Source organism: Tripterygium wilfordii, chromosome 22, assembly GCF_013401445.1.
Source record: "Tripterygium wilfordii isolate XIE 37 chromosome 22, ASM1340144v1, whole genome shotgun sequence".
In the NCBI taxonomy this organism is placed as follows: Eukaryota; Viridiplantae; Streptophyta; class Magnoliopsida; order Celastrales; family Celastraceae; genus Tripterygium; species Tripterygium wilfordii.
This window is the reverse complement of record NC_052253.1, coordinates 9,931,701-10,042,221: the sequence shown is the minus strand read 5'-3', so window position 1 is coordinate 10,042,221 and position 110,521 is coordinate 9,931,701. Positions and strand designations below refer to the sequence as shown.

Below are 110,521 nucleotides of genomic sequence, written 5' to 3'. Positions count from 1 at the left end.
TAGTGGTTATCTCTTGTTCTTATCTTAACCCTCTTCTCTACTCTATTAAAGAGCATTGCTCTTTCAATGCGTTATTGTTTACGCATGCATACTTTTCCATTTAATAAAAGTTGAGTGCTAAAAGAGAGACATAGAGAAGAAGTGTGTTTAGGTGTTAAGATTATTTTTGGAGCATCTTTTCATCCACCGTTATGACAAACAACAATACACAATATTAATCCTCTAAGTTATTTTTCGCATCATAAGTAGAATGTCATTGTGATTATTCTAACATATTGGACTCTTTTTTAACAGTTACAAATCTTGTGTCTTGTTTTTGGTTGTCTCGTTACTGGAAATTCATTATATTACACAGCTCGACAGTCATTTTATACTCGTTACACGAAATCAAACAAAGCCACAACGTCACAACCTTTAAGGAAGAACAATAGAAGATAAAATATTACACTCTAATATTTTAACACATAATATTTTCACACATAATAACTCGGACACCAAAACCAACCTTAATTTGCCAGACTATTTATTCTAAAGATTTTTCATTATTGCATGTCAAGCCAAAACCTAGTGGGAATAAAGAATCAGATGAATTTTGCCCGGAATGTACTGGCAATTGTTCAATCTTTTTAAACCATGTTACAGGTAACCTACCCTCAAAATCGAAATCTCCAAATATAACATCTGTAATTCCTGCTCCTTCAGTTCCAGGCAACCAAGCAGCAATGAAAGCATCAACCTTTTCCAAAAGCCAAGGCTCCAGAACTAAGGCTCTTCCAGATATCAGTATTGCCAATGTGGGGATTTTATCAGCCACCGAGCTTACGAGCTCAGTTCCATTAAAGTGGACAACAAGCTCTGAATTTTCCCTTTCATTGATTGATTCTGCATATGGACTTTCACCAACAGCTACAATAGCATAAGAAAAATCCTGACTTGCTAAGGTCTCTGGTGATGGATATTTCTCATAAACCACTTCAGTTTCATCTCCCACAGCTTCTTTGATAGCGTCCAAGATGGTTGTACCTAAAACATAAATTATTGCTCGTGTCATGCCAGCATAACATTGAAGCTGAAAATTATTGGCCAGACCTCCTCTGTTGCGTAAATTAAGGTGCTATTACAAGCATATGTATGCCTTGTTATGTGAGTGTGCATAAAAGCTTCATTTCTAATATTGGATGAAGCCAACAAAATTACATACCAATCGTTATCTTGCCGCTGTGTCCCTGCCAAAAGATTGTCCACCCTCCACATTGATAGCCAAGGTCATCAGCATGGGTGCCAGCAACAAGAATTCTTTTGGCATTTCTGTCCAATGGAAGAAATGATTCATTTGGATTCTTTCCGTTTTTCATGAGAACCAACGACTTGCGGACTGCTTCGCGTGCTAGTTCTCGATGCAGCTGCACAAATAAAACATAGCAATGCATCTCAACTCTAATGCAATAAATTATCTAGTATTATGTAACAACGATGGAAGAATAGCATATAGTAATCATGCGTTAATACATTAAAGATTCGGGGTATCAGACTAAAGGAATTCAGCAGAATACTGTCCAAGTATGTGACTAATGTTAGTAAGCCATATTATGAAGCCTATAGTTTACCTTGCAACCTACTATATCCAGCAAAGATCTATCAGCAAAGGGATACTCAAAGACACCCGACAGAAACTTCACTCTCAGTATACGTTCAACAGCATCATCAATCCTGGCCATTGTTATCTCCCCTGATTGCACCAGACACATCAAGTTCTCAAGGAATAGTTCATACCTATAAGGCACCATCACCTACATAAATTTCAAATTGGACAAATAAAAATCCTAAACAAGGACAGTCACTTTATTCTGGCTTTTGGGAATTAGATATTTTTATCCTACCATATCAATGCCGGCATTTATGGCTTTGGAAATCCAGTGGTGATAGTTTTCACCCCTATCCTTGTCTAGTCGGTCAATTCCTCTCCAGTCAGAAATCACAAAACCCTGCAGCAGAGTATTGCCTTGAAATTTGTGTAGATGAAGAGCAAGTTAATAATCAAGAACAAAATCCATATATTTCATCTACCAACATAGAGATCGATTTTTAGATGTCCATTTTGATTGGGATGATTCCTGAAAACACCCTCTCCACATGTTATGGGGTTAAGGTTTGCATATATCATGTCTGTCCTCGATCCCACTCATTGCATGAGCCTTGTACATGAAAGTTGTTTACCTTTTACATTCTAACCGGGATAGCTCTTGGGTTTTTTTCAAGAATTGTCCAAACACTTGAACTATAATGGTTGTTTACCTTAAAACCTAGCTTATCTTTCAAAACTTCAGTCAAGAGAAAATGATCGGCATGCAGTTTACGTCCATTCCAGCTAGAATATGACGCCATAACAGTGGAAACACCCTGAGATAAACAGTCTAGATAAGGAGCCAGATGGATCTTCTCCAAATCTTCATATGATGATATCGTGTTTCCCTCGTTTATTCCTCCATTAGTACCGCCATCTCCAACAAAATGCTTGGCACATGCAATGACATTTTCTCTGGAGTCAATGAAGGAACACAGTAAGATGAATTTCTAATGTGTTTAATGCAAGATTGTAAGGGATTTGCAAATGTAGGATACAATATGAATGTTTCTATGTCAATGACTCAACGCTATTGATAGAACAGAAAGAAAAGGGGAGAAATTACATGAATTTCATTTTAAGATGATTATCCAAGTTTACAAGTTTACCTCAGAAACATATAATAAGCCAATGATGACAAGTTTATGGATAATTGTGAAGCAGAAATTCTCTCTACCTTCCTGCAGCTACAAAAGGGTAGCCTTTTTTGTGTCCCATGGATGGCTGTCCCTGCAAACCTGTTACAATGGAAGTCATCTTTCTGACGATGTCAGTGTCTTCGCTGTAGCTTTCATAGCATCTTCCCCATCTGGGATCTCTGCATACCTGTTAGTTGCAGGCTAGGTTAGTTAAAGTTCTTCTGATCAAATGCAATCAAAAACGGCGTCACTCCGGCCTCATTTTTTCCCCAAACTCATATATATCCTCTATGCACACTCTCAAAGTTTCTACTATACATGTCCATTTAGGTTTTTCCTAATAATATTTTCTCCCTACTTAGAATGCCTTGAACAATCTCATCCAAATACACCCAAAAATGTTTCTTGGCATTTTCATCTATTCCTAAATTATATAATTAAGGGTATTAAATTTTATTTGATGAGCCCCTACCTCCAACGTGGCTTCGTCACTGCACACACATATATATTTATTTATGTAAATGTGTCCAAGCCATGTCCGTGTCTTCTAAGGAAATTGCAGGATGAACCTACACAAATCTTCTAGATATATATTACCCTACTTTTTTTCTTGCAAGGAAATTGCAAAACAAGTCAAAGGAAAGGAACATAAAAATCTATAAACTTTGATGACTTACAGCCACACAAGGAGCAAAAGCAAATCGAATACCGCATGCCCTTACTTCAAGAGCGGTTGCTGCTCCTATTCTTTTTGCCAAGTCTGCATCTCTGTCACACCATGCCAATCATAGTTATGTTCAAAACCCAAAAAAAAAAAAAAAAAAACTCTTCTTTAACAACAAATAGGGAACAAAAATGTTAGGGATTCCAGTAAATGAGATCCCAGTCGTCACAGTAATCAATCTTGACCATTGATTAATGTAAGTGTAGGGCTTCACAAAACCTGATGCACATCAATCAATAAACATAATTGGTTATTGGAATGATTGAGATCTTATTTACTGGGATCCCTATCACTTCTGAATGGAGAATTGACCTAGTGGCTCCAAGGCCGACATTGTGAGGAAATATAGTGGCACCATAGACGCCACTGTTACCATGTACCGCATCAATACCATATATAATGGGTATCCCAAGCCGAGACTCAAGTGCCCACTTTTGCAATCCATCGATCATATCAGCCCATTCTGAGGCCACGGCTTTGTCAAAGGGCCTGCTATTTCCGCCGTTAAGTACACTTCCTATATAAATATGAAAGAAATTTTCACACAATAATAACAGTTAAAACTCACTGAATCAATTCAAGTGTTTTTTTTTTTTGGATATTGAGTGGAAATAGGAGCTTACCGACGCAAAAATCTCTAATGGCAGAGGGAGTGGTGACCTTGCGCTCGATCTGGGTCATCTGACCGGCTTTTTCTTTTAAGGTCATACGGGAGAGGAGGTCTTTAACTCGAGCTTCAGTGGGTGCATTTGGGTTCTTGAAGAGGCAACCCATGTTTTCGACTTGGCTAATTCACTTCTCCAACTTCAACTAGACTGAGAACAGTTTCGTATTGGATTTTCCAAAGGTTTATTCTTCTCAGAGCATGTAAGAATTAATTAAACGGTCATCTTTTAGTCTTTAAGTCACAGAGCAAAGGAAAAGTCTTGCATGTGCATTTACAAGATTCATATGGGTCCACTATTAGTAATGTGTTCCACAAGTGGCCATTCATAAGACGTATGAATTGGGTGAATTATAACAGGACGAAAAATAAAGTCATTGCGGAACAATAATTTCACCTTCTTGGGCCCCAATGCAATATAGACCCTTGAGCTTGAATCCTTCCACCGAGTCTTGATCACCTGCAATAAGCAGGGCCGACACTAACCCTAAGCAACCAAAGCTGGAGCTTTAGGCACCAGCCAACCCAGGCATGCATCAGTACTATTAAAAAAATTTAGCATACTAAAAAAAATTTCAACTCATTTAATAGATTAATCACATTAGAAGGCCCCCAAGTTAGGCGAGCCTCGCTTATTCGTAAATAACTGGCGTCACTCTTGCCTGATTTTACAGATAATTTGCATAGCAATTTTGACATACTTTCGGAGTGGGATTAGAGAGATGCTAACAAGAGAGAAAAAGAGACTTAGAACTCTATTAGTCACGAGAGAGAGACAAAATAATTAAGCATCACTCTCTCCTTGAGATGGGTCCCATGCATGTAGAACTCTTTTTTGTCATTTGTCGTTTTCAAATGACAAAAAAGAATACAGGAAAACAATGAATTGAAGCCAATTTTGTTTAATAAAGTGAGTTGAAGTATTATTGCGAGCTTTTTATTTATGAACTGGAAGGACTGTGCCAAAACCCAGATGAAATAAACGATTAAATGAAATTTGTCCTGCATGTATAGAGGATTTGGGGGCTCCGTAATGTGTTTAAAATTGTAAAGTCTATAATTTGAATCCAATGGTTTGAGAGGTGTGACACATCACGCTACATTTTTATTTTTAAAATTTAATTGACTTTTTCTCCGTCATTAGATTGAAATTGTAAACTCTAGGGAATTGCATAACCCCAAATCCATATATAAACAACTGTTCAACCTTTTTAAACCATGTCATAGGCAGCCTACCCAGAGTTGTAAATCTCCAAATATAACATCTGTAATTCCTACAGCTTCAGTTCCAAGAAACCAAGCATCAATCAAACAATCTACCCTGTCCAGAATTACGGCTCGTCCAAATACCAATATTGCGAACGTGGAGCCACATAGCTTATCACTTCAGTTCCATTGAAGGGGATTAAAAGCTCTGAATTTCCCCTGGATCTTCAGCATATGGACTTTCACCGATGACAACAATAGCATAGGAAAAATCCCATCTTAGCAAGATGTGAGGTGATGGATATTTCTCCTAAAATCACTTCAGTTTTATATCCCACAGCTTCTTTTATGGCAACCAAGATTGTCGTTCATGAAATGCAAAAAAAAAAACAAAAAATGGAGCACAGGTGTTATGCCAACACTATGCTCGCAAGCCACAATCTACTAATCTATATAGAAGATGAAATTGACGGATCGAGTTTAACACAAGAGGGGGGTGAATTGTGTCCCCAAATTCCAATAGGAAACTCTTTTTAAATTTAAACAAATTAATGACAATTAACACATAGCACACAAATTTGGACTCTAATGATTATCCTAATCAATATTCAATCCAATGCAAGATGTGATACAATATAGTGAATGACCAAATATCAAATAATCAAGATTTGCACAAAACAGATTTTCAATCAACACACTGCGCACAGATTTTTCAACTCAGGTTTTACCTATCAAATGATGTCGAAATGCAACAAAATTTTATATGCAATATCAAAACACCTTAATAAACACTATATCAAAAAATTTCAGATCAAAATTCAAAGTTTAAGTAAGTCTGCTAATCTCGGACAGATTAGGGTTTTGAAAATCCTGCAGTTTGAAACAAGTAGTAAATATAAACAAGTAGTAAATATAAACAAGTAAACAAAGAAATCAACACAGCGATTTATAGTAGTTCGGAGACCCTTCTCCTACGTCTACTACCTAGATTCACCAACCTAGGATTTTTCCAACTCCACTAAGGTGTGGTTTTAAGAGACCCACAAAACTCCTTACACCAAGAGTTTCTAAGAACTCCCTCAAACTTCAATGTTTACAATTTCCCATAACAAAGGGAATTTCTCAATGGGATTTTCAGTCAAGGTTCTCACAGGTTACCTCAAAGGTATTTGGTGTGGAATTCTCAAGATTACAGCAACACTCTCAAAGATAGGATTTTAACAACAAGAGAGGTTTTAGATTGTAAGTAAACAAAGCCTAAAGGATATAGGAACTTCCCTTTTGCAAAAGTAAGAGTAGTGAGAAGTCCTTGATTGTAGAGGCTTGTATTGGAGAAGATTGTTGTAGCAAATAGCAAGAAAGCTTGATGATTGATGAACGTGATAGCAAGAGGTTTCTCTCAAGGATAATTTTCAATTTGCTTCTCCAAGTTGTATGAAAGGGAAGATCCTCTTTTAAAGACAATTCTCTCCTATGCTTGCAGCCATTGGATCAAACTTCAAGAGTTGATCTCTACCATCCATTGCAGCTCCTAATCTTGGTCATTGCTGATTTGAGCAAACAAATCTCCACCATAGAGCATATAGACGTTGGAAGCTTGAGAGAAGTCAAGTTGTACCTTTCTTCCATAAGTGTTGTCACAAGCACAACCCTTTGATCAATGTATGTCTTCAAATCTTGACCATTCAAACTCTCTTTAATTCTCAACCATGGATGTAAATTGTACTATGCCATCTTGTCCCTTCATTTTGAATCAAAGACTTCAAAAGTGATCCCTTAGTCAAGGATCTTGTTTGATTGCACCAACATAACTTTCTTGGTAGCACATGCCTTGAGTGAAAATGTCAAGGATCTTGTTTGATTGCACCAACCTAACTTTCATGGTAGCACATGTCTTGAGTGAAAATGTCAAACAAGAATATATCACTAATGATAGAGAGGACAAGGTTTGTCCCACATGTTTGAAAAGAGTTGTATCTCCATGAAGACCACAACCAATAGCCTCAATGTTGGATTCATTCAACTTGATTAAATGCCTTAGTGGAAAGTTGGCAAATATAGGATTTTTCATAGTTTCCTAGAGCTCCAAGCTCATTCTTAGAAACAAGACTTCGACCACTCTTGAACATACTGAATTCTGAGCCATATGAGACCACAATGATGATTAACCTACAAGGAAATAGGAGGTAGAACTCCCCAATTGCGTATAAGCTCAAAGAGCTTCGTATAGAGCGCATAGGTTAATTACATTAGAAAAACAACCCAGAAAATTCATATTACTGCATGATAAATCATTTTATATGTATTAGAATGTTCATGTAAAATTTCATAACAATCGGAAATCGTTTGGTCACTCAACCAAGCAATTAGATCACTAATAGTGAAAGCGATAAATTCTAAGTGTAAATTCAAAGTCATTTTGCAAACTCAGTGTAAATGACCTTTTCTCTTGAACTTTACTAAATCAAATATGTTCATAGTGATGAAACTAAGATGCACACGAAATTTCATTTAAATCGGAGTTCATTTGGTTCACCACGTTCACAAAGAACACATATGCACAAAATTAGATAAAACCTAGTTTTGGCGGAATTTAAGCATATGACCAAATATATATGTGATGCACTTAATTTCTCATGATTATAGTCCTAGAACATATATTAAACCTTCATGTGCATGTGGTTCAAGTTTCAAGTCATTTGGACCTAAGTTGGTTAAGATATGATAATTGGAAAATTGATGCTCTAACTTAGTCAATGTATGTTTGTTTTCAAAACTTAATTTCCAGCACTATCTCAAAAATATATAGTCATTTAAATTCAATTCATATAAATCAAATATTGCTTTAATGTTTCATTATCATTTATAATTGATTTAATATCATCAAAATTAGACATATAGGACCATAGGTCCAACAGAAATCATCCTCCACAAAATCTTTCGTCCATACAAAGTTCTAATACAAGCTTTAACCATGCCACTTGTGCCTTTTCCTTTGTTTTGGAAAAGCAAGAAGCGGACATGACGGGGATTGTGTCAGTATTTTCTGAATGTTTTCCTATGCATGTTATAAAGTGAAATTGAAAATCCATGTCTGGAGAAAATATGCAAATGAAAATTGTTTGCAACGGAATTTGAGTGTTGCGAACAAATGAGATCAGACGATGTGTGCAGGAACAAACCATTTAGAACAAAATCCCAAAAAGGGGTGCAAACGCAAGAAAGAGGATGACCTCCAAGGGGCGCAAGCACACGAGGAAGAAAATGTAAAAGGGCTTATTAGATTAAAAGCTAAGAAACGGAAATTACATGCTCTTGTTTGAGTCTTTGATTGATCATCCTTTGTAAAATCTAAAATCTAGACTTATATACATGTTCTACAAAACTGTTAACATTGATATTTATGGTTAGATCCGTTGGTTTGCTGTCAAGTGTCCCACATTCTCCTATATCGCTCAATAATGCTGAATAACTGGTCATTCCTTGATTGTCATGTGCTCTCCATGTCTTGAACTCTTCCACTTCTTTTGGGCCATAACTCCCATGTTGGCCACTTTTCTCGGGGTGTTTAGGTAACTGCCATGTACTGCAATTCAGACGTTATCTACTTGGTCGATCTACATCGCTCAAGTTACCAGCTCGTCCAATTATTTTCCTAACCTGACCATTCAATCGGTTTTCATTCAGTCAACTAAACGGCATCATTGTATGACGTGGTATTTGTATATTTTTATATGCAACAAAAATTGAATTTTTAAAATCAGGAAACAGCTTCATGCTCTCCCATGCCAAGCTACAATCCACCCTCCACGCTGATATTTATGGTTAGATCCGTTGGTTTGCTGTCAAGTGTCCCACATTCTCCTAATCCACTACAAGAAACAAGACATTTTGCGGTGGAAAATTCCGTCACAAAATTAAGAAATTCCGTCGCTAAATTCATTAGCGACGGAATTGGCAGCGGAAATTATGTCGTCGCTAAATTGCTCGTCGTAAAATTTTAACGATGGAATTTAGTGACGGAAATTTATCGACGGAATTCGTGACGGAGTAGCGACAGAATAATTTTGAGAAGACATATAGCGACGGATTAGTCATTGCCAAATTAGTGACGAACTATATGTTGTCGCTAATTGGCCTCGCCTTTATCGACGGATATTCTGTCGCTAATCAATTAATAATTTCTTTCCTTATATTTAATATTATCACGATATAATTTTAGCAACGGACATTTCGTCGCTAAGTAATTAAATAATGTTTCTTTTATTATTTTTAATAATAATAGAATATTACTTCAACGACGGAATTGTAACAAAATTCCGATGCAAAACTATAAATTTGATTTTCTGAAAAAGTGTATTTATTGAAAATTGAAAAATAGAATCAATTTTGTGACAAAATATTTCTGTCGTTAATATTTTAATTATTTTACAATATTTAGTTTCTATATTTTAATATTTTCTAAATTATTATCAATAATATAATTAATATTATTAAATTAAGATACTTATATTAAAATGACAAAAAATAATTTAAAATAAGTAAAAATTATATAAAAATATCTCCATAACAGATTGTCAATTATCTTAAATTAAAACAGGTATAACAAAATAAATTCAACTAACCAGGTTGAACAAAAACAAAACAAATTCAACCACCTAGGCTGAACAAAACAAATTCAACTACCCGAGAATCTTATTCTCATCCTCATCTTCATCGTCATTATCCTCAGCATCATCCTCGTCATCATCCACAGCATCATCATTATTATTGCGGTCACTGAGGGGCCAACACCAGGGGTTTGCATAGCAAACTGAGCACATATATTCTGCATCATCTGACTTTGTGCAAGCATCTTTTTTTCTTGTTCAATCATCCTCTGGTCTTGTGACTCTAACCGTTGCTCCAGGGTAACAATCGTATGTCGCCGATCTAAATGTTGCTCATGTAACTCGGCGTTCATCCGAGCCACGCGCTCCTCCATCTCCTGCTGGCTATACTGAGACTGTGATCAGAAGGAGGGAGATGATGAGTAGAGCAAACGATGCGACTCTGATCCAAGACCGTAAACACAACCTTTCTTGTTGTACCCCCCAACCGCCTCTATGAATATTGAAGTCTCATCCGCTGGCTGAAAAGCTACCTCACTACCAGCATCAGAGCTCAATGATCGAGAAGCCATCAACCTATTGTAGTCATCCTATATTAAAAGTAAAAAATTAATATAATATTTAATTCATGATAAGGGATCGATAACAGTGTGTGAAATATACAATACCTGGTGAAAAAAGTTACTAGCATAGCTCAAAGATCATCACAAAGTAAATATTATATTATATATATTCAAATTGTATATCTATCTTATATATAAGTTGAGAATGAAGGTACTGTAAATTAAAAGAAATCAAATAACAGAATTTTACATAAAATAACGTGAGTCTATAGTAGAAACAAAGATCAGTAGAAAATCAAGTAATAAAGTAATGGGTTGTTTTTTTCTTTTGAAAGCGTTAAACCCTGAAGTTCAATGCACAAATAGTATAGTGAACACAAACTATTCACCACTACTCACATCTCCACATAAAGTATAATATTTTTATACAAACAAACTCCCTTGCAACATAGACAACCATAATGGATGAGACAAAGAAAAAAAGACATGCATGCTAACATTATAATGCACCTGCCAGAGAGACTCAAAGCTAATGTTGGGCTTCTTTGTGACCATTAATCGGTGCAAACAGAACATAAAACACATATCATGCTGCAACAAATATAAAGTGCATTGATATTTATTTATGACATCAGCTGATGATAAAATATATATTACTTACCACAGTTTTTGTTGCTCGTGTATCGACGAGATCTTGCGTACCCTTTTTCTGATGGGTACGAAGAAAGAGCACAATACTGGTGGGTTCCCGACCTAATTCTTCTAGCTGCAATGTAAGTTAAAAGGTAAGTCAAATTTTATTTTATATTAGACTCATCATTGAAATATAAACTTTATTAAAAATTTATAATTTTTACCAATCTCTTATAATGCTCTGAGTGTGAAATAAAGCCGCCAGTATGAGTGGTCCTGCCAGCACTAGAGGAGCGGTTCATCTTTCCCTTCTCCCTTTTCTTCACATACTCTGGATCCGCCCAAATCTCGCGAAGTTGACCTCTAATGCTTTCAGGAATCCATTCACCAATGTCATCCCCCTTCCCAACCTTCTCCATCATTCCCCGGAATAACCCCGCATTCTTCCTATTCCACACTTTTATTACTTCACACTCATTTGCAGGATCCCATCTAAAATTTTTCTGCAAAATATAAAAATTCAGAGAACATAAATTATCATATATTAATTAAAGGAAAAAATTTTGTAAGATATTTATACTTACTGTGAACTCCTCAAAATATATATCCTTTTGCTCTTGAGGAACACTCTTCCATGTGTTGCAAAGATGCTCGTACTTGCTCTTCAAAATCTTAGTCATCCTCCTATGAATGGAAGAAGGCTCAAAACTAAAAATTAAAAAGAAGAACATATTAGTAGCGTCAATATTTATGTAATTGAGGTATAAAAAATAAGCTAGGTAATGAAAAATGTACTTACGCAGAGTCGGTATATGGTCGTATCCAGATTTTATGATCCATATCTATCGCCCCAGTCTGCTGGGATGAGGCACCAGCTGCTTGTGTGTCTGTTGGCGGGATATTGGTGGTGGGTGTAGGTGAGGTAGGGGGCATGTTTTAAGGGAAGAAGGGCGGTGATGGATGCTGCGCCCACATCTCAGAGGTGTATAAATGGGGAGGTGATATCCGGTGTGGATAGGATGCGATATGCGGGTGAAGTGAATTGACAAACGAGGGAGATGTGGATGTGTGGTGAGGCGAAGTATGATCCACTGACAATCTGTTGGATCCAGGTTGATGATGATAACGACCTCGACCTCGACTAGATGGAAGATGACTACGATCGCTGGTCTGCTCCCTAGACATCTACAGTTAAACAACACCAAAATTTAAAACATGGTAAGAAAAGATGCCGTTACTTGGAGTGCAATGACTACTGTATATAAAAATAACAAAATGCATCAGAGAATTGTTGGCATGACTTTTGAATCATATTACCAAGTGTTTTTTTTACACAAAATTATGCTTCTTTGTAACGCATTTGCAAACAAATATTGGATTCTAAAGTCAAAGCCCTTTTCATAAATTGTTGACATGACTTTTGAAGACTCAATTCCAACCATTACAAAAGCTAGAATCCAAACTTCAAAACAACAACAAAAGGGACCAAGGAAGGAGGCGCTGTAATATAAGGAAGGCAGAATAAGAATCCAACGAAAAAATCATACAATATGAATTAGATCGAAAGAAATAATTTATCAGTGAAAAAGGCACAATAAGAGATTAGATCGAAAAATCCCTAAATATGACATCTAGGAACCCTAGCATAAAGAAACTCCAGATCTGATATTGTAGAAAGAACTTGGACCAATTAGATTCAAATGGTCTATAATCTCAATTAATCAGTGCATAGGATCATGAAAGCAAGAACATCGAACTTTCACTTACCTCAACCAACAAAAGTAACACAATAATTACTGTTCGTTCTCTGGTTGTACACGGTCGGTGGTGGACGGTGTTCTCAGTCGTGGGCGGTGGCTTCAGTGGTTAACCGTTGCTGCAGTGGTGAATGGCTGTGGGTAGTGGTGGACGGTGAGGGCAGTGGTGGGAGGTGAGAACAGAGAGAGAAAAGAAAGAATAAGGACGACTTCGTGCGAAATAACTTATTTTTATTGCCTCTGACCTTTTTTTTTTGCTTAATAATAGCGACACAAAATAGTTCGTCGCCATTCAAATTTCATTCGTGACGGAAATTGATAGTCCGTCGCTATTCGAATTTCATTAGTGACGAAACTTTTTAGTCCGTCACTATTCAAATAACATTAGCGACAAAAATTGATATTCCGTCACTAAATTAACAAGAGCATAATATTTTTCTTCTAAATAAGATTTGTTGTTGTATAATGATTTTAAAAATTTTTGAATTTGTATAAAATAAATTAAATTATAAGTAAAGAATTTTTTAACTTCTAAATTTTCATTTTTTATTATATAATGATTTTTTAATAATTTTCTCTTTATCTACAAGAAATTAAATAATAAGTAACATACAGTAACGTATTTGTTTTTACTTCTAAATTCATAAGATAATTATATAATGATTTTTTTTAATTTTTTCTTTGTCTACAAGCATTTAAATAATAAGTAAAGTATTGAAAAATAAGCAAATACACATTATTAATCATCTTCATAACATTCTTCATAATTTTTCGACTCTTCCTCTGTCTCCGAATCATACAATTGCAATTCTTCATCATCTTCATCATTCTCTTCCTCAATCATTAATTGTCTTGTAGAGTATTTGTCCAGAACTTCCTCGGGTTCAGCTTCATTGTCTACTAGAGAATCCAACTGGTCAGTGTCTAGTCTAACTGGCTCATCTGGAACTTCATCATCTTGAAAGGCATCATCGACTTGATTTGATTGTCCAGTAATTGTGTGCCTGGCTTTTGTCTTAATCACGGCAAACCAATCTTGTCGATCACGTATCCCTTCTGGATAAGGAGCAAAGTAAACTTGCTCCGCTTGTTGTGCAATTATAAATGGATCAAACTTGTTGTACCTTCCTCTATGTTTAACCTCGACAAGACCATTATGTTTATGGATTCGCATACCTCGATTAGGAGTTGGGTCGAACCACTCACAATTAAACAGAACAATTTTCTCTATCGGTAGTCCTATTAATCCCAATTGAACAATCTCTTTCAGTACTCCATAGTAGTCATTTTCTGATTGTCCATAATCGGTCCCCCGCATGCATACACCGCTATTGATTGTTGACTTGCCTTCGCTCCTCGCATCGGTGTCGAATTTGTATCCATTGACATAACACATATGCCAAATCTCAACACTCCTCAATGGTCCTCTTGCCACACTTCGTACTATGTCATCGGTTATCCCATTCTGTGGCTCATGAACCTTAAACATGAAAAATACAGGTTAATCAGCATATATTATTTTATTTTATTAAAACCATGTCATGTTATTATAATAAGCTAATACTTACGTATTGTCTGAACCATGATACAAAACCTATCTCAATTTGATAGTCGATTGCGTCGTCATTCAATGCTGGTGCTGATGCACGCACGAAATTCTTGTACATGCTACAACAAATTAAAAATATCATTTAGAAATTCAGTTAGAGTATGATTACTGAACAAATTTTTTTAACAATTTATAATAATTTACTTGATAAAAGGTTGGACAATGTCACAATTCAGAAATAAGTATAATGTTGCTGCACTGTATTCTCTGTCAGTGAGGTAGCGCCTACCAGCTGGTCCAACAAGACGACCAGGTTGATTGAAGATTGAAATTCTAGGATACTCCTGATTGAATGTACCCCAATCATCATTTCAAGGAACTCTGGATCGTCGAGAGCTCACATTTGGTTCAAAATAATATGAACCAAACATCAATACCTCTTCGACGATATATGCTTCACAAATGGATCCTTCCACATGAGCTTTATTTTTAACCTTCTTCTTTAAGAAATGAAGGTACCTATTGTAAAATTTAATTGAACGTGTCATTAAATAATTGATATAGTAATAGCAATATGAAGTAAATAATATCTTTCAAAAGGATACATCCATCTATATTGTACTTGCCCACCCATCCTTGATTCGAACGGTAGATGTACAAGGACATGTTCCATAGAGTCAAAGAAAGATGGGGGAAATATACGTTCCAATTTGCAAAGGATCGCAGGAATGTTGTCCTCCATGATGTGAAATTGATTCTCCCGCAGCGTGGTCGAACATATATCTCTAAAAAAGTGACTCAGCTCAGTAAGGACAGTCCAAATGGGCTCGGGCAATGCCTGAAATGCAACTAGAAGTAGGCGCTGCATGAACACATGGCAATCGTGACTTTTCATCCCAAATAACTTTCCCTCCCTCATGTCTACGCATCGACCAAGGTTGGATGCATAACCGTCAGGCAACTTCAAACTCGAGACCCAAGCACAAACAGCTCTTCTCTGGTCCATGTTAAGACAAAATTGTGCTTTCGGTTTGAATGATTTACCGTTGCCATGCTCCACCAACTCTAAAGCTCTGCGTTTACAAAAATTCAAAAGATCCATCCGGGACTTAGCATTATCCTTGGATTTCCCCTTAACGTCCATACAAGTGTTGAAAACGTTATCAAACACATTCTTCTCAATATGCATGACATCAAGATTATGTCGTAGCATCCTAGAAGATGCTCTTCTTTGTCCAATTATGTTCTTGGCCATATCCCGGTAATGATAATGGCCCAGTTTCAGTAATCTTTGGAAAGTTCCAAACTCGTGCAAGCACTTATTCACCAGACAAACGTGGAGGAGGTTTTGATTTCTCCACTCGATTCTTGAAAAATGCATCCTTGTTTCGTCTAAACGGATGCTTCATAGGTAAAAACTGTCTGTGACAATCAAACCAAGAATTTTTCCTTCCATTTTTCAAGGTAAACGCATTTGAACGCTCCATGCAGCAAGGGCATGCTAACTTCCCTTGTGTCATCCATCCAGACAGCATACCATAGGCCGAAAAGTCATTGACAGTCCACATCAATGCAGCTCTCATGATAAAGTTTTCTTTCATGGCCACATCGTAGGTTATTACACCCTCGCACCACAACAGTTTCAGCTCGTCTATCAACGGTTGGAGATAAACATCGATTCTGCTCTTCGGATTTTGGGGACCTGGAATGATCACTATCAGGAACATAAACTCCCTTTTCATGCACATCCCAGGAGGTAAATTATAAGGAGTCAAAATGACTGGCCAACATGAGTAGTTATTTCCAGATTGTCCGAAAGGAGTGAAACCATCTGCACATAAACCTAATCTTATGTTCCGCGGTTCTGAAGCAAAATCTTGATGTGTTTCATCAAAGTGCTTCCATGCTTCTCCATCAGAAGGATGACACAACATGTCGGCCTCACTTTGATGCTCATAATGCCACCTCATCTCTTTTGCTATCACTGTTGAACTAAAAAATGGCTGAAGCCTGGGAATTAGTGGCAGGTACCACATATGTTTAATCGGAATCTCCTTGAAATTTCCACGTCCAGTTCTCCGAGGTTTGTAACGGTATGCCTAGCAAAATTTGCATCGCTTCTCATTTGCGTCGTCTTTATAGAATATCATACAACCATTTGTACAACAATTGATTCGTTGATACCCAAGTCCGAGCTTAGACACCAACTTCTTAGATTGATAGAAATTTGCAGGCATCCTATTATCTGTAGGCATCGTCTCTTTCATAAGGTGAACGACATCATCGAAACAACCTTGCGGCATATTGTAATCAGCTTTAATGCTGAAAAGCCTCATCGCAGCAGACAACTCTGAGTGCGACTTGCATCCATCCCACAATAGAGCTTAGGCAGCAGACAACATGTCAAAGAAACCTTGAGTATCGGGATTAGGAGGTTCCGGCACAAACTGTTGGTTGTAATTATCTCCTTGTAATAACTCATCCCTAACCGATGGTCCAACAGCGTCCATTACCATCTGCTCGTATGGATTGAAATTAGCTTGATCACCATCTTGCCAGTAATAATTTACAGCATCTTCTGGCACATCAACAGCCGCCACATGGGGAATGTTCGACATTTCTTCACCATGAGAAGTCCAATAATAATATCCAGGCTGAAAACCTTTTTTGTATAAGTGCATCCTTATATCATCCAAACTTCGAAATCGTATGCATTTGCACTTCATACATGGACACCTTATCTTTCCTGTATTTTCAAATTCTGAATTTTTTTACAAGCATAATCAATGAACTCCTCCACCCCACTCAAGAACTCATCAGTAATTCCCACCCGATTGGGTCCAACTCTGTTGTACATCCACGTACGATACTCAGACACTTCCATAATAAATAAAAAACAAAATGTGAAAGGAAGAATGAGAAAGAGGGGTAGCAAGGAAGATGAATGGGATGGAGAGATTAAAAAATGAGAGAGAATGGAGCTAAGAGAATGCAAACATGAGAGAAGGGTGCAACTGGCAATGAAGACATAAAGAAAGATTTTTTGTATAAAAAATTAGAGACGAAATTTAGGGGTAGCAAAGAAGAAGAATGGGATGGAGAGATTAAAAAATGAGAGAGAATGGAGTTAAGAGAATGCAAACATGAAAGAATGGTGCAACTGACAATGAAGACCTAAAGAAAGTTTTCTGTATAAAAAAATTAGTGACGGAATTTCAATTCCGTTGCTAATTGTGCAAGAAAAAATATCTTCTGAATGTTGTCAGAATAATCAATTCTGAAGAATCAATTTTTATGTCCTTACTCAGTATAAAGCAAAATTTTATGTCCTAGATGTCAGTATAAAGCAAATTGATTTCTTTAGATAAAGCTGATTTAGCGATGGAATCTAGTTTCCATCGCTAACCTAAGTGACGGAAAGTACAATCCGTCACTAATTCAACCAAATATGCCAAAAAAACTTTTTGACCGAAGTCAGTGTACGAAAATTTAGCAACAGAAATTATATTCCGTCGCTAATGCAATTGTATTCCGTCGTTAAAATTAGCGACGAAAATTGTATTCCGTCGTTAACTTCGTAAAATTGAATGATATTGTAATTCAATTGTCAGTGTACGAAATATTTGCGACGGACAGAATAGTCTGTCGCTAAATTTAGCGACGAAATATAAGTTTCGTCGCTAAAATTGCGACAGAAATCCAATTTCGTCGCAAATATTAGCGACGAAACATATTTTCCGCCCCTAATTTTACAATGTTTTCAATTTAGTGAAGGAATAAAATTTCCGTCACCATATTTAGCGAAGAAAGAAAATATCCGTCACTAATATCCGTTGCCAACTAACGCGGTCCGAATTTGTGAGGGATTTGGCGACGGAATATATTAGCGGCGGAATTTTCCGTCATTAATTCCGTCACTAAAATGCCATTGCTTTTTTTGACTTTAGCGACAGCAAGTCGACGATTTTATGTTGCTAATTACTAATTTAGCGACGGAATAATTTTCGTCACTATTTTTTGTCACTAAATCCGTGTTTTCTTGTAGTGATCGCTCAATAATGCTGAATAACTGGTCATTCCTTGATTGTCATGTGCTCTCCACGTCTTGAATTCTTCCACTTCTTTTGGGCCATAACTCCCATGTTGGCCACTTTTCTCGGGGTGTTTAGGTAACTGCCATGTACTGCAATTCAGACGTTAACTACTTGGTCGATCTACATCGCTCAAGTTACCAGCTTGTCCAATTATTTTCCTAACCTGACCGTTCAATCGGTTTTCATTCAGTCAACTAAACGGCATCATTGTATGACGTGGTATTTGTATATTTTTAGATGCAACAAAAATTGAATTTTTAAAATCACGAAACAGCTTCATGCTCTCCCATGCCAAGCTATAATCCACCCTCCACGCTGATCCTAGGTCATCAGCATGTGTCGCATCAACAAGAATTTTATGGCATTTTTTTTGTCTAATGAAAGTAACTTCTTCTTTGGGTTCCTTCCAATTTTCAAGAGAACCAAGGACTTGACTTGTGAACTGTTTCACATGCTAATTCTCTCTGCCAGAAACATGAACGGGGCATTTGGTTCATAATTGTGTGAGTATGGGGTGAAAATATGGTCATGTTTGGGATAAAATAAAGAGTGAGCATGAGTGTGAGAACTTTAATAGTACAATTTTCATATTACCCTTATTTCTTTTTAAAAATAAATCAATTTTTATAACAAGGGCAAAAGTGTCTTTTATATATTAAAACTCATTCTCCCTTGTGAAGAATAGCTATTCTCACCATTTTGGTGAGTTTGTGTATTCTCCACAAGGGAAATGGGAGAATAGAGGGTGGAATAAGTTTGAAATTCCACTCCCCAAAAATCAATTAAACAAATGAATATGTTAATCCCACCCTCATTCCCCCTTTAAATACCAACCAAATGCCCCCTAAATTGTGCATACCTAAAGACCAACATCTTCTGCATTTGTTTCCAGTCAAGGAAATGAGACCTTAAAACAAGAAAAGCTACCTCTTCCTCTTGGCTTGCAAGAATTAGTGATTGATATCTACCATGTCTTTTCATGAATGAGATCATGGTTTCTGTCAGTATGATCTTGAGTCTTTTCATGAAGTGTGGGAGAGGTTTAAGGATATCTTGAGGAGTTATCCCCATTCTGTGTATTGGATGGTATACCAAGCCTTTTACTATGGCTTGAAAATGTCTACTAGACAAATGCAAGATGCTGCAGCTGGAGGTTTGATTATGACCAAGACATAAGAAGAAGCTCGAGCACTACTTGACAAGATAGTTGTGACTAATTGCACATGGCCAACAAGGAGGCTTCCACAAAAGTCAGGGAACCAACAAGAAGTTGATATGATAGTTTCTTTTACTACTTCTATGGCTGCCATGGCAAAGAAACTTGATTCTTTGACGGTGAATTCAGTTCAAGATGTGAATGTGGTTCAAGGGGTCTCCATCATTTGTTGTGACTATTGTAGTGGGAATCTCCCTAATGGAGAATGTCTAATTGCATCTTCCTTAGCCCAAGCTAAACATGCAAATGCTGTTGGGGCGGACAACTTCAATAGGTCAAGGAATGATCCATATTCAAACTGTTACAATCCGAGCTACAAGAATCATTCCAACCTCTCTTGGAGCAACACACAAAACATTCAGAATCAACCAAAAAAATTTGAAACCCAAGAGAAGAAGCGGGATATTGATGATATGTTTGTTCAATTAATTGGAAGCTTGACTACACTCTCCAACAACACCAACCAATTCATGAGCAAGACCAACACCGCTCTATAAGGTCAAGCATCCTTACTTCAAATTACTTCAAAACCAAAAGGCTTCCATTTGGAATCTTAAGGTTCAAGTTGGGCATTTGGCCAATGCTTTGTCGAAAGACAACATGCTGGTTTGCCAAGTCAAACAGAAGTTAATCCGAAGGGGAAGGAGCAATGCCTCATTATTACACTTAGAAATGGTAATGATGTGAAGATTGTAGTCGATTTAGACGCTAAAAAGATGCATAATTGCAAAAAACAGAAGTTGAGAGTGGACAGAGTCAAGTTCAATCGGACCCTTACCCCAATCGATCGGGCTTCATCAAAAGTTGAAAAATTGGAGACAGGGGAGAAGTTTGATAGATCGAAACCTACCCTGGTCAATCGGGCTTGTATAGAGAAAGTTGCAGAAACTAGTATAACACCACAGACTCGATATACAGTTGAGTTTGACTGGCTTGATAGTTCAAAATCAGCTCCTCTAGTAAAAGCATATGTACCTCTTATTCCATTCCCGCAGAGGTTGAAGAACAACAAGAAGGACACTCAATTCTCTAAGTTCCTTGAGGTGTTTAAAGAGCTGCAAATTAATTTTCCCTTTGAGGAGGCACTTGAGCATATGCCGAGCTATGCTATGTTTATGAAGGAGATCTTATCTAAGAAGCGCAAGGTGAAGGATTATGAATGTGTGTAACTCATCGAAGAATATAGCTCTATTGTTCAACAAAAGCTCCCTATCAAGCAAAACGATCCGAGTAGCTTCACTATTCCATGCACTATTGGGACCACATTGATTGAGAGAGCTTTGTATGACTTAGGCACAAGCATCAACTTAAATGCCCTTGTCTATAGCCAAGCACATAGGGTTGGAGGAAATTAGCCTTACCACAATGTCTCTACACTTAATGATGCATTGAGTTGTGATGATTAAGAAGTTATGGAGGCTATGGATTATCTTGAGTCTATGAAAAACTCTAAGCAAAAGCGGTTCCAAAAGTTTGAAGCTCTTGGTGTTATGCCTTCCAAACTCCAACCAAGCTTAGTAGAAGCTCCGAATTTGACTTTGAAACCTCTACCTTCCCATCTTCGATATGCCTATTTGGGAGCTCTCGACATTTTATCGGTGATTATTTCAACTGAATTGAGTAAAGAAGAGGAAGAAAAACTTCTAAGGGAATTGCAATAACATAAGATGGCCATGGGATGGACATAGCGGATATAAGAAGAATAGCCCCTCATTTGTATGCATCGCATTTTAATAGAGGAAAATTACAAGTCTTTATGGAGCATCAATGCCAACTCAATCCTAATATGAAAGAGGTAGTGAAGGTAGAGATTCTGAAATTGCTTGATGCAAAGATTATCTATCCCATTTTTGACAATAGTTGGGTGATCCAATTCGGGTAGTACCAAAGAAGGGAGGGATTACAGTTGTGAAAAATGAGAATAATAAATTGATTCCTACTCGTACCACTACCAGTTGGAGGATTTGTATTAACTATAGGAAGCTCAACAATGCCACCTGAAAAGATCATTTCTCTTTGCCTTTCATTGATTAGATTGGAGAGGCTAGCAGGGCATTCTTGTTATTGCTTTCTTGACGGTTATTCTGGTTCAAAGAGAAAGCTACCTATCTTAATGTAGTGTTTTTTTCCAGCCACACTTAAACTTTCGAATCAAAATAAAAAATTTTGTTGATCCATTCATGTGGAGGATTGTTGAAAAAAATCACTGTGTGGATGGCGCAAAATACCCATTACAGACGTATGTTTTGCAAATGTCTCACATTGAAAAGTTAACAACATGTTTGGTATTTAAATAGGGAGTGTTGGACTACTAATTTAGGCACAAGGGCACCCAAGTTTTTGTGGTTTAGACTCTCCACACCATGGACCATTGGGCCAAAGTGCTATCGTCACCATCTATCTGTTTGGTTGGTTAGGATGGAATGGAAAGATAAATGTGAGAAATGAGACGATAAAGGAATGGAAGAGAAGGTAAAGATTAGATTTTTCTTTAATTGTAATATTTGTTGAGAAATAGACTGAAAATAATTACTTTAGTAGCCATCAGATAAGTGATGTTCATCGATTGGGTCCAATGTTTAAAGGAAAACACTAAACGTCCATACACTATTTGTTCATAAGTATCCTTACACTTGCCACATAGATATATGGGCAATTAAGAGTTTGCAATAAGTCCACGTAAGAAATGTAGACTTACCTAGACCCACATTTTGAAATTGCTAAACTTCCTTATTTTCCTCTCTCTCCTGCTTATCTTCATCTCAGATTTAGTTTTTCTGTCTTATACATATCTTCAACTCAGATTTTCTTTTTTCTCTTTCCTGCTTTTCTTCAACTCAATTTTTTTTTCTCCCTCCTCCATGAGAGTCATGACAACGCCTAAATTAATGTGTAAGTATTACCACAATAATGTAATTAAAAATTATCAATGTGTAATTTCGAATTAAAATTATGTAATTATCTATTGTTGTTTTGTAATCATCCAGAATGTATATGAGATATAATTAAGACATTATAATGCGTAATTATTAATTTTTCTAGCGTAATTAGACTTGCAAATAATGTAATTACATATATATTGCCAAGGGCATCCAAATAGGAAATAACAACAGCGTCCCACCAATCCAAACAAACCAAGCTATGAAGATATGACTATCTCATTTTATACAAGTCATAATTACATTGTTTCGATTGATAATTAAACAGTATATGACCTTGATTATATTTTTTAGGTTGATAATTACATAGTATCTGGCCTCCAACCTACAAACCAATTCCCAAATTCTCAAAATCAAATCAGGAGAAAACAAAATATGCAACTAATTAATAAAATTAGAAAAAGTGGTGTGTTACATGTTTCTCCCTCTACAAAATCAAAGTTTCCACTCTTCTTGGTGATATCCTAAACAAAATCAATTTTTTTTTGAAATTTGATAGGAAGTATACTCTTCACTTTCTTTAAAAGTCTCACCTTTATAAATCTTCAAGATCACCACCAACCTCCACTAGTACTTCTCCACGGTTTCCTCGTCATCATCTAACAATAGTTTCGTCATCTTCCTCATCACCAGATCTAAGCTATCATTTGCAGAAGATAAAGAGAGAGATGTCGCAAATGGAGAGTGGTTGGAGAGAGAAGGAAGAGAAGGAGTGAAGGGAGAAAAGTGAGAGAATTGTCAGAGAAGTGAAGGAAGCCTACCCAATATTTTCTTGATTTTTGGTTAGTTTGAAATTGCCATGTCAGAATCCTATGTGTCATGTCACATAGGCTTATGGGCACTTAGGGATGTTTGGTTAAGTATGATAAGTGCTACCAGTGTTAAAAACACTAGATCTACTCCCGGTTCCTTATGGAAATGGTAACGGGCTGAGCTTTTCTTTCTAATCTAATGTGCTAATGAATGATAATAGAATGGATCGAGCTTTTCTTTTCAATGAAATGGACTAATGAAAGATAATGGGCTAGGTCTGTCCACGAAAATTTGTCCTTTAATTCAGATCGCGGGCACATTAGTCGTTTTCGAAAATGAAAGTGAAACGCTTCAACATCTCCCATCAAAAGGACACTCGGCAACTAATCACCATAACAAATATTGATCATGTAGTCATCATTGATTTTACCAAGAAACAAAAAAAAAAGACTTGGAAGAGCAGTCAAGATGAATTTATGTTTGTGTTATGTCAAGCAATTCCTAACATGCCTTATTTTCTTTTAAAAAAAATGTTTAAACTGTATTTTTCCTATGCAATGAACAATACTGTTGTCCTTTGACTTATAAACTACCAAGAAGATGCGTGATTCACCGCGACAAGACACGAGACACCGCCATCATTCCAAGGATCAAGGATTACCTTTTTTTTTTCACGTCTTTTTCATAAATGGGTAATGCACTAAAATTGTGCCTCAATATTCCAATTTTAATTGAAACGAAGTATTGATCAATGAACAATCAGTGGGTCCATAGGAGAGAATAGCAATCATGAAGATACATTTGCGGAGGCCAATTGGTTGGTGATGTCATTGGTGCTTCCAATGACAATGCAAGCCGCGGTTGATCTTGATGTCCTTGACATCATAGCAGAAGCTATTCCGAAACAACTATATGCTTCAGACATAATTGAACGGTTACCTGCGAAGAACTAGGAAGCGGAATCAATGTTGGACAGGATTCTCCGACGACTCGCTAGCCACAATGTGATTAGTTGTGATCTGCGCAATTGCGAACGAGTTTACAATTTGTCACGGATTTTGAGATTCTTTATATAAAATTCAAAATAAGTCGTCTGGGCCAAATGGGGAGACGCGCTGTACTAACCTATTGGCTCCTGGATTGGGCCTATTATAGTGGGCCGATTAGGAGCTGAAACTCACCCTCATTAATACTCTAGGGTTACCCAAGGGTAGTAGGTGGAATTCCCAATACAGGCACAAGGCACAAGGCCCCAAGCGGCGCAATTGGGAGTCACGATCGATCCAAAGGCCACGTCATTGCACGGAGATGAGTCTCTGACCAACCCAATAGGCCGAACAGAGGATTACATATGCAATGACTTGTTAGGTCAAGGCCGGAGAGATCATTGGGGGGCGAACCAAGAAGTTGACATATGCCAATTAATAAAACCCATGATTTACGGGTATAATGTGCACTAAATCAGGTAACTGATTTGGTAATCCCAAGTGATCATCCGAACTAAACGGACTAACATTAAATTCACTCACTATAAAAGGATAAAGGACAATCAATGTAAGGGTTAAGCTCCATTTTGGTATTATTGAGCTGATGATAATCTTAAATACTTATTTGAGCGTCGGAGACGATCACAGGCTCACTAACCATCTTTGTTTTTAGGGTTAGAGTAGCTGGATCAGGGAGTAGCTGTTGGCCGAACAGCCCAAAAGGAAGGTTTGGCTGGGTTTGTGTCATTTTCTGATCACTACAAATGTAATGGGCTAACAAAGATAATGGGAGAGATGGGTGCATAAACGAATGGTACTGGGTTGGGTCTACACACGAAGATTTGTCTTTCTCTCGAATTCAAAAGAACATTCGGCAGCTAATGAACATAACAAATTAAATGTTTTAAGCATACTTTTCCTACAGGTAAGTTAGGAGATAAGAATTTAAGGGATGTTTTTAGCATACTTTTCCTATAGGTAAGTTAGGTTATGAGATGTTTTTAGCATACTTTTCCTATAGATAAGTTAGGTGATGAGAATTTAAGGGATGTTTTATGACTTAAAGCAATCAACTAAACGTATTGTCGTCCTTTGACTAATGAACTAGATAGAAGATGCCTGATTCACTGTGACACAAAACACCACGAAGCAGTGATACTACCACATCTCCCAATCAATTAAAACATGATTTTCTGCCGGCTCTGCCTACCGTATATATGATTATTGCAAGGACCAATTAGGACTTGTTGCATGCAACGTGGGATCTAGAAAATGGATTGAGGGGGTTGGTTAGTGGGCGGAGACCGAAATTTATAAGAGGGTGAGCAAGGATTGATGGAGAATTCGGGGTAGCGCCTTCGAAATTTTTTTAGGACTATTTATTGAAAAGTAAATAAGAATAAAGAAATATCTATAGAGTCATGACAAATTAAAATATAAAATGTTCAATATAACAAAAGATAATAATTAAAGTTCTACTATAAGATTTTTTACATTGAAATCATCTATCATTATGTATGAATATGTGTTAATCAATATTTATCATCTTGTATGAGTGTGTATCAATTAATAATTATAACTCATATATTTACTATACATATTATATAGTTATCAGTGTGTGTGGTGTTATAAAGGAAATCAAACGGAGATTACTTTCTTTCACTTCTTGGTATGCTTTTCACGTACGCCATGGTGGAAATGTCGGGACTCATTGTTTGGTCAAGGAAGTTTTGAAGATGGAGGAACCGTGTATATGGATTGAAGATGTCCCAGATTATTTGTTGCCAATTATTGACAGAGAGATGACGGTCTAGTTTCAGAGTTTATTGTTGAGTTTATACAGGTTTTAAATGCTTTTGATTTTCTGTTGTTTCTTCAAAGATCTAATCTTCGCACTATATGGAGGGTTCACACACATGTGTAAGTTTCGGCAACTTACAGTTTCTTATGAATGGCACTCCCGGTTTTCTTGGTTTCTCAAAAAAAAAAGTTAAGTTTTTTTTTACAAATTTCAGGGAGAACTTTAACATTAATTTTAGAGTTTTGGACCTTCACTATATGTAATAGAAAAAAATTTGAAAGTTCAAGTGGACTTGAGCCCACCCTGACCCTGAACATAGGGTCCATTTGGTGGACCATTACAAGTAGCACTTATGCACTTTGTACAAATTTTGGTGGACAATTGTACATAGCATTTTGAGACTATTTTACCCCATTTGGAAATATATACCACTGCCACTGAGTCAATAACTCCTTTTCTTTACAGCCTTTTCATAAATTTGTGCCTCCAAATTCCACAATACGGTATTATTTGGCTTGTTGGCCACCCATCAACCACTATAAATTGGTACCTTAAGACAAGTGTTTTAGCACACAATATTCCAATCTTAACAACTTGAGGATGTGAATTGGCAGCAGAAACGAAGTATCGGTGAACAATCGATGAGGTACGAAGGAGAGAATAGCAAACATGAAGATACGTTTGCGGAGGCCATGCAGCTGCCAATGTCGTTGGTGCTTCCAATGACAATGCAAGCCGCGGTTGATCTTGGTGTCCTTGACATCATAGCAAAAGCTGGTCCGAGGTTGCCTGTAAAGAACCATGAAGTGAAATCAATGCTGGACAGGATTCTCCGGCTACTTGCTAGCCACAATGTGATTAGTTGTGATCTGCGCAATTCTGAAAGAGTTTACAGTTTGTCACGGATTTCGAGGTTCTTTGTGCTTGACGAGGATGGAATATCACTTGGACCATCTCTGTCGTTGAACAATGACAATGTCTTGAGATTTCAACAAGATCATCTCAAAGAGAATCCAGGAGAAATTGGAGTCTGTTAGCCCTACGTCTCCGATTTTTCTCAAACATGTTCCCAGCTGAAACACGATGTATTGAAGCCAGAGCCATGTTCGTCTTGCACCTAAAGGAATAGGGCATTTTTCCACGATCTTTCATGCAGAAGCATCAATAGAATGGAGATTTCTAGCTATGTGTCCATGATCTCAAGCACGAAGCCTGCCAATCAGAAAGTTGGAAGATGCCACGGTTTCCTAGAATATCTACATCTACCTTGAAGAAGGAGCACGACTAGAGAGATGTTGTCATCGTCCCCATTTCCAAGAGAATGTAGCCCACTTAACTAGTCAATCCAGCAACTAACAAGGAGGTGGTTTCTCATGATTCCCACAACAAAATATGTGAGGGAAGTTCTTGGGAAACAGGAGAAGAGACATCACCATGATTATCATGAATAGTATAAAAGAAGAAAGAAGAAAAGTCTACAACCACCCCGCATCAACCACAGACCCTGCGTCTTCAAATCTTTATTGCTTACTTAGACAATGACTCTGATTACTTATCTTTTCAATTAGCATGGCTCAAGCCATCTAGTTTTAGATTTTTTCCTTTTCTTTTTCAAAGAGCTTCCGCGCCTATTTCTTTAATTTAGCTTGTAAAGCACGCCTTGTTACATTTCAAGATGTACCCCTTTTCAATGGAATTCCTGATACATCTCAAGAATGTATTGCTTTTCATTCCCTCCATTAGAAGTCTTTTCATTCCGGTAATAGTCTTTTGTCTTTTGCTTTTTTCTCTTACTTTTTTCAAGACCAACACTACACGAATTTTAAGTCCTTTTTTCGAAAGGCAAACCTCGAGCCAGTAGCTTTGTGTTCTATAATTGCACACAGTCCATTTGGTGAAGAGGTCAAACTTGGTGCAACACATTATCAAAACCTTTGAACTGATAGCAAGTCCTGGCACACCTGCATTTTCATCATCTACAACCCCAATACTCATGTTCCCAACAGTCGAATTTTGTATATCTCCTGTCCAACGTAGAAGACACTGAACGAGTATAAACACTTGCAAAATCTCTACCACAATCAGAAGTAACCCTCGATGGATATCACTCCCACTGGAAAAACACAAAATCAACTATAACATCCATGAAAACAAAAAATTATACGAACCAATGGCTTTTTTTTGTATACAACAGCCATGTACAAATTAATTGGGCATATAACACCCAGATTTTATTTTTTAGGAATATAGCACCATGACGTTGTTGAAAACAGTGAACATATTTTGTCTTTAGTGAAGCTGCTATTGACAACCGTGACATATGTTATTTTTATAAATTTTCCTTAATGTCACTATTAGGAATAGCGGCATTGTAAATCAATCATATGATTTGAAGATACGCTGTTATGAACAGCGTAGCTTCAAATCATATGATGCCGCACTTCCTAACAATGACATCATTCGAAATATATATACACATCGAACGGCATCAGGGCAAATTTAGATTGAAAATACAGAGAGTCACCGCAGTAGTCTTTGTCCGTAGCCACCCACGCGCACTTCCGGTCAACACCAAGTGACTCTTGCTGGCTTCGTCCGTTCGTCGTCTAGGTCAAGCAATTGCATCCAATGGGTAGCTGAGTGTAAAGTTTGTCAGCAGCAGAAATATGAAGCACTGGCACCAGTAGGTTTACTTCAACCATTGCCCATTCCTCAACACGTATGACAAGATATTGCCATGGATTTTATTGTTTCATTACCTATGTGTAGAGGGAAGTCAGTCATTATGGTTGTGGAGGAGATAGACTATCCAAATATAGCCACTTTATTGCATTGGCACATCCATGTACAGCTGACGTTGTAGCACATTTATTTGTGGAACATGTGTTCAAGCTTCATGGAATGCCTTAAACCATTGTTAGTGACAGAGACCTAGTGTTTATCAATGCTTTCTAGAGAGAGTTTTTCAAACTGAATGGATCCAAGCTCTGTTTTAGTTCAGGATATCATCCTCAGTCTTATGGACAGACTGAGGTGGTCAATAAAAATGTCTTGAGACTTACCTAATATGTTTTCTGGTAATCAACCCAAGAAATGGGTGCAGTGGCTACCATGGGCAGAGGGGACTTACAACATAGCTTTCCACATAGCAACAAAAGCTTCTCCATTTCAACTTCTCTATGGCTATCCTCTCCTACATATTCCCATCAATGAAACAGGAACAGCTAAATTGGATTTCTTGGAACATGCTCTGTTGGAGAGGGATAGGATGTTGGTACATGCTCTGTTGGAGAGAGGTCTTTGCAGTAGGTGACTTGGTTTATCTTAAGTTGCTGCCATATCAATACTCTTCTTTGGTATCTCATGCTTTCAACAAGTTGCATCCAAAGTATTATGGCCCATATCAAGTATTGGAGAAGATTGGTAGTGTCTCATATAGAATCAAGCTACCAAAGGGGACAAAAATACATCGAGTGTTCCATGTGAGCTGTTTAAAGAAACACATTGGACCTGATGTCACTCCTTCTCTTAGCTTACCTTTAATAACTGATTCTGATTTAATTCAGCAAGTTTCAATTGCAGTACTTAGAAGACGTATTTACAAGAAGGGAAACCAGGCAGGCACTCAATTGCTGGTGCAATGGCAAGATCGTAGTGTGGAAGAAGCTACCTGGGAGGACGATGAAGACTTTACAACTAACTAAGTTCCCCAATTTCCAGTTTTAAACAAGGCATGATTGATCAAGGGGGTTACGTCTCTGTTGAAATTCTGGTTAAATGTTTGATATCCTTTGAGGATCAAGAAAGTTGTTAAGGAGAGGGGAGTTGTTAAGACCCTTATTGTTTTGACTAAGGGATTTAAGTGTGTTTTTGAATTCTATTAAGTCTCTGTCAATCTTAACGAGAAATGCTTATGTGGTATTAATGTGTAATCTCCATTAAGTCTGTAATTTGTATAAATAGTTTGTAAGATAGTTTGTTACAAGCAATTAAGAAATGAGAAATTGTTCTTCTTCAGTTCTTTTTTTTCTTTGTATTACTTCTAGTGTCTTCCATCTTCTTCCATACCAGGTTTAGGTCGAAAGGGATTTAGCAGCTAATTAAAGATAATGGGCTGGTTCTATACACGAAAATTTATCATTTTCGAAGTTAGATCTGAATGATCATGCTTAACACAAGAGGGAGGTGAATTGTATCCCCAAATTCCAATTGGAATCCCTTTTTTACAATTTCAAACAAATTAATGTCACAAATAAAAAGTAGCGCACACAAATTGGACTTCTAATGATTATCCTAATCCATTCCAATCAAATGCAATATGTGATACAATATAGTGAATGAGAAAGTATCAATTGATCAAGAATCACAAAAACAGATTTTACAAAAACACACTGTGCATAGATTTTGTAACACCAATTTCACTTAACAAATGATGTAGAAATGCAACGAAATTTTATATGCAAAGTCACAAAACCCTAATAAACACTATATCAAAATTTCATATGAAAATTCAAATTCTAGCTATGGAAAATTGCACAGGAAGATCGGGATTCCAGAAATTTCAGCAAATAAGCAACAAACAAGTAAAGGCAAGTAAGCAAGCAAAATCAACACAACGATTTATAGTAGTTCGAAGACCCTTCTCTTACGTCTACTACTTAGATTCACCAACCTAAGTTTTTCAACCTCTACTAAGGTGTGATTTTCCAAGAGCTCCACAAAACTCTTACACAAAAGTTTCAAAACACTCCCTCAAACTCCAAGGGTTTCAAAGAAATCCCTCGAACTCCAAGGGTTTCAAGAACTCCCTCAAACTCAACATCTTCAAAGTTTGTGCCCAACAAAGGGAACTTTACAAATTTGGATACAATAGGTTCACCCAAGGTTAGCTCTAAGTTAATATGGTGAGGAACACTCAAATCACTCACAAATGCCTCACAGTTACAATAGAAAATTTAGAGCAAGGGGCTTTGTGATTTCTTCCATAATAATAGCCTAAAAGATGAAGACCTTCACACTTTACAAAAGCAAGATAGTGGTGAAGTCTTTGAAAGCAAGGCTTGGATAGAAGCTTGAAGATAGTAGGTAGCACTCCACTCTTTGTAAAAGCAAATTGATGTTGAAGCCTAGTAGAGATTTCGGGTAGAAGCAATGTGGAAATAATAGCTTGATGTGGCTTGTATTCTTGAGAGCAAAAGATCTTTCAATGGCTTCTCCAAGAATGAAATATGAGAGAGAACACTAATTTCATTCTTTGTCTCTACACAATCTTGACCATTGGATGAAGTTGTCTCTTGATCTTAGCCATCCATTCATCTTCTAATCTCATCGCTTAAATGATTTTGAACTAGCAAATCTCCACCATCCAATACATAACCGTTGGAGAGATGAGCAAAGGTAAGAACTTTGCATGACAACCATTGGATCAAACTAAATCTTCAAATCTGGACTATTAACATTCTCTTTAATTCTCAGCCATTGATGCACTTGTACCTACTTGATCTTGACCATAAAATTTGGCTCCAAGACTTCAAGTAAAAACCCTAGGCAGGGGCCTTGTTTGGTTGCACCAAATAAGTCTTCATTAAGCTCAAGTCTTGAAGGTAGAAAGCGAAACAAGGAACTATCCATATGTGGAATGAAGTACAAGGCTTGTCAACAATAGTACCCATATTGGTCCATATGTAGAAATAAGTGATGTGGCATCTTCTCCTATAGTATTTTGCCTCTCCCCTTTTCCTCTTGAAATCAAATGTTGTAGAGACAATCTCCTATGTGTAATACACCTTTTAGAAGACTTCTTGATTAATTTCCGGCAAAACTAAGCTCCACATAGTCGGTCCAAATTAATCAAGCTCGCATTGCACCAATGTTACATAACCGGATACCACATTTCATAACATCATGCACGACTGAATCCTCCATAATATAATCTGAATTTGCAGCTTCATATACTCTAGAATATGCAGCCCTAAAGTTTGTTCCAATCACCTTATAAAATGTCATTAGTGGAAAGTCGGTGAACTTAAGAGGCTGTTTGGTTTAGAAAATATTTTCTATTTTCTATTTTCTATTTTCATTTTCTGTTTTCTATTTTTCATTTTCTATTTTTATTTTCTAAGAATAGAAAGCATGTTTGGTTTGAAAATATTGAAAAACTGTTTTCTATTTTCAATTAAACATATTATGTGCTGATTCTTACTTTGCATTAGCCCCACTTTTGTTTCTTTGTATCAGTTTTTGTACAAAAACTTATAATATCAATATATACGAATAATTGCAGTATTAACACATGCTTATAAATGTTCGTTTTTATTTATTTCCTCATTTGAAAGGATGAGGTGAGAAAGGTTTAGACCAAATCCAATCCACTTGAGGTTTGCTTCACTCTTACTACATTACAATACACTAAAATTCAAATTAACAAGCATTGCTTGAAAAATGAGCCCACATTTGTGTTGCGATTTGATCTCTAGCGAGTCCCATTTGAGCATTTTGGGTGACATCAAAGTCTATAACTGCTGTACTATGGCTCGACTCTGCTTCGTCCTGCTCAACTAGCATCACCTCCGATGAGTATTGAGTAAACAACCTATCCAAAGCATGCTCTCGACGTATGAAATTGTGAAGTGCACAACATGCAGCTGGAATTTTTCTTTGTGTCCTGATAGGGTAGTTTGGCATTAACTTCAGAATAGAAAATCTCGCCTTTAGTACTCCAATGCAACGTTCTATGATGTTGCGGCATGAAGAGTGTCTGTAATTGAATAATTCCTCCTTACCACGTGGTCGTCCTTGTCCGCGGTAGTCACGTAAATGATATCTTTGACCTCTATATGGGGCAAGATATCCTAGTGTGTTTGGGTATCCCGAGTCAACTAAATAAAATTGATCTAGCAAAAATAAAATCATAATTAATCTATGGTAGTTAATGATAATTGTAATATATAATAACAGGAAAAATATACCTCCACGTGGCTTAGGAAAGTTGTTTGAACTCCTACTCAAAACATCAATGAATACCCTTGAATCATTTGCTGTTCCTTCCCATCCAGCATACACGAAAGTAAACATCACATCAAAATCACAAGCAAGCATAACATTTTGAGTAACAAGTACTTTTCTCCCACGAAAAGCCGTTTGTTTTGATGCTGGGACCCATGCAGAAATGTGTGTACCATCAATAGCTCCAATACAATCCTACATGACAATATTTATAAGGTATATGTAAACATATAAAAATAATAATAATAATAAGATTACATAAGTAAATTACCTTAAAATATGGGTAATATTTGGGATTATGGAGAATGTGTTCATGAACACCAGTACTATGTGTTTACTTGATAATGTGCGTACCCAACTTACAAACAGCTCTTAACACTCGCTTGAACCATTTACTGACAGTATAGATGGAATGCTGAAAACGATCAGCTATAACCCTGTGTCGATCATTATGCCCAACTATTCTTAAGAACATCGCAACTCCCTCTTCCACATTGACTTTCTTTCCATCTCTCAAATAACCCATATCTTTCAAAGTATCGCATAGATTTCTAAACACATGTTTCTCCATGCGAAACATTTCATGGCATACAGCTGGATGACCATCAAGAACTTCAAGTGTGTACATTTTCCCATTCAGTGCCGATGTTCTACATGGCATTTGTTCTACAAATTGTTTTTCACATTCTACAAACAACTCAATTGCAAGAAGATCCTGTAATTGGTCTTCTTGATCATCATGATCAGAATAATCATCAGTAGTAGAAGATGATGACATATCTGTACATAAAGTTACAACGACATCATTAGGTAAAAGAAAAATATTCAAGCACAGAAGTTCAAACATCATTAGGTAAAAGAAAAATCCACAAATTGTTCAATCACAAAGTTCAAACATCATTACAAAAATAAAAAACAATAGTTGTTCAAACACAAAGTTCAAAACTCAATTAGAAACTAAAAGATCAAAGACGTTCCAACCAAGGCGTCCTCCTACTCTGCTCCATCTTCACAAATGTCATTCTCTTCATTGGATTTTCAAATGCCAATGTTGCTTTGCTATAAGTATCATCATCCAAATGATCCATGTTGTTGATTATGTCCAAGCACACTTCCATGGAGTATGCATCATTTTCCTGAGTAGTTTGACAACTCCTATATTTTTCCACCTTAGCAAGAAAGTATTCCTTTCTTGCTATTGATTCATCATTCTTGATTGTAGAAGAAGTTGTAACTGTGGCTGACCATTTGTCAATGGCTGCTTCAAGTTTTTCAAGTCTAGAGGAGTTGGATACTTTCTGTCGGCGGGAATTGGATGATTGATCATTCTTGCGTTTGCTTAAACTACTATCACCTTCATTCTCATCAACTTTCTCTGTGTTAACATGCACTCCTGTATTAAAAAAATCATCCTCTAATTGTCGTTCTTCCTCCGATGTTGGAGGATTCTCAGTTGAAGCATAGTGCAACCCCCCGTTGCTGAAGTGCCTCCAAATATCTCACCAAGTATGGGGTAATGCTCGCAACCTTCTTTCCTAAGTGACTTGTACTCTTTCATATTTTTCTGCAATAATTTAAATAATTTTTGTTAATTTTACATATCTTGTAAAATTTAAGCAATAATAGAAAGTAAAATCTTGATATTACATACTTTGTAAAATTCACCCCACACCTCTTCAGGAGCATTGACTTGGTTCATGTCTGGGTCCCATGTAACCCCTGTGTGAGCTAGCAATGCAGAAAACAATCGATGCCTCAACCGTAAACGATTGTACTTTCCCTTTAACTTATTAACCCCATAATCTTTCCCAACAGCAATTCTCATCTCTTGATTTATGTCATTCCAAACATCGGGCTTAAAAGTGGAGGTCTGCAACTTCCCTTGTTTCACTTTCTCATAAATAATCGCAACAAAAGTAGCTACATTTTGTCTTGGCCATTCAATTTTCTCCATACTAATGCTACTTTTGTCTCCCATATTGTCTATTGAATAAATGTAAATTCAACTATGATCATACAAAAGATAGGCAAACAAACTAGTTATAAAGTTGCTATACTTGTCATCCCTACAAATATTACTTCAAAAACAGAAACCAATGGAAATTATTTGATCTCAATACATGCTGATTGCCTTTGATTATATTTTCATAGCAATAGTATCTCACCATATTACTTTTCATAGCAATAGTATCTCACCATATGCTAGAAATTCCCAATACGCAAGAACAGTAGTGGGTAGCAGAAAAAAGTATCAAAGAACTAATTATACATATATATCTCTTCAAATAAAAGTCTTGCCACAACCATTCCTTTCCAAATTCTCCAGCATAAACAAGTTGACATCCACAATACTGGGTAAAGGTTGGTCACTCCAAAATAGGAAAAAAATTGGTGAATTACAGCAAATGTTTCTTCCTTACACTCTTAATGATAATGACCACAACTTTCAAAGCTGAAAAATACTACTAAACACTATATATAAAGATTTTTCCTTTGGAGGTTTTCTTCATAAGCAGTTAGTTAAGCATATAACAAGCAGGACAGAATTAAAAAGTCAACTTCATAAAAGTAACAGTTGTGCAAGACTGACAGACGCACAAGTACATATATAATAATTCATCAAGCTACATAAGCCTTACTTGAGTTTCAAGAATTCTGGATAGAGTTTTAGACCTCTGTAGAAGTCCAAGTTCAGCAAGTTTTCGCTTCACTAAGATGTACAAATCTGATATCTTGACGACAAGAGAATAAAGTGTGCTCTGCAAGAAAACAGAAGAATTAGAAAGACTGATATTACTTGAAATAATATGAAAGAAAATCAGACTTAATCAAATAACAATGAAGAAAATTTTAGCATAAAAGGCATAGAAAAGGCTGCAAACACCACACAAAGACAACTCTCTTCAAAGACCACACAAGCAAAGCCAAACCATTGATGAGGAGAGAAATATAAAAAAAGATTTCTCTTTCTCTCTTCTCAAGATGTGTGTGACATTGAGAATTACTATGAAGAAAAAAAAGCCAGTTTCTTTTTTTGTTGGATTAATGTGCAGTGCCAGTGCATATATCATATATGGATTTTGATTTTGTAAGCCATTACAAGTTTGACACTTCAGAATTGACAAAGATAAAATTACCCCATTACACATACATGTTATTACTTTTTAAGAAGAGATATTAGACAGTGTCTGTGTGTGTCCCACAAAATGAAACAACCATGCATTAGTAAAAGCACTTTAAACCTCAAAAATCAACATGGCGTAGTTGGATTTCACATTTCTATTCTATTAACAGCATTAGCAAGACGCCAACATTTGAGTCTGTCTTACTATCATAATTCAGCAACATGAACAAGTCCTTAAACAACAGTAATGCATTTGATGAGAGAAATCATTTCAACTTATGTTAATTAACAACCATTGGATCTGAAAATACAGATTATAACTAAGACAAGTCCTAAAACAACAACAATGCATTTGATGAGATTCTAACATCAAAAGAAAAATGCCCTTTAGAAACTTTGGACTCCCAGTAACTACTTAATCTATCCTGCTAAAAACATCCCATTTAATTGTGATATTTCCAGTCGGGTCAAGTGCATCATAGGCCTCTAAGAAATGAACAACCAGAAACAACATTAAATTGAAATAAGTAATATGTACTAAGAAACTGCGATCTGAGCGATCCCTGACAACCTTCAACTAGTAAAGTTTAAGCAAGCCATGCCAAGGGTTTCATACACAAAGAGAATCCATGAGATATATGGGCTAAACAATAAGATCACTCAAAAGAACAAATTCCTTTCACCTATTCAGTTGAATTCACAAATTGTAAAGGCTGTACTGAAGACACATCCTATAGAAATTCAACCATGTCCATTGCTCACGATTAAGAAAAAAATTTCATCTGGGTACCCTAGCTCAGCTTCTTATTTGAAACTAAAATATAATAAGAATTTCAAACGGAAGGCAGGTTCCTTTTGGTGATATGATTCATTCAATAATAGAAAAAATGGAAAATCGAAGTTGAAGGGATGATTACCTGCAACCTCGAGGAGCCTCTCCTCCTTCCGAAAGTCGAAGTCGCAGATCTGATTTGAGGAAGACGGAGGACGGAAGACGAAAGACGAACTGACCGTTTTTTAAGAGCTGAGCCTACCTGGTATCAAATATTGCGACACTACCTCCAGATCTCTTCTTGAGATTGGATTCCTCGATCGTGTTGCTCGTTTATAGCAGTGAATTGGGTCAGAATCAGGATGTCTATGAGACCAACATCTCATAATGGTCTCGGAAGATAGGGATCGAGGGAGCAGAGGATCGCAAGAGCACGAAAGATACCAAGACGGAAGAGCACGAAGGATTGCAAGAGCGATGCCCAAAGAGGAATTGAAATACGAAAGACGGAGAGGATACGAAGACGGAAGACTCCGTGTTTTCCAATTTAGAAAACGTATTTTTATTGTTTTCTATTTTCTAATTATTTTCATTTTCCATGTTTTCTAAATCCATCAACCAAACGCGTTTTCCATAACGTTTTCTATTTTCTAGAAATTGAAAACAGAAAACAATTGAAAAACATGTATACCAAACATACTCTAAGATTTTCTAGATTTCCTAGAGCTCAAGCTCATAACTGAAAATCAGACTTCCAATTACTTTCCAAACTGAATATTGAGTGATACAACATCCTCATGATGATTAACCTATAAAAAAATAGGAGGTAGAACTCCCCAATTGTATGTAAGCTCAAAGAGCTTCATAAAAGACACTTACGTTAATCATATTCGAAAACAATCTATAAAATTAAAATTACTGCATGATAAATCATTTTAGACATATTAGAATGCCCATATAAAATTTCATAATAATCGAGAATCGTTTAGTCACTCAACCAAGCAAATAGGTCACTAATAGTGAAAACCGATAAAATGTCATTTTGTAAACTCTATGTAAATGACATTTTCTCTTGAACCTTTATAGTAAAATATGTTCATAATGATGAAACTAAGGTTCACACAGAATTTCATGTAAATCAGAGTTCATTTGGTTCACCACGTTCACAAAAGAACACATATGCATTTAGTTAAACCTAGTTTTGGCGGAATTAAAGCATATGACCAAATTTGAGTGTAATGGACTTAATTTTACTTGAATCTTATCCTAGAACATATATAAGACTCTCATGGTTATGTAGTTCAAGTTTCAAGTCATTTGAACCTAAGTTGGTTAAAATATGATAATTGGAGAATTGTTGCCCTAACTTAGTCCATCTATGTGCATTTTCAAAACTGAATTTTCAGTATATATTCAAGCAGGTATATATATCAAATTCACATAGAAAATAGGCATAAACATTCACTTAAGTATATATGCACAATTACGATATTCAAAACACTATTATACCCTTTATTAAGAAGTAATCACAACCATTAAATTAATATATTCTTATTTTTATATACAAAAAATTGGGTAGTATGAAAATTATACAATTAAAATTTTAACACTCATGCTCACTCTTCATTTCATACCAAATACGATAATATTCATCTCACACTCGTCGCATGCTCGCCTCACACTCGTCGCATGCTCGCCTCACACTCATATTGATTGGATTAACAACTAAATGTCTCCAACAAAATCGCGGGCACATTTGTCCTTTTGGAAAATGAAAGTGAAACGCTTCAACATCTCCCATCAGTAGGACACTCGGCAGCTAATCACCATAACAAATATTGATGATGTAGTCATCATTGATTGGACCACCAAGAAATAAAAAAGACTTGGAAGAGCAGTCAACTTGAATTTTGATCAGCAGCCAGCACAAGGAAGGAACTTGGAAGTTACAGTGATTGACTAAAAATTATTTTGCATCTCCTTTGTGAGAGTTGTTCATAGTTACTTGTAACATTCCGTGAATATAGACATCTTTACTAATCTACATAAATCACTATCTCTTGCGTATGTTTGTGTTATGTCAAGCAATTCCTAACATGCCTTATTTTCTTAAAAAAAAGGTTTTAACCATACTTTTCCTATGCAATGAACAATGCAATGCTGTTGTCCTTTGACTAAACAACTACTAAGAAGATGCATCATTCATTCACTCAAGAACTAGAAAAAAAAGATGTGTGATTCACCACGACACTGAACGACACATCGTGATCATTCCAGGGACCAATGACTACTTTTTCTTTTCACATCTTTTTCATAAATGCGTAATGCACTAAAACTACGCCTTAAATTCCACAATACTATATGTTTTTTTTTTCTAGATGCGTGATTCACCACGACATGTAACGACACATCGCGATCATTTCAGGGTCAAGGACTACTTTTTCTTTAACATCTTTTTCATAAATACATAATGCACTAAAATTGTGCCTTAAATTCCACAATACTATATATTATTTAATTATTGGCCGCCCATCAACCAATATAAATAGGTGCCTTAGGACAAGTGTTTTAGCACTCAATATTCCAAACTTAAAATCTTAATTGAGACGAAGTATCAGTGAACAAATCAATGGAGTCCTTAAGAGAGAATAACATTGATGAAGATACGTTTGCGGAGGCCAGCTGGCTGGCGATGTCATTGGTGCTTCCAATGACAATGCAAGCCGCGGTTGATCTTGGTGTCCTTGACATCATAGCAAAAGCTACTCCGAAACAACTCTCTGCTTCGGACATAATTGAACGGTTACCTGCTAAGAACCAGGAAGCGGAATCAATGCTGGACAGGATTCTCCGGCTACTCGCTAGTCACAATGTGATTAGCTGTTATCTGCGCAATTCCGAAAGAGTTTACAGTTTGTCACGGATTTCGAGATTCTTTGTGCGTGACGAGGATGTAATATCACTTGGAGCATCTATGTCGTTGAACAATGACAACGTCTTCTTTCAGAGCTGGTAGGAGTCACATTTCTTGATTCCCTCGACAATGGTTATAAGTTTTAACTACTTAGTGGGCTGTTCAAAACGCATGCTTGTGCTTGAGTTATTCTTGTTTATCGAAATTTTTTCAATTAGTTGTAAGTAAATGATATTAATCATCTAAATCATTTATCACTGCAGGTCTCACCTGAAAGATGCACTTCTTGAAGGAGGAGTTCCATTTGACAGAGCACATGGGATGCATGCATTTGAGTATCCAAAGACTGATTCAAGGTTTAACAGCCTTTTTAACACAGCAATGTTAAATCATACCACTATCGTGATGAAGGAGATCGTCGCGAATTACAAAGGATTCGAGTCACTAAAGCAACTCGTTGATGTGGGAGGTAACCAAGGGGCGAGTCTACGTGCAATCATATCCAAATATCCTCATATTAAGGGGATCAATTTTGACTTGCCCCACATAGTCCAAGATGCCTCACCCCACCCTGGTAAGTATTTGTCTTTTACTATATATATATGCTCAAATGCTTCAAAGCCCCACCCTGACTCCACTTTTTCAGGTATTGAACATGTTGGGGGAGACATGTTTGAAAGAGTTCCCCAAGGAGAAGCAATTTTCATGAAGGTATGATAATTTTTTAAAATCTCGTGCACAAGGCTGGCTTGTGCAGTGATGGAGTCTATCCGTCCTCTTCTACAGTGGGCGGGATTGGGGATAGACGGAATTAACGTAGATCTTACACTCATAATATACACATTGTTTTTGAAAATTGAACTTTGAACTTTAGATTTAATCCCTACGACTTTACAGGTGGGTCATAAATATATATTAATTAATTGAGCTTAATAATAACATTTGCAGGGAATCCTTCACGACTGGAGTGACAGGCATTGCATTCAATTGTTAAAAAACTGCCACAAATCCACACCAAAAGATGGGAAAGTCATAGTCATGGAAGCTGTCCTTCCAGTTGTGCCAGATGAAAGGGCTCCAACAAAATTCACCCATCTATCCGATGTTATGATGATGACCCAGAATCCCGGTGGAAAGGAAAGAACGCGAGACGAATTTATGGCTTTGGCCACTGCTTCCGGGTTTCGTGGCATAACATACGAATGCTTTCCTTGTAATTTTTGGGTAATGGAGTTCTTCAAGTAGAGATATTGGAGCAAAGTGCCACCAATGAAATGGGTTTTCTGTTGGGCTTTTTCATGTTATTGTTGCAAAAATTAATATTACGCTAATATTTACCTATATTATCATGTTAATGTATTGGCGTTATAATGCGAAACCATGTACTATAAATCGAGTATTTTTGAAGTTCATTCGTTCCAGTAAGAAATATAACAAGAGTTTTGTTTATTATATTACTGTCAAAATAGTAACATGAACATGTCTGAATGATTTTGCAAAACTTAGCAAATTAATTATTTCATATCCAACACTCAAAAACTCAAGAAAATCCTAAACGAAAATCATATACCCAACATATACACCTAAATAAAAACAAGAAAGAATATAAACAATAGTTGCAGTAACATGAACATGTCTGAATGATTTTGTAGAACTTTGCAGATTAATTATTTCAGATCCAGCACTCATGAAAATCCTAAACGAAAATCATGTACCCAACATCTACACCTAAATAAAAACAAGGAATAATAGAAACAATAGATCTAAACCTTTTTAAGCTTTGAATTGCGAAAAAATATATCTAGAGAGAGACACATCCACTATAGTGGGCTTTTGATAAAAAATTTTAGAGATCCAAGTAAATGGGATCTCAATCATCCTAGTAGTGTATCTTATCCCTTATCGATCTAAGTGTAAGAGCCCACAAAACCTTATGATTGAATCAAAGAGTGACACATCCACTACAGGGTTGACTGAGATCCCTATCACTTCTAACCTTTGATCCACTTATATGTGCATTTTATTAATAATTTTGGCCTTTCGGAAAAATAGGTCCAGATAACAGAAATTTATAATTTATTTATTACCTGAAAATAACCAGAAAATATGCGAGTATATAAAGTATAAACACTTGCGCCAATGAGAGGTGACTCAATCAAGAATCGATTGGGTTATACATATGTGTACCCAAGATTCGATTCCAATGAGAAACATATTTGGTAGCGGCATTTCAAAAAATAAAAATCTCTACCACGCACCAGCAGATATCTCTGTTTCTCAATGCCACCATATGAATATTTCCTACTAGACACTAGCATTCAGTTCGCTGCTGGGTTTAGGATCTTCTTCGCCCTCCTTGTCTTCAACATGTTCGTTCGTGTTAAGTGTAACTTTTTCTCCCTCTGTAGAATTCAATTCAATATTTTGTGTTTCCTGCTCGATATAATGTTACGAAATATAAGCATTCTTACCACAACAGATAACATATATATGCCTAAGCAAAGTACGAAGATGAGATTATGGATATTCTGTTCAAGATGAGAATATAAAAATAGTCCAATTTACTAACCTGTGATTTTTTAGAATTGTTATCAACAGATTGTTGATCCAATGACTCCCTGACTGAAGGTGTTCCGGACATATTCAGGATTAAATTTTCCGGTGGGTGTTCATCCAAAGTTATAGTTCTTAATATGATTTCTGTGTCAGATTGTAGGGCACCTTGCTGATCAAAATCAGACGTGGATATTCGACCTCGCAGAGTCTCGTTTGGTAATACGGAATTTGAAGATGATGACGTACTCGAATTGATGGAATCTTGTTCAACCACCAATTCTTGATTTTCCGCTGAACTGACCACCCCAGAACCTCCAGCATCTGTAGTGCTTTCCACTTCTTTGCTCCCATCAACAGACTTTGACATACCCTCATTTTCTATGTGCTCAATTGGAACTATGGCATCTCCAGTTACCTTCATATTTTTGTTCTCCTCATATGGTGTTCCCTGTTCCACCGTAGCTTGATTCTCAACAGTCTTGCCACCACCAGCTGGTTTTGAAGGTTCTCCGTTTTCATGCACTATTGGATCATCCACGTCATAAACCTCCTTTATCTCCTGTGAACACTTCCGGGGAGAAGTCAATGCTTCCTATTTGATATCAAAATTTACAAAGGTCAGTCTTACTAAGCTTTCATTCAAGCTTCCGCTGTTTTTTCCCTCTTTTCAAGGAGAGGAATTAAGCAAAAGGAAATTTATTAAATTAATTCAAATCACAGAAGGATAATTGAAATTTTGATTTGCTGCGTATAGAAAGTAAGCAAACATGAGTGATAAATTAGCTACTAAGTATATCAAGCTGATAGAAACTTAGAGAATAATAATATCCTATAAATGCGGTAACCGGATTAACTAACCTCTAGCTTTTCTGGAATCACTTCTTGAGGAGAGCAAGCCACTGATTCCTCCCCACGATGCATAACCTTCACTGCTTCTTCAGCTGACAATGCACCAGTAGAAGTAGAAGACCTATGTTCCCCAACTTCTTCGGCTACTTGTTTGACAGTATCTGAGAAATGCATTGATGCTAGACTCACTTGAGGTGTTTCAGTTCTCAAAGACGACGCTGAACTTGCATAGTTTGAATCTTGATCTCCTACCTCTTCGGAAAAAATGGATAATCCGAATTGATCCTCTGACTTCTCATCCACAGTTGAAAGGTTTTCCCCCATGGCATCCTCCTCATTGATCTCATTAGTTTCTCTAAAGCTTGATTCGTCTTCTCGAACTCCATGAAATGAGGCGCCCCACATTTCTTCACTACAAGTATCATCCCTATCTATGTCCCCATCATATATCAATGAATCTTCATCACCGGATGAAACATTTCCGTCAATTGTCAGAGGAGAACCTAATTCTGAGACCTCCACTTGCAAGTCTGAAGCAATGGAGAGGCTTGGGGTATGACAACCCTTTTCCATGTAGAATGGGCGGTCTTCCATTTTCAGCTTGTCAGCTGCAGATGGACTTGCATCGTATGAAGGCTCACTTACAATTTTCCTCTTTGGCAATGGGCAAATGAAGGTTTTCTTCACAGCTCGACTAAACGCCTCTGGAAATTTATCCTCTTTTGGCTGCAGCACTTCTGAAACTTTAGGTCTATTTAGATTGAAATTATGTACATCGTCTTCTGATGAAGATGACTGACTCGATCCATAATTGTTGTTCTCTGAAATTGTCTTCATTTGAGCTCCACTTCCACAAATTAAGCTGAACTCCTTATCTTTATCTTTTCTCAACTCTGCTCCTTTCATATCATGGCGACTGTCAGTTTCCATATTACTTTCAGCTTTGCTTGTAAATTGATTTATGGGCTGGGGACCTTGAGTCACAAGATCAGTTACACTCAGAGTACGAAACATGGTACCACCTTCTCCGGATGATAACTGTTCAATTAGCTGGTCATGGTTTCCCATAGCTGTAGCAAAAAAAAAAAAAAGAAGGTTTTAGTCGTACAAGCAGAAGCAACCATAATCCTTCTAAAATAGATGAAAATGTAAATAGAAATTGCTCTTACCTCGCTGTGTTTTGAATCTAGATAATCCTGGGCCCTGTGGTGCCTTCTTATCAATATTCAAAGAAGGATTTACAGTGGGCTCATGTCCAAGTTGATTGGGTTCTAATGGGGAAAAGGGTCCCCAACAAAAGCTCTCATGCCTGCAAAAGATCAGTTCTTTCTGATGAGGAGCTGCAAATTCTTGTAGGAAACTGTCTGCTGTAAGATCAGGCTTTTCTTCTTGTGGGTCATATGGGATATCAAATGGGTTCCTTGCCGGTAACAAAACAGAAGGAGCAGAACCAGGCATTTGCAAGCCCAGAAGGTCATTGGGATTGTCTAGAATATTGAAAGGGTTATTTCTTGAAATAAGAATGGGAGCTACTTGAGTCGTAGGAACACTGTCCATGTCGATCAGATTTTTCTCAGCGTGCATTCGATATAACTTTCTTGCCCTTCGTTTTGCTATTAGGTTCTCCAACCTTTTGTTTCTTTCTAACTCAGAATCCCCAAGATCCATAAGATTCTTTTCATCATCCTCAGTCCATTCTACAGCCTTATTATTCCGCTCCTCTCGCTCCTCTTCTTCATCCCCCTCTTCTTCTGAACTAGAAACATCTAGCTCGCTGGCTCCATTACCATAATACTTTTCTGATTGCTCATCAGAGCCATTTTGTGAGGCGATATCAGGCTTCGATGGTTCAGGAACAAAGCCTGGCCGGTGTTCATCACATACTCGAACATTTTCTGAAGCAGATGCACAGCCGGAGGCACTTTCTCCATGATTCAAAGAAGACTCTTTTTTCTCCTCGGAGTCTAATTTTGGAACTTCTTCCTTCTGCACAGACTTGCCAAACAAAATATCATCCAAAGTTGCCTTAGGAAATATATTTTCTCCCATTCTCAAATCTCGTGCATCCCATTCTCTGTTCTTCTTTGTGAAATTTCTTCGAACACTTTTCTGGTTCCGCAGAGATGCACCGTCACTTCTATTGACAGCATCATCAGCTGCAAGAGAATTAGAGGTGGCAGATGATATCCGTTCCTCCTCCTTTCCATTCCTTAACACAGTTTGTTCTTGTGACTTGAAATAAACTTGAACAAAAACAGCAGTACAAGCAATGAATGGAGAAGAATAAATCAGAAAATAGAAAACTCGTGGAAGGAACATATACAGAAGGAAGAAGAATATCAGAGTACCCGAAACAAAAGGGTACTTATGTATGAATCTACAACTGGTAATCATAAGAAATCTAAGAGTTTTCCACATGTACACTTGAACATTCTTTGCGTCAATTCCCATCTCAAACAATCTTAAAACAAAAGAGTTCTATACAAATATATACACTAACCAAAATTATCTTTTGTACACTGGCAATCTTAAGAAATAACACCGAAGAAAGGATTCAACGAAAATCCCATATGCGAAAAACTGGGTTTTGATTGGAATGCAAGTGGGATATCAAGGCAATTATAGAAAATTGCAGGAATTCATATGATCTTTTGTAGATCAAATGTGCAATAATAATAGAAATGAAGAACACGAAATGAACACCAAATCAAAGCTCCCAGAAAGGTGGAGGTGGGTTTTTGATTCATTATCTTTTAGAAATCTTTTTTTGGTGGATAGCTTTGTGAGATCCCATAAATTAGGATTTTTTAACTCCATCTCTCCTCCCCGATTCATGGGATACAAAAGAACAAAATAGAAAACAGGTAATTTGAAGAAGTGGCGGTAGGGATTGAAGTAAAGCAGTTAATTTACCAATGTGGCCATCCGGTTCTCAATTATTACAAGTCGTGCCCCTTACTATTTTACCCTCGGGCCTTCAAATTCAATTAATTGGGTCCAAAATAGATGGGCCGATTCCATTACACACAGTGTAAAAAATGTTTAGCCCAATATTGATAAAAAAAATCTGAGACTTGGGCCCATCGAGCCCTCTGTGGTGGTGTGGCCTCAATGTCTTATAAATCTGAACGTTTGGACATACATTACCCACCGACAGGTTCTCAGCATTCAGCAAGTGTAATATTTGCATTGTCGACTAAACCTAAACTCGCGTCAGGCTAGACGCATGCAAATTCATCCGACAAGTTAATTGGGCCGAGACTCAACACAAACCACTCGAAAATAATGATGCCAATTTAAAATCAAACACCTGACATTGTATGAGATTCTTTATGTTCCAACTCCACAAAGATAACCAGCTAGGCTATCGCCAACAACTTAGAATCGAACTCATAACCTTATATGAGTGATTCTTTATGTTTTAAGTCCAGAGAGACCTCGGATTGGTTTTTTAGCTATTTCTATTTGAAATAACAGAATTTGCCTCGAAAGGATAAACTTTTCAAAAACTCTATTTTCAGATTATTGACTGAATCTGACTGGAACCATGGAATGCATGCCGAAATGAAATCATTTGAAAACCCAAACCATCAAGCTGAAGTAGTACCATCTATGGGCTTGTTCGATCAAGAGGACATGGCAATGCCCATTCAGCACCCTCTGGGCTACTGCAAGGCATCAAAAAATCATACAAACAAACCAAAGGCATGCAAAGAGACAATAAGGATCATGAGAGGCCACTGGCCATTGTAACGTAGATTCATTGACGACTACTTCAAGCAGCAGCGTCAATGGCTGACTTGTACTACTGTGTCTGAGGTTGTGACAAATAATAATTGGTTCTCATAGGACCATTCTCCCTCAATATGAATTAGCAAAGAACCCCCTAATCAATTAATCTTATGAATTAGCAAAGAAACCTGTAACTACTGGTAGCAACAGAAGAAATATAAGAGCTAATGCCTATGGAAAGAGTCGAACACAGCAGGAGAAGTAAGGATTGGAGATAACACATGCTAGAAAATTAGCCTATGGAAGAAGTGAAAGTGTGAAACAGAACACAATACTGAAGAAGAACAAGGTACATGATCTAAGTGCATCAATTTTTTGTGAGACTGCGCAAGCAAATACAAAATTGATAGACCAGAAAATATATGCTAAAACCAGCTCGCAGTATGGCAAGGCTTAAGCCTGCAAACATAACATATTCTTTGGTTTTCACCACTGGGTAGTGCATACCTTTAATGTGAATTGAGATGGATCCTCATTCAGTCATGGGAGTAGTGGTTACAAACTTACAATATATGGCACCATTACTCTTTTGCATCAGAATTCTCATCTGCCTCAGAACCTGCATTGCAAGTGGCATTATTAAGCATAAGATCAATGAAAGAGACATTTCCAAAAACAGCAATCAGTCTAGGCACAAAACACAACATTCCCTTAAGAATGCTTAATTATGCACAGGAGGAAAACCCCAACAAAAAACAGCCGGCGCAAAGAAATCTACACCAAATGCATAAACACACTATTGCCTCCGGATGTCCAAATTGGCTGCTAGGTGGTAAATGAGCAGCCCAAAATAATCTGTAACAAATGCATACACTTATGAGTGCATTCAAAGTGATTATTTGAGGGTTCTAAGGTGGGTTAATAAGTTTATGATATTTCTTATTTGACATATAGCTGTTGAATGTCTAGTTCATAGGGCTGTACTGGTAAACCATAGGTGTGTGCATCAGCTATAAACTGTCATCAATTCTCTTCCACACAAAATATTGCCAGTTGGAACTTCTAAATCATCATACAAACTCTACCTTTTACAGGGAATAAAAGAACCATGAAAAGGAAAGAACGAATCAAACACCATAGCCAGCTTTCAAGATCATTTGCAAAATTAATCCAATATAAAGAATCACTCGCAAAGCATCAAATTTATTCATTCTCGGTACTTCAAAATAATGGAAACCAACACAATGCATATCAGTAAAAACAACAACTAACCTTGAACATCCTCTTCTTCTTCTCCCTCCTCATCTTCCTCATTCGCATTCACACCATATCTTCCATTCAAGTAATCCACAGTCTCCGGTGTCAGCACCAGCTTCTCAGCATCTAATATATCAAACAAATTAAGCGTCCGCGGAGTCAACATTTTCAATGTCCCAATATTTCTCCCGGATTTCTTCACATTATCCATCAACTCCTTCATCAAGAACATCGCCTTCACCTTTGGGTCCAACCCCCACCTGTTCATCGCCTCAATAAAATCCTTAGTCCTCGGCTTCTCGAACTTGTCCCCAAAATCCTCCACCACAATCATACTCTCAGTCGCACTAGCCAGTGCCGTCGAAATCGCCAATCGCTTCTCCTTCTTATTCATCTTAATCGACCAGTCTTTGGGCTTGGGCCCGAAAATTACGCCACCACCGGGCCGGAGCGGAGTTCGAATTGACCCCATCCGTGCCCGACCTGTTTTCTTTTGTCCGTATGGTTTCTTCCCGCCGCCGCGAACCTCCCCGCGTGTGAGTGTGGAGGCAGTACCGCGGCGCTTGTTCTGGAGGTCGTGGATGATTGCGCGGTGGACGACGGCCCGAGCAGTCTCCTGTGGGGCGGACTTCAAGTCGAGGAAGGTCTCGCCGATTTTTTCGCCAGAGAAGGAGAAGATAGGTAGCGTTGCGAGCTGGGAGGAGATGGTGAGGGATTTGAGAGAGGTTTTGGGGGCCTTTGAGAGGGGAAGAATGTTAAGTTTGGGGATTCTTTGAGATGAGGAAGAGAGGAAGATTGAAGAGGAAGAGAAGGAGAGTGAAGCAGCGGTTGTCGACAATGTCGTCGAGACGGCCATTGATGATGGCATTGGACAAGGTGATTTAGAAGACAGTGGATAGCGAAATCGTTATCTACAGCTACTACTTTTTTTTAGTCAATAAATTCGTGGAGGAAACAATTCATAAAATGGGTCTGCGCCCACATAATTCCATTGGACTGTCTCAGCCCATTTACTCATTTAGTCAAGGCATGGATAAGCCCGTTAGCTAACGGGTCATTTTAGATTGAAAAAATTTAGTCACACCCCAATTACTATTATACATACCCCGACTTTACTTGACTTTGCGTTGATCATGTGTATTTTTAGGATTAAGCTCCTAGCACCTCGAAAAAGCAACGTAAACCAGTAGAAAATAGAATGTTTTGTCTCCTTCACCACGAGAAGGCTTGGGACGCAGTGGAGGACGGAAGGGCTCTCATTTACCTGTACGAAGTCGATGATACCTGGGTGATCAACCTTGTTGACAATGATGAGTATTTCAGTTTTGATTTCGTTGTCTAGGTCTTGTTCGATCTGTGGGAAAGCTGAAGTATTCTATGCGGTGAAATGTTTGGGGCTTAGGTTTATTCCATTTCATGGTTGTAGGAGACTGAATCTGTTGAACCAAAGGAGAATGATGAATACCCACCACACGGGATGGCCCCAAGTCTAACATCACAAGTTTGGGTCTAACTCTCTATTGAAAACTCAGGTTGACAATATGAGGTTTATCCTCCCTTATAAGCTTGACTCCAAACTCATCATCTTCCAATGTGAGATTCTCATCAACCCTCCCCCCATGGGAGCATGCACGACCTCGTGCATGGCCATGGTTGTACCATTTTGGCATGCGGCCCACTTATCGCCCCAAGCCTTGCGAGCCAGGGTCACATAGTCTTGCAAAGTCTAGTGGATCTAAGGTTTTCCCAGTTACTTTTTAACGGCCTTTTTTTCTCCTTTTTTATGACATTTTTTTCCTTTTTCAAACCACCCACAATGGACACGACCCATTGTCTGTTAACCCAACTCCACAAAGGAATGGGCTCTGGGGCAGGCCCGTCTACGATAGTACCAGCCCATGGGTCTACACGTAAGCATGCGCTCTCAATGAAAGCACCAATGATGAATACCCATCACACGGGATGGAGGTCCAAGTCTAGCATCACAAGTTTGGGTCTAACTCTCTATTGAAAACCCAGGTTGACAATAGGAGGTTTGTCCTCCCTTATAAGCTAGACTCCAAACTCACCATCTTCCGATGTGGGATTCTCATCAGAGAACCATGACACAACCCTAGTATTCATGACAGATTTAATATTTGATAGCAAAGAAATGGTGATTGAATGGGCAAGGAGGATTGGGCGTTCGTTCTAATGGAGTGGTGGTTATTATCCTAAGGTCTGATATCAATGATGTCAATCGAACCCCTAGGATTATTTTGGGATGTGAGAGGAGTGGTACATATAGAGGGAAAAAAGATAATGGAAAGGGCAAGAGGGTTGTCAAGAGAAGGAAGTCTTCGACAAAGAAATGTAATTATCGATTTAGGTTGAAAGCGCAAATGGTTGACACGACCACAAGGAAATGGGCATTGCATGTCCAGAATGGCCATCAAAACCATGAACTAATGAAGTCAATTGAGGGGCACAACTTTGTTGGGAGGCTAACTGAAGAAGAGAAGGTTATTGTTGAAAGACTTGGGATGACTAGAGTCAGGACTAGAGAAATCCTTCATCAAATCAATTGAATGACACTACAAATGATGCAACCCTGAGGAAAATTTACAATGTCAGAAGTACTTTGAAGATTAAGGAGATGGCTAGTAAGACGCATATGTAGCAACTATTTAAACTATTAACAGAACTTGGGTATGTCATGAAGCATCACAACGAGCCTAGGATGAATATTGTGCAGGATTTATTCTGGCCATACTCTCATTCTATTCAATTGGCCAAGGCTATTCCGTATGTCTATATGCTTGACTTTACTTGTAAGATGAACAAGTATCGACTGCCTTTGCTTGAGATTGTTGGGGTGACCTCTAATGATAACATGTTTTCTCTGACATTTTGTTATAAGCATTCAGAGAAGGGGGACAATTATGAATGGGCACTGAATTGTCTGATGCTGAACAACTTCCAGGTGTGTTTGTGAAACAAGTATTCCCATTGGCAAAGAGTATGTTGTGTCGTGTTCATATTGAGAGAAATATACTTAGTAAGTGTGTAGGATTCTTTAAGAGGAAAGCTTATTTTGATGAGTTTTTGTCACAATGGGCTAAGTTCATGCACTCACCTACAATGGAGGATTATGACAACAATGTTAACCAGTTGATTTAGACATTTAAAGAATGGTCAGCTGCACTGACATATGTTTTTGAGTCATGGTTGGAAAATTATAAAGAGTTGTTTGTTTCATACTGGATTGATAAGTTCTCGTATTTGGGAAACACAACTACTAATCGTGCTAACTTTGTACATGATTTTATTCTCTTGAAACCATTCATTTGCTTTTAGAGGGTCAACTGCTTGACATCACTGCATCCTTTGAAGATAGTTTGACAAGAGTGCCACTGAGACTTCGAAATAATTTGTATAGGCAGTTGGTTGGAGTTTTTCAACTGTTACATTGGAGAAGACAGAAACTGAGGTACTTGTAGCTCAAATAATGGGAGTGGATCCAACTGCTTGCATTCACAAGAACTTACACACTCTTGGCTTACCTTGTGCACACATGATTAGGGCATATCTACTGGAGGGTAGGAGGATACCAGTGACTGATGTGCTCAACATATGAAAGAAATTAAATTTAACTTTTCAAGTGAAAGATGCAAGGCAGGAGCTCACGATAGACACATTGATAGAGGGAATTTGCAATAGATTCAACATTTCCACTCTTCCTCATAAGCTTAAATTGAAGAAACAGTTAGGAATTTTTGCCTAACCAATGACATCAGATGTATTAGAACCAACCAAGAAGGTAGATGTGAGGGGAAGAAAATAGTGTGCCAAGAAGTTGAAATTATCTGAATCTAAAGACACAACTCGTGAACCTTCTACTAGGGGCGTCCATTCGGTTTTCGGTTCGAATTTTAACCATAACCGAAATGTCCGAATCGATTCGGTTATGATAATTTAGAATCCATAATCGAACTATATAGTTCGGATAACCAAACCAAAATTACCATATTTTTCGGATCGGATCGGTTTTTGGTTTTTGAAGAAATGAAAAAGTATGAATAAATCTCAAATAGAGTGAAAAAATAGCCATGATCGACTCCAACTCCATCTAACAAAGTTTGATAAAAATTCATGATAATGATAATAAATATATTATTTCATCACAATTAAAGAAAAATAAATTTACAAGACCAAGAGAAATAATATGATCAAGAAATAAAAAAAGAAAACATACATGAAAATGTCTCCCCACTTTCACTTTAGCAATAATCAATCTTAATTTATATGAATTTTAAAATGATAAGGTCACCATGAGTTTCAACTAATTAATCTTAATTCATAATTTGTGTAATGATTAGGTTAATTGGTATCTAAATTTATAATTTGTTATGAAGATATAATCAGAGTTTTAATCTAAATATGTAACTTATATATATATATATATATATATATATATATATAATGTATATAATTTTTGGATATTTATATAATATAACATATCATATATCATATATATCATAATGTTTGGATATTTATATAATATATATAACATATATTAATATTTTTCAATTTTTCGATTATAACCGTAACCTAAATAACAATAATCGAAAAAATATTCGAAATTTTACTAAAATCATAACCATATCCGAAACCGTAACCAAAAAAACCGAACTGAAAATCGAATAATCATGATTATGGATCAGTTCTCAGTTTGCGGATCGGTTGTGAATACTCCTACCTTCTACCTTTGAACATGCTCTTCAAAATCATGTTTTTTCACATGTATCTGTTAATTCAAATGCTATCTAATTATGAGTTTAGAAGGACATTTGGTAGCTCTCTCGTTAAGTCGTTATGAGGGTTGTACCAAGGCTTTCTAATTATGAGTTTAAAACAAAATATATGTATGATATAACCTTCAAATACAAACAGTTTTATGTTTTTTAAAAAGGGTGTGAAAATTTTAAGTGTAAAAAAAAATCCAACCCTCTTTTTTTTTTTAAGAAAAGGTCATTGACCCTGATTAGATTAAAAAAACTAATACAAATCCACTAGATCGTGGAGACTATCTCCCCCCGAAGGACGACGAAACAGTACTACCAAAGGATCACTAGCAAGAAAAAAACAAAAGACGAAACGGCATAAACAACCATAAAAAAACACTCCTACTAGCAGCTACGATCAACAAAGCCACCTACGAAAACCAACACTCATCCAAACTCGGAGACCAATCTCAGATTGTTTATCCTTTGCAACAATGGACATCAACTCCATAGGGACTTCTTCAATCCAAGATTGGAACCAAAGGATATCCAAACCTTTCTTGGCCAAGATATGAGCCGCTCCATTTGATTCCCTACACACATGAGAAGCACTCCAAGAGGAGAAGCTCAGCTTCTTATCATTAATCTCCTGCACCATTGAACCCCAATCAGACATATTGTCTTGCAGAGGTTGCGCTAATAAGGCATTAATTAAAACTTGATAGTCTCCTTCTAGATGGATATTTCGAAATCCCAGCTCCTTAGCAAAAATAATGGCCGAAAGCGCTACTGATGCTTCCGCCATCAAGGGGTGAAGAGCTACTAGAAGTGAATCTGAACAAGCCGCCAGAGGATCTCCAACATCATCTCGAATAATACACCCAAAACCCCGTCTTCTACTGCTCATCCCGCATAGCTGCATCAAAGTTAATTTTAACATCTCCGACTCTAGGGGGTCGCCAAAGGGGAATATTTGGAGGTACCTGATGGGTACTCTTAACCTGGCTATCTAAGATTTCAGGTTGAAGCTGAAGAAACAGAATCCAAAACACCCTTAAGTGCTTGGACAGGAGAATAAATCTTGCCACCATGTACCAATTAGTTTAAACGGTACCAAACCATCCGCAAGATCACAACCAAATAAGCCAAAGAAAGAGAGTCCAATCTATCCGCAAAAGACAACCAAGCTTCCTTAAAAGAGAACTCCATTAAATGAAGCTTTTGTATTTGTTTAGGACTGACATTAATAACTTTAAAACCATGAGGGCAAAGAAACAAAGCATGCATTAAAGTCTAAGCACTGGCCTTGCAAGTTGGACATATATCTGTAGAGACAATCTTCCTATAATTCAGATTTGAGTAAGTTGGCAAGATATTATTCATAGCCCTCCAAAGGAATACTTTGGTAGTTGGGGGAACCTGAATTGACCAAATCATTTGCTAAATCCGAATGAGAAGAGGAACTAGGACCATTTCTTTCTCTTATTTGCATACTGTGATTATACCCACTTCTAACTGAATAAAGACCACTAATCAAACCATTCCAAAAAAGTTTATCGTCCCCTGAGTGAATCCTAACTGGCAGCTGCAAGATAGCATTGGCCTCCTCTGCAGGAAACAGATCCTTAACAACCGGTGGCATGATCGATCAAAACATCAACAGTTGAGTCCCTAGTTAGTCCTCTTAAAATAGCAGCCTCCTAAACTGATATAGAAGAATCTTACATACATTATTGTCGCTACTCGCTAGTTGTTTTAAAATGATGACTATGAATTCTCATTAAAAAATTGGTAGCTTTATTTGTGAAAACAGAGACCTAAAATTCACGAAATATATTCCATCAATATATAATCAAATTAACTCTGCCCACTTAGCCACAACCACCCATATCTTATAGTCTTTGTAATTCGATACAATTTTTTTTTAAAAAAAATCATGGGAATGAATTTATTATTTTAATATCTCCCTGACGCTGTCTATGTAATACTACAAGTAATATGTTTATTTAATGAAATATCAGAATGACTTATTAAAAATTATATAAATTGTGTTTACCATGTGATAGTCCTACATTTGTGTTATTTGGTATAATGATGGATTTTTCAAATATTTTTCACAAAGTAATTGATATTATCGAAGTGAAATTCTTAGATAACGTATTGATTTTTCTTTATAACCCAAGGTCTTCTAAAGTTGGGCCACTTTGAACTAAATTCTACAAGTAAATTTTTTGTACTGCAATCAAATTCTATACGTGGAAAGTGTCGACGATATTAAACGTTGGTTTCTTATGAGCTACAACTGCTGGTGGAATTTTGGTCTCCGTTCCCAAAATTTCAATTCATTTTTTGACATGGGTATTGTAAAAATACTTTTAAAAATGTTGGAAAAAATTTTCATTTTTTTTTTTGCTCTTTTGAACTAACGACTAATTATTTATTACCACACACTTCCTATGTGCTAACGCTGAATGTTTTTTATTATTTACAATTTTTTTTTAGCATGTTAATTATTTTTTGAACGCCCATGTGGTCTTTTTGGTTGATTTATATGAGATAGTAAGGTTACGGATACCGTGAAGCACGAGTACACAACTAGTTCATCATTAGCAACCGAGCCTTTATTCCAAAAGTTTAGAGCCGACTACACGAGTTTATGAGAACATCACCGAAAATCCACCACGTGTATATGTTTTGCCTATTCATTTATATCATGGATCATATATTCATCAACTTCTATTAAATTCATATAATTTTTTATTACATCAAGTCGTGTCTTGTTAAGTCTTCATTGCCGCCTTCTACTCTCGGCTACACAAATTTTCTTATTCCTCTTCATTGTTGCACCGCTATCACTACATTGAACATTTACATATCATCTTAAATGATTTTCTCTTGATTTGTCTTCATTAGGTGTTACTGATACCTTAGATCTAATACTCTCATTTCTTATCTTATCTTCGCTGGTGTGACCACACATCTAACGAAACATTCACATTTCTTCTACTACATGTATTTTTTGAATATGTTATCTCTTAATAACCACCACAGATCGTTACAAGTTGAATTGAGGGAATCCTTTCACCTTTAGTTGCCTACACATTTAGTTATTTTTTAAATTTGAGCAATAGTTTGTTTCAAATGCTCAAAATGGAAATGAGTTTTAATGTCATCAACGGTTGAAAACATAAACGTGGAAGCATCAAACGGCTCTACCATCGCCACATTTTCCGACACGAATCGGTGGCTATACATACTTCCTTTCCCGTAATATAAGAATATATCCCATTACACGCAAAAATCTGATTTCCCGAATTCCGATTCTCCACTCTCGGCGTACGTTAGCATCTCCGCTACTTATGGCCTCTCAGGCGCCTCTCGATCTCGAGATCACGGTGATCTCAGCGAAGCATCTAAAAAACGTCAACTGGAGAAACGGAGACCTCAAGCCCTACGCGGTTTTCTACCTCGATAGCTCAGAAAACCGACTCGCCACCCACTCTGATGACTCTGGCAACACTAGTCCAGTCTGGAACGAGCGATTCACGCTCCCTCTGACTCGCCCGCTCCACGACTCCGTTCTCACCCTGGAGATCTTCCACTCCAGGCCCTCCGAGACATCGAAACCGCTCGTCGGGACCGCGAAACTCCCGCTTAGTCAACTCGTCGATGAGTCGGACGAGGTTACCAACTCGGTCCTAACGATCGAGCTGCTGCGTCCCTCTGGTCGTCCTCACGGTAAAGTTCGCGTGAAGATGGCGTTAAAAGAACGGAACATGCCGGCACCCTGTCCGGATTACAGTAATGTCCCTCAGTACAGCCATTATTACTCTCCTGCCCCTCCAAGAACTCCCCCTCCTATTCCTGCACGCGACTACCGGGAATTCACTCGTTCACCGTACTGTTACGGAGATCAATACTCCGGTAACTACTCTGGTTATTATTCTCCACAGCCGCCTATGCCATTGCGGCCATTGTACCATAGCGCCTCCAGTTACGTGGCGCCAAGTATCCCCTCTGCACCCGTTGATCTGTCGTCTTCGAATGTGCCTCCTCCACTGCCCCGGACTTCCAATTACGGCATGCCCAGTGGACCATCGGCGCCTGTTGATTACTCTTCCTCATCATCATACGATCCAAAACCACCAGTGCCGAAGTTTGGTGGGAGTACACTCGCTGGTGCTTTAGGTGGGCTGAGTCTGAATCTGAATGTGGAAGAAGGGAGTGTCCATGAGAAGGAGAAAACATTGGAAAGGGAGGGTTATGACTATGGTGATTATCATCGCCGTGATTACTGAAGCAATTAGTATCCAGAGCTTTGAAAGCACTTGTGGAAACTGCGAAGGTAAATTTAAAATTTGGGTACTTCTATGGGTTGTGGGTTTGAAGAAAGACGACATCTATGTATATATATAATTAGCATGATACTTTATTTTGTCTTTTTATTTGGTGTTTATTTAACTCCTCTTGGATGCTGAAGAACTGGAAGTTATAATATTTTCCTCCTTGATGACGCCTTTGCACTTTGTGATATATATATTTGCTTGGTGATTTCTTGTATATTGTTGATGATTCATTTTTTGATTTAGGATAGTGTTGAAAACACCCCAAAAGTTTCAGTCTGAATATATCATGCAAACATGAAAGTCTCAGTGCCTTTACCCGACATTACTGATCTTAATTTTATTAGTGATTGGTTTTCTGAGCACATCTGCCGATGATTCTGGGACAGTTATAACTTAAACTGATATACAATGATTTGAGTTTTAGACTAGATGCTAATAGGATAATGGTTTGGGTGGTGCCAACTCTATGTTTTGCAATCTTAAATGGTTTGTACTTTGTAGCATTATTATCTTTATCTTTGTGGTATCAAAATCTTTCTGTGAAATTTTAGAAGAGATTAGTTGTGCTAATAATTCATCCATTTCCATGGGTTTAGAAGTTATCCTGTGATGCAAGCTACTGGTATGTTGTGCTTTATGGTTTCCATGACATGTGAAAACGAGAACAGCAATGCGTAGTTATAGTCCATAATTTTATGAGTTGTAGCTCGCAATTGATTAGTCTCTTTTGAAACTGTTACAGTCACTATTGAAATATGATGACTTAACACTCACCCATTGCCAAGACAACGTTATGCTTATGTTGCTTTAAATATTTTCTGATTGGAATCGTGGAGTGGGATACCTTTTGCGAGTGTCAAAATAATGGTGGAATGGCGGCATGGTTTTTTTTTTGCAGAATTGGTAACATTTGATATAGTATGTGCATGACACCGCTTACGATGTTCTTATCCAGAGAATGTGCTTTGGTTGTCTCAGTATTTTGTTTAGGTTATAAACTGATAGTGAAATTTTATTCATGACTGAGGTTGCTACTATAGATGTCGTGTTGACTTTAGTTGCTTTAAATGTGGAACTGCTCTAAATTGTGAAAGTTATTGTTGCATACATCAAGACCTTTGACTGATGCAAGGAGATGGATGAGCAATTACAATGGAACATATTATTGTTTATTGCCATGAGTCCCTCAAGGCTTGAATATAAATTTACTTCTCTGTGAACTTTTTTTTTTTTGTTTATTCAACGTACCCAGCATATGTGCTCCAATTCACAGGGGGATTCATGCACAGCTTTCTTCTTCTTTTTCCCCTGGAGCAGTTCTTGATTTTGATATTACAAGTGCTTGCTGTGTGTTGGATTTTTGTGAACTAGATTCTATATTATCTCTTTAGAATGGCTGCTGCTGTTATGGTGTTTAATGTTTTTGTTGTTGTATACCTTGTGTTATTCACTAGCACTTTCGCGCATATATCTCCTCTTCACCCAATTTACAAATTGTTGATGATTCAATTTATTGGGCGAAAGCCTAGTGGTACCATAGGATGCAAAATTTATACTTTTCTAGAATGTTTATAAGAACATGCCCACTTCCTCTAAAGAACTGGGGTGACATTTAATGTCCTCTGGTTCTCCCTCAACCCTTGCTTGCTCCGAAATTTGGTCTATTGAGGCAACAATTGTTCCTGATGTATTTCATAGAGAGGGGATTGAAGTAATCTGCATTGACAGATCACTGGGCCAAAGCCCATGTAGAAAAAACGAGGTCGAAGCCTACGAAAGAGAGTTAAGTCACAAAGCCAGGTCCATGTAAGAGTAACTGTTGAGAGTGGGATCATCAAAACTTGTTTGTTATGCAGTTCATTTTTTTGCTTCTCGAGACATCAATTGTTTCATGGGTGAAACCATGTTCGTTGATCAATTTCTTGTTGACCGACGAGATATCGTATTTTCCTCTGTTTAGCTTATGGATTCTGTGTTTGTTCATCAGCATCTTGCCCGGACTCTACTCTCTACGGCACCAAAAACCAATGGAAAAAATAAACAAGAAAAGGACGTGTTTCATAACGTCCTTAAACTGACTCTTTTTTCCTTCAATCAGGCACCAAATACATCGAAAGGAAAAATTAAGGTGGATCAGACCCTTGTATTTCTAGATACAAGGCTGTCCATTCAGGGCAAGTCTATTGGGTTATGACAGCCCGTTGGGTTAGGCCGAGTGTTAAAGTCCATTGGAGTATGAGCCAATTGAGCTACCTCGCGTACAAGTCCTTCGAAAACTTTAGTCACACCCTGATATTTACTAAGAACACCCTTGTTAAGCATACTCCTAAAAATTTGAGATATTTATAAACAACACCAAAAATAAAGAACATCAAAAGTACATAAAATCTCATATTTTAGAATGCCACCCTAAGGCTTAAAACAAAGCAACCCAGAATCCGATTTGATTTGTTGTCTTTCTTTGAATCCGATTTGTCTTCAATTCAGATGTTGAAATTGAGATGAAGAAGACAACCCAGAGTGAGGACTATCGAATACCCTGTTTGACAAAGCATCATCATCATTGCTTCATTGATGAGGAAACTAGTTTTGATTCACGAAGATTTTGACGCGAGATGGAGCTCGCATCGAAAGAGAAAGAGAGCTCGCATCGAAAGAGAAAGGTCGGGGATGAGACCAAAAAAAAAGTAGATTGTCTGCTCCAAGTGATTCACGACCACCAAAACAAAAAAAAAAGGAAAGAAATTTTAAAAAAATGGTAAAATTTTCAGATATGCAAAGGACTTAGTGGCTAGGAGCTAGCTACAGTGTCGGACTCGAAATCAGCTTCTTCAATCCACGATGGTCATGGCCAGGACGTCCGTCGAGAAGGCCTGAGCCATCCTTGGGGTAGGTCAAAGCAAAAGTATTGGAGAATATTCAATGTTTATATGTCATTACTATTAGTTTATTTGTTGCCTAAATTAGTGATGGTAGTTAATTACAAAATATTGTACAGGCGTGTGTTTAGGGACTATTGATTGTATAGGCATATACTTAGGCTAATTTCTTGGACAGAGACTGTACCAATAGCTGTAAACTCTTCTCCATATATACCTGTATTCCGTATGAGATATGTATGAATGATAATATCATTTGATCTTTATCTCTTGCTCGTGTTTATTAGATTCTTGTTATGGCAGACAAGAAGAATGATGTTACTATTGGAGTTTCAAAAGAGGTTTTGCCTTCATCCAATGTTGCTGATGGTGAGGCAAACAGTTCTCAAAGATTGAGTTCAACGTTGCTCAATGAATTCAATTATCTTCCTTGGTCGAGAGCAATCACTATTGCTCTTGGTGGGAGATCAAAGTTGGGGTTTATTACTGGCTCCACAAAAAGTCCTGATGTGGATTCACCTGAGTATGAGACTTGGCGGTCCAAGGATCAGCTGGTTATGTCTTGGATTCTCAACTTGCCGAAATTTTTAGTTATTCAGAGTCCTCTTTAGATCTTTGGACTGCTGTCCGTGATATGTATGGCAACCAAAACAATTCTGCCCGCATTTTTCAGATTCAGCAGGACATCGCTAAGATTCATCAAGATGGAAAGCCTTTTGTGCAACTATTGGGCAATTTGAAAAGTTTGTGGAGCGAATTGGCAATATATCGTCCTCATACTGTAGATGCTGCTATTTTGTGGAAACGAACAAAAGAAGATCGTATCTTTCAGCTCTTGGCCAGTCTTGGTCCAGACTTTGGGGATCTAAGAAGTCATATATTGATGAATTCGGAAATGCCATCTTTGCAGAATGTTTGTGCAACTATTCAACGTGAAGAAGTTCGCCGGAAGGTTATGACTCGTGATATTAATCCTATCACTCCAGACGTTCGTGCGTATCTTGCTCGACCATCTTCTGAAGAAAAATCCTACAAGGGCAAACGGCCGGATCTTAAATGTCAACACTGTCATAATCTTGGACATCTAATTGATCGTTGTTGGATTCTTCACCCAGAGATGAAACCCAAATTTACAAAAGATCAGAAAGGGTATCCAAAACGAGTCACTAGTCATAAGGCTCACATGGCTACTCATTCCACTGAATCCTTCATGTCTAATCCTGTGGCCTTGCTGAATGATTTTGCAAGTTACCTACAAGACAAGCATGTCCAGGGAAAGGTTCAAGATGGAGCTGTTGATCAGCCAACAACATTTCTCAGTCGCTTTGCTGGTTTCTTAGCTAATGAAGACTCAAAAACTAGCCAAAGTATTCTGATTGCTTTTATGACTGCATTAGAGATTGGTACTTTGCATGATCTTTGGGTTATTGATTCTGGTGCCACAGATCACATGTCAAATAAATTAGCCAATATTCATGACTTTGATCATTTTTCTACTCCTACGTTTGTTTCTGTAGCTAATGGGAAAGGTGCTCTTGTAAAGGGTAAAGGGAAAATTAAACTTGTTTCTGATGAAGTGGAGTCCGATGTCTTATTTGTCCCTTCCTTTCCATTTCAATTGCTTTCTGTCCGCAAGATAACATCATCTCTAAATTGTGAAGTTATATTTACTCCTTACAAGGTTATCTTTCAGGACCTCGTCACCAAGAAAATGATTGGTGAAGGATTTTATCTGCATGGCCTCTATTATTTTTCTAGTGATTCTCGAGTTTCCAAGGGACTTCAGGCAATTTCCACTCCGTCACATGAGCATCTTTTATGGCATCGTCGTCTAGCATATCCTTCAGAGTCTACTCTTAGCAAAATAAATATGGTTCTGCCTAAAGAACCTCTCAATTGTGAGATTTGTCATTTTTCCAAGTCATCTAGGCTTCCTTTTAATTCATCGTTATCTCGATCTTCTCAGGCATTTGAACTTGTACATTCAGATGTCTGGGGTCCTTTTTCTACTTCAATTGATGGATTTAAGTATTTTGTAACATTCATTGATGATTTCTCTAGAGTTACTTGGGTGTACTTGTCGAAAAACAAGGGAGAAGTTTTTGGTTATTTCAAAGACTTTCATATGTTGGCTACCACTCAATTTTCTGCCCATATTAAAATTCTTCGACCTAATAATGACATAGAATATATGTCCCATGACATGACACAGTATTTGATCTCTAATGGCATATTGCATCAGACTAGTTGTGTTAGTACACCTCAGACTTGTTATCTGTGGCTATCAATAATGGGTGGTCATTATCTCAAATGGACGTAAAAAATGCCTTTTTGCATGGCGATCTTGAAGAAGAAGTATTTATGAAGCTGCCTCCTGGCCATCCTCAAAGTGGGAATCCTAATTTGGTTTGTCAACTTCATAAATCTATCTATGGATTGAAACAAAGTCCTCGTGCATGGCATGCAAAATTGAGTGCTGCTCTTGAAGCTCTTGGTTTCACCAGAAGCTCGGCTGATTTCTCATTATATGTTCAACTCGGTAAGGTTGACAAACTGATTGTGCTCATTTATGTGGATGATCTTATCATCACAGGAAACTATGTTGACTGCTAAACTTAAGAAGAATCTCCAACAACAATTTCCAATTAAGGATCTTGGCTCATTGAAGTTTTTTCTCGGAATTGAAATGGCGACTTCTAGCAAGGAAACGAGATATAGGGAATAAATCTTTGTTATTTCATCAAGTGATAGTTGTGTACATATATAGTTGATTCTAGTTGACTAAAATACATACAGACTTTAATTGTAAATATTACACATTGAATACAATATAAATTCCATGATTATATACTTGTGTATATCACCATGAATCAATCAGTGTTGAATATTCTCCGATACCATGAATATTCTCCGATACCATGAAGAAACGAGATACAGGGAATAAATCTTTGTTATTTCATCAAGTGATAGTTGTGTACATATATAGTTGATTCTAGTTGACTAAAATACATACAGACTTTAGTTGTAAATATTACACATTGAAGTCTGGAGAGGAAGAGACAACTTGAGAGATGGAGGAGGAGAAGGATGAAGAAGTTCCTGTGTTTTGAGACTTGGTTGAGATTTCAAATGTTTCAACCATGGATAAAGAAAAAATAAGAAGTCTGGAGAGGAAGGTGAAAGAAAGAAAGAAGAAAGGGAGCTAGGGCTCCGATACCATGATGCTCCCCAGGTGAATTCTTCACCACCAATATCTTCTTCTTCAACCCCTACAGCTACTCACCCTTACAATACCCGCCTTCAGAACAATATCACCAAGCCCAAACGTCCTCTTAACCTACACACCACAACCTCACCTCATAGTGAACCTTCCACCTTTAAACAAGCCAACCAACATCATGTTTGGAGACAAGCCATGAGTGATGAATACAATGCCCTTCTTGCTAATCACAATTGGACCCTTGTTCCTCGCACACCCACACAGAATGTTATTGGTTGTAAGAGGGTCTATAAGATCAAGAGAAATCCTGATGGTACTATTGCCCGTCACAAAGCGCGTTTGGTTGCCAAAGGTTTCCATCAACGCCCTGGGATCGATTATTCTGAAACTTATAGTCCTGTAGTAAAGCCTGCTACTGTCCGACTTATACTCACTATTGCTGTGACTAACGGTTGGCCCTTACGCCAACTTGATGTAAATAACGCTTTTTTACAGGGCACTTTATCTGATGAAATATTTATGGACCAACCTCTTGGCTTCACTCATACTGATCACTCAACCTATGTTTGCAAGCTTCACAAAGCAATTTATGGTCTCCGCCAAGCTCCTTGTGCGTGGTACCGTGAACTTCGCACTTTTCTTATCTCCCAAGGCTGTCACACATCTCATTCGAACACTTCTTTGTTTATCCACCATACTCCACATTCGGTCCTCTACTTATTAGTGTATGTGGATAATATAATCATCACCGGTTCTTCAACAACTCAGGTGACCAACATTATTAATACTCTCTCCAGTCAGTTCTCCCTCAAGGACCTTGGTACACTCTCCTATTTTCTTGGAGTTGAAGCTATTTCTTTATCTAATGGGTTGTTTTTGTCCCAACAAAAATACATTGGGGATTTGTTACATCGGGTCAACATGGGCACTGCTAAGCCAGTTTCCACTCCCCTGGTCTCCACTGAAACACTCAAAACTCCATGATGGTAGTCCACTTGTAGATGCCACACTATATCGTCAAACACTTGGATCCTTACAATATCTCTCTTTGACTCGATCGGATGTTTCATTTGCCATCAACAAGCTCTCCCAGTTTATGCATTGCCCATCTACAACTCACTGGGCGGCAGTCAAACGCCTTCTTCATTATCTTGTAGGTACACTTGATTATGGACTCATGTTGCGCCGCACATCTTCACACTCTCTTCATGCCTTTGCCGACGCAGATTGGGCTGGTGATCCCAACGATCGAACTTCAACTTCAGCTTATGTTGTTTTTCTCGGTGCCAATCCTATATCTTGGAGCTCTAAGAAGCAAAAGACAGTAGCCCGGTCCTCTACAGAGGCTGAATACCGAGCCATTGCCTCCGCCGCAGCTGAAGTTAACTGGATCATGAATCTACTCCACGAGCTCCATATACCTCTCAAGCTCCCTCCAGTCATTTATTGTGATAATGTCAGCGCAACATACGTATGCACTGATCCAGTCTTCCATTCCAAGATGAAACATATCGCCATGGACTTCCATTTTGTGCGGGATCAAGTTGCAACCAAGCGCTTACGAATTTCTCATGTACACACGGCGGACCAACTAGCTGATTCTCTTACCAGGCCTCTGCCGCGTATCCACTATCAATCTCATCGTACCAAGATTGGTGTCCTCAACGGTCAATCAATCTTGCGGGAGCATGATAAGTCTTCATCCACAAGCCTGACATTCTCTCCAAGAAACAAGCCTAAGTCTTCTCCAGTCATATCTCCACCAATCAAGTCTAATTGACTCAATCAACACTGATTGATTCGTGGTGATATACACAAGTATATAATCATGAAATTTATATTGTATTCAATGTATAATATTTACAATTAAAGTCTGTATATATTTTAGTCAACTAGAATCAACTATATATGTGCACAACTATCACTTGATGAAATAACAAAGATTTATTCCCTGTATCTTGTTTATTCATGGTATCGGAGAATATTTAACAAAGATTACATTCGTTAACAAAGATTACATTCGTTAACCCCGTGAATTTATTCACAGCCTTTTGGATATCTTCATACCTATACACCAACGAACATTATGTATGTTCACAACCCAACCCTATGGTATTTTCATAAAAATTGATGGCAACCTCAGACCAAAATGTTTTCCTTTTTGATCTATTCCAACACTTGAATTCATGCTTGTGTTAAGCCAACCATAAATTAACACAATATCTTCATCTAGGGTGAAGATGACTCTATGTTTGTGAGTATACTTCCACATAAAGGACAAATTTTTGATGCATCCACATCAAGTGTGCCTGATTGGTTAGTCCAAATACAAGTGCTTGGGATTGCTAGTTCTCACAATGGCATGGGGGTGGTGTTTATGGAAATCTAATTTCGTCCTCTAAACAAATTTATAATTGAGGCTCATTGTGCATGTCTTGTGGAAATGTTCCATCGGGAGTGCCTGAGAGTGTTGTTATTGATGTTATGGAGTGGTGGTAACACCATCAGAGAAGAGAATTTAGCTAAAGCTGGGGAATCAATTTGTACTCGAGTCAACCAGTGTGATAGAGTGGGTTGCAAAATTAGTCAAATATTCCCTTTCTCTAATAATGTTATTGGTTCTTACCAACAGGACATATAGATTACAACACAAATGACTATATCATCAAATTTGTAACAAAATAGCATAGGAAAGTCATACTAGTCCGAAATCAAAACCAAATCCATATCATTCACATATGCCAACAAAACCATATCAATACTCATTTTGCATAAAAGAAAATAATAATGAAAGATATGTACACCACCAAAATTTAAATGATGAGTGCAATGGAATTGGCAAAAGACAGAGTTTATCAAGAAATGAGAGAGATAGCACCAACAAAAATAATCTCAAGAAAATGGAGTTCTCGGTGGTCCAACTCTGTGTGTTATCTTGTGTCTCTCTTCTTTCTTTTTCTCTTTCTCTTTGAACAACCCCTCCTCCACCAGTGCGGTGCCCTCTCTCTTTTTTTCTATCTCGCAGCACCCCTCTCCCCAAAGAAAACCCTTTTTTTCCACAACGAAAATACCTTCTTCTTTTTTTCTAAAACCTTCCCCCTCTCTCTTTTCAACAAAAAGAAACCCCACCCTTTTTTCTCTTTTTTACACGCCACCGCCTTTCCTCTTATTTATTTATTTATTTTTCTTTATTTTCTAATATTTATTTCCTAGATATTTTCTTGGGTTTTGAATTATTGGTGGGTAGTTGGGTCAGGATTTAGGCTTGTTTGGATGGAGAAAAGGTTTTGAATTTTGGATATTTGTGGGCTCATGGGTCTTGAACAAAGAAATGAGTTTTTTTGGGCCTTTTTGGGTTTGGATATTTTATTATTTTTTTGTGTTTTTTTTTATTTTTTTAAAATTCAGCCGAACGAAAATCGATTACTATAGAAGTTGTTAGTTCAAGGACCAGAAAGTATGATTTAGTGTGTTCAACTAGCCAAATAGAGTTGTTTTCACCATTACCCAAATACTCTAATTCCCTATATCTTTCTTTGATAAATTCACATGTAGTACAACCTACAGCTATTATGGCTAAAAGCGGTACAATGCCATTGAATCAAGTTCAGTACTTATTTGTTATTTATATAATTATATCGTCTTTGCATGGGTTTTGTGCACGATAATTGTTTAAGTTTTACAATCCTAATCTCAATCGAATATTGTTACTCTAGCCTTATCTAGACTTTTTTATTTTCCAAATTTTTTAGACTGTTTTGATAAGGTTGATTTTGCTTACTGACGATTTGAAGTAACTGTAACACCGTTGGTGTAATAGAGATGACTTAGAGTCATAAAATACATGGAAATTTTCTTTAACATTCTAAATGATTCTGAGCTTTAACAAAACCTTTCTATGTTTTTAATATATAAAAATACTTTTTTTGAATATAGAATAATATTAAAGAAAAAAGTAAGAGCAAATCAAAATAGACGGTCGGTACAGCATGGTCGGTGTCTTGATGGAGATGCACTTCAATAGGATGGAGCGGGTTTTAGTATAGTAGAAATCAAGGAAATTTTTTTTATTTATCTTTGACATAATATGATTATCAAAACAAAAAGTGACCTTGTATGATGATCATGATCTCAATTAGGAGACCTATGTGAGGATCAATGATTCTAGCAAATCAAGAGAGTTACATAACGATCATAATCCTAACAAATCAAGGGAATTTGATAACCTTACAACATGCCAAAATTATCGTATGAATTTCACAAAATCAAGAGAAACTTCAGCCAATTAGAGTCATCTATGGCTGACTCGAAATTCTATTGATTTTCCTTAGTTATGACATTAGCAATGAATGTTTTTCAACACCCTTAAGATCATGATTATATATATATATATATATCCATGTACAATATGAGGAGTACATCAATGAAAAACAATCACCAAATTTAATAATTCCTTATGGTATCGGAGCCATAATTTACTTTTCTCTTCACATCTCATACACATATATGGAGAAACCCAAACTGATAATTCAATTCTTCAATAATCATACTATGTTGCATTTTAAGGCTGTTAAACGGTCCCCCATTATCTCAAAGGCACCCACCAAGCCATCCCAAATGTTAGGTAGGTTTCAATAAGCAATTCTCTATTAGCACTAGAAGCCAGCTGTTGCCCCAAACCTAGTACACATCACAAAATCTAAAATTTTTAGGTTTTCAATGACAACAAACCTAAATCCTTACTTGAAACTTGAGCTAGTCCTCACGTAATTAATCAGCACAGCTTACTCCACATGAGTTTGCTTACTTGAACTTAATTGATTAAAAATAAAGAATATAATACATGATGAACTGGAAACATGCCCCTCCCATAATCGTTGAGACATGTTCCACCTTTCTCAAATCATGAGTATCAATAAAATACAAGAAGTTCAATACTTTCCACGCACTTGATAACTAATTAAAATAAATACAATCATCAAAATAGCTTAAATAGGTAACAGAAAACATAAAACAATAAAATTGTACATACTACACAAATTTAAAAATTGTTATAAAAAATTTGAAAAAAAAGACATCTCATCATCCCTCCCCACAGGCCACTGACTTCATTCCCCCTAACAGCAACATTTAGAGAATATCAATATCCATACATAACTCAAAAATTACAGTTAAAAAAAATCAAATCAAATTACCTATTCCTCATTTAACTTGAACTCTCACAGGAACCTCATATGCATAGCCATCAAACTCTTGGTACATTTCGAGAGGATTAGGTTATTATCAGAGAGAGATTTTGTAGATTCCGACAACGAATTAGGCTGTAGGCTATTTCTTCTTGGCGGGCATCCCTTTGGGTGCGGAGTGAATCTATCGCCTGTGTCAGAAGAGTAAATTTTTCATTGTTGTCTGCAAAACCTTGGGTGAGCCTCTCGTCCAAAGTCCTCATATAAAGCACCACTTCCGGAGGAATCGAGATATATCTCCAGATAATGACTTCCACAACTTGGGAGGCAATGTTTTTATTGCTAAACTTAAATGCTAAGGTATCGGACACAATAACAGCCAAAATGGAAATATGTAGGGGACTAATATCACAAACAAATTTCAGGGCATTTAAGAATATTTCCACCCCCTTTTCAAAAGACTCATCGGTGGATAAGTCGCCAATGTGTTTGATGATTTCAATTAAATTTTATTTGAATTACGTGTTTGTTTTTTTGCCTTAGTAGAATTCAAATAGTTTGAGAGTTCCCTTGAAACTTGCCATAACATATGTAGGGCAAGGAGGAGCTCAAGGAATTGCACCATCCTGTTATGGCATTAGCAATTAATGTTTTTCAACAACCTTAAGATCATCATTGTGTGTATATATATATATATATCCCTATACAGTATGAAAAATACATCAATGAAAGCTGTAAACATAACTATTTATTTTTAACTTTTCTCTTCACCTCTCATACACAAATATGGAAGAACCCAAACTTGCAATTCAATTCTTCAATAATCATACTATGTTGCATTTCAAGGCTGTTAAATGGATCTCCCATTATCTCAAAGGCACCAGCCAAGCCACCCCAAATGCAGAAAATATGACAGTATATATGCCGTCGTTTCCGTTGAAAAAAGAAACACTCACAATTTGAGAATATTTTTCATCCGCCATGTCATATTCTCATCCATACCCTCCCGACCATTTCTATTTGCTACAATATCTCCTCTTATGGCAAATCAAGAAACAAACGAAATCAATGCAAGCAGCTTCTTCAATGGCTCATTCCCCATCCTAATAACCTGAAAAATTGACAAAACAAATAGTTTCTCCACGACTCTTTTTGTTCCCCAAAAGCTTTTTCATTCTCATCAAATGAACAAACCTTGTTGAAGATCCCTACCAAATTGTAGAAAGAAAAGAGGAAAAAAGAAGAACCTACCCAGTATCTCTATTCCTTATCGGCTTATCTGATTGAAGATCTGACCAGTTGTATCCCTACAAATTGTAAAAGAAAAAGAGGTAAAGAGAAGAATCTACCCACGAACTATATTCCTCATCTCATTGAAGATTTGACATCCCTGTCAAATTCTAGAAGGAAAAGAGAACCTACCCAATACCCACAAACTCTATCCTATTTCTCCTTTTTTTAATTGTAGAAGTTAAAGAAAATAAAGTAAAAAGTGTTGATTAATAGTTTATAGCGGGTTGGGTTTATATTGGGCTTTGTAACAAAAGCCCAATATAAACTCTGCAGACAATTATTTTATTTTAATTTTATGATTATTGAAAAATGAATTTTTTATCGTATGAAAATTTGTATTTTACTGCATCAAATACCAATTTAGAAATTTAAGGTACAATTATTAGAGATTGAGAATTACAATATGAAAATAATTTAAATATTTTTTTTAACTTATAATCATGAATTTTAGTATTAGAAGGACAAAGTTTAGGTTATTTGTCAAAAATGTTTAATGTCCTTATAGGTAATTTTACATAATATACTCTATGTTTAATCAGCGTATATTCTAACATATACTCTACCATATATTGAGAACGTATACTCTAACATATACTCTGTCATCCATACTCTCTACCAAATGGTATTCGAATTAGAATTTGGTGGTGCTTTGTTAAATTAAATTCTTTTTACTTTTTTTTTTTCTTTCATGCACTCTTTTCAAAGATAGTTTGTCTGGGTTCCTTTGACTGTTATACATATAATTATCGTCATGATTCATGAGGCATCTTGTGTGATTTTTAATGAAACTTCTTATGTTACATAGGAGCTTGAGTGAAATGATATTTTGTTTTTGAAGCTTAGATTTTATGACCTAAACTTACTTTGTTCTGAAACTTTCTAATATTCCATGTCTCCATCTCTGAAATATATTTTCTACTTTCTCTTGTTCTGACAAAATGATCGATGAATTAGTTCTTTATTTCCTTCTCCTTTTCTTTTCTAGTTTCCAACCAAAACAGAAGGGAAATAAAATTTTTGATTCTCAAAAAGCTTCATTTATAATCCAAGTCAACAACTATTAACTAATACTAAGAGCAACCACGTTGGTTGCTATTTGCTGAGGCATGAGTTCCAAAAAGTGATATTCTAATGGGCCAATATGTTGGCCTCATTTTGTTGTGACATGGATGTTGTCGTGGTAAATGTCATGCCCATATGTTTGCTCTCAGGTGGGCCCCTCAGTGCACACACACATTTTATATAAAAATTAATATTGAGTCTCATCTCTATTACATAAAAATCAAGTATGACTCAGTAACATAAGCAAAACACATATCCTAATACATTTTGTTGGCCAACAAAAAATACCTTTGCAAGTGCTGTAAGAAGCAAAATTCCTTTGATCTTCTAGTTCTCTATATATGAGATTGTTGCACGTTTGGTCTACTACACCCCATCCACTAATCCATTTATTATTTTCCTCTCAAAGACAATAATGAATAATATTATCACTTGACAATCCTAACTTAGATCGATGAACTAGTTAGTCAAGTATAATTATCATTTTGATTATCAGATCAAAGAGATCACATTTAATCATCACCACAACTAAGATTAATCAGCCTCACTCATCAAATATTCAAATATATGTAATCAAACGAGCTTCTTCTACGTACTGATCTCATTCTGATCACTATTTTATCCGATTTTGACAAAAACTAGTGCTGAGAATCAATTTAAAGTTTTATCGACGTATGACTATGATGGCCTTCTTGATGAATATGGTAACAATGATATAAATTTCTTTTTTTCAAAAAAATTTAAATTCGCATAATATTTGGAAATTTGTTGATTTATATTGTGAATTTTGATGCATATAGGTAATTTGAATCAACCTAAGTGGGGGACATCTTAAGAAGCTTCATGAAGTCCTTTATGCTATATATGGAGAAGACCATTTATTTATGGGGAAAGGAAAGATACTGATTATGGAAATCAGTTGTCTGTAAGTTGACAAAATTATAAATGATTATATATGTATATATATAAGATATGTGATTGACTATATATATATGGTTTCATTTGCAGTCAACTGTTTACAGTTATGAAGGAAAATCAAGTTGTTTCTTTTCAAATGTTGCTACTGAAGACAAGGACGAAGCTAGGCTATGGCTTGGGGGGTCAATTGACCCCCCTTGGAAAAGTTTTAAAAAAAATCTAATATACATATATATATGTATGTAGTCTAAATATGATTATTGTGATTAATATGGGCCTTTAGAGTTTACCAATTTATGTGTTTAAGTAAAAGCTCAAGTGAATATGGAATGAATTCATGTGTTTAAAAATATGGGCCTTAATTAGGTCGAGTAGAAAGTCCAACTCAAATTTTTAACTACAAAGCCAATTGAAATTGTCATATACATCTATAATAAGTAACAATATCTAACACGAGAGAAGCAAAAGTAAAGTCGGAAAAACCCCAGTCAAGACTCTATAGCATTCTCCCTGATTGCTTCAAAGAAGTTTATAATACTGCCAAGGTAACATCAATAGTTTCCGGACTTTATCTGTGTGTGTATGGACTATGGAGTGATTCTGTGATATGTTATGAGCATGGTTTCTTTTGGGTATTGGCTGCAGGTTACCACCCAAACATCAGTAACTTGAAACGAGGACTGGAATTGATGGACCAGTTAGATTGTTTGCTATCAAGAATGATGAGGAGATAAGCAAGGTGTTAGATAACAGTAAATGGGTCATCACGTTGGCTTACATGGTGAAGAGAAGGGATTATACTTTATGCCTACCTGATACTGAGCAAAAACGCCATTGGGAATCTGAAAATATGCCATCAAACAAGATGTTTGTTTGGTACAAGGTAATGCATTTGCTGTCTTAAATATGTTTGTGCCTGATAATGTTTCAAAAGCATTTGCTGATATGAAAATCTAATTGTTTGGTTTCAGACTACCTTCAAGGCTCCATTGGGTACTGATCCAGTTGTGGTGGACTCGCTGGGTTGGGCAGAAGACAGGCTTGGGTGAATGGAAAAAGTATTTGGAGATACTGGCCTAGCTACCTTGCTGGTGAAGATGGATGTGATGATATGTTCACAAGTGTGATTATCGCGGATCTTACTATAAAAGTGTCACCAACTGCGGAAAATCTTCTCAGCAATGGTACCATATTCTGCGAGAGTTTTTGAACGAATACGATAATGAATTTGTTCTGTTCGAAGAAATGGGAGGAACTCCTCTTCTAGTGAACTTCAAAACTGTTACTGTGGGAAGCATTTGTGCAAATGCTAGTGAAGGAGTCAATCTGGAATTATCTTGCCACAGTGATAGTGTTATATCAGACATCAAGTTTGCTAAACAGATCTTCTGATAGATGTGCTAGTTCTATGGTTTTGTCCCTTCAGGATATTAGTTTAGGAATTAGTTTTTGTGTTCAGAGTTGAGGTAATCTGCTAGTAGCCTTGTGTTCAGTACTTACATATATTCAATGAAAGTACCATTGTCATCACTCTCTCTCCTGCCAGGCTCATGGGTTTTCCAATCTCTATCACTCTTGCATTTCCCAGAATGCTATACAAAATTCTATCTCAGCCTAGCCTAGCACTTGTCTTGTATATGTACTGAAAGATGACTTTTTAACTTATGGTTTGGTGGAATCTTTCTTATTATTAAGAAAAATAGCCCAAAATATTAGAGATTTCTTCACTGCGGTCAAATCTATTTAAGATCTGGCTATGGATTCTCTTTGTTATTCAATCTTTATTCATGGGTGATGGCTAGAATTATGATTTATGAACGCTTCTTTCCAATGAAACCAACAATTCTTTAATGACAATTTGAATTGCATTGCATTGACGGCCCTTAAATATAGAAATATATATGAGAGTCATAAAACACAGAGAGCAAGAAAAGAAGCAGAGAGTACAGTAAAAGAAGATGAGACTGTAATCAAAGTATGCACCAGACCAGAAAGACCATGCTCAATTCTTTGCGAAGAGGCCTCCAAAGACACCCTTCTTCTTCTGGGGAACCGCAACCGAGTTCTTGCGGCCATTGGTGGTTCCTCCACTACTCTTCTCCTCCACTTTCTTCAATACTGGATCATTCTCATACAGCTGCTCTTCCTTCTGTAGATACCCCAAAATCCGATCCAGAAGCCCCTTCTCCTCCTTGCTCCCACCAGCTCCTTTTGCAGCTGTGGCCGCATACACTCTCACGGTGGCCGGAGCGAATGTGAATGGAAGAGAAGCCATTGCTCGCCAACTCTGTGCTCTGCTTCTTTGGTTTCTCTCTAAAAGAGAATGATCGTGTGAACTGAAAAGCAATGGAAAGGTATGGTTATGGTAATATACTTGTGTGGTGAAATCTGGTCCGTAGGATGAAGAGGGAGATTGTGAAGGGGAGTGTTTGTAACACGAGCTCCCCCACAACTGGCTTATCTTCAGTTTTTTCTTTATTTTCTCCTTTTTTAATTTTGAGAGGAGGAAGATTGAATTGAAGGCGAAGGCCAATGATGATTATTTGATAGATATGGATATGGATTCGACACGTGGCAATATGACAGCCCATCTAATTTCACAATAGTGGACTGTGACAGTTACATTACAATGGCCTGGGCCTTGGGGACAATACTTGGGCCTAGAAGATTTGAACTCTAGCAAGAAGCCTTCGGCCTATTTATATTCCTACGTTTTCATGTTGGGCCGGCCCACCACATTGATTGCTCGTGGACAAGAGGAAAATTGAAAAGTGGACAAGATGGAAACGTTTGTGCTTGGTTTCCTGCACCAAACGTTTCCTCTTCTTGCAACTAACACTGTCCAAAAAAAGGTGCTAAACCAAATTCATCCTTGTTCGATTATTATCAAATGTATATTAGTGAGGATTGATTGAAAAATCGAAAAAACCGACCAAACTGTCAATAACTGACTAAACAATCGGTTAAATTTATGTCAAAAAATCAATCAAAAACCGACAGTGGACACCGACTAGAACTACAAGTAACTACTGATCTAGAGAGTCAACAAATAGTTTTCTTTCTTCTTCCCATTTATGCCTTAAGACTACTGTATTGCTAGGTCTTTTAAACCAAATGCCATTTTCTCTTTGCCGGTAAACCGTCTGTAACTACCTCTATTTCCATGAATAGAATCAGCAAGAATAATATATAATGCCAACAAGAAAAAGCAATATTGGGGATTGCGTTGGGTCAATTGACAAACCGAGCTAGTCTTTCTGAGGGGGTAAACCGTAAAAGGCAATGCTGTACATGTGCAAGTACAATTGATGAACCTTCTTAATTTTTTGGTAATTCAAATAGTCAAAGTTGGCATACATGCGTTCCAATAACTAGCTAGTTTTAACCCACATGAGTCCTCTTCACCTTTCATTTTATATATTTTAGAGTCATTTTTATACCAATTTGCTCAAATATTAGTTGGTAGCAAGGGTGAGATCTCTATATAATATTGACTAGGGAAAATCATATATTAGTCCATCATTGAAGAGTTTTGTTTTAAGAATGACATTCTTATTTCATAAAGTCCATGTAGTTGAACTAATATTCCAAAAAGGACAAAGAACTAAAATATATGATTTTGTTGTCTAAAATACCCTCATCTTCATCCTTAAACATGACACATGCCTCCTGCACACGATTCATCTCTGACCGTCGTCAAAAGTTTTGTACTCACCCCTCATGACTTATTTAAGAGCTCCATGGCATTTTTTAGTGATTTTCCATCCTGATTTTTATTGTATTCGAACAAGATCTACTCATACTCATCACAGGACTTGTAGATCTTGTTGTTTTCCTTCGAACTGTTATCACATCATTATTTTTGGCATTTTCTGTGGTGATTTTCTTGATTTTTTGGTTCTGATTTGGGATTTGCAGACTGCAGATGATTTGTTGTCTTGTTAAATGTTATCTGTTTTGTTAAAATGTTATTTGTCTTTAACGAAATATTATCTGTTTGAAGTTTCAAAACAGATAACATATCAGAACAAATATAATATCTGCATATTAAAATCCGATTTCAGAAGAAAAAAAAGAGTTCGAAAAAGCAATAAAACCTCAAAGGTAATGCATCTTGGTCCGTGGAGTTGATTGGGGGTGTTGATTGTCATCTGCATTGATCGTATTGGCCAGATCTAACTCTTTTTCAAATGGTGGCCATGATTTCACGAAGTTTTTCCAGCGACTCAAGTGATAATCGATTGCTGGTGATGATTGTGCTTTGATTGGGTTGACCTAGAGTTTCATTTCGATAGTTCATTCGTCACAAATGATGGCCGGACGACCTACTTCCGATACGGTGGCTCAAGGAAAAAGGAGGAAGGAGAAGAAAGAAGCAAGAAGAAGAAGGAGGGAGACTATTTTAGTAAGTTGGTAGATTTTGTCCTTTTTTCTAAAGGTTTTTTTTTTTAAGTTGTCTTTATTGGAATACAACTTTTAGTTTTGTCTCCTTATTGAGTAAAAACCCCTATTTACTATTGGGTGCTTTCATGTGTAGAGACGTATGCCACCATTAGTATCCTAGCGTAATATATAGCAAAATATATTAGCCAATTTAATTATGACGTATATTATACATGTTGTGGCCAAATAGTGCCTTAAATAGTTCAAGATATTTCAGTAGTAGAATCCAAATAGATTTGTCACCGAAAGATCGATATATTACAGCAGCAATCAAAGATATTTGTTTGAAGCATGCATAATTAAATAATACAGAAGAAATTAGCCAAAGTCACTGAGTTGGATAGTGACGAATCATTCAAAGCCAACAACTCTTTAACCGAGATGGTTAAGACATACACTCGATTCAGTGATACTCAAGCTCGAGTCCTCCACCATGTTTACCTAACAAACAATAGAAAAAGATGAATTTTTCATATTGGAAACTCAAATTCAACCCTCTAACATTTAGATTTACCGAAGTTTTAAGAGAAAGATAGACGATCCAAACACCAAAATTTATGTGGAAAAAACAAATATAATGTAGATGATTAAATAAAAGAGTAGATCGAAGTATTTTTGAGTTTTTTTTATGGCAAGGGAAATACAAGAAACTTATGAGGGAAATAGAAGAAGCATTTTTTAGTTGAGACTTATGAGGGACACGTTTCACCAAATGCCTTAAATTATATGTAACTTGCCGCATGTGATCCATCCTTTGACAAGGATATTGCATCGAATCCATTGTTTCATTATACATGACGCTTTGTCCAATAGTGCCTTCAATAATAGAGAGACGATCCAAACACCAAAATTTATCTGGAAAAAAGATGTAGATGATTAAATAAAAGAGTGGATCGAAGAATTTTTTAGGTTATTGGCATGGGAAATCAAGAAACTTAAGAGGGAAATACAAGACGCATTTTTTAGTTGAGGCTTATGAGGGACACGTTTCATCAAATGCCTTAAATTATATGTAACATATCATACCCGCTGCATGTAATCTAGCGAGCTTGGAATACTAGCTATTGGGAAAAATAACATAATGGATGAGAACAATAAGTAACACCAAGACTTTTTAGCGTGAAAACCCTCAGAGAGGTAAAAACCATGAGATCCTTAGACTACTTAAAACTTCTACTATATCAATGAGATTATAAAATTTCACTCGTAGGTAGATCATTCACACAATACAACAATTGTATAACTCCAATTTGTGAATATGCCTCGCAAATTGGTTCACTCTCTTTTTCTTCTCAGTCTCATTCTCTCTAAGGTTTTCTTTTCTCTTTTTCTCTTAAAGGCTACCTACTTCGAGGCTCTCTATTTCTCGCTCGCACCACACTACTACAAACTGCTATCTCTTGCAGCTTGTAGCACTTCCACACAACACTCGTATGAGCTATCTCTAAGCACTGAATAGCTAGTGCTAGCTAGCTGTTGCACTCTTGCTCTACACTCTTACAACTTGTACCATCTCTTGCAAGTTGTGCTCTGTGTACTTGAACCTGGCTGCACCCCCTCTTTATATAGAGAAACTCCAGCAATACATGCGCATGCCTTCCATTCATTTCAGTGGGATGATAAATGTATAAGAGTCTATATATAAACAGTGTTATAGGTAGATATATACATATATAAGTCTATATATATAGTTGTATATATATATGTGTGTGTGGTACGAAAGTCAAAGTAATAGTTATATATATAGATATATATATTTGTATGTGTGTATATATATATGCAAAAGTCCAACGTAATAGTTATACGTATAGATATATATGTATATGTATATAAGTGTCTGACATTAATAAATGATCTTTGTATTGATATTTCATGTATGCAGCCCAACTTTTCTCTAAAGTCTTCAAAATACGGCATTCGTGAAGCTTATCAGTAACTTTTCACTTCTATAAAAGGACCAGACACTGAGACAAAAAGAGATGAGTCTCTCTAGAGAAAGAAAAGAGCAAGAGAAGAAAAAATATCAGAGAGTGAGCTAGAATCATAGAGAGAGTTCTGGAGTTTCATTTTCTCTTTTACAGCAATTCTATCACATATTCTTTCTAGAATTTTGTGAGATAAATTGCTGGTTGTGTAACCTAGTATGAGGAACTAATCCTCTTACTAGGGTGATGATGGATCCACTCTATTATGTTTAAATAAATTTGGTTTGATTAATTGTTAGTTTATTCATGCTATGTCAAGTGTTAATTAGCTATTCTTTATTGATAATTAAATCCTGATGCTTAGCTATCATCTAGGGTTGATTACCATGATGCAACTTGAGACATATGCCCATGTCCAATTTGAGTCCAGCTTCTTGCAGTTGACACCGGAGTTACTTAGACATAAATGCCATATGCTAGGATCTCTGTGATCGCTACATAAGTTACCATAGGTCCTAATGCATTTTTTATTGTCCTAGCCAATCCATATGCCCATGGATGGTTGCAGTTGAGAATAGACGTGATAAGTCAGATGCCCATGACTATTACATAAATTAGGGGACTTGATCTTTGACATGCATGAATGAAATGAGAATTATTGGCTAAATAATTTAAATACAATAGAGTTGGTGAAATCGGATCCCTAGTGTTTGTCTAGTTGTGTTAATCTTTATTCATTTTGTTTCTACTGATAATTACGAAGAGTTGGAATTGCATATATTTAATATTCAGTCCTTGTGGGTACGACACTCGTATTTACCACTTCTATACTACAATTGATTCGTGCACTTGCGAGTATAATTTGGGTTTGAAATCGCTATATTTTTAGTAGGTCTTAAATTTCATATCATGGGACAAACTCAGTTTGTCATTCGCGCATGCATGCCCTTATCACATCTTTGACAAAAGTTCAGCCAACCATGCCTTGCTGTCCAAATCATCTCAAATTCAACTAACATTATGTTTGGTTCACCAATTCCCACAAGAACGAAATGATGTATTCCTATGGAAAGAGGAATTCTTGTGTTTGGTTGTACGTACAAGGGAATGAAATGATATATTCCGGCTAACTTGAGAATTTAGCTTTCCCCCTTGGACTTAGGAATCACCAATTCTGGGCCAGTAAGAATTGTGTTTTAGTGGTGAAAAGACAAAAAAAATACCCTTCTATTATTCCTATTTATAAAAAGAAGAATGACGAACTCCAATATAAATGAGGGATTGTTTAGTCATTTAATCATTATTCATATTCTCATTCCATGTTGAATCATTATATCCAAACGTAAGAAAATCGTATTCCTTGGAAAATTCCTTGACTAACCAAATATAGAAATGCAAGGAATTTTTGTTTCCATTCCCGCTCCTATCTTCATTCTCGTTCTCATTCCCGTTCCTATGTTAAACCAAACATAGTGTAAAAGATTACAAAAGCAAAAACTGGCCGCCCATGCTTGCTTAATTAATGCACTCGGCTCCACCAATTTATTGTGTTCCATCTATTGACACGATTTTGCCTTCATTTGTAACATACACACGTTTTGTATGTCTTTGTAGCCAAGTCAAGATTGGCCCTTTGTTGTACTCATGCCACCACCCAACACTAGCGTATAACAAAAGTTTTTTCTCGTATTTTCTCTTTCACCCTTCCGATCAACCAAACTGCGACTCTCCATTCATAATTCGCATATTTTCCTAACCAACTTCTCCTAAACCTTTCTCAGAATATATACTCTACATATATATAATCCATTCTCTATCATCTCTCTTAACAAGCAGCTTCACTGAACCCGATCGAAGAGCCACAGTCTTAATCACACACCAAGCCCTTTTCTTCAATCTCACATCACATGGAAACCCTACTTCTCCTCTTCACCCTAACTGCAGCTGCCTCTGCATATCTTCTCTGGTTCTATCTACTTTCAAGAAAATTGACCGGTCCCAAAGTATGGCCTCTTTGCGGATCTCTTCCTGCTCTCTTCATGAACCGGAGAAGAATCCACGACTGGATCACCGGGAATCTCCGTGAAACAGGTGGCGCCGCCACTTACCAAACTAGTACGATCGCCATTCCTTTCTTTGCTCTCAAACAAGGGTTCTATACAGTCACTTGTCACCCGAAAAATATCGAGCACATTCTTCGAACCCGGTTCGATAATTACCCCAAAGGTCCTACGTGGCAGACCGCGTTCCACGATTTGTTAGGGGAAGGAATTTTCAATAGTGATGGTGACACGTGGCTTATTCAACGCAAGACTGCAGCTCTTGAGTTCACGACCCGGACTTTGAGACAAGCCATGGCTCGCTGGGTTAACCGAACCATCAAGAATCGGTTATGGACGATTTTGGATAAAGCGGCTAAAGAGAAGGTACATGTGGACTTACAGGATTTGTTGCTTCGTTTAACGTTTGATAACATTTGTGGGCTCACTTTCGGAAAAGATCCGGAAACCCTCTCGCCGGATCTATCCGATAACCCGTTTTCGCTTGCATTTGACACCGCCACTGAAGCAACTCTTCAACGTCTCCTGTATCCGGGGTTTTTGTGGAGATTGGAGAAGTTTTTCGCTTTTGGAGCTGAGAAGAGATTGAGAAAAAGCCTTCAAGTTGTCGAAAATTACATGGACGATGCCATAGCAACGCGTAAATTGTCTCCGTCAGATGACTTGCTGTCGCGATTCATGAAGAGAACGGACATTAACGGCAACCACTTCGCAACCTCCGTCCTCCAACGAATTGCACTGAACTTTGTCCTGGCCGGACGTGACACGTCATCGGTTGCTCTCAGCTGGTTCTTTTGGCTTGTCATGAACAACCCTGAAGTTGAAGAGAAGATCATCAAAGAAATATCAGGCGTTCTCAGAGAGACACGTGGCGATGACCATAAGAAATGGCTTGAGGAGCCTCTTGACTTCGATGAAGCCGATAAATTGATCTTTCTCAAAGCGGCTTTGGCGGAGACACTCCGGCTCTACCCATCTGTGCCAGAAGATTTCAAGTATGTTGTCTCGGACGATGTTCTGCCAGATGGTACATATGTACCGGCCGGTTCAACTGTCACTTATTCTATCTACTCTGTTGGGAGAATGAAGAGCATATGGGGTGAGGATTGCATGGAATTCAAACCGGACCGGTGGTTGTCCCAAGAAGGTGACCGTTTTGAGCCCCCGAAAGATGGTTATAAGTTTGTGGCCTTCAATGCTGGACCGAGGTCTTGTTTGGGGAAGGATTTGGCTTATCTGCAAATGAAGTCCGTGGCTTCAGCTGTGCTGTTGCCTTATCGGCTTTCGTTGGTTCCCGGTCATCGCGTAGAGCAGAAGATGTCTCTCACTCTCTTTATGAAGAACGGGTTTCACGTATACTTGCATCCTCGTGTTCTTGCATAAAAGGGGGGCCACTTTCGATTGTCACTGTGAGCTGATTTTATATTTCTCTAAAGTAAGAGGGGCAATATAGTTATCATGGTTGGGCTTTGTTGTCTTTAATGCTAATAAGTAATGAAGGTTTTTTTTTTTTTTTAATTTTATCATTTAGTGTTTTCTATTTGGGCTGTTGTATTATATATATATGCAAACACACGCTCATCTAAATTGGAGAGCGCACAAAATGTAATTGGAATTTAAGATTGAAAGTTCTATACCGTTAAAGTTCATATCATTGGTATCAATTATTATTTGATTGTGTGAATAAAACATTCACGTTTATACTAGATTGAAAATTTCTTGTGTTTTCAAATCCAGCAATTTATAGCCTTTGACACCCATTAGATATCCTAGGAAGACACAAGGAGTAGCCTTATGTTCAAATTTAGATTTGTATTTGTTTGTCTTTTGCTAGATAGAAACACACAAAACTCTAAGTTCCCTATAATCAGGAGGTGTGTTGTATACAAGTTCATAAGGTGTCTTTTTATCTAAGACGCTAGTTGGCAATATGTTAATACATATTAAAAAAATCTCTCCCTTTTATCTTCTCTCCCTCCGTCTCTCTTTCTCACTTAACCGGTCAACCCAATTTTTCTTGCATTCTTCTTCTTTTGTATTATTGGGGATGCTTGTTGTTCTTGTTGGTGGTGATCGTTTGGGTTCATGAGTTGTACAGAGAACTTCCTTGACAGTTCTTCTTCAGCGAAGGCGGTAGGCGATGGTGTTGTGCTTTCAACTCGGAAATTGATGGTGTTCAGACAAAAACAAAGTTTGTAGCTTGAATGAGTGATTCAGTCTAAAGAGGAAGACAAGAGTGGGTCCTATAGTTAGAAACCGAGTATTGGGTGAAGTAGATAGTAACACGAGCATACAAGGCCATTTATTGGTGAGACTTGTGTACAGCAACAAAATCAAAGATCAGAAAGTCCAGTTGATTCATTCTTTCTTCCATATGAGCCCCAAATGTCCAAATAGTTTTTCAAGCTTCTCTACTCTCTTCTATGAATAATTTTGGGGATACTGGGTCTTGATCTGTGTCTCATCAAAGCTTTTCTGGAGAAGATGAAGGAGGTAAAAGCATTGGGTCTCGTGATCTGTGTCTCATAAAAAAAATTCCAGGAGAAAATAAAGTGAGATAAAAAAGAGTTATTTTCTTACCCTTAATTTGATGACCAGGAGATATGCACGGGAGGAGTTCAGAGAATTCAGTAATTTATTATTTTTACAGGTTTTAAACATTACCGGGGCTTTCAAAGTCTCGTAAAATAAGAAAAATATATTTTTTTCAATAATTAAATTTATTCACGGCGCTTACAGCGCCGTAATGGAATAGCATACACGGCGTTTTACAAAGCGTCGCGAATAACAACTAGAACGACGTTTTGTTTAAAGCGTCGCGACATCATTAACAACACCAGTATTAACGACATTTGTTCGATGTTTCCCAAAGCATTGATAAATAACATTAACGATGCTTTTCATTTATTCACGGCGCTTTGTATCTGAAAGTGCCGTGAAAGACATAACTATTGTAGTGATACCTTCCTTCTTAGGTCTATCTGCCTCTTCGTTTGTTTGAAAACTTTTGCATCTATTCCTGATGGTGTTGTTGTAATTTGTACCCTAATAGTTTCCCTTATTTATTTTCATTTTCGTGACATCCCTCCACATGTTCTTATTAGTTTGAATGATCCTTGCTTTCTTTCTTTTTTCTTGAAGAATCATGTTGAAATCCTTGTCTACATTTGGAAAGGAATCATGAGAAGTATCTGGCTGCTCACATGATTGTAAGGGTATGTTTCGCAAGCAATTTCTAATAACATATAGGCCTAGTTTGGTAAAGCATTTTGAAAATAGCAGATATACTAGCAGAAATAGTGATAGCAGAAATGTTGGAGAATTTTAGTAGCAGAAATGTTGCTTGAATGCTGTGTGGTGTTTGGTTGAACTTTTGTTGGTAATATTTTTGCTGAGTAGCATATATTAAATGATAAATATTTTATAATATCAATAAATTTATTTATTTATTAATTAATTTATAATAACACATGAAGTGAGGGTATAAATGGAATAAAAAAAATTAATGGATATAATATTGACTTTTGACGGTGAAATGCTACTAAAATGCTTCATACAAGTAGCATGTCAAAAATAGTATAAAATGCTGAGTAAAAATCTCTCGGATTACGTACCAAAAAAACCCATTTGGCAAGGCAGTAGCATTTATACTAGCAAGTAATATAAATGCTACTAAAAAAGCTGATCCAAACGGGGCCATATTGTACTTAGTAGCTTATATGCTACTGTCTTGCCAAACAACCATTTTACACCCATAATTTCAAGTACAATAAAGGTAACATTTTGAGAGAATTATGAAATTGTCTCTTTGAGGACCATTTTGAGACAATATGAGTTTTTTTTCCCTAAACTACCCTCCACTATTTATTGAACTACCTAAATTACCCTTTTTTTCCTCTCCTTCTCTCTTCACATCTCTCTTTTAATTATTCATTATTAAATTATTTACAATGAATTTAATTATATATTATAAAATATTAGATAATAATTTAATTATTTAATGATTATTTAAATAATTCTTTTAATTATAATTTAAAATTGTTTATCTTTATTTTTAAAATTGTTCGTTATTTATTTCAATATTTATTTACATGTGTTACAACTTAAATGCGTAATACCCTTATAAATAATTTGACACTACATTTTCTACAGCTTTATGCTACCAGCAAAAATGAAATGAAACACTATCAGCATTTCAGACACCATATATTCTATCACCATTTATTACCACAATATATGCATGCTAGTAGATATGCTAGTGTTAAAATTGTTTACCAAACGAACCCTATAAGTATCATTCAAGCCCATCAAAAATTACATCATTCTCTCTTTCTCCTTCTTGATTAATAGGGGCTTTGAAATATCACATGTGCAATGCTCACATATACATGTTGACAGCTCCTTATAATCCTATAATTCATCCCAAAAGTTTTAATTGCTGAATATCTATTTTTCATATTGATGCAAAGCTCCTTAATAGTTTTCCAGCTGGAGATGTTGTCCAAAATTTGAGTTGACACACTGTTTGTCATCCAAGTTTTGAGAAGACTATTCCCTTGTTTTCACAATTGATGATTGGGATCCAGATAATAAGGAACTATCAAAGAACCATCATTGAAGTCTAGCTTGTTTCTTGCCTCCAAAGCATTGATCATGGCGCTCCAAACATGATAATTACTTCTTGTCAACCTCCAAATAATAAATTTATTATTTATAAATCATTTGGTTGAAAATTGTCGAGGTTATTCATGAAAAAGCTTTGTGTGTATGCTATCATGGGGTTTGATGGTGGTAGTGATGATGAAAAATGATAATTTGAAATGGTAGGAATTGGTGTAGTTGATAGTATGGGAGGTGCTGAAAATGAAGTCTGGATTTGAGAAAAATTTGTAAAAGTTAATGGTAGAATGTTTGTTTGAGAGCCATTGATGGAAATAAAAGGTAATGTTGTACCATGTGGAGGTAAACATTCCTCATATAATTCACAGCCTCTGTTAAAAATTTTTGAAACACTTGATTGTGTCATAGTATTTGTTGTGAATAAATCTTGAATCTCTAGAGGATCCATGTGCTTCGATACCATGAACTGAAGAAGTGTATTCTCATTGACTTAACCCCAAACCAATACAGTACACACATATATATAGCTCAGAGTTTAGACTAGTGTATTGTACAGTGCATTACAGAATACAGTCCAGAGTTAAATATAAAACTATCTATATATACTAATACGCCCCCTCAATCTGGACGTAAGGGAACCACGGACAGATTGTTGCGAAGAAACTGAAAACGTGGTGAGGAGAGACCTTTGGTAAAGAGATCTGCAAGCTGATGTTGAGACGGAACAAATCGAACAATGATATCGCGACGCAAAACCCGTTCTCGAACAAAATGATAATCAACATCAATATGTTTGGTTCGTTCATGAAGGATTGGATTTGCTGTCAAGTAGGTGGCGCTAACATTGTCACACAAGATTTTGACAGGATGAGGAACAAAAACACCAAGATCTTTGAGAAGTTGTCGCAGCCACACAGATTCAGCTACAGCATATGCAACTGCCCTATATTCAGATTCAGTGGAAGACCGAGACACTGTAGGTTGTTTCTTGGCTCTCCAAGAAATGAGATTGGGGCCCAAAAACACAGCATAACCAGTAGTGGAGCGACGACTGTCACGACAGCCTGCCCAGTCAGCATCCGTGTAGACAGTAAGTGAACAATCTGAGGAGACCCGTAGATACAAACCATAATGTTGAGTACCCTTCAAATAGCGAAAAATTCGCTTGACAGCTTGCAAGTGAGCAGTGCGTGGGGCATTCATAAATTGAGAAACAACATGAACTGAATGAGCAATGTCAGGTCGAGTCATAGTTAAATAGTGAAGAGCACCCACCATACTCCTATATGTGGAAGGGTCAGCAAGTAAATCACCATCCATGACTGATAAAGAAGTCTTACTAACACTAGGAGTTTTGACAACATTGGCAGATGATAAAGAGAAGCGATGCAAAAGATCAGACAAATATTTTTGTTGACATAAAAACAATCCAGCAGAGGTGCTGGTTGCTTGAATGCCTAAAAAATAATGAAGATCTCCAAGATCTTTCATGGCAAATTGAGTAGAAAGAGTGGAGATAAATTGATGAAGGTGAGTGGGATTACTACCAGTGAGTATAATGTCATCAACGTACAAGAGTAACACAGTGATACCAAGAGGAGAACGATGAATAAACATGGATGAATCTGAAGAACTACAAGTAAAACCATGGGCTAGGAGAAAGGAGCTAAAACGAGTGAACCAAGCTCGAGGGGCTTGTTTAAGTCCATAAATGGCCTTACGAAGTTTGCATACATGATTGGGATAAGTAGAATTGATGAAGCCAGGAGGTTGTTTCATGTAGACATCTTCAAGAAGGTGACCATGCAAAAAGGCATTTTTGACATCCAATTGACGAATGGTCCAATGGGAACCAATGGCAAGAGATAAGACAAGACGAATGGTGGTGGGTTTGACAACAGGACTAAAAGTCTCATGAAAATCAATGCCAGGGCGTTGATGAAACCCTTGGGCAACAAGGCGTGCCTTGTAACGATCCAAAGATCCATCCGATTTGTATTTAATCCGATAAATCCACTTGCAACCAATTAAATTGTTACTTGCCTGAAATGGCACAAGATCCCAAGTGTTATTAGCTAACAAGGCATTGAACTCATCTGCCATAGCTAACTTCCACTTAGGATCTTTGATTGCTTGAGAATAACAAGTAGGTTCACTGGGGTCTATAGTGGAAACAAGGGAAAGGACTTGGCGAGGTTTGTGTTTGCCCACTTTGGATCTGGTGACCATCGGATGAACATTGGAAGTAGAGGGAGTGGAGGAAGGGACTAAGCTAGTAGGAGCCATATGGTTGAGAGGTAAAGGAGAAGAAGTAGGAGGCATGGAAGATGTAGGAGGGACTGCAGGTGAAGGAAAAGTTGTAGGAGAAGTGATGGGTGATGTTTGTAAAGATGAGTGAGGAGGTTGGAATGGAGAATCTCGACCATGGACAAGAGGGAATTGGATGGTTGATAATGGGGATAGATAGAGAACTGGTGGGGGAGAAACAGCTGGAGTTTGAGTGACAATTTCTTTGTAAGGAAAAGTGGTTTCATTGAAGACAACATGGCGACTGATATAAACTCTATTGGTGAGAGGATCAAGGCACCTATACCCTTTGTAGTTAGATGCGTAGCCAATAAAAATGCAGCGAATTGAGCGTGGGGAAAGCTTGTGTGACACAGTGGAGCTAAGGTTAGGAAAGCATTCACAACCAAATGGCCGAAGTTGAGCATAAGAAGGGATTTTATGAAACAGTTTATGAAAGGGAGAGCAATGATTCAAAACAGGGGTTGGAAGCCTATTGATGAGGAAGATGGAGGTATAGACAGCATCAGCCCAAAATGTTGAAGGTAATGAAGAATCAATGAGAAGAGTGCGAGTCATTTCAATGATATGGCGATGTTTGCGTTCCGCAACTCCATTTTGTTGTGGAGTATGGGGACATGACTTGCGAAAGGCAATCCCACAAGAAGAGAAATGAGTAAGTAGAGTGTGATTGTCAAATTCTTTTCCACCATCACTTTGAAAATTTTTTATTTTGCGATTGAACATATTCTCCACAAGACGTTGGAATGTCAAAAAATGATGGTAAACTTCAGATTTAAAACGCATGAAGAATAGCCAGGAATATCTAGTGTAGTCATCCACAAAAATCACATAATAGCGAAAACCAGAATTGGATATTATAGGAGACTGCCATACATCAGAGTGAATAAGTTGTAACGGTTCAGAAGTACAATGATCAACAGCATGAAAAGGTAATCTACAAGATTTGCCCAAATTACAAGGGAGACATTTAGTAGCCGATGGGGAGATGCCTAATGTTGGACAGATGCGCTGAATTGATTGCAAAACATTGTGACTAGCATGACCAAGACGTCGATGCCAAATAGGAGCAGAGAATTTGGTAGTGAGCAGGGCTGAAGCTGAATTGTTGACAAAAGTGGAAGGAATTTGATAAAGATCGCCGCTACCGGTGACTTTGAGAAGAGTTGTCCCCTGGAGCTTGTCCTTAACACAGAAGGAATTACCATCAAATATGACCACACAATTATTGTCACAACAAAGACGTTTGATAGATAACAAATTATGAGATAATCGAGGAACATGATATACATTGGATAAATGGAGTGGTCTGGTGGGAGTGTGAAGAGTTGCAGAACCAGTTTTGTTAATCTCAAGCAATTCACCATTACCAACAAGGACACGGTTAGAACCAAAATAATTGGAGGAAGTAGAAAGATTACCTTCATGGGGAGTCATATGAGTTGAGGCTCCAGAGTCGGGATACCAAGAGGAGTCATTGGTTTCACCAACAGACATGGCAGCAAAGGACCTAGGAAGATCATTAGGAGTGCAAGCAGTGTTATAGCGGTGATAGCATTGGTCTGCACGGTGGCCTGGAATGTCACAAATTTGACAAACATCAGGAGACGGAGAAGGACCCAGAATACCAGTATATGCTTGGGGGGCACCCGTGGGGCGAAACGAGTGAGGTTGGTAACGACCAGAACCACGTGAAAATTGATAGCCATAATTGCGACCACCATAACCAGAAGAAAAGGAGTGTCCAGGACCACGACCACGACGCCCTCGGCCACGGCGTCCATGTCCACGCCCGCGAGGCGAAGAAAAAGACTCAGAGGACGAGACAGTGCCAGTAGCAACCAAAGCCTTTTGCTCAGTTGATGAAGGAGAAATAGCTTCCATACGAAGTCTGCGATCCTCATAAGCGACCAATCTTTGCCGAAAATTTTCAAAGGTAATGGTACCCTCCAGATTAGCTATCATGGTGACAAAATCCTTGTAGTCTAAATCAAGACCAGCCAAAGCCTGAGCAATGAGATCAGTGTCGGTAATAGTGATGTCAAGATCCCTGAGTTGTTCAGCAAGTGCTTTGATTTCACTGCAATAAGCAGGGGCAGATTGGGATGTTTTGCGAAAAGAGTGAAATTTCTGCCGGAGTTCCAGCTGTCTAGCCATAGAAACATCACGAAATCTTGTGTGAAGAGTGAGCCAAAGGTCACGAGCTGTAGAAAGTGTATGAACATCAGCGAGCACAGAGTTTAGACTAGTGTATTGTACAGTGCATTACAGAATACAGTCCAGAGTTAAATATAAAACTATCTATATATACTAATATGAACCATGTAGTCCGACATCATGAAATAATGTAAAGTTTGTATTATTTTACAGGTTAATTCATGGAGAAAAAAGAGATGTGGAAGAGAAGATGATGGAAGATAAGGGAGAAGAGATAGAGAAGATAGACAGAGGGAAGAGCCAAATGAAAGAATATTCAATTAGCAGAAGTGTAACGGTACAAAGGAAGACCACTTATATGGTGCTGATTCCATATGGTAAAGGAAAGAAAGAACGGTCATAATGATTTGACTTTGCTACAGTGTTATTATTTGAATGTTAAAAATATACAGTGCGTTTCATATAATTAATCATAACAGGCATTGAATCAAACATGACCCAGATTCATGTAATTCAAAGCACAAACTAAAGAATCTGAGAGTCCAAGATTGAAAGGTCAATCCATGATTTGAAGATCTTTTGAAGAAGACTCTAGAACAAGCTCAATAGAACTAAGAAGAGAGACACCACTGCAGCTCCTTCGGACCCTGCAAATACCTTGACTTGTCATGCTGGAAAATCTGTTTTCTTGGCATCCTTATTACTTGTTAATGTTTGAATCATATTGTATACTACTTTCTTGACATTATTCATTTCATTGACCATGTTTGATTAGAGTAAAAGTTACAATTATTTCACATTGTATGACATATCTAAATTAGAAAAATAAATTTTTAATTTGAATATCCAAATTAAAAAATGTAAAATGAAAATTAAAAATAGAAAAATAATTAGATTTATTCAATGAGAAATGATATTTACATAATTGTGGGAATTGTCAAGATTATTTATTTTTCAAAATGACAGTATATGAATATTAGTTAAAAATAAGTGAGGATTTCAAGAATTTCTCTTTTTTAAGAGGAAAGGAAAATTCCTTCCTTGTGAAGAATCCAACTAGCTTTGTCGAGATTCTAAATTCCAAGGATTCCATCAACCAAATTAGATATCATTGGTAAAATGAAAACAATTATTGTTGAAAAGTTAGATTCTGCCGAATCAAACCACACCTAAATATATATTCATTATTTCTAGCTGGTTTTGTGGGGCTCAATGTCCATTCTTTTGGTTGGAGGAGAAGTTTGAAAGATTCAAGCTTCAATAGAATCATTTTTAGATTTTTCATAGAGAACATAATATCATAGTGCCTGTTTGGCAGGGCGGCTGCGCGGTGCCAAACAGGCAACAAACGGCCAGCGGATCCGCTGGCCAGCGGATCCTCCTGTTTTGGGAGCTTCTTTCTCAGCGGAGGCAGCGAAAGCTGCCTCCTTTATTTTTTTTTTCATTTTTCTGTTGTGGGACCCACCCCCATCATGATATTTTTTGACTTTTTAGATAATTTAATGTGGGTCCCACAACTTAATCATATATATTTAATATATTATTTAGTTTTATAAATATTTTTGCCAATAAATTTAATATTTATAATTAATATTATAAAAATTAATTTATTATTTATAAAATAAATAAAATACACATTAATGATCTTCATATAAAAACTTATTATTTTATTTATTTGACTAATTAAAATTTTCAATTTTGATAAAAAAAATTCTAATATAGTTAAATTAATTTCAATAATAAATTATATTTATTAAATTAACTTTAATAACAAAATGATTAACAAATGATTATTAAATTCAAAATAATACTTTTAGTCAACAGTTTTTCCACTAGCGTCAGTTTTTAATTCACCAAACACCTCACAGCATATTTCACAGCTTTAAGCTCAGCATATTTTTCACAACATTTCCGCTAGCATTGAAAATCAATTTTTCCGCTGTGCCAAACGGAGCCATAGTAACTTTGGCATGCACCATCAATGGGATTATTATTCCATCCAAGAATCAGAATCATATTACAATACTATTGACAACCAGAAGTTTTAATCCTGAACTACACAATCATTGATAACACAAATTGGACGTTGTTGGTCCACTAATGGTCTTGGTTTTGCATGCGCACATAATCCCCATAAAAGCGTGGATGATGTTCTTCTGGATGAGCAGTATAGGCATAACCTCCATGGCTTGACACGTCTAGTCCTGCAATTTCTTCATCCGCTGATATCCTCAATATTCCAAGCTTATGGAGGCCATAGAAAAGGGGCCCCATTGTCACACTAACCCAGCCCACAATCACTAAAAGCTCCACCACCTGGGCCCCCAGTAGACCCCATCCTCCGCCCATCAACAGCCCAGAGGGCCTCGACACACCAAGCTTCCCGGAATCATATGCTTGAATAATAAATTCTTCTTTGGCAAACAACCCTGTGAATATCAATCCCCAGGCACCACACCCACCATGCAATTGGGTTGCCTCTAATGGGTCATCAAAGTTGAGTTTTAAGGCCAGTATATTGAACCCAATCAAGACCCAAGCCGACACGAATCCGCATACGATCGCGGCCCATGGCTCGACAACTGAGCAGCCCGATGTAATGGCAACAAACCCACCAAGTAGTCCATTGCACACATCCAATGCATCCCAGTGGCCCACCAGCAATCGACGTCCAAATAAGGTTACTATTCCAGCGGTTGAGCCTGCCAATGAAGTCGTAACCGCAGTCCGGCCCACCGCAGTCCAGTTTCCTTGATCAGTGGTTCCAGGGTAACCCACAACAATCTTACCGAACGAGCCTGGATTGAACCCAAACCAGCCGAACCACAACAAAAATGTTCCGAGCACAACCAGGGCTGCATTGTGACCACGCATTTGAACGGGCTTTCCATATGCATCAAACCGGCCCACTCTTGGTCCTTCTATCAGTGAGCCCCAAAGCCCAGCAATCCCACCGACTAAGTGCACGACCCCGCTGCCAGCGAAGTCAATTGCACCTGACCCGAACAACAACTGACTTGAGCTAGGACATAGCCAACCACTTGATGACCAAACCCAGTGAGCAACAATTGGGTAGACGAACCCAGATAAGAAAAAAGAGAAAACAAGGTAACTACTGAACTGGGTTCTCTCTGCTATAGACCCACTAGTGATTCCAGCAACTGCAATGGCAAAAGCCCACTGGAAGAGAAAGAAACTGTAGTCATATGTAGAGTTTGGGACGTTACTGAGAGCAAAATAGCTTGTACCAATGAAAGGATTGGAGTTGGAACCATCACCAAATGCAAAAGCAAAGCCAAAAAGGTAGTAAGAGATGCTACCAACAACAGCATCAACTACATTGGTGAGCATTATGTTGAGGGCATTTTTGGCCCTGACTGAGCCAGCACACAGCATCGCAAACCCAAGTTGCATTACGAAGACCAAATAAGCTGAGAAGAGTAGGTAAATGGTGTTGATTGAATATGTCACACTCTCTTCCCATGAGAGCTCCATGACTACTGGAGAGAGAGAGAGAGAGCGAGAGATGGTTCTTGCCACAATTACAAGAGCAAAGATATGGCCTATAGGTTGGAAGATAAAAATTTTATGTTGAATGGTGGTTGAGAGAGTTGGTGGCCCCTTGCTCCTTCTCTAGTTGTTGACTGGCTGTACATTCTACTTCAATGGCTTATGATAGAACTTAAAGTGTTGTTTGGTTCGCTGAATCTAGATTTTCAGGAATAAGAAATTTCCTTTTATCAATGATTAATATATTTGGTTAGTGAAATTCTTGGAATCTAGAATTCCAATGAAAATTGGATTCTTCCCACAAGAGAAATTCTCCTTTCCTCCCAAAAAGAGAGGAATCTTTGAAATCCTTACTTATTTTTAATTAAATACCTATAATATCAATTTTAAAAACACATAATTTTGACAATATCCCACAATAATGTATTTAAATATCATTTTTTTTATATTATTTCATTTGTTATCGATTAAATTTGATCACATAACAATAATTTTTTTTCATATTTACAATTTTTAATTTGAATATTCAAATTAAAGTGTTATTTTTTAATTTAAATCTGTCATGCAATGAGAAATCTTTATAATTTTATTATAACCAAACATAGTACAATGTAATTCAAACATTGATGCCAAGAAAGTTACTTTCTTTTCACATCCTCTTTCTATTATTCACATTTCCAAACCGCGAACTAAACGAAGCCATGAGACTTCAACAATATTGCTTCCCCGACTTGGTTTAATGGACTTAATACTTAATTTTGTAATCAATTAATCTTTTATTGAAGTGGGAAACACCTATATAGCTATTACATTGGTTTACAATCAATGATCTACGTAATTACAATCTCTATCAAAGTCACTATCAAAGTCAACAATTGAGGCATCAATTATGAACTTAGACAAATCAATATTGATTGCCGAATCTTCAATTAAGGAAAGTCTTCAATCAATATTGAGTTTGTCAATAAAGTCTTCAATTAATAAAGTAAATCTTGGGTAAATCTTTGACTCTATTCAACACTCCCCCTCAAGGTGGTGCATAGACATCGTACATGCCCAGCTTGACAAGTGAATCAGTAAACACTGAATTTGACACTCCCTTGGTTAACATATCAGCCAACTGATCTTCGGTCTTCATATACGGAACTTCAATTATTTTTTCTTCTAGCTTTTCATACACGAAATTCCTATCAATTTCCACATGTTTAGTCCGATCATGTTGCACTGGGTTCTCAGTAATTTTAATTGCTGACTGATTATCACAATACAATTTCATTGGTCTTTTAATGGACAAACTCAGCTCCCCCATAAGCCGTTTGAGCCATAACAACTCACAAATACCTTTCACCATTGCTCTGTATTCAGCTTCTGCACTAGACAATGAGACAACTTTTTGCTTTTTACTTCTCCAGGTAACCAGATTTCCTCCAACAAAAGTTAAATACCCAGTGGTTGATCTTCTTCGGTCTCCTTTACCTGCCCAATCTGAGTCGGTATAGCCCCATACGTCTGCATGCCCATTCTTAGAAAAGAGTAAGCCTTTTCCCGGTGCAGATTTTAAATATCTCAGAATTCTAATAACTGCATCCATATGTTGTTTACCAGGATTGTGCATAAATCTACTCACAACACTGACCGCATATGCAATATCTGGCCTCGTATGAGACAAATAGATTAAACGCCCAACTAACCTTTGATATCGTAATTTGTCTATTGAAGTTTGATTCGAAGACTCTTCCAATCCATGATTTTGTTCCATAGGAGATCCAATTGGCTGACATCCAAGCATACCAGTTTCTGTTAATAAGTCAAGCACATACTTTCGTTGGGACAAAAATAAGCCTTGCTCAGAACGAACAACTTCAATGCCCAAAAAATATTTTAATCCTCCCAAATCCTTCATATCAAATTCAGTTGACAAATAGTCTCTCAGTTTACGCATTTCTTCAGAATCATTGCCTGTTACTACCATGTCGTCAACATAAATAATCAGAGCCGTTAATTTATCACCAACTCTTTTCAAAAATAAAGTGTGATCTGCATTACTTTGCTTATAGCCGAATCTTCTCATAGCAAGTCGGAATCGACCAAACCAAGCTCGAGGAGATTGTTTCAACTCGTATAAGGCTTTCTTCAGTTTACACACGACACTTTGATCACCTGGAGCTTCATATCCTGGGGGCAGAGACATATAAACTTCTTCTTGTAGCTCACCATGTAAAAAAGCATTTTTTACATCATATTGTTGTAGAGACCAATCAAAATTTGCAGCTAGGGATATTAGGACTCGAACCGTATTAATTTTTGCAACAGGAGCAAACGTTTCCTGATAATCAACCCCATACGTCTGGGTGAATCCTTTAGCCACAAGCCTAGCTTTATACCTATCAACTGAACCATCAGGCTTGCACTTGACGGTGTACACCCACCTACAACCAACAGCTTTTTTTCCTTTCGGCAACTCCACCAATTCCCAAGTTTGATTTTTCTCAAGTGCTGTCATCTCCTCAGTCATTGCAGTTGCCCATTTTGGATCCAACAACGCCTCTTGCACTTTAGTAGGAATATCTATGACAGTCATATTACTGACAAAGCTTCGGCATTCCTTTGACAGTCGGTGAGTGGATGCATACTGAGCAATAGGATATTTCACTTTTCGCACAACCTCTGGTGAAAATCTATCTGGTGGAACACCACGAGTACTTCTTGGTGGGAGTACGTATCTGTCAGTTTCAATCGAGACACAAGTATTATCACAAATATTGTTAGTATTAACATCAGACTCAATGCTTACCTCAGGAGGATCTGTACGAGGAGTATCGGGAGTGGGTACTAGCGAAGATGAGAGAGAGGGAGCTTCAGCAACAGTATCGGCAACACACAGTGGATCAGGAAACAACTCCATCCAATTTGGAGCTTCAACAACAGTATCACCACTCGGGCCCGGAAGCGTGGAATTGGGTGAAGAAAAAAACATTTCATGTTCAGAAAAGGTGACATCCATAGTAACATAGAACTTACTTGTAGGAGGATGAAAACAACGGTAACCTTTTTGTGAAGGATGATAACCGACAAATACACACTTGAGGGCACAAGGATCAAGTTTCGTGCGGAGATGTTTCTGTAAATGTACAAACACAACACAACCAAACACCCGGGGAGGAAGTGTGAGGTGCGATGGCAGTGTTACATAGGATGCCAATTTATCAAGTGGTGTCTGAAATTGTAGAACACGAGTGGGTACCCTATTCAAAAGATATACAGCTGTGGTAACAGCTTCTTCCCAAAAACGTGGTGCCATGTGGGCTCCAATAAGGGCAGCACGTGTAATCTCCAAAATTTGTCTGTTTCGGCGCTCAGCAACACCATTCTGTTGTGGTGTATAAGGACAAGTGGTTTCATGCAAAATTCCATGAGTCTGAAAATAAGCTTGTAACTCCTGATTTACAAATTCACCACCATTATCAGATCGAAGAACTTGTAAATTACCAGAGAATTGTGTTTTGATCATGGTATGAAACGTGCGGAAGCAAGCAGCCACATCACTCTTATGACGCATAAGGTAAAGCCAAGTCATACGAGTGCAATCATCAATAAATAATACAAACCATCTAAAGCCAGTAGAAGTAGTAACAGGGGCAGGTCCCCAAACATCCGAATGAACCAACGCAAAAGGCACAACTCTTTTATTAGAACTATCAGAATAAGTAGCACGATGACTCTTGGCCAAAACACATGTATCACACTGAAAATTGGAAGGTTCACATGTAGAAAATAAAGTAGGAAATAAATATTTCAAGTAACCAAAGGAGACATGACCCAAACGATGATGCCATAACCGAATCTGATCTTCTGATGCCCTAGATGACCCTTTTGCTGATAGAGATCGTCCCATACTAACATCTTCCACATAATATAATCCCTCTCTCTTAGTACCACGCCCAATTATCTCCCCGCTGCAGAGATCCTGAAGGAAACAAAAAGTAGGATATATTAATACTAAACAATTTAGTTGTGTAGTAACTTGTGGCACAGATAAAAGATTATTGGAAAGAGCAGGAATCAATAAAGTGTGCTCCAAGGATAATGAAGGAGTTAAGTTAACCCTTCCAGCGCCCGTAACCGGATATGAAACACCATTGGCATTGGTGACAGTAGAGCAATTTGGTAAACAAGCATCATGTAATAAGGACGCATCAAAGGTCATATGATTAGTCGCACCAGAGTCAAGAATCCAACCAGGATCTTTTTCAGAATTTGTTGCAAGAAGGGCTAGACCAACACTACCTGACTGTTGGAGAAGAGTAGGATCTACCACAGAGTGAGTGATATCAACTGGAGTAGTGGAAGCCATGGTATCCATTGAAGAAGGAGTCGGTGCCATTGGGACTGTAGGTGAGGTGCATAGCGCAACTTTACCACCTTTTCGAGCTTGTAATCGCTCTTTGTGAGCCTGCCACCACTCGGGATATCCATGCTTTTTGAAGCAAGTATCTACAATATGTTTGGTGCTGCCGCAATGAGTACATTTACCACCAGTAGGTACTGAAAGTGACAAAGAACTTGTTGGAGTTCCATATTTTCGAACTGCCATAGCCATCTGAGGAACTTCTGAAGACATCATTGTATTCCGGCGAAGTTCTTCACGTCTCACAGTTGAGAAAGCATTATCAGGTCCAGGTAGAGGATTAGTACGAAGAATGTCTCCCCGAACAGAATCATATATATCATCAAGCCCAGCCAAAAAAGAATAGACTCGATCTTCATCAATTTCAGCCATTCGAGTCTTAATCACATCTGGCTGAGTAAAGGTAATTGGACGACGATGATCAAGCTCCTGCCAAATAACCTTAAGATCGGAATAGTATGCAGCCACAGGTCGCCCTGCCTGCTTAGTTGCCATAGCTTTTCGAGACAGATCATACAAAATAGATTTATCAGCACCCTCAAAATATGTTTGAGACACAGCATCCCAAACATCATTCGCAGTGGGTAAACGAATAAAGAGATTCATTATATTGGCCTCCATAGAGCCAATAAGCCAGCCTTTTACAGTAGCATCCTCCATCATCCACTTGTTATATGTAGAGTCACTAACAGTAGGTTTCGAGGTCGTACCTTTGAGATATTCCATCTTTCCTCGTCCAGCAACGAACATAGTAACCACCTGAGACCAAAGAGTGAAATTTGAGCCATTCAGTTTGATCCCATAAGGAATAGAGGTTGGTTCTTGAGTTGGCGTCACCACAGGTGGAACTATAAGAGCACCGGATTCAGCCATGAGTTGTTTGTAATTTCTGGATGAGATTCTAGTTCAATGGTGCAATCGGCACCTGTTATGGACGAAGCAATCGGCTTCTGTCGGATGGTTGGAGCAGTCGGCCCCTAGTAGCTACGGTGATGGAGAGGTAGTATGTTAAGAGAACCTTGCTCCGATACCAACTTAATTTTGTAATCAATTAATCTTTTATTGAAGTGGGAAACACCTATATAGCTATTACATTGGTTTACAATCAATGATCTACGTAATTACAATCTCTATCAAAGTCACTATCAAAGTCAACAATTGAGGCATCAATTATGAACTTAGACAAATCAATATTGATTGCCGAATCTTCAATTAAGGAAAGTCTTCAATCAATATTGAGTTTGTCAATAAAGTCTTCAATCAATATTGAGTTTGTCAATAAAGTCTTCAATCAATAAAGTAAATCTTGGGTAAATCTTTGACTCTATTCAACATTAATGACTCAGTGTAGAGATATTATTAGCACTGAATCGTACCAAATGGAGCATTCCTGTAAAGAAAAGTCCAAGACTCTCCCCGTCAATAACTCTCCAGCCAGCCAATGCTTGGGGACCTCAGGACAAGCAGGCCTGCTGTCCTTTCTCAATATTAATTATCTAGTTGGCCTCAGTTGCAGAAGCTCAAACATGCTGGTGCATTCACTGGGGATAATAGATTCAAACTCTCTCCACAAAAACAATAAGAAAAATTTGAGGCAAAGAAGAAATAATACGAATCTTCGAAAATCACTGAATAACAAAAATATTATAACAATGCCTATTCTACACCAGTGCTTGCTACTAAATCCTGGATGTCTGCATAATTTAATGTTCATATCATGATATCATATGTATATCACCCATAGGGCTTAAACATGCATCGCAAGTCAACCACAGAACCTTCTAAAGCCAATATCTATATTGTATAAGATGCATAAAGATAACAGAGTAATAATATTCAAGTTTTTATTTACAAAGCAGCAAGTGTAAGCTCGTGGCATCAATAGGATGTCTTCTTTCGTGGGTTGCATTAATAGGATTTTAGGTGGTCGCCGTTTCCGACAGGAACACGGCTAGTGAGTGACGGTCGCATGGTAACAATTGCAGATTCATTAGCTCCAGCTTTTAGAGCTGCCTTTCCAGCCTCTAAGAATCTCCTGACAGCATCTTCTGCATACCTATTGGCTTCACCCACCGTCATTCTTTTGCCGATATTAGGGTAAGTGCTCAGGATGTAATCCCCATTAAGCTGAGATGCAAGCTGGATCAGTTCAACTTGAAACTCTGATAGGGACACATCTTCTCTTGGTCCCCATGGCCGCAATAATGTTGTCACCTCAGGCAGAGTTTCTACAACCAGAATTAGGATTTATTCATTTATGAGTGGAAGATACTAAAAGCCAAAACCAGTAGTGAATGCTTTAATAAGACCAATATTCCTGTAGAAGGCCTCTATACAGTGACATTCCAACAAGACCTAGTTCTCAAAGAATGGTGGCTTAAGAAACGGCAACTAACAACATACGCAACTATGAACTTGAAGTATGCAACTATGAAAATGAGGCGCAGTTAAGAGATCATAGACGCAACTTTGACATAGACACAGAGATACATGTTGATGGTACGTTTTTCTAACATCTCAAATAAAGCAGAAGATCGAAAGTGTGGCTTCTAAATATATTAATTCGAATCAAATAATCAAACCAAGGGTGGGTTGTGGCCAAAAAACAGTAGATGATGTGACCATAACAGATTATTGTTAGAAGCTCGATGCAAAAGTAGAGAATGAAAGAATCACATGGAATTCCACTAGAACATCCGGTTCTGTCTTTGTCCAACAAGAAAGAGATGATAACCAATGAATTTGGCTTAACAGGATGGATATTTTTCTAAAACTGTGGGCACACAAAAATTATATGTATACAAAATCTGGGCAGGAAAAAGGGGTACATAAAGATCCACATAGATTTGTAATTTGTAAACACTACAATTATTTCCCAGGAAAAAAATAATTCCAACAGTAAAAGCCAGGGTATCTCCGATATGAAGCTTCAACTTTTATCAAAATAAAAAATATCTCTCATGAACCAAAAATAGCTGTCAGAACCAGAAATCTTAGAGGCAAACCTGGACAATCATCACGAGGAGAGTTGCGAACGTAAAAGTACTTCTCGAAAGTACCAGCCCACGCATCCCTCTTTGTTAGAAAATTAGTTTTTAGGTTAAAGAGCTTCTTCACAGTTGCAGGGATGGAAGAATGTTCAAATTGTGAATATGGTGTTGGCCCATCTGGTTCATGAATCACTGCACAGTATAATCAACCATCATTTCAAGCGCCAAAAGACTCTAATAGTCAATTAAAGAATGTAGAACACAGGTTTCAACCTATGCAGGTAATAACCCTTGGAAAGTGATTGCAAAAATACACCCGAAATATTTAGAACTTCAATGAAGCACTAATGACATAGATATTCTACCAAGTGATAATAAAAATGTTTAAAAATACATCAAGTAACAATACCCAAGTGTCATTTCTAAAGTAAAGCCGATCACCAATTTCAGGATAACAATGTCTATTTTCCGAAAGTTGCTCAAAGGAACTATAAACACTAAACAGACTAGAGTTTTTTTTGAGACTATAGGGTCCTTTTGGCACTAAGCACCACTACGATAAGAGTACCAGAGCAGAACAATTAGCAAGTGATGGCTGACGGCTCCCTCCATTACAAAATTTCAGAACTTTTCACACAACTTAGCCACCATTAAAAGTGTTCAAAAGCTAAATGCAGCTCTTGACTAACTCATATGATGATCTCTAAATTCATTTCAGTAACTAGAATTATTTTTGCCACAATTCTAACAAAATTGAAATCAAATTTTCTGATAATCAAATCCAAAAAGTAGAGCAACAACAAAATGTGGCAGTGTTTTAAAACTTACCAGTGCTCTTCTCAATCCAGGGCGAGATCAACAACGTAGGGACTCGAACACCCAACCGGTCAAACCTGAAGTAAAATGGGTCGGGTCCAATGATGCCATCCGGACTAGGCACCCCAGAGATAGGAGTAGGAACGTGATCATAGAACCCGCCGTGCTCGTCATACGTGATCAACAAGGCCATCTCCTTCCACTGCGGGCTCGCCCTAAGTATCTCGTACACCTCCTTTACGAATCTCTGCCCTCGTGCCATGTCATGAGACGGATGATCATCGTTCGCCGGAAACAAGTCCACGTCGAAGTACCGCTGCTCCACCACCGCGTAGTTAGGCAACCACCCTAGTTTGGCGTGCAACCTGAACGTTAACGGGTAACTGTGGAATTTCGTCACGTGCTTTAATTTCCTCAGAGATTGGAAAAAGAGGGTGGCCGGAATATTTTGGTAATAGATTCCAAATGTGAGGCCATTTTCTTCGAGCGAGTCAAAGATGGTTTTCTGAGGAAAACCATGGATGAGATCCTTTCGGACGTTGCTCGTCGCACCATGTGAGGTCGCTGAGTGCACGTAGAAACGGTTCGGTTGAGTTGACGCGGGAACCGACGCGAACCACCGGTCAAAAACCCCGAATTCGTTGGCCAACTCGGTGTACACCGGCAAAACCCCAGGTTTGAAACCACTCATGACAGTCTTGTCCATGCCTTCGCTCATACTCTGCGCCTGCTGCGCAAACCCTTTCATCAAGGGCTGATTCGAGGAGCTATCGTTCGACCCGAAAATCTGCTCCCTAATTGCCTGGAAGGAGTGGCCCGGGTCCGAGTCAATGAAGAGAGCATCATCGGAGACGAAAATTTTGGGGGAATTGGGGTCGGAGGCGTTGATGCGGTTCGATTCAGACCCAGTTAATCCATCTATGTCCGGCCGGTAGGATTTGAGCCAGCCAAGAACGTGATCAAAGGAGCGGTTCTCCATGACGACGACCACAATAGTCTTGATAGGGCCATCGATTTTGTGCCGTCTCCGAAAATTTTCAAAGTCGATCGACTGAGTTGAGATTACAAGGTAAAGACACAACACAAATCTGAGAGAAAATCGTCGAGAAGGCATCTCCAACGACCGGGAGCTGTGAAGTCCCGGCGAGTATCAAGAGAGTCCAGTCGTGCGACAACAGAGATGTACAAACTAAAAAGGGGAGAAGGTTTAAAGCTGAGTTTATAAACTTCGGATAAACGTTCCAAATAGTCGTTAAAAATACTTTATGTGACTCAAATATCTTATGTGGTGTTGGTTTTGGAAAAATACATGTGTAAATGACATGTTAATTAAATTAAAATATCATTAAATTAAAAAAATATATAAATTTAGGGTTAAAATATCATTAAATTAAAAAATATATAAATTTAGGGTTTTTGGTGGGATCTAAGTTGGAGTCCCTCAACATTCAGAATGAAACGAAAAGAAGACGGAGGAGACCCAAAAAAAAAAATAGTTGATGTGATGTCATATAAGATTTCACATCACCAATTCTATCTTTATATAACAGTCACACACTCTCTCTTTACTTCTTTTTTCTCATTTCTCTCTCCTCTCTCCTTTTCTCCCTCCCACCCTCACAAGCACCACCATTGCCCACCGGAGCTCCTTCGTCGGACCAACAATCGGAGTGGTTGATCCACTGAACAGAAGAGCTCAACCAGCACGATCATTTTCCGACCCTCCACCCCACCCATCGCCGCTCGTATCGTTGGAAAAAAGATCCAAAGGAGTAGGTAACCGCAACACAAATCATGTCGATCCGGCCACCTCCGACGACATCTCCGACAACTAACCTCGTATTTGGACTCTACACATCGAGGCGCGCCTTACCCACCCATTTTCCGGGCAGATAGCTGCCATAATTCGATAACCCAGTTCAAATTACATTGTTTAAAAACATTGTAATTCGTCGATCCGTGAATCCAGTCACGTCCAACAACTCTCCAGCTGCCTCCAACAACAATGTAATTTGTTTTTCACTTCTTTTTTTTTTTCATATTTTAGAAGTTGCAATGTATTGAAAACAATGTGTTTGACATTGTTACACATTATTACCTTGTTATATGACAAAAATTAGAAATTACATTATTTTGATAAATTTGACAATTTACATTGTTTTGGAATTTGACAATTTATATTTGTTATGTAAATTACATTATTTTGATAAATTTGACAATTTACATTGTTTTGAAAATTTGACAAGAAAACAATGTAATCACATGTTTGTATGGCAAAAAAAACAATGCAATATCATTCGTTCTTAGCCAAAAAACAATGTAATATCATTCATTTTCAATGTAATACGTGCATATGAATGGTTTACTTGTTTATTTGTGGTTAAATGAGAGACGATAATCATAAAAGTGAAAGAGAAAATAAAAGTGGAAGACAAAAGAGAAATTTGATTTTCAAAAATGTGTGCCATGTCAACACTTTATTCCATGTTGGTATGTTGACTAAGCCATCCACCTAAGCACCACATCGAATTGGGAGAAGTTGAGTTAAAACAACTTGGGTCATTTAACATTTTTGAAAAGAAGAAGAGAGGGTACGATCAATAACAAGATACTAACTGATGTTAGCTCCATCTCGATCGAAAGTGAGCGTTCCTCAAGGGTTTTGACAAAATGGTGGGACCCAAGTTGGTCATTTCACCTTTACATGTTTGAGAAGATGGTTCTCTTTTTTTCACTTTTTTTTTAGTTATCAATTATTTATTTTATAAAATTATAAACTTAAGTGACACGTATCACCATTTCATTGGTCAATTTCACATGTACGTGAAGAAATTAAAAAAATTATACTTAATTGTCAAATCAGTATTTTTTAATGATTGTTTGATGGAATGGCCAAAATGAACCATTATGATAAGTGTAAGGTCTTGTTTGATTACAAAAATTCAAGGATCTTTTCGATCCAAAACGCAAAGTAGAGAGACCAAATCTATACTTATCCCTTTAAACTTTACACCATGCACCGGAGTACACATTGTGGGCCGTTGGATTTTATAAAGCAAATCCAACGGTTGAATGTTTTTGCTCCAATTTTTTTTCCCTGGTTCGACTTTTCTTCAGTTTGTTGCCCTGAAAACAAAAATTATACTCTCTTTCTTTTCAAAAAGAAATTGTACTCTTTTATCATTAAACTATCTTAAAGACATAAAGGACACGAGGTAGGGCAAGTTGTACAATCTTTGATAATATGAAAGAGTTGTCCACAAGGGAAGTAATGACAACCAACCAAGTTGCTTGTTTTTCTATTTTACATTTTTTTGTACATAAAGTTAACTATATAAAAGCGACAAGCGAACTCAAAAGCTGAGGATGGGACCCCAAGTTCCCAACCCCTACTCTATAAAGGTATTAATGTATTAGCATCCGATGATTTGTGTTAAATCCAACTGTTACGAAGAAGATGACCTGAAACGGTCCCTGAATATATTTATTGATTGTCACCTACAAATTTTGAATTTGCTTCCTTTCATCATTTTTTCCGTATGGCCTTGACATAATTTCTAAATAGTGCTAACCATCTATAATGTTTCAGGTTGATACAAAAACAAGAGTTGATGCTAACTTTGAAACTAACCGGGCATTGAACTTACATATATATACTATTATACTAATTTAGCATTCTCCAAATATCTTTTATGGGTTTTGTATTGTAATCAAGAGTGAAATAAATAAATTTTGGTTGGGTTGTCGAAAATGACTGTGAAAATTCTTTGCAAATGTGGGAAGTTGTAAAGTCTACTCTCACGCAGTAGTTTCTGTGTTATTTTTCGTACGGGTTTTGACTTGATCTTTTCTGTCATCAGTGTGGAGTGGATTGGGTTGACATCCCAAATTTAGAACCGACTCAGCTGCCCCTCGATCACAAGAAGGAAAAAAAACTTCAAAAGGGTGACAATGCTTAAATAACTTAGGGGCATAAGGCGCTTGAAGGAGGGGTAATATAGAAGAATGCAGTGGGGTCGTAGAAGATCCAAAAGTCAAAACCTTATCAGACTTCCTTGTGGAGGTTCATCAATTAGGAAAATAAGAATTTGATAGGGATACATTTACTAACTATAACAAAAATGGGACATGTCAATTCAATGAAAATAGAAACCCAAATTTTTGAAACCATAATTTCTACAAACAAACTCTCTGAGGCAGTAGCAACTTCAGTATCGTTTTTTGCTCAATTTTGCAGCTAAGCTGCAATCTATATATGATGTCCAAGCAGCACCTAGGCCTGTCCAGACAACATTGGTTCTAAGATAATCAAAGGAGTTGGAGGTTCGGACTGGCCAAAGTACTCTCTAGACAGTAGGATTGCAACATGAAGTCAGAGAGCTCTTATTGGATGCTTCCGCTCGAGTAGAGGTGTAAAAATTAACCTAGGAAATCGAATCGGCTGATCAAACCGCCCGATTGGCCGGTTCTTATAATACACACATGAATACTGAGTTAATCGGTTCACTTAATACTTAAAAACCGAATGTTTGATCGGTGCAGTAGTGAACCAAGGTGAATCGATCGAATATAATATATTCATAAATATTAATAATATATAATTATATATATGTAGGTAATATTGTAATATATATTATTTAGTTAATGACTTAAATGCTTAATGTAATATGGACCATTGATCTTAGGGCAATTAGAGCATCCACAGCAGATTACCTAAACATTGGTCTGTCTGTAAAATAGAGAACTTACCAAAATTTAGCTTTGCATCAGATTCCCTAGAGTCCCCCTATTATAAAGACTTGCTACAGTGGTTCCCTACATCTAGGGCACTGTAGCAATCTGTAAGAACAAAATAATATCGTTTAATCGTTTTATCAATAAACCTAAATAAACAATACCCTCTTATTATCTCGTACGATGGAAAACACTGTTTCTTTCTCTTTTATTTCTCTCAATCCTTCTCCTGCGTCGTCGATCTTCTCCGGCCATCGTTTACCTTCGCCGGGTATGTATCCTTGCTCTCCATATTGAGGTTGTTAAAAAGAGTTCCATTTTGGCACTACTCTTCGTCTCTTTGCTGCACTTTTTCTGTTCTAGTCTTTCTCCCATGGATCTACATATTTGTTATGGTGGTTCGATTTCTCTTCATAATGTGCAACTAATTTTACTTAGCTCTGTCATTGATTATTTGATATGAACCCCGTTCATACCTTAACCTAGCAAGGAGTATGACAATGGTGGTGGAAGAATGTTTACAAAGAAGACAAAGAACAAAGAGAACAGATGAGAGATCACCTCATTTCATTATCAAAAACTATCTTTTCAAAAGAATAACAGCCGCTCTTATACTATTACCAACACCGACTTATCTAACGAGTAGTTAACAGACGTTTGCCAAGCTGGCCACTAATATAGCCTAGCTTAACTTGCTTTGAAGGATTAGTTGTCATCTCTTGTTCAAATAATAAGGGACTATCAATGGATCCTTCATCAAAGTTCTTTGCTTCAAATTCTATTTGTTGAGTTGCTATGCTTCCAATAGAATGGAAAAACTTACCAGTCGTCGGAAGTACAAACTTGTACTCTGATGGTTCATTGTAAGTGCTCTGTAACTCTTCATTATTTCCATTTAATTCTATCAAACAAGTCAAAATCCTCTTCTCTCTACCAGCCCTCAATACACAATCGATATGAAACATTAATAATTCCATCTTTTCTGAAGCATAACAAGAAACTTTACCTGAGTCATTTTTCTGAATCTCTCTTAAATTCAAAGAAGTGTCATACCTCTCCTTGGTACTTGATCTTTGACATGCTGAAACCTGATTTTCGAATGGAAAGTTCATGATTTCATAATATGTGCACATCAATCTGAACAAGACAGCTAGTGTTCTCAGCAAACACTTCCTAAACTTGGATTCTGGTATCTGAATCCATAGATTGTTATGTCATTCTACTAGATTTCCTACTATGCACAAAATTAAAAGTGTTGCCCAAATACTTGTAGCCTCCAGGATAAAAAATGAGGAGCACAAATTCCCTTTCACTCTCTTGATGCATATAATCGATAAAGGAGATTGCACAAGGTGGCATACTAAGTTAAGGAAATATATCAAACACCCTGTGTGCATTTTTAAGCAACTCAAAACTATGCAGCAACAATGATCTACTACTACTACCCTTATCAATCCTTTTTACTTTCCTGATATCTCCTATCTCTCCCAACAAAGGAACACTTCCATTAAACCTTTGTGCAAACCTCCAATCCTCCTTAAGAAGCATGGGAGGGGTAAGCCTAGGGTTCAAATTTTCATTTGATTGGTAGTACGAAAGATAAGCTAGATCAGATGGAAACCTCTTGCCATTTTCAGAAAATTCTGCAAAAGCAATACCACTGCTGCCAATTCCGTTAAACAACCCTCTAATTGCAGTTAGCGAGCACTCCACAATTGGAAGAATAGAGACACTCCTATATGAAGTGAGTTCGTGCTCTTGATCATCCAACTCTTGTCGATGCTGCTCACGAAGTAGCAACCCTATCTCCGAACAATAATCGTCATCAAGAAAACCTGAATTGTGATTGCTCGGACAAACCAAATCATGTCTTATCAAAAACAGTACACAATTTAGAATCGATCGTTGTTGACAAGTTCGCAAACTTGTCATGAACGAAGATCTGAAATTCATGAATTGCGATAGAGAGTTTTTCTTTTTCTATTTTTTCTCAAGAATTGAAACTCGATTTTCAAGATTTTCTTCAAGAACACCCATGGTAGCGTTTGTGAAATTGCAAAGGAAGGGAACAATAGGTTGATCAAATAGAATCAAAATCAAATGAAAACCTCTTTCGAACCTTAACCTATCACAGGAAGGGAAACGTAGGAATCACTCGCTTCGATACCAATTGATACGAACTCCGTTCATACCTTAACCTAGCAAGGAGTATGACAATGGTGGTGGAAGAATGTTTATAGAGAAGAAAAAGAACAAAGAGAACAGACGAGAGATCACTTCATTTCATTATCAAAAACTATCTTTCCAAAAGAATAACAACCGGTCTTATACTAATACCAACACCGACTTATCTAACGAGTAGTTAAAAGACGTTCGTCAAGCTGACAACTTAACGGAATATGTAATAGAAGTAACACTAGTACAAAAGTTCCGAACATTATTTCCCCAATTTTGTTTAGGTTTCAAAGTTTTGAGGCTGAAGAACATAGGATTGGAAGGAGACAGGTAATGGTTAGTTAGTTTAATTTCATTCAATTGATTGTCGATTCATATGGTATGTGAAATAAATGGGCTTACTTTGTTTATTTTATGTGAATTAAATGGGTTCATATGATTTGGTGATGGGTTCATGTGTTCTGTTGTTCTTTGGTTTCTTTGTCTTCAGGTTGGTTTCTCATTTCACAAAAATAACATCTTCTTTGAAATAACTGAATTGTTGGGTTTCAAAGGGTGTAAATGTTTTGCCTTTAACATCCAACATTACCCTTTTTTAGTTGTATGAATGTTGTTAAAGAAATTGCTGTGGAGGATTTCCTTGTAGTGAATTACCAAAAAAGTACTTCCTTGTTGTGATATACATGGCCTATCTCTTTTTGACTTTCTGTATCTCCTAATGCAATCTCATATGATTATATAATTGATCAAAAAGTTACGTATTCAACTAAAGTATTTACTATGTGTAAAAAGTTTGAAAGATAACCCTGTTTTGGATTTCTATGTCATGTCTCTGTCAATGAAACTTGATTAGTGTGAGCCTGTTTAGAAATTGATTTTGTTTCCCACAACCATGCAAATGTTTAAAGTAGTTCCCCACAAAATTAGGATTACCATGTTCTCTTTCAGATCTTATCCTTAAGCGCGTTATGCTTGCATTTTAATCTTTTTTTTTTCAGTAATGAATTTAAACCGCAGTGGTGATTATTTTTATGATACAATTCATGATGAGATGTCAATGGGAGATTCACAAATTGGAAGCATCTCCTATCCAGGTGGAGAATTTAACTGGAAAGCAAAAAAAAATCCACGTCTTAGGAACTTTTCCACAAAGGAAGATGTGGCTTTAGTCTCAGCGTGGCTAAACACGTCATTGGATGCAATTCACTCGATGGACCAGAAAGGAGAGACATTCTGGAGAAGGGTTTCATCAACATATCACGATGCAATTGGTTCATCTTTTCTTCAACGCAGCGATCGCTCCATAATCAATCAATAGTCAAGTATTCAAAGTTGTGTGAATAAATTCATGGGATTCCTAGCTCAAATCGAGTCCTCTCGTCCTTCTGGTGTCAATGAACAAGATAAGTTTCTTTGAATGTTATAATAAAAATACCATTTTGATTCATTATATGTCATGTGATATGTGATAATTTTTTTTTTGCATTTTCTTACTTAGATTGAGAAGGCCAAAATCATGTATCATGACATTCAAAAGACAACTTTTCAGTTTGAGCATTGCTGGAACATACCACGACACCAACCCAAATGGCTTTCACACATGGAGGGGGGAAACACCAAGCGACGTTCTAATTTGTCATATTCTCCGTCTACACCTGAGTCAATTAACTTAAGTGATGAAATGCCGCCCTATAGTCCCACCATTGATTTAGAGAGACCTATTCGTTTGGAGAGACCTATTGGTAAGAAGGCCAAGATAGAGAACAAGAGAAAAGGAAAAAAAAGAAAAAAAGACAAAGATGGTGGTTCTCTTGGTGAAGTAATTTCTGAATTGAAGTTGGGTAAGTTCAAGATGCATGAACAGAAGGTGAAGATGCATGAAGAGAAAATGGGTAAGTTCATCGCTCACTCCGTAACCTCTCAGTCTCTCACAGACTCACTGCTCATGGTATATCTCATCTAGAGTTGTTGACAGTCAATTCACTCATCGTCTCAACCTCTTAGTCTATCACGATCGACTCAACCTCTCAGTCCTCTCACAGTCGACTCAACACAATCTCAATTTAGGGTTAGTCTCAACTTTCTAATTTCTATGCCTATGTGATTTTGGTAGTTTACAGTTTTAATTGGTAGTTAGCAATTAGAGGAAAAATGGAAAATCTCACGAATTAGGGCTTTTACCAAAATTCTACTCCAATTGTTGTTTCATGTTTATAGGTCAAAGAGCTTGAGTTACGATTAA

General features: G+C 37.3%; 13 protein-coding genes and 1 non-coding gene across 16 annotated transcripts; 4 read left to right on the top strand and 10 right to left on the bottom strand.

The window, feature by feature from the left end:
* Positions 1 to 510: 510 nt before the first annotated feature.
* Positions 511 to 4,377, bottom strand: LOC119990881 (beta-glucosidase BoGH3B-like). 2 transcript variants are annotated; one of them, XM_038837008.1, is made up of 9 exons: positions 4,111 to 4,377; positions 3,800 to 4,004; positions 3,441 to 3,531; positions 2,802 to 2,950; positions 2,296 to 2,539; positions 1,881 to 1,985; positions 1,608 to 1,790; positions 1,202 to 1,403; positions 511 to 1,023 (listed from the first exon to the last, which is right to left on the bottom strand). In XM_038837008.1, exons 1-9 carry the CDS (start codon positions 4,259 to 4,261, stop codon positions 524 to 526), a joined length of 1,830 nt encoding a protein of 609 aa, XP_038692936.1. In that variant the 5' UTR covers positions 4,262 to 4,377; the 3' UTR covers positions 511 to 523. The 2 variants fall into 2 exon arrangements, with proteins under 2 accessions (XP_038692936.1, XP_038692937.1); XM_038837009.1 differs by lacking the exon at positions 4,111 to 4,377 and having other exon boundaries at positions 3,879 to 4,005.
* Positions 4,378 to 11,146: 6,769 nt separating this feature from the next.
* LOC119990418 lies at positions 11,147 to 12,160 on the bottom strand. Its single transcript, XM_038836316.1, has 4 exons — positions 11,963 to 12,160; positions 11,748 to 11,871; positions 11,388 to 11,666; positions 11,147 to 11,296 (listed from the first exon to the last, which is right to left on the bottom strand). Exons 1-4 carry the CDS (start codon positions 12,094 to 12,096, stop codon positions 11,162 to 11,164), a joined length of 672 nt encoding a protein of 223 aa, XP_038692244.1. The 5' UTR covers positions 12,097 to 12,160; the 3' UTR covers positions 11,147 to 11,161.
* A 7,376-nt stretch (positions 12,161 to 19,536) lies between these two features.
* LOC119992345 lies at positions 19,537 to 19,642 on the bottom strand. The gene has a single exon (XR_005466349.1). It is a non-coding gene; the product is annotated as a small nucleolar RNA R71 (small nucleolar RNA).
* Positions 19,643 to 19,862: 220 nt separating this feature from the next.
* LOC119991523 lies at positions 19,863 to 20,948 on the top strand. The gene is made up of 2 exons (XM_038837868.1): positions 19,863 to 20,194; positions 20,375 to 20,948. Exons 1-2 carry the CDS (start codon positions 19,863 to 19,865, stop codon positions 20,946 to 20,948), a joined length of 906 nt encoding a protein of 301 aa, XP_038693796.1.
* Positions 20,949 to 34,228: 13,280 nt separating this feature from the next.
* LOC119991522 lies at positions 34,229 to 35,241 on the bottom strand. Its single transcript, XM_038837867.1, has 3 exons — positions 34,915 to 35,241; positions 34,752 to 34,827; positions 34,229 to 34,656 (listed from the first exon to the last, which is right to left on the bottom strand). The coding sequence occupies exons 1-3, from the start codon at positions 35,239 to 35,241 to the stop codon at positions 34,229 to 34,231; spliced, it is 831 nt and encodes a 276-aa protein (XP_038693795.1).
* A 4,497-nt stretch (positions 35,242 to 39,738) lies between these two features.
* LOC119991969 (anthranilate N-methyltransferase-like) lies at positions 39,739 to 41,445 on the top strand. Its single transcript, XM_038838532.1, has 4 exons — positions 39,739 to 40,171; positions 40,337 to 40,647; positions 40,720 to 40,784; positions 41,022 to 41,445. Exons 1-4 carry the CDS (start codon positions 39,789 to 39,791, stop codon positions 41,316 to 41,318), a joined length of 1,056 nt encoding a protein of 351 aa, XP_038694460.1. The 5' UTR covers positions 39,739 to 39,788; the 3' UTR covers positions 41,319 to 41,445.
* Positions 41,446 to 42,132: 687 nt separating this feature from the next.
* Positions 42,133 to 47,375, bottom strand: LOC119992185. 2 transcript variants are annotated; one of them, XM_038838851.1, is made up of 4 exons: positions 44,648 to 47,375; positions 43,488 to 44,548; positions 42,643 to 43,221; positions 42,133 to 42,506 (listed from the first exon to the last, which is right to left on the bottom strand). In XM_038838851.1, exons 1-4 carry the CDS (start codon positions 45,927 to 45,929, stop codon positions 42,378 to 42,380), a joined length of 3,051 nt encoding a protein of 1,016 aa, XP_038694779.1. In that variant the 5' UTR covers positions 45,930 to 47,375; the 3' UTR covers positions 42,133 to 42,377. The 2 variants fall into 2 exon arrangements, with proteins under 2 accessions (XP_038694779.1, XP_038694780.1); XM_038838852.1 differs by having other exon boundaries at positions 42,643 to 43,188.
* Positions 47,376 to 47,527: 152 nt separating this feature from the next.
* On the bottom strand, positions 47,528 to 49,398 carry LOC119992186 (50S ribosomal protein L4, chloroplastic). The gene is made up of 2 exons (XM_038838853.1): positions 48,483 to 49,398; positions 47,528 to 47,829 (listed from the first exon to the last, which is right to left on the bottom strand). Exons 1-2 carry the CDS (start codon positions 49,333 to 49,335, stop codon positions 47,792 to 47,794), a joined length of 891 nt encoding a protein of 296 aa, XP_038694781.1. The 5' UTR covers positions 49,336 to 49,398; the 3' UTR covers positions 47,528 to 47,791.
* Positions 49,399 to 56,510: 7,112 nt separating this feature from the next.
* Positions 56,511 to 57,763, top strand: LOC119990309 (synaptic defective enhancer 1-like). The gene has a single exon (XM_038836156.1). The coding sequence runs from the start codon at positions 56,590 to 56,592 to the stop codon at positions 57,526 to 57,528; it is 939 nt and encodes a 312-aa protein (XP_038692084.1). The 5' UTR covers positions 56,511 to 56,589; the 3' UTR covers positions 57,529 to 57,763.
* Positions 57,764 to 73,977: 16,214 nt separating this feature from the next.
* Positions 73,978 to 74,613, bottom strand: LOC119992123. Its single transcript, XM_038838765.1, has one exon. The coding sequence runs from the start codon at positions 74,407 to 74,409 to the stop codon at positions 74,137 to 74,139; it is 273 nt and encodes a 90-aa protein (XP_038694693.1). The 5' UTR covers positions 74,410 to 74,613; the 3' UTR covers positions 73,978 to 74,136.
* Positions 74,614 to 80,031: 5,418 nt separating this feature from the next.
* On the top strand, positions 80,032 to 82,226 carry LOC119990944 (cytochrome P450 86A1-like). The gene has a single exon (XM_038837086.1). The coding sequence runs from the start codon at positions 80,410 to 80,412 to the stop codon at positions 81,943 to 81,945; it is 1,536 nt and encodes a 511-aa protein (XP_038693014.1). The 5' UTR covers positions 80,032 to 80,409; the 3' UTR covers positions 81,946 to 82,226.
* Positions 82,227 to 88,333: 6,107 nt separating this feature from the next.
* LOC119991521 lies at positions 88,334 to 90,341 on the bottom strand. Its single transcript, XM_038837866.1, has 3 exons — positions 90,304 to 90,341; positions 88,911 to 89,734; positions 88,334 to 88,674 (listed from the first exon to the last, which is right to left on the bottom strand). Exons 1-3 carry the CDS (start codon positions 90,339 to 90,341, stop codon positions 88,634 to 88,636), a joined length of 903 nt encoding a protein of 300 aa, XP_038693794.1. The 3' UTR covers positions 88,334 to 88,633.
* A 1,260-nt stretch (positions 90,342 to 91,601) lies between these two features.
* On the bottom strand, positions 91,602 to 93,175 carry LOC119991645 (ammonium transporter 1 member 3). Its single transcript, XM_038838019.1, has one exon. The coding sequence runs from the start codon at positions 93,139 to 93,141 to the stop codon at positions 91,744 to 91,746; it is 1,398 nt and encodes a 465-aa protein (XP_038693947.1). The 5' UTR covers positions 93,142 to 93,175; the 3' UTR covers positions 91,602 to 91,743.
* Positions 93,176 to 99,181: 6,006 nt separating this feature from the next.
* On the bottom strand, positions 99,182 to 102,610 carry LOC119991644 (non-specific phospholipase C1-like). Its single transcript, XM_038838018.1, has 3 exons — positions 101,383 to 102,610; positions 100,570 to 100,746; positions 99,182 to 99,792 (listed from the first exon to the last, which is right to left on the bottom strand). Exons 1-3 carry the CDS (start codon positions 102,482 to 102,484, stop codon positions 99,473 to 99,475), a joined length of 1,599 nt encoding a protein of 532 aa, XP_038693946.1. The 5' UTR covers positions 102,485 to 102,610; the 3' UTR covers positions 99,182 to 99,472.
* Positions 102,611 to 110,521: the final 7,911 nt, after the last annotated feature.

Excerpts from the sequence above, each read along its gene's own strand:
- LOC119990881 (XM_038837008.1), bottom strand. The coding sequence starts at position 4,261 with ATGGGTTGCCTCTTCAAGAACCCAAATGCACCCACTGAAGCTCGAGTT. Across the intron at positions 3,532-3,799 it reads GTCGGCCTTGGAGCCACTAG|AGATGCAGACTTGGCAAAAA; the intron begins GTCAATTCTCCA and ends ATGGTGTGACAG. Across the intron at positions 2,540-2,801 it reads CCTTTTGTAGCTGCAGGAAG|AGAAAATGTCATTGCATGTG; the intron begins GTAGAGAGAATT and ends CATTGACTCCAG.
- LOC119990418 (XM_038836316.1), bottom strand. The coding sequence starts at position 12,096 with ATGCCCCCTACCTCACCTACACCCACCACCAATATCCCGCCAACAGAC. Across the intron at positions 11,872-11,962 it reads CGACCATATACCGACTCTGC|TTTTGAGCCTTCTTCCATTC; the intron begins GTAAGTACATTT and ends TTTAATTTTTAG. Across the intron at positions 11,667-11,747 it reads TATATTTTGAGGAGTTCACA|AAAAATTTTAGATGGGATCC; the intron begins GTAAGTATAAAT and ends TATATTTTGCAG.
- LOC119991523 (XM_038837868.1), top strand. The coding sequence starts at position 19,863 with ATGGCTGCCATGGCAAAGAAACTTGATTCTTTGACGGTGAATTCAGTT. Across the intron at positions 20,195-20,374 it reads AAGCGGGATATTGATGATAT|ACAACATGCTGGTTTGCCAA; the intron begins GTTTGTTCAATT and ends CTTTGTCGAAAG.
- LOC119991522 (XM_038837867.1), bottom strand. The coding sequence starts at position 35,241 with ATGGGAGACAAAAGTAGCATTAGTATGGAGAAAATTGAATGGCCAAGA. Across the intron at positions 34,828-34,914 it reads TGTGGGGTGAATTTTACAAA|AAAAATATGAAAGAGTACAA; the intron begins GTATGTAATATC and ends AAATTATTGCAG. Across the intron at positions 34,657-34,751 it reads ACTTGGTGAGATATTTGGAG|GAGTGCATGTTAACACAGAG; the intron begins GCACTTCAGCAA and ends TTTTTAATACAG.
- LOC119991969 (XM_038838532.1), top strand. The coding sequence starts at position 39,789 with ATGGAGTCCTTAAGAGAGAATAACATTGATGAAGATACGTTTGCGGAG. Across the intron at positions 40,648-40,719 it reads AGATGCCTCACCCCACCCTG|GTATTGAACATGTTGGGGGA; the intron begins GTAAGTATTTGT and ends CCACTTTTTCAG. Across the intron at positions 40,785-41,021 it reads GAGAAGCAATTTTCATGAAG|GGAATCCTTCACGACTGGAG; the intron begins GTATGATAATTT and ends TAACATTTGCAG.
- LOC119992185 (XM_038838851.1), bottom strand. The coding sequence starts at position 45,929 with ATGGGAATTGACGCAAAGAATGTTCAAGTGTACATGTGGAAAACTCTT. Across the intron at positions 43,222-43,487 it reads TGATTCCAGAAAAGCTAGAG|GAAGCATTGACTTCTCCCCG; the intron begins GTTAGTTAATCC and ends GATATCAAATAG. Across the intron at positions 42,507-42,642 it reads ACAATTCTAAAAAATCACAG|GAAACACAAAATATTGAATT; the intron begins GTTAGTAAATTG and ends TATATCGAGCAG.
- LOC119992186 (XM_038838853.1), bottom strand. The coding sequence starts at position 49,335 with ATGCCATCATCAATGGCCGTCTCGACGACATTGTCGACAACCGCTGCT. Across the intron at positions 47,830-48,482 it reads AGAAGAAGAGGATGTTCAAG|GTTCTGAGGCAGATGAGAAT; the intron begins GTTAGTTGTTGT and ends CTTGCAATGCAG.
- LOC119990309 (XM_038836156.1), top strand. The coding sequence starts at position 56,590 with ATGGCCTCTCAGGCGCCTCTCGATCTCGAGATCACGGTGATCTCAGCG.
- LOC119992123 (XM_038838765.1), bottom strand. The coding sequence starts at position 74,409 with ATGGCTTCTCTTCCATTCACATTCGCTCCGGCCACCGTGAGAGTGTAT.
- LOC119990944 (XM_038837086.1), top strand. The coding sequence starts at position 80,410 with ATGGAAACCCTACTTCTCCTCTTCACCCTAACTGCAGCTGCCTCTGCA.
- LOC119991521 (XM_038837866.1), bottom strand. The coding sequence starts at position 90,341 with ATGCCAAGAAAACAGATTTTCCAGCATGACAAGTCAAG. Across the intron at positions 89,735-90,303 it reads TTCCAGCATGACAAGTCAAG|TCTAAACTCTGTGCTCGCTG; the intron begins GTATTTGCAGGG and ends ACAATACACTAG. Across the intron at positions 88,675-88,910 it reads TCATATGACTCCCCATGAAG|GACAAGCTCCAGGGGACAAC; the intron begins GTAATCTTTCTA and ends TTCTGTGTTAAG.
- LOC119991645 (XM_038838019.1), bottom strand. The coding sequence starts at position 93,141 with ATGGAGCTCTCATGGGAAGAGAGTGTGACATATTCAATCAACACCATT.
- LOC119991644 (XM_038838018.1), bottom strand. The coding sequence starts at position 102,484 with ATGCCTTCTCGACGATTTTCTCTCAGATTTGTGTTGTGTCTTTACCTT. Across the intron at positions 100,747-101,382 it reads CTGGATTGAGAAGAGCACTG|TGATTCATGAACCAGATGGG; the intron begins GTAAGTTTTAAA and ends TATACTGTGCAG. Across the intron at positions 99,793-100,569 it reads TCCTCGTGATGATTGTCCAG|AAACTCTGCCTGAGGTGACA; the intron begins GTTTGCCTCTAA and ends TTCTGGTTGTAG.